Below are 139,200 nucleotides of genomic sequence, written 5' to 3'. Positions count from 1 at the left end.
CATAAGTATAAAATAAAACACTGTTCAAATACTTGAAACATATCATTTGCATATCATCAATATCATAAATGCGACATAAACAAAATGGAAAAACACCGAAAGTACAATCCAACACAATCATGACATGATAATACCTTGATAACTTTTCATAAGGGGATTCTGCTACATAACATTTTTGTCATATTTGTTACTAAAATACAATACTGTTTCCAAAGCTGGGATGCTGTGTGAAACGTAAATTAAACAGAATGCAATTATTTACAAACTATATAAACCCATATTTACTGACAATAGATGAAAGATAACATATCAGACTCAGAAACATATTGAAATTGAGAAATGTTATTGTTTAATGACAAATGTATGCTGAATTTGAATTTGATGCCAGTCATACATTTTGAAAAAGTTGAGACAGGCAACAAATTACTTGAAAAGTTGTGCAATGCTAAAATAAAACACCTAGCTCACAACTAATTAGGTTAATTGGCAACAGGTATGCAAGTTGATTGTGTATTAAAAAGAGCCTCCCAGAGAGCCTCTGTGTGCAGTGAAGATGGGGAGGGGTTCACCAGGTTCTGTGAGAGACTGCGTGGGCAAATAATGCAACAATTTAAGAATAATGTTCCTTGGTGTAATATTGCAAAGATTTTGAGATTTTCATTATGTACAGTACATAATATAATTAAAAGATACAGAGAATCTGGAGATATCTCCGGACGCAAGGCACAAGGCCAAAACCCTATATTGAAAAGCGTCACTGAACCATATCTTTATTGATCTTGCTTTCTGCACTGTCATGCTGGGACAGAAAACTTTCCACGAAGTTGGAAGCATAGAATTGTCTTGGTATGCTGAACCATTAAGTGTCCTCTTTACTGGAACAAAGGGCCTAGCCCAACCCCTGAAAAACAATCCCATACCATTATCCCTTATCCACCAAACTTTGTAGTTTACATTTACGGCATTTGGCAGACACCCTTAGGCAGAGTGACTTACATAAGTGCTTAGAGGTTTCACCAGTGAATACATTCTGATATTGTTTCAGTAGAACCCAGCTAAGAATATTATCACTCTAAGAAACTATTGGCAAGTAATACATATACCCTGTACATGTTTTTAATGAGTGTAGTAGTACAGTTGGCACAATGCAGTCAGGCAGGTAACATTCTCCTGCGTCTGCCAAACCCAGAGTCATCCATCAGACTGCCAGACAGAGAACCGTGATTCGGCACTCCACAGAACTCCTCTCCACTGCACCAGAGTCCAGTGGCAGGATGCTTCATACCGGCGATTCTCAACCTGTGGGTCACAAACCAAATTTGGGTTGTGGCAAATTCTGAAAGGGTCGTCAGACAAAGTTGGAAATGTGAGTGAAAGACAATAAGATTAATTCACAGAACACAGGTCATATCTAAGTCTTCTTTTAAGCCACTATGGTGTAGCATTTTAAGGTAAAAGATACAACTGCATTTACCTTGAGGTAAAATTTGCTCCATATTTTCACCATGACAATTAGAAATCATAATGTCCATGCCACAGGATGCCAAATCCGAAACAGAATGATTGTCATCTGAAAAGTGTCTTGCAACAACTGATATTGGATTAGCTTAGCGAATAGTGCTTTCATGTTCACTGATTCTAAATCTATCTGTCTCCTTGTTTTACAGGGCCTATAAGACTCTTAAGGCTAAAATTAGCTCCCAACTGCCCAATTTAGGAGAAACTAAGTTATAGTAAAATAATCCTATTTTTTTTTTCACTAAGAGTAATTCACAAAGCAATTCAGCGCAAAAGCAGCTCCTAAATCTGGAAGAACTAAGTAGTCAAGGGGACTCCTGACTCACTAAGACCAGCTCTGAAAGAATCCCAAAAAGGCTGAAATCAATCCATGCTACTATACTATACTATATACTTTGGACATACTTAATGACACCAAAATACTAAAGTGGTACTGAAGAAATTGCAAGGGAATAATGATTGTTGTTGATCTTGTGAGGGATACCATAACATCTCCAAGCAATCGGAATGATCCAGTTACTCCCAAAATTAAATGTTGGGTAACTTTGCACTTTGCACTCTTGCAACAGGCAAAATGCAACCCTGTAATGCTGATAACTTGGGGATCTCCCAGGTGTCTGTAGGTCATTGCATTTCCCAAACAATAAACATGCTCTGTAGACCTCATATTATTTCACAATTGATTCATTTCCCTTTGGAGATTTGCCAACTGCAAAGAAACAAAGCCAACTTCATGGCAATTGCTGGTCTGCCCGGGGTGATTGGTGTAATAGATTACATACATGTAAAAATAATCACCCCATCAAAAGATGAATTGCCACTCTATTCAATTTCGAGTATAAAATTTTTTAAGTTTTTGCCAGATGGCCCGGATCTACGCATGACTCAGGAGTATCGATGGAGAGTGGTTTGAGGCAGCTATTTAAGAGGACCCATGTTCCAACTTGATATCATTTGGTGGGGGACAGTGGGTATCGGACAAGGACATGGTTGCTTTCTCCATACCTCAGCCCACAACCAGGTCCACAGTTTATAGTTTATAGTATTTGTTGCAGTATTACATGGAGAACAACTTCCGGACGGCTTCGAGGAGATTCTGGTCCACCATCTGGCGGTTCAGGGCGGGAAAGCGGTGCAGCATCAACCCTGTTTATGGTGGAGATGGGGCACTGCTGACCTCAGCTCAGGATGTTGAGTCGGTGGAAAGAATACATCGAAGACACGACACGCCTTCCAATGAGGAAGCAGAGTCTTGGGATATGGGGGTGGACTCCCCTATCTGTGGAGCAGAGGTCGCTGAGGTGGTTAAAAAGCTCCTCGGTGGCCGGGCCCCAGGGCTGCATGAGATCTGCCCAGAGTTCCTAAAGGCTCTGGATGTTGCAGGGCTGTCTTGGTTGACACGCATCTGCAGCATCGCGTGGACATCGGGGCCAGTGCCTCTGGATTGGCAGACCGGGGTGGTGGTCCCCCTCTTCAAGAAGGGGGACCGGAGGGTGTGTTGCAACTATAGGGGGATCACACTACTCAGCCTCCCTGGTAAGGTCTATTCGGGGGTGCTGGAGAGGAGGGCCCATCGGATAGTCGAACCTCGGATTCAGGAGGAGCAGTGTGGTTTTCGCCCTGGCCGTGGAACAGTGGACCAGCTCTATACTCTCAGCAGGGTCCCGAAAGGTGCGTGGGAGTTTGCCCAACCAGTCTACATGTGCTTTGTGGACTTGAAGAAGCCATTCGAGTGTCCCTCGTGGCTAAGACACAATGGCTAAGACACGAGTGAATCAGGCAAGGACTAAGTACGACCACAGTTAAGGGTACACACTACAACCAGACACACAGCACAACAAGTATTTACACTAACAACAATTACACTCTGGGGTTATTTACAAGCGCTATAATACTTTTAAAAATTTAAATGAGTATCAGATTTGTGGAGTCCTGTGGGAAGTGCTCCGGGAGTATCGGGTGTCAGGCTTCCTTATAAGGGCTGTTCGGTCCCTGTACGACCGGTGTTACAGCTTGGTCCACATTGTCAAATAAGTCGAACTCATTTCCAGTGAGGGTTGCACTCCATCAGGGCTGCCCTTTGTCACGATTCTATTCATAACTTTTATGGACAGAATTTCTAGGCGCAGTCAGGGTGTTGAGGTTTGGTGACCTCAGAATTTGATCTCTGCTTTTTGCAGGTGATGTGGTTCTGTTGGCTTCATCGGACCATGACTGGGACAGTTCGCAGTTATTGAGTGTCGCAGTTATTGATGAGAATCAGCACCTCCAAATCCGAGACAATGGTCCTCAGCCGGAAAAGGGTAGAATGCTCTCCCTGGGTTGGGGATGGGGTCCTCCTCCAAATGGAGGAGTTTAAGTATCTCGGGGTCTTGTTCACAAGTGAGGGAACGATGGAGCAGATGACAGGTGGATCGGTGCGGCGTCAGCAGTGATGTGCTGCATCGGTCTGTCATGGTGAAGAAGGAGCTGAGCCAAAAGGCAAAGCTCTCGATTTACCAGTCGATCTACGTTCCTACCCTCACCTATGGTCTCGAGCTATGGGTAGTGACCAAAAGAGCGAGATCGCAAGTGCAAGCGGCCGAAATGAGTTTCCTCCACAGGGTGGCTGGGCTCTCCCTTAGAGATAGGGTGAGAATCTCGGTCATTCAGGAGGGATTCAGAGTAGAGCCGCTGCTCCTCCACATTGAGAGGAGTCAGATGAGGTGGCTCGGGCATCTGCTTAGGATGCCTCCCTGGTGAGGTGTTCCAGGCATGTCCCACTGGGAGGAGGCCCAGGGGAAGACCCAGGACACGCTGGAGGGACTATGTCTCTTGGCTGGCCTGGGAACACCTCGGTATTCCCCCAGAGGAGCTGGATTAAATGGCTGAGGAGAGGGAAGTCTGGGCCTCCCTGCTGAGACTGCTGCCCCCGCGATCCGACTTCGGATTAAGCGAAAGATGATGGATGGATGGATGGATGGATGGATGGATGGAGCAGGACTTTTTGTACTCGTCCTAGGATTTTCGCCCAACCTTTGTAAATCTGGTATTATTTAAATCAGGAGACAGTCATTATAAATAATTACTTAAAAAATCCTAAAGTATACGTAAGGTACGGCCACCAGCCACCCCCAGACCATACTGTTTCCACATCCACTTCAATCAGACAACTGTATCTCAAGCCTTCCTCAGCCAATCATCACCAAACTTTAATATATCCTGTAGGAGGGTACTGGGGAAGGGCCTTCCAAGTTTGACGCTGATCAGTCAGTAGGGGGCCCTACAGCAATGTAACATGTGTCTCTAAACCTGCAAAACCAGTGAAACTGACATTTTTCTCATTTCTGTTCAAGTGACATATTACTGGTCAAAATCCTTTGTACTATATGTTCTGTGAGTCAGGCCACATCAACATATATGTACTGTCTAATGATAGTCATTTGTATTTCCTTGTGATGTTTAAAAACTCAATAAATGACATATTCCTATAACTCCTAGAATCTCCAACCCACCTAGGAAATTGTGGTAGCAGGTGAATCAGGACATGGCCATTATGGATGATTCATAAACAACTTTCACCTTCCTGTACAGTATGGCCACCAGCCACACCCAACCTGCACCATTTCCATGCCCATTACCTACAGCTGCTATCCATATACGTCTAAAACCCACCTTAGCTAATTCAGCTGAAATGTCCTTATTTTTCATAAAACCTTAAAAGATTCATCACTTTCCCTTCAGCTAACTCCACGTTTTTAATTCCCTGTCATTTTCCTGCCATTTGACTTTTAGAAATTTATCAAATTTCAATGATACTTCAGCCAGTGCAGACCAGAACAATTTCAATGTTTGAATAAATTGGCCAGCAGGTGGAGTCAGTGCCATTCAATACTTTCAAGCATTCGCATGTCTAAATGAACAGCTTAGAAAAGAACAAAGCATGATATTACTACTGTTACATGCAGCAGTCCCGCAACTGAGCACTGTTGTTAAGAATATGCGACACAGCCTATGTTCACACAGGCAGTATAAACAAAGCTTAAAGATCTAGACTGGTAGGAAGGTGCCTACTTCTACCAACTACTCAGATCATCAGACCCAAACCATACATTAAGTCAGGTTCAGGCACTACACCAGAGTATTCTACATTCTGTTCGACATCTATTGACCTGTCAGACAAACACTCAGAAATCTCCACCCTGTCACAGCACTATGTAGTTCTGTCTAACTTTTTAGTATCCTGGCCACCAGTGACAGTCAGTCCTCCAGTTCTCCAACATTACTCCTCTACTGTTTGTCCAACCAGGATGATCTCCCTACGCTTTGGACCCTTCAGTCACTGCCTGCAGTTACTAATTTGATTTTAAAACTGTAACAGTAATGCCTACTTTGCTAAAATGATTGAGGGATGATTAAATTATAACTATAAATGACATTATTTTAATGTATTTAATAAGTTAAGTCCCAGTATTTTATATTTCATTGTGATACATTTAACTGCATCAGATCTTTTCCACCCCCTTTATCAGCAGGCTTCACTATGACTTCAGGGTCCTAAACAAGGAAACAGCCAGTTTACCTGGAGTGCAGTTGGGTCTTGAATGAGGTTTAGGTGACTGCAAAGGTTCTTCTGCATCCCTTTCAACTAGGTTACAGAATACTAGCTTACAGAATACTAGGACAATTAACCAGTGGACAAATGTACCTATATGTTTAGACTGGACATTTGTTGCATTTACTGTATATTATTATTAGCATTTACAAGTAAGCAGGCTCTCCCCTTGTGATAGAAATATTTTACCTTAATGGATGAAAAGACTTGAAAGGGATTAATGGGTGTAGGCACAAAGAACAATCATTTGTTCAAGATGGAGATCTCTCCATTAGACGGTCTCTGGTCAGATAAGATGAAGACCTGCACTTGCTGTCTCTCACTCTCTCTCTCTCTCACACACACATACACACACACACACACACACACATTCATATTTATATATTTATATATTTATATATTCCTATCATTGTGGGGACTCTCCATTCATCCTAATCCAGTCCTAACCATAACCATAGGTAAATAAGCAAAATAAAAGACTTTTGGGCTATTTTAGTTGTATTGATTCCATTCACAGATTTCTTTCTACTTTTGCAAAAAAAAGAGCTTTAAATTGTGGGAACTGAGTTTCACTTAGACATGTATCTAGTTGCTAAGAACGTTCAACAACGTAAGTATTATACATGACAATTTAAAAGATCTGATGTGGTTGAGTGTGAACATATATTGCATATAATTCAATTTTCAGCAAGCCAACATGGCAAATATGTACCTGAACCATCTATTTTAGAGGTTAAAGGCAACTAACAGTGCGGAACAAGAGGGGCCACATCCCTTTTTAAAGCCTCCATATCCCAGAAACTAAAGAAAATACAAGAAACAAAATTTGCACACTAGTTATTGGGCACAATAACATTATTTACACGAAGTATGAAGTAAATCCAAGAAGCTCGGTTTCTAAAATCTGATAAAGCCATTTATCTGGCGATCCTGGAGCACTTTGTGAGATTAATTTTGCCAAATGAAAATAGCACAATCCAAAGAAAATATTAATATTGTTACAGTAAACCTACCTTACATACTCTCCCTATATCTCCAAAAAAATTCCAGTGTTTCCCCTACCATTATATTAGGGGGCTGCCTCGCCCCCCCCAACGGCACCTCCCGCCCCCCCTTGACTGTCAAGTTAATTATATAAAATTTTACTTTCTATATAGCTCCAGATCACAACAGAAGTAATTTAAGGCTACATTTCCTATAGAACAGGTTTATACGTCGTCATTTTATTAAACAACCTAAATAGCCTTATGTTATTTATCTTATTTACACAACAGTTTGTTATTTTTGTCCCTACACGGTTGCATGTTTACAATTCCCCTCTGCTCTCTGTATCACGAATGGCAGAGCTCCGCCCCGATACACACTCACACACACACACAGGTGAGCACACTCCCACCAGCGGACAGAGAGGGCGCGTCAGAAAATATATCACGTTAACCACCTGAAAAGCAGACAAAAATATTTGCGTTTTTTTTTGACTGTTGTCATTAAAAGAAACACATGAACACCATGAATCCTGTCGGTGCAGTTACATCTTTGAGGTGATTTTGAATCTCATCAAGTGTACATCCATAAAGTGTTTTTGTGAAGTGACAATAACATCCATCAACGATCAAACAGAGTAAATAGAGTAAATAATAACCCGTCCAGAAGGATAATCCTCTTATCATCCCATCCCATTCTCTTTGCTGTCACTAAGCACTGTTACTTTAATTTTTTGTGCTTTGTCTGATAACTTGATCAGATTCAGATGTTCACCCATATAATGTGCCTCCAAGTTGAAAAAAATCTGTCAAATTTTTTTTGATATATCGTGCTAATGGGATCAAATGTGAAACTACCCCATTTTTCATCACTATTTGGTACTGCTTCAGTTTAAGGGTGATCTGTCTTCAGATTTAATCAATTCCAGTTCAGCTCCTATATAATTCCTTTGTAAAGAGATCCATCAAAAATTTTTTGTTGACATCCTAACAGGATCACGTGTCAAAACTGCCCTTCTTATGCTATCACTGTGCAACACTGCTTTAATTTTGGGGCAGTCTGCCTCAAAATTTAATCAGTTCTAGTCCAGTGAGCTGAGCCAAAAGGAGATGCTGTAGATTTACTGGTTTTCCAAACCTCCCATGTGGTCGCAAGCTTTGGGTAGTGACCAAAAGAATGAGATCATGATACAAGTGGCTCAAATTAGCTTTCTATGCAGGGTGCCTGGGCTTAGCCTTAGAGAGGTCGAGGAGTTTGGACATCCGAGATTATCATCCATCCATCCATCCATCCATCCATCCATCCATCCATCCATCCATCCATCCATCCATCAATTTACTGCCACTTCTCCGGGCTCAGGTCACAGTCTAAGCAGGGATGCCCAGACCTCCCTATCACCAGCCACCTTCCATGCGAGCTGAGAAATATATATCTGTTGGGTATGTGTTGGGGCCTCCTCCCTGGTGGACATGCCCAAAGCACCTCCCCGGTGAGCTGTCCAGGAGGCATCTGAGATAGATGCCTGAACCGCCTCAACTGGCTTCTTTCAATGCAGGGGAGCAGCGGCTCTACTTTGAGCCCCTCCTGAATGTCTGAGCTCCTCACCCTATCTAAGGCTGAGCCCAAGCACCCTGTGGAGGAAACTCATTTCTGCTGGTTGTATCTGTGTTTCAGTCATGATTATACTGTAGGCAGGGACGGATTATGGGTTGTGTGGGCCCCTGGGCAAAACGTTCGTGAGGGCCCCCCCCCCCCACCACCAGCACCACCACCACAACCACCACAATTCAAGGGCCCTTGGCAGCCAAACACCCTCCCTATAGGGTCAGGGGCCCTTGAAGGCAGAGGATCAAAGAATGTAGGCCCTCTAAAATAGACAAACGAAAATACATTGTTGATGAGTGTTGCAAATTGTTTTGGGCTAGGGGCCCTGTGGGCCCCCTGCACCCCAAGGGCCCCTGGGCAGTGGCCCCGCTGGCCCGGTCCATAATCCGTCCCTGACTGTAGGTGAGGGTCAGAACGTAAATTGACTGGTAAATCAAAAGCTTCGCCTTCCAGCTCATTGTGGCCCCTCTTTTGTTCTACACTATTGGATGTCTTTAACCTCTAAAATAGGTGGCCCTGTTGCATAATAATACTAATATTAATGATGAAGTGAGAAATTTTAAATTCTCTTATGTAAATTTTAATATCTTAAGTGTTAATGTTTGTACATGAAATATTTCATTTAACCTCACATGCTGGCGACATTGGAGGGGTGCCCAATATGTCGATCTCAATCTATTGGTCAATCGCAAAGGTAGAGCTGGTAGATCGCATGGCATTAGAGGATGGATGACGCGTTCAACCACGGCAGCTGCTGCAAAACTCCAGCAAGCGACTGAGTCGCCTCCAGTTTATTTCTACTAAACTTAAGGGTATAAAAATGAATGGGGGAGCTGGACCAAGTAAGAAGCCAAAAAACCTACTACTTCCATACGGAACGGAAGGAGGTCTTTTTCCCACAATGCCATATTTGAAGTGCGTTTGCCTCATCTGTCAGTCTACCATTGCTATTCCGAAGGAGGGAAATGTGAACGACATTTTACTGTTCATAAAAACTTCCCTCTGAAAAGCAAGCTGAGAAACGGAAAGGTGAGCGAACTAAAATCCCGGTTCAATTCAAAAATGCTTTATTTATCCCAAAGGGAAATTTATAATAAATGTGGTGGAATGAGCAGGGAGGGGGCATGAAGGATGTTCGACTATGCCACCTAGGGGACTTTGACCATAAGGAATCTCTGGTTGATAATCCACTCAAGACAAAGGTCCACAGGTTCGTTCACACAGAAACAGGCAGGGATGTGATTCTAGCATATATTTTATTACTCCTATTGATCCTAAAACAAATCTGGCAGCTTAAAACCCCAAAACAAGACAATCCAGGGCAAGGAACAGTTTGGTTTAGCACAGGGACAGAAAATGGCAAAAAGTAGGCAGGGGAGAAAGACTCCCCCACCACTACACGGCACTCCACACCACACTAAGGTGTGCTACCCACAGTACTACCAGTCCTCAACTTGGCCCCCTGCCTGCAGCTTTGCCATCGCCAGCGCCTGAGACCCTGGTTTTCTGTACTGGTGGGTAATGGGGGATCCAGCAGCGCGAGACTCCCCAGGGGCTGCCATGCTCCTGCAACAGTTGTGGGGGGAGTTTGCTGCAGTCACCCCAGCGTCCCCACCCCAGCAGCTGGAAAAGGCGTAGGAGATCCTGAGGAAGCTGCTCCACTTGAGGATAGAGCAGGCTTCCCCAGCAGGAGATACCATGCCCCCCCCGCTGGGCCCCGAGGTTCTAGCTCCGCTCTCTGAGATTCGTGTTCCGGTCCCTGCCCCTGTGGTTCTTGTCCTTGAGGTACCTGCTTTGCCCCCGGTGGTTCCTACTTCGCCCCCGGTGGTTCCCGTTCCTGCTCGGGCCCCTGTGGATCCTGTGCCAGTGATCTTGGACCTGGATCCAGGGTCATGTGTTTCCGTCGTTGGTGCCCCTATGTTTGTCCGCGTTCTCCGTAGTTTGTCGTCTGTTGTCTGAGGTGGTCTTGTGTCTGTTCTGTGTGTCTGTGCTGTTCCCCATGGTGCGTTGATGTTTTTGCTTTTGTTTCCACAGGTGTCGTCGTCTCCCTGGTCTTGTTCCTCGCTCCCCTTAGGTGCATCCAGAGTGCGCACCTTTTTGGGGGGGGTGGTTCTGTCATGCCCCCGCTTGTCCGATCCTCCTGTGTGCCATGCCCCCCTTGTTAACCTCGTGTGGAATCTCTGTGTCATCAGCTGTTTCGAGTTGTAGTCATTAGTCCTATGTATTTCAGTCCACGTTCGACTGTGTTTCCCAAGTGCTGTCATTGACATTGTGTTTTGTTACTAAGTGTTTGCGCCTTTGATTAAACCCTTCGTTCCCCGATTTCCCATCTCTTGCTTCTCTATCCCTGTTAAGCACGACACCCAAGCCCAGCCTACCTTGCCTGAGTGAAACTGACGATAACCTTCATTCATCAGAAGAAAAACAACCATATGTCTCTCGTTTACACTTCTAGTAATCAATTGGCAGAACCAGGTTTTCAGCGATGGAGGAGATGATGCTTATAAAGCCCAAAACACAGACACTAAAACCAGAGAACCCATTAGCCAGCACATAACTGACTCTCGCTTAAAAAAAAAAAAAAAAACAGCCCGATAAAACATACCTCTTGCTCAACACAAGTAGGACGCCCAAAAATAAAGTATCCGCTCAAAACAATAGAACACGTTACCGGTCCAGACGCCCAACTCTCCGAAAGGGCGAAACCAAGTACTTAGCATTTTTATAGTAGGTAGATCAGTTTGACTTGGTCATTTATAAGTAGCTCGCAAGCTGAAAAAGTGTGGGTGTAGCCAATGTAATAAATTGATAAATTGTTTGAATTATATTTCACCAAAATAAGGGTTTAAAGAAATGCATTTATGTTTTGAGGGCGGCATGGTGCTGCAGTGGTTAGCACTGTTGCCTGACACCTCTGGGACCCGGGTTCGAGTCTGGGTCACATGTGTGTGGAGTTTGCATGTTCGCCCCATGTCATCATGGAGTTTCCTCCAGGTACTCCAGTTACCCCCCACAGTCCAAAAACATGCTGAGGCTAATTGGAGTTAGTAAATTGCCCGTAGGTGTGCGTATGAGAGTAAATGGTGTGTGAGTGTGCTCTGCAATGGGCTGGACCCCCATCCTGGGTTGTTCCCTGCCTTGTGCCCATTGCTTCCGGGATAGGCTCCGGACCCCCCGTGACCCAGTAGGATAAGCGGTTTAGAAGATGGATGGATTTTTGTTATGAACTTTTTCTTTTTTTTGTTCTGAGTAGTTGATTTGGGACTGCTGTTTTGATGAAAATGTTTCCTACAACATTGGCAGTCTTCTCAGTAGGCCAGAAGCCTTGCTGAGGAAAAGTAGTCGTATGTTGGCATTCTTACCAACAGTGTATTGTAAAGTATAAAAACTATATTATAAGAATGAGATGTTAAGTCACAATGTATTCTGCCGTGTTTACACACTGATTAGCAGTTCGCGCTAAGCTAACGGAGTTTTGTAATAGCTTTTTTCTTGTTTTTGTCCGTTAAGGATGTGTGGTGAACGTACTCCTGATGTGCTGTACTGAAGTTCTTTTCTATATTCAGGTATGTGAGCGCTAGGTTATTGTGTTATGTAATTCTTTTGTAATAATTCCTAGTTTTGTGTTTTATGTATGTGCCATAACTCTATTGTCATTAATTCATGTTATATAAATTATTATTGCTGGTTAAAGAGTGAGTTAAAGTTAAATAAGTAAATATTGTAATGGTAATATAAAATATGTTACTTATATGATAATACGGAAGAAATATTATTCTGATTATATTTTATTTTATCTGCTATGAGAGTATATTTTAGTACGCTCTGTATCAGTTGACGGAAAGCCTTCCTGAGAAGAGGATGTGTGGGGAACGTACTCCTGATGTGCTGTACTGAAGTTCTTTTCTATATTCAGGTATGTGAGAGCTAGGTTATTGTGTTATGTAATTCTTTTGTAATAATTGCTAGTTTTGTGTTTTATGTATGTGCCGTAACTATTGTCATTAATTCATGTTTTATAAATTATTATTGCTGGTTAAAGAGTGAGTTAAAGTTGAATAAGTAAATATTGTAATGGTAATATAAAATATGTTGCATAGATGATAATACGGAAGAAATATTATTCTGATTATATTTTATTTTATCTGCTATAAGAGTATATTTTAGTACACTCTGTATCAGTTGACGGAAAGCCTTGCAGAGAAGAGGATGTGTGGGGAACGTACTCCTGATGTGCTGTACTGAAGTTTTCTTTTGTATATACTCAGGTATATACAGCTCAGGTAGCCTTTTGATTCATACAACGCAGAGAACAAGTAGAGAAGCTAACCGGCAGTAAAGACCGGTCACAGTGGTGCCGTGACTCAGATACGAACTGAGGTTTCTGCGGACTTCTGAAATAAAGACTTTTCAAGAAGATTGTGCAATAAAAAAAAATCTTTTGAAATGATAACACTCAAAAAGAAAGAGAATGAACAGCTGTAGAAGTATAGGAGGTCATTTAAGTGAAGTGTCTCCTTGCTACCAGGAACAAGCAGGGTTTTGCACAGGAACCTTGTTCACCCATATCATCTATGAAATGCCCAAGCCCACTGGGTCAGTCATTGTCCAACTCCTGAAACACATCATGCAGTTCATTGACCTGCACTCCGGCTGATGGCCTGCTCTAGGGGGTCATCTGTCTTTTGTGTGTTTGTACGGTAAAATCCCGTTATAAGAACATAAGAACATAAGAACTATACAAACGAGAGGAGGCCATTCGGCCCATCAAGCTCGCTTGGGGAGAACTAAACTAATAGCTCAGAGTCGTTAAAATCTTATCTAGCTCTGATTTAAAGGAACCCAAGGATTCAGCTTGCACTACATTATCAGGAAGGCTATTCCATACTCTGACTACACGCTGCGTAAAGAAGTGCTTCCTTAAATCCAGCTTGAAATGTTCTCCCGCTAATTTCCACCTATGGCCACGAGTTCGTGTATTTAAACTAATGCTGAAGTAACTATTTGGTTGAACAGCATCCAAACCTGTTAGAATCTTATATACCTGGATCATGTCCCCCCTCAATCTCCTTTGCTTGAGACTGAACAGATTTAGCTCAAGTAACCGTTCCTCGTATGACATTCCTCTAAGACCAGGAATCATTTTTGTGGCCCTACGCTGCACCTTTTCTAAGGCCACAATGTCCTTTTTAAGATATGGTGACCAAACCTGCACACAATATTCTAGGTGAGGTCTCACCAAGGAATTGTATAATCTTAGCATTACCTCCCTTGACTTAAACTCCACACACCTGGAGATATACCCCAACATCCTATTGGCCTTTTTTATTGCTTCCCCACACTGGCGAGAATGGGACATGGAAGCATCAACATACACACCAAGGTCTTTCTCATGATCAGCTACCTTTATTTCAGTGACACCCATGAAATACCTGTACTTTATATTTCTGCTCCCTAGATGGAGTACCTTACATTTATCGACGTTAAATTTCATCTGCCAGGTATCGGCCCAGTCACTAATTAAATCAAGATCCCACTGTAGCTGCTGAGCCACTAATTCAGTATCTGCTACACCACCCACCTTGGTGTCATCTGCAAATTTCACCAGTTTACTGTATATATTGGTATCCATATCATTTATGTAAATTAGGAACAATAGTGGTCCTAAAATCGAACCCTGCGGTACCCCACTATGAACGCAAGCCCACTGTGACATTGTGCCTCTTATAACTACTCGCTGTTTCCTATCTGTTAACCAGTTATCAATCCAGGTCGCTACGGTACCTAAAATACCAGTCGCTTTGAGTTTAAGTAGGAGCCTCTTGTGGGGGACAACATCAAAAGCCTTTTGGAAATCTAAGTAGATGACATCATAGGCCTTCTTATCATCAACTTCCTGAGTAGCTTCCTCAAAAAACTCCAACAGATTTGTTAAACAGGATCTACCTCTCCTAAATCCATGCTGGCTATCCCGCAAAATGTTATTGGAGTCCAGGTAATCTATCATTTTCTCTTTGATTAAAGCCTCCATAACTTTACCAGTTATACAAGTTAGACTGATTGGCCTATAGTTAGACTAATTACTTCTATCCCCTTTTTTGAAAATAGGCGTTATGAAGGCGTGCTTCCAATCAGAAGGTACCACACCTTCAGATAAGGATTTTTGAAACAGTATATATATACTATTATAACTGACTTCAAGGGATCTGCATGGCAAAACATTCTGTTATATCCAGAGTTGCTGTTTGCCTAGAATACAGGGCACCATTTACTCATGCCACACCCCAGCAGACACACTTGTGGTATAGATAATTATATTGTACATGTAGTAATTCAACTTTACCTGACCAGATGCGTAACTATTAATAATCTCGACTACATATCTGCACTGGATATCACCGGCACGCCACGCGCCTTGTAATAGTCGAACAAAACTACAGCTAAAAGCAGCCCCGGGGACCAAATTGTTTGTCCGTTATAAGCGAAATTCCGTCATATGCGAGTCCGCTATATCCAATGCTTTTCCTGCATGTTCGTAAAGGCGAATGGCCGGGACGAGCGAACAATATTCCGTTATAAGCGAGTCCACTATAACAGGATTTTACTGTAAATTGGATGGAATCCACAATAATATAGCAATGCATTGTCACTGATAATATACAATGTTTCTTCTGTTTTTCAGTAGTTCAAATGACACCTTTCAAGAAACTATTATCCACGGGAGAAAAAGCAAATCAGTCTCTGCTAGCAACAAAAAAAGGTTGCAGGCACCCACCCACCCAGTAAGCAGGTGAGACTCCCAGGCTTATTGAGAGTCTCCGTCCTGCCTGGTGGATGTCTGGTCGAAAAAATGCGAGCCCTCAGTGCTGTCATCAAAGCTAAAGAAGGGTATTTTGAAGGGTTTAAAATTTAAGAAATTTTGCAAAGTTGAACACTTCTTTTGGTCATTGCAGTATTTGATATGTATCACTTCATTGCCTAGAGGTCTTTTACTATAAGGTGAATAACATAGCTAAAATATATATAAATATATATAAATATAAAATATAGAAACATGTATTTCAAATAGGTGTATTGTTGTGGGTTTTCCTTCCCTGTCAAATAAGAAGTCAGAAGCCGCTTGTGCAGATCCAAGGTTACAGTGAGGTTACAACCAAGGCTGGACACCCTGTAGGAGTGTGTCCAATATTTTTACACCAATTTTTATCATTCAACAATATCTCGTCACTTAAGCATCATCATTCCTTCAACCATTCACAATCATTGTTTTTTCCCTTAATCCACACCGCTAGGTGATAAGTCTGTCCATCATTTCTTTTACTGTTTGTTCCCTCAGCTGAACATAATTGTGGCGCGACCATCTCCACTTGGTTTTTAAAAAATGCTCAGCCGTGAACTTCTGGTGAACTCAGGCGAATCCTTTCCCTCATTAGTAAACCTTGGCAGCTTCAGCTTGTTGCATATTGTCTAATTAGGAGGGTCGATATTATATTTGTCCTTCAACATAGTGATAAGGTATAACACTAATAAAGGTGGATATTCATACATTCAGGGTTAACATAAAGTAGCTAACAGAACCTCTTAGGCTAACACAAGGTGCAAATACATCCATCCATCCATCCATTTTTCAAACCGCTTATCCTACTGGGTCGCGGGGGGTCCGGAGCCTATCCTGGGAGCGGTGCAAATACATAATCAATTGATTGCATTGTGTTGATTACATTATAATATTTACATTGTAATGATTACATCATGGATATTTGGCATACTTTTTAATACTTTTTAATAATATAATACTTATATTCTACGTTATATAGTGCTAAATAATATTCCATAGCGTTCAGACTTTTGACTGGTAACTGGTACTGTACCCTCACTATCCCTCACAGGGAGTCTTATATGGAAGAGGTGCAGAACCTGACAAGGCAGTGCGCTACCCAGAATTTGCACCCACAACTTACAACTTGCACCGCCCACAAAAGAGCCCATTGTGGGCTTCAGGAAATCTAGGAACAGTGTACATTCTCCTACTCCTGCTTGTCCCTTTTCCGCATTCCTGAAATTAAGATATGATAAGATAAAATGCAATTTATTCCTAGGACAATTGTTGATATGCATATGGTGGGATGTCTGTTATTATACATGTCTGCTTCTAGGTTTTGCACACAGAAACTGGAAGTGGAAGATTGTTGAAATAAAATAACTTTTATTGTGCAGTTGTATTAATTACCTTATTTTATCTATCTATCGATCTAATAGTCTAATATGGTATATTAGAATATATAATCCATCCATCCATCCAGCCATTTTCCAAACCGCTTATCCTGATGGGTCGCGGGGGGTCCGGAGCCTATCCTGGAATCAATGGGCACGAGGCAGGGAACAACCCAGGATGGGGGGCCAGCCCATTACACTCACAAACCTTTCAGTCACACATGCACTCCTACAGGCAATTTAGCAACTCCAATTAGCCTCCGGACTGTGGGGGGAAACTGGAGTATCCAGTATCTGGAGGAAACCCCACGACAACATGGGGAGAACATGCAAACTCCACACACATGTGTGACTCAACCCGGGTCCCAGAGGTGTGAGGCAACAGTGCTAACCACTGCACCACCATGCCGCCCCCTAGAATATATAATCTCATTATACAATACAACTTGTATTTGCGTCTTGTCTAAATGTTTGAAAATATATTTATATTTGCATGTTCTTGTTGCTGTATGTAGCAGAATATCCCAGTGGAATTTATAAAGTCCATATGAATCTTTTCAATAAAGATCTTGAATCCTTTTGATTGTTATGGAAGAACACACTACAGATGGCGGCTCACTGTTTCCCTCTGGTGACAGAATTTTCGTAGTGCAGCAACACACGGACAGTAAACATTCAAAACGTCACTTCCTGTTACACTAAAGCAAGAAAAACATATTCAAATCTGTAAATCGTGAAATACTTTTATTGATTCGAGCGAAAAATAAGCCATCTTCAGCACAGCGCCTTCTCGGAAGGTAGCTAAGTCGCATTTATAAACCAGAAGTGAGACGGAGAAGTTGTGCTGTGTTTCTGACAGCGATGAAGGTTAGTGGGGGTGGATTTGTTTTTGTCAGAGTCGTAGGCTGTTGCAGTTTCTCGTAATGCATCTAGCCGGATACTGTCGGGATGCCACAATTACGGATTGACTCTTTTATGTAATGAAAAAGTATGCCTAATAATTATATATAATTCCATTGCAAACAATGTTGCATGACATCTTCTCACCACTTGCATGAAATAATTTAGATAACTGGTCCATAGACGTTCTTGCATCAAATTATGTGGATACTGTCGCGATTATAGACAGTGCCATTTGGTTTTCTTATTTTGTTATTTATCCGCAAAATGGAGGCCTTAATGTTGTTATATGGGTACTGTTTATGACCCAGCTGTGCATACGCCTACAGGTGGTGAATATCCTATTAAACTAATAAAATAAAACCCACGTGTATAGCTGTATCAACTGAAGTATGTACTTGCTATACGTTTATTTTCATTTCCCTGCACCTTTAGTTGCTGTTGTTTCAAAGTACAGAACCCATTTTATACCAGTTTATACATGATTTACCTGTTAAATTTTTTATCTCAGTTTAGTCTTTTAATTCATTTTATTAGTGCACTTTTCTTTGTCTTTTTTCCTGTATTATGAAATGAAACTCATGACTGTGTTAACTACTGTTCTCCATCACCCATTTTCCCTATAAAGGGACCCAACTCAGATAGCGATCTGGTGGAGGATGGTAGCCCATCGCCGGACAGCAGCAGTGAGGATCTGCCCCCATATCTCCGTGAGGAGCCACTAGAGGGTGAGGCTTTACTCATCTTCCTACACCAAGGGAAGGGAGCATGGGATGTGACACAGTACTGGTTTTAGGATATACTGGGGTGCCCTCCAGACTCAGTAACTGGTGTGAGAAAGAGGTGCACACATGCTTAGGTAAACAATTATAAGAGCATTAGTGGTTACAGCTAGTTTTTGAGTACATTATTTTTATAAGAATAGAAGGTACACCCCTCTAATTGTAGCTTCTGAATCAGTGAAACTTGAAAGTTTCCTGTTTGCACATGCAAAGGTATTGTCTGCTGTACCTAAACCGTGTTTATGATAGGTTCCAAAAGGAGGCATGTGAAAAGCTAATTTGGCAGAGAAAATGGTTACGCTTGAAGGTGTTATACTGTTAATTGGTAGGGATGTAGCAATTTTTGTCAGACCAAGTATGAGAACCAATGCTGTTACTCACTGATACTGATAACAGTCAGGCCTGGGTGATGTGCAAAAAAAAAAAATTGCAAATTGTGATGTTCTAATTTATAAATAACAGGATGAATGGTAATGTGGAAATCCCCCCCCACACACACACACACAAAAGAATACACACACATGGCATCAAGTGATGCACAAATTTTTTAGCTGAAAACAATGTCAAAGCATGAAAAAACAGTAGATGGATAATCCACAGTCTTCGTTAAAACTTGCCGAGGGGGCTGATTAGAGGGGCTGATTTTCATTGTGTAGTCTCTGTGGAAAAAGATGGATCGACAGGCTGTATTTAATTATGATTTAAAAACATACCACTGGCAGTTTAAAGGTATATGAAGTAGTGGCTTGCAATCTTTTTACACTGTGTACCACCTCAGAAATTACTGCGTGTACCACCATTACAACATTATGCCTTATCGCCAAGAACAATATACTGGATAAGAGCTTCTGTTCATTTCAATGCCTGGTGGTTAATGTCTCTCTTTGTCTCTGTACTAGTGTTTGTATCAGTTTATTCACTTGTATTAGGTGCATCCATACTAATTAATGTACTTTTGCAGCATTCAGAGTTTCTTCTCTTTTGGTTCTGATTGTTTACATGTCTGTACATGACCATACGTGTAATTCAGTGTCATCACAATACATTATATATTAGACCCTTTTTAGTTTATAAAATCCTTTAATGGGTTGACAGGTTTACTAGGAGAACCATAGTGGGGACCTAAATCAATATTCATAACTGGCATATGGGGGTTTTGCTGGTAAGTGGAAGTATAGCTTTGTTACATATTCTTATGATTGATGTCTGCTATACGCTACCCTTAGCATATTTCTTATTAGCCTTAAAAGTGTTCAGCGAACAAACAAATTGCAGTGCAGCACACCAACTGTTTGACTGCTTTTTTGAAATGGACCCTGACAACTGCTTGCAAAAACGATTTTCATCTCTGCATGTGGAGTCATTCATATCTGCTTTTCTATGTACAGATTTTGTTCATTTTAGTTTAAGTGACAGAAATGGCCTTTAGTTTTGTCCATATGTAAGTCATCAAGGATCCCAGCTGTCCAGCAGCTTGTCACTAACTACATGATTATGGCATAGATAATGAAGGTCACCGGTGAAAGAACGTTCTACTGTTTTATGCCTTCACAGCAGTGGAGCTGTACTCAAGTGATCTTAACAGCCACAAATAGTAGTGATTGTGGTGGATTTGTTGGAGGTGTCCAAGGCCTTGAAAAGCCAGTTATTTCACAATATTTGTAAAGGACACATTGAGTCCTGTAGTAGTTTCTGAGGATTTGTGTAAATGTAATCTTGTGTCCTTAAGAGGGCGCCATTGTCCAACTGAAGACCAAGCTTTACAGCAAACATTTAAAAGCCGTTGCTTTCCTCCATATCAGTGAAACTGGGCTTCGGGAAGTTCAGAGGATGTATTTTTAATATGTTAGTGTTTTTCCTTATATCTCTGGATTAGGATACACACAGCTGGTTGCTTTAATGTTGGAATGCTCATGCAGAATGAATTTGGCTTGCCATAAACTTAGTGTGAGAAGATTTATTTACTGTTCCAGGTTTTCTAGATAGAACCATTATTTTTAGGATAAACGATATGCCTGTGAAAATTATTTTACCAGTATAATAACTCACCAGCTCATTGTCCTTTGTTTCAAGTGATGTGTAATATAGTGTTAGATGCTGAGTGCAGGCCCATAGAACAACAGCTGGCAAAAGCCACAAGCTTCTTAAAGGTTTCTGCATACTGTAGCTGTAAATATCTCTCATATTGAACAGGTCTAATTCTGAATGATTTTTTTTTTTTAATAATATGCTTAGAAAATCTCTGAATCTTAATGCAGATTGTGTACTGTTGCATGGTAGTAGCTCTGTTTTAAATAATGGGGAAAAAAATAAGAAATACTTCATTAAAAACGTGCAATAAAAATGTATTTTTAAATATGAGTTTGTGATCTTAATATAGCAAAGTGTTACATTTACAAAATGCGTTTTATATATTTTTATTTTAATCATTTGGCAAATACCTGCATGACATAAAGTGTAATGAGATCGATTATCAAAGAAGCAGCACTGTAGTTTTCCTGTTTACAGGGCAATGCTTCTTCATTCAATCCTCCTCTGATTCAGGCACATCCAGGTTAATCCACATAATCTACTGAGTGACAAGGGCTTTGTCAACATTTTCAGGTTATTTACTGGCCGGTTGTAACACATCACACATAGGTCTGGGGCTGCAAAAAAACTGTTATTTTGATAATCAATTAATCATGTGATCAGTCCATCAATTAATTAGTTAGTTGAGCCAAAAGACAGGGTTTGAAGAAAGGTGCAAATGCTTTATTTAAAATACAACAATATTTTTAGAGTTGTAATAAAAACTTTCCTCGGTGTTGACAGTCACTATTTAAAATGACAACGTGTTATAAAAACAAAGATCTGCTGTCTCCCCCATATATAGCTTGGTAACGATTGTACGGCAATGATTTGATGGTATTTTCCAAATGAACACATTTTGAAATCTTGAAGATATAATTTGTCGAACTTGGGGTGTCCTGGCTAATTTTGTTGCCCAGATTTAAAAATATTGCGATATAGTAGTACTGCCCAAGCCTAGTAACATGAACAAACTGTTCATATAAGTTTACCCATTTTATTACACTGCTTGTATTTGTGATTGTTGCAATACTTTTACCCTCTGCTGGTCTGGTGGAATACCAATGCTGCACACATGTGCTGACCACGAGCATCATCCACAGACAAATGCAGTACGTACACATGGATCTCTGCACACAAATGTGCATGGATTGTTATAGCATATACTGGGGTACAAAAGAGAAGAATGAGCAGTGGTGGTGATGTCAGCATACGCAATGTATACAGCAAACCGCAAAAATGCAACCAATCATTGACAAAATTCTCTGTCAACTATGTTATTATAGATTATTATTAACGTTATTGATTAGGTGTTGCTGCCCTGCTTAGGTCATTCTCAATGTTAGTCAAACCAAACAAGGATCATTACAAACATTTGCAGAGGAATGGAAGAAATGCTGGCTTTCACTGGCTTCTTCCAGTGCTTTAGAAGGGTTTGTATCTTTTGACGAATGAAGGATGAACGAATGTTGTCTTCAGTTGTGGCATTTATATATATATATATATCCATCCATCCATCCATTTTCCAAACTGCTTATCCTACTGGGCCGCAGGGGTATATATATTATATATATATAATAAAACACTGTCAGTTATTATTATTAATATGTACATGGGTTCCATAAGAGTAGGAGATGTGGAAACTAATAATAATAATTGTCTGTATGTCCTAAGGGTGACTGGACTTAGTGGCAAGGAAATGATGTACTGCAATAATTTATGACTTCCGTTCTCCAAAGTTGGAGTCTTTGGGGACATATGGCGATCATTTTATCTTGCGTATGTGAAGTGGAAAAGTTTGTAGGTCCCAGGCCATGATGCACGTGAAATTCACAATACATGTAGAATACATAAAAAGGAATATGAAAACATTATTCTTGTCCTCCTCTTTACTTTGAAGATTTTTTTGTGCCTTTTATGTTTGATGCCATACTTTAGACACTACAAAGCAACTGGGCTATGTTAATTTTGGAGATAGGGCTGAGAAACTATTGCTTTGATACTCTAGATTCATAGTAGATGATTTCACTCTTATGCCACTGATTGCAGTTAATGTGTTCATGTGATGCTACAGCCAGGCTTACATGGCTAGCTGATTTCTCCATTTGCAGCTCTGGTGCAGGAGATCTGTGGAGGTCTTAAATGCCCTCTATCATTGTCACACCCTGCATCCCTTCCCCCTCGTTCTCTCCCTTGTGTGGTTCTAATGAGCCACACCTGTTTCTTGTTTAATCTTACCTCTCGTTACAGCTCTCGTGTGGATCACCCCAGGTGCCTCTCGTCTGGTCTCTCATGTGCCCTGTATAAAGCATCCTTCAGCCCTGCGATCCTGAGTCCAGTCATTGATGTTGCTGCCTGCATGTGCTCCCCAGTGCGCCCTATGTCTAATGTTCTTGCTTGATCCTCCCTACCCTGTTTTGACCCCTCGTGGTCTGTTTCCTTTACCCTGCCTGTAGTGTAGTTTCCTTTAATAAAGCCCCTTTTGGTTTTCCCGCACGCCTGCCTTCGCCTCCATCCCTGCCCTCGACGTGACAGTCATATGTTTTTTTTTTTTTTTTTGCTGAATGGCCTCAACAGTGCATTTGGGCAGCCACTGTCATGCTAAAGCTTGTGGTCCATTCAGTTCTATAAGACCAGACCATCTGTTGTGGAGGCATTTCAGACACCTGCCACAGTCATTTAGGATATTGATTCAATGAGAATTGAAGTTACATTTTATTTAATTGGCCACAGAGTATCCAATAGTTTGTCTTACCGGGATAATGACAGACTGCTTTGGTACCTTTGGATAAAAATGGATTAGTGGGGTTAAATACTTGGCAAGGCTTGAGTGACATTGCAGACCCCAGTTCATATATTCCTGGGATGACCTGGATGAAGGGACCCTGGTGGAATGATAAATAAAGAAGAAGTTATCTGAGGCCTTAATAGGCCTGTCAGAATGTGCCGGAAGAGGCCAGGAGTAGTGGTCCTCTATACCAGAATAATTTGTCTGGGGGACTCAACCAAACTATTGTTTCTGAGACCAGGATCCTTCTCACCCGCGTCTCAGACATCTGATGCATTTCCACCAGAGGTCTTGAAGATTATGTCAAGGATGCTCTTAGAGAACATTATCCTTGAATGCTGTGTGTGAAACTCTTTATTGACTTTAACATTTATTTTTTTATTTATTGGAGAAACGTTTCTTCCCCTGTATGAGTACTAGGTCAATGCAAATAATAAATACGCTATGGTCCTTCCATGATGATTAGTTGAGCCATTCAGGACCAGCAGAACAGTGGCAAAATATGAGCAGTTAATTAGAGGGCTTAACTTATATAAGTGGTTTGTCTTGAATTGTTTCTGTTAGAGGTTATCTTTGTTCGAAGGCAGCAAAAGATAACATACAGAGGAGACAATTGACCCCCCCCCCCCCCAACCCACGTACATAGCCTTTGTGAACCAACAGGCTCCTGGTATTTAGGCACACTTCATATCTCTGGCTTGTGACGTGTGCCTCAGCTTAGCATGTCTCTGTGGTACTGAAAGGCAGGTGCTGTTGTTGGCCATGTCTTAGTGAAAAGGACACGGTTGAGCTTCATGACCCGCTGAAGGTGTAGGAATAAGTTGGATGGATTAGACTGGCCTTTCCATAAGGCTTTTTTTTTTTTTTTGCTGTTTTGTTGTTCAAATCTTTGATCTTTTCAGTTAAACGGCAACTGTCTCACTATTGCAGTGTTTGCCTTAGACAAACATAGATGTTTCTTTTAAGCAGACAGCATGTCTGACACATTGAAAATCTTCCCCTTTTTGAAGACAATATTCTGTTTGTGTTGTCAGTACAGTCTAATTCTATACTTCACTGTGTTTTTTTTTACAGTTAACCTAATTGCAGAAGTCATGTCAAATTTAGGGATCCAGTATGAGTTTTAAATGTTTTTCTTTTGATAAAAATTTGCTGTAGAATCAATAATCTCAAATATTATCTAATTTTAATGTTGAATGCAGCTATTAAGCAACTTGCACAGGGAAAGTGTTCACATGCTAAGGTCTTCCGTCCGCTGTGAAAAGTAGCTGTGTGATACTCTAGACTCCAAACCTTATAAATAGTTTATCTAATCACTGCAGTCTTGTTTGTAAGGCCAGAGGGGCTGGCTGCACCTCACTGTGGAGATTTGTTGTTAAATCATGGTTTTGTTTTGGGGCACTTCCTTTAGCGCTGGAAGGAAAGGGCCAAGTTGAATAATTGATTGCAATTGATTTCAGTCCAGCGTTGCTGAGAATAGAACTAGGAGAGAACACAGAATATACAAGATAATCATAAGCAGTACAGAAGTACATGAAGTCATACTGCAAATTTTGTCCAGTGTCAAGTCATTGGCACGATTAATGGCAGACTGGTCTAGAAACGGATGTCTCACTCTTTTTTTTTGCATCAGCAAATGTCCAACAATTTTATAAGAAAACACTGTAAAATTCTATGTAATCTCGGGCAGATTAGGAAGACTGGGGCCCCACCCTGGTGCCAGATCTGGGGGGAGGGCCTTCAGGTGAACACCTGGTGGTTGGGTTTCTACCCATGGGGTCCCTTCAGGCAAATCCCAAATGTGTTACATGGACCCTCCCTCCTGTGGGCCGACCATCTGTGGGGGGGAGGTTGCTGTGGCAGGGAGGGGGGCTGCTGTGGGGGTCTGGTGCCATGTGGATTAGGTGGCAGTTGAAGGCAGAGGCCTTGGCAGACTGATCATCAACTGCCAATATTGTTCGGTGGGAAAAGGATCCTGAGCTTGTGTCTGAGTAGGCAGATACATAATATCTAGATAGTTGGACTCACCTCAGTGCACAGCATGGAACCAAACTCTTGGGAAGGGGGTTGCCCCAGGCGAGAGGTGCCAAGCAGTTGTAGGTGTACTTATAGCTCCTCAGTTTGGCACCAGTAAGTTGGAGCTCACCACCATGAACAAGAGGGTTGCCTCCTTTTGACTACAAGTCTGCAATATATGCACCTAACACCATTTCAGAGTAACCAGCCCTCTTGGAAATCTTGGATGGGGTTCTTGAAGACGCCTCGCTGGGGGGGGCTTCTTCTACTGGGGGACTTAGTCATGGGTCACAACTGTGAAACCTGGAATGGTGTGATTGGAAGGAATGGCCTTCCCGATCTGAACCCAAGCAGTCATTAAGCTTCTGTGCTACACAGTTTTTCAATAACATACACCGGAGGTGGAGATTTCAGGTCCAGAGAGCAAAAATCCAGACCAAGATTTTGTTATACTAACCAGTTGAGTGTAAAGAGTCACAGTCACAGAGTACTCAACTAGTTGGTTGAATCATCCAAATGTTGATTTATAGCTGAATTCAGCATTTAAACCAAATGGTCTGTCACGGTGAAGGGAGAGCTGAGCCGGAAGCTATCAATGTAAATTCCTGACCTCACCTATGGTCACAAGCTTCAGGTAGTGACCAAAAGAATGAGATCATGGATAAAAGCAACAGAAACTAGCTTCCTTCACAGAGTATCTGGGATCAACCTTAAATAGAGGGTGAGGAGACAGTCGAGAGGTGGTGGCTGGGGCAAGGGAGGTCTGGGCATCCCTGCTCTGGCTGCTGACCCTGCAATCCGGACCCAGGTAATCGATGGATAGATGAATTGATGTAAAATTGTAGTGTAGTGCTGTGGCTCAGTGTTGGCCCAAGTTGTGGCTCAAGCACTGTTGCAATGCATCACACTTCCAGGATTTTGGGTTTGAATCCCACCACTGCTGTGTGTTTGTGTGGAGTTTGCATATTCTCCCCTTGTAACACCGGTTTCCTCTGGGTACTCCGGTTTTCTCCCGCAGTCCAATCACTTGCAATTACACTAATTGGCATCTCTAAATTGTTGGTTGTATGAATTAATTACTTACTGTGATGGACTCTTGTGCCTCCAGACCCCCCCCCCCCCCCCCCCCAACTCCGACAAGGAATAGCAGTAAGAATTTGGATGCATGGATGTAAAATTGTAATCTAAGCTGTCTAGACTGAAGGTGTCAGCTAAGCGAAGAAATGTCTCAATGTGATAATCACTCCTTGCCGCCCGTAAGGAAAGCTGGGCATGCGACATCTTTTTGTTTCTGAAGCAGGAATGTTTGTGGTGTTTATTGTAAACAGGGTTAGGTGGGTTTTTTGTGGCCTCCAGAAAACTATGTTTTTGAAAAATGCTATTGATTCCAGTGAGAAAGTTGTTCTACATGCCACTATTTGTGTTTCTGATGTCAAACAAATTCTTTCATACTCTTGACTATTGCTCTTTAAATGCCTAAGAGCCAAATGTAAGTCTTTGTTGGGAGGATACTGAGTTAGAAATGATTTTCTGCTTTAGTTACTCCTCATTTACTAGGCAATAAAGAGGATTAGAGGGAATAGAACCAGAGCAGATCTGCTTTTTCTGGACTTGAGGTTATTGAAATTGAAAGTCTCTGCAGGACACTGATCCTTGCTTCAGCGTTGCCTCCACTCACAACCGGTACCGTATTTTGCTTTCATCGTCTTGTTTTCATGCTTAGATCTGAAAAATAAACACACTGTAGCATTTTACCATGCAGTTCTCTGCTTTTTTGTGTCAGATTTCGTTTTTTGTCTCATTTCCATATCACTGGTCTTTTAAAGATCTTTCTGAACAGTAATGCTCTTGTATCTATCACTAAAGACTTTACATCTTGTCAAATCAAGCAATGATTTGAAAAACTGGAAAAATGAACAAAGAACAAATTTGGTTTGTGAAATAATATCAAAGACTTGCAGCAGACGTATTTCAGAATGTGTTTAAATGGCTTCACTGTTTTTTTTTTTGATGTTTTTTCTTACCTCTATAACCCATTAAGAGGTGTTAAAAATTAGTAGTATCTTTTTTAGATTAAGACATGATTTATCAATTCTGTTTCATGTGTTTCCTATGTCTGGCTGTGAATTGTTGAATACTCACTTTAATATACCTACGTGTACTTAACAGGTTTAGATTTTTTTTTTTTTTTTTTTAAGTTTTTCAAAAATTCAAAATTACTTTGTTTTCTATTATTTGATGTTTTATTTTGAGGATCCACTGTACCTGGAGTTGTTTCATAGTTTCCCTGCTCAGTCGATTCTTTGGTGCCCTATTACAGGCAAAGTGCTCTACAGTCATTGGGAACTGTTGGTCATCTCGCCATCACAGGTGAGAACAAATGACACATTGTTCTGGGGCTGGGAGTCCAGGCACCAGATGACCTGTGTACGAGGATTCAGCTGTTTCCTCATCATGGTGGTCCGCAGCTTAATGTGACCAGTGGCTGCAAAAACAACAGCCTAACACCCTCTCCAGGGGCCTTGCGAACTATCCAGAGTTGCTTTGAAAGGTACTGCGCAGAACGCCATTAAGCATTATTAATATCAGAAATGAGGTATTATTGACTTTCTGCCCCCACTGTTCCATCATGATGACAGATTCAGCCCATGCCAGGCAGAGAGGTTGATGGGCTGTGCAAAGGTGATGGATGGGTTGTCAGTTGTTGGTCCTTGCTGGAGATGCGCGAGGGGCCCACTGTCCACGGCATTCTCCCATGGACCCCAGACCTGCACGCACTCACACTCACACTCACTCTCACACATACCCTTTTTACTTAATGAGGTGTATTTTTTTTCTCATTCCAGAACAACACCAAAGACACCATCTGTGCAGAATTGAGTGGGTTTAATCAACGTTGATTTATTTGACATTGATTCATGGGTTTTCCAGTGTGGATGTTTCCAGTGTGGATGTTTCCAGTGTGGATGTTTGCAAGGCACTTTTGTTAGTTTTTTACCGTGACCATTATCACAACAACAGCCTTCATTCTGGTACACAAAGGCAAAGTGATGTTTGTACAGAACCTGTGCCATTTCATTTATGATTCCTCATCACATGCATATATCCCTATTGGGTCTTTTTTGTTTTCTGCCATCCAACCAGGAGTTCATGATGTGATTTATATGTCAGGTCTCTTGCTTTTAAGAGACTTTAAATGGTTTTTAGAGACTGCTGTCATGGTGGTTCCTAACCTGTTAGAACATCCCTCTGAAAAAACTCCAGTCCCACAGAACCAAACTGACAGACTTACTGCCCCTCCTTGGGTGCGCCCATATAGAACCGTAGCAGCAGCCTGCAGGTCCACGGGGTGACCTTCTGTTGTGCAAACAACAGCATGGAATTCAAACATAACTGTTTAATTTAAATATACAGCTGTCTTGAAGCCTAAATAATCAAAAATAGTGACTGTATATAAATATCTCTGCAACAAGTTAATAAAATAACGTCATCTAATGCTGGATGAGAGGCCTTCTCAAGTCCAAAATAAATGTCTCACATCATGGTCTCACAAAAGCAGCCACTTGTGGTTGTAAACACTCACAGCCTTTGCTTACTGTGGACCTTTTCGCCTCCGCCCAGCATGTTTCAGTGCACTGTACCAGCATGTCCTACATTTCAAGACTCTATTTGTTCAAGCTTATCTCTTGGTGCTGCTTGAGGACACTGGAAAATTGAGAAATAAGCATATCTGAGCTTGCTAAATTCATTTATAACATAGTCATTACGTTGGATTATCCCCACACTGGTGATTTGTCACATATTTCTCAGTATATGCTGAGATATATTCCCAGCAGACTTCATGAAGCTTCTCCAAAGATGTTGGCCATCCAACAATATATCAAAAATAATAATAATATATTTTATTTACGGGCATCTTTCAGGACGCTCCCCTCACCTTACATGAATTAAACGACGTAATAAATTATAAAATCAAGAATAATGTAAGAAACTAACACAAGACAAATTAAAAGGAATAACAATAAAATAACAATTCATGAAAAAGAAATCGAGAGAAAGCTAATATATAATATATGCTTACAAAAGGCACCTTAGCTGTGTTTGTCATCGGTCTGAGAAAAGGATTAAAACAAATTAAAAGAAAGGCCTAAACAAATTATAGCAGTAATAGTAACTCCAGCCTTCTTTAGGTAGCCATGAAAAAAAATTGACAGAAACCTCTCAGTGAGGCTGTAGCCGATGCAGTTGCAATGTGAATAAAGGACTTCAATCCACTTTAAGAGGAGTGGTTGTATGTGTTTGTTTTGAAGTTTTACACAGAGTATATCTATCAAACATTATGCAGTGACCTTGATATTTCGTTGTCATATAAAGCTGCATATGGTTTATGCAGAAACGTGGCCTTCACGATTATCCCATCCCATCACTCATTTGACAGATGTATGCATATAGAACAACTTGACAAGGTGCAATGAATGATTCATATGGCAGAGGCATAAAGATCACATTCTTCAAATATATCTGAGTCAGACAGTTTTTTGGTATTCTGGAGGAAAAGCTGGTGCATTGTCCCCTCTGCTGTCCTGGTCCTGGATGTCCTGTGGTATATGGAGTAATCTGGGCATCAGCAGCCTCGGTGAAAAATACCCAGCAGATCCAAATGCATGAGTGACACGCGGCTCCCTGAGAAGTCAGTAATTATATCCTCTTGAGAAGCCCAACAGTGTCCTACATCTTCCTTGGCAGAGTGAGTGCAGTTACAGTCATTCTGATAGTGAGATATTTCTTTTTTCCTCACTCCCATGGTGCTGGGCCCCTGATCTACTGCGATTCAACTGGGAAGTTTCGGCCGAAGGTCCTTGACAGTTTGACTGCTATATTCACTTGTACATTGCAGTGAAACTGGATTAATAGCACAGAACGCCGCCATGGCACACGCACTGTAAGGCTGATGAGGATGCCCATTAGCGGTCTCTAATCGTCTAATGTTTGTGACCTAGATTTTTAGATTTTGTTTCCAGGACACAATGAAAGGCAGATTGTTATATCTGTAGTGACTACTGTACATCTAAGAAGACCATAACCTAGCCCAGGGGTGGGCAATCTTACCCACAAAGGGCTGCTGTGTATGTGGGTTTTCGCTGCAACTCCCTAATTAGATTACTAATTAGAGGACTTATTGGCCGAAGAGTCCTCACACCTGGGTTTGAACAGCTGACCTAAAGGTTATCCCAAAAACCTGAATACACACTGGCCCTTTGCGGATAAGATTGCCCACCAGTGACCTAGCCAGTGCATGATACTGAGGTCATTACTCATGGTAAGCTGCTAATATTCACATTCATATTTCCTGTGGCTTCCTATAGTCATGAAACATTTGAGTAAAGCGCTGTGGGCATACCACCGATTTGTTAAATTTCAGGGGAATTAAGTTAGTTAATCCTTTCCATTATCTGGGGCAGTCATTGTCTTATCTCTTTTTGACCAAGAGTATTTGGGATCTGAAAGTGTGTCGTTTTTTTTTTTTAATTACTTTAGTATAAAATGGAGCATTTCCCATTATCTGGGGTTTTTTCAGCAATAGCAGGGTGAATGTTTCCTGTTCAGAAATCCCTGTTGATATGGACTAGCTTAACTTGTTTTGTATGTTTTTATGGTTGACAGGTACAGACAAAAAGGGGTAAATATTTTAAATGATTCTTTGCAAGGTCTTTATACTTATCGGAATGATATTCTTAAATAATTCATTAAATGTAAGGCCTCTGGCAAGGGAAATGGATTGAAGTGACTGGAAGAACGTAAGGACAAGTTTATTGTGGTTTTGGAGTTTTTACAATGAAGAGAGTTAAACAGGAAAACAATAAAGCTGTTTGTAGTCTAGCAGAGAAGGACAGAGGTGCGGAAAACGGGAAATATTTGGGGAAGTATGACCAGCTCCGGCTGACAGAGAGAAGATAGAAGCCATATATTATTACAGTTTTTTGTGATTTCTTAGACACTATCTTTGAAACAATAGGCCTTTATTGCAGAACTCTACTCACTAACCGCAAAAACTTGTGCTAAACCAGCAAAACATTATACATCTCTTGAAAAAGTAAACAGCTCCTTGTGTTTTCACGTCAATAATATACAAACAGACCATCAAATGAATTTGTTAAAAATACTTGTGGCTTTAGCTTTACCTGTGTGCAGAGTATAGCACTTTGCAAAGTGCTGTCCTACATTTAGCAAACACACATACACAGGTATCCAGATGTGTAACGTATGGATGCATATTCCCATCATAACACATTATCAATACAAATAAGGTTTTCTTTGTCTTCAAAATGTTATAACACTGCTCAAACAACAAAAGAACAGTAGAAGACAAAAACCTTTGTGCTAGGAAAAAAAATATCAGAAACTAGGTTAAATCTTCATGTTCTTAATGTGGAAAGTAATTGGAAAAATAGTATAGTAATGTAGAGATCAGTGTTTACAGTTCTGCTGGAAGTGTGTTATAAAATTACAAATTGAGTGTAATGCGGAGAACATGCCTTCATTTTGGCACACTAGGTAAATGCATTGGCTATGTGTGTTACTGGTTTCAGAGACAGTTCTTTAAGAATCACTGATACTGTTTAAGCATTCAGGATCTGTTACCTGACTCTAGCCTAGATCTTTCATTTGTGATTTTATTTTTGACTTGGAAGGTGTGTAATTAGCATGGCCTTGTTTGTTTGTGTTAATGTCTCCATGTTATCTTGAATGTTCATCCCTAACAGCTGCAGTGAGTGGTATTCAGAGAGTAATAGATGATAGAGAGGGTAGCTGCTGAAAATGCAGTGTGCAGTGCAACAGTGAGTGCTGACATGAAAACCAGGCTCCTGTGAGGAACAAGATGGCCAGTGTTTATATCTCCTCAAGCTTTTTGCTGGTCATTTGCATTTTACAGCATCATGGGCACAGATAATCCTTTTTTGATGTCTTGTTTTCCAACATCGTGTCAGATCTAAATGCAATTAATACCATTTAGTGGTATTGATTTATCTGAAGCATTCATGTTGTCATCTGCACTGCTCTTGCTGCCTTAAACATTCATCAGCTTAATGCCATTATTACAGGTAATGAACAAGGCCACTCACCGAAATCTCAGTGTTTAAACATTGGTGTGTCACTGATGATCCCAAATGAAGATGGAAATTGCATTTTGCAATTTTCAAGTGGAAGCTGCCATGTTGTTCTAAATGTACAGTACATTACAGATAAAGAGTTTATAGTCTCAGAAGGTTAGCGCCAGTGGGACAATATTTTGCATAATATGTAATTTCGGTGACTCTGCTCTGATTAGTTTAAATGAGCATCTGACACTGAGGTTTTATAGGTAATCACAAAGGCAAAGAAAGCAGGAATAATAAACACCAATAGACAGAGCAGAGAGTAAATGATCAGGAAGGGTACAGACTTGTAGAGTGATTACAGTCATTCTCAGAGTGAAGACTGTCTTCAGAGCACGTAGTTCGGCCCTGTGTGTCTAACTCAAAATGGTCAAATGGTAGGTCACTATGGAAAAAAATAAATCAGTAATTTGTAATGTCTTACAAGAGAGGATAGCTAAACAGAAGTCAATGTTATGTTAACCTTCTTATATCCATTCTCTGCTCTTCAGAGAAATCAGTGGAATACAGCATTACTACAGGAATCTGGGGAACCACACAGATTAATCAGGAGGAACAACCACAGTCCTGCTCAGCAGTCAGCCTGAGCTCTATCAGACGAGGGAGCGTGATCATTCAGGGCCATAAAGCCTGCTGGGAATGCCATTGAAGTAATTGGATGTAAAGCTTACCACAATTATCAACGTTAATGAAAGAATGTTAGCAGGCAGAAGAATGTAGTGAGTAACAAATTACTCAACCAGCGGATTCCATGTGGAGTAGCATTAAGATGCTGTTAAACAAAGATTTCACTTAAATAACATATAAAGTGAGACACAGGGTAAGACAAGGAAACAGAAGCGATGAATAACAGCTTTTTCCAATCTACACTATATAGCAGAAAATTTTAATGCTGAGGACACTGTAGAATTTGGATTTTCACATTTAGATAGTCGTAGTTTCAGTCAATTATGCTCATCAAATCTAAAATGACTTTTTTTCTGTTACAGTCAGAGACAAATTCTGGCAGTATTGCAGAGGGTTTGAAACTGGCCGCCTGATTTGTTAGCTATCAAGTTGAAAATGGTGCCTGGTTTAGTATGGACTAATGTCCCCTTATCCAGGAGTGTCGGGGAGCCAGAACTCAAAGTCATTTCAAATTGTTGATGCAGACTGCCGACTTTAATGGCCAATTCTGTTACCCTGGATACTTGTCAGTCTGACTGCAGACTCTGCTAGAAGGGCTGAAACTGAAATGACTTGCTAGACTTATGTTAAAACAGGCTGCCACAGGTGTCACGTTGGTATTTTGGGTCTTCTTCCGCTCATGGTCATGACTCATGGACGCTTATAACAAAGGAACAGCTATGCCAAGGCAAAACTCATATTAATATAGCATCTTTAATGCAGAGATGGGGAGAGCAAGCAGCTTGCCTGCTGAGACCTGAATGCAGTCGGCTCTGGAGGATGTCTGGAGGTCAGGCTATTCTATAAGGATTTCTCGGGCTGTTCTCATGACTGAATATAAAGCAGTGAGTTTGTCTGCCTGCAGTGAGAGGCATGCTGTGTGCTGTGGGGTGCTCCTGCACAGCTCACTGTAGAAGTGCAGTGAGGCTCAGTGGAAATTAAGTAAACTCACCAGAAAACCAGGGAAAGAGAAGCTTTATTTGCCATTTGTGCAAGCAGATACACTGGAATGTGTTTTGTTGTCTTGTTTTCCATCTTGATCTTTTTTTTTAACAACCACACACACACACACACACAGGTTTGTAATTATATATCTGTGGGGACTCTCCATTCATTTCTATGGGGAAAACTCCAATGCCAACATGATGACCTTAACCCCTGCTCAACCCTAACCTTAACCATAAATAACCAAACAAAAAAACAAAACTTTTGGCATTTTTACTTTTTTGATTGTACTTACAGATCTTTGTGGGGACCTGAAAAACGGTCCCTGCAACGTCAAAATAATAGGTTTTTAATATAATGTGGGGAACATTTGATCTCCACAATGTAATATGAACATAACGGACACACACACACACACACACACACACACACATAAAATACCTTCACTAACATCCAGTACATTTGCATCAGTGTAGTGTGTAATGCTGAAAACGTTGGGGAAATGACTCTGACTTAAACTGAGCCCAAAAGAATGAATACTGATGCACTACCCACATATCCACTTAATATAAAAGTTTCCTCAAAATTAAAGTTCCGTATTGGAACCTGGGGATGGCAGTGAATTCAGGAAGGAAGTCCACACGGGGCCTTTACGTAATGTTCCTGCATGCTGCATGTTCACAGATGAACAACTGTAGCTGTCCTTTGCAGACAGAAACATTCTGTTCTGGGTTGTACTATAAATCCTTTTTGGTAGATTGTACAAAATTGCTTTAAAAAATGTTTTTCTCCCTCTCCGTAATATACTTGCATATTTCATGTCTCTTGAAGCTATTAAAGTAATTTCTGGTATTTACTGCCTATAAAATGCAGGCTGTATTATTTATTACGATTTAAATAATTGACCATTTGGCTAATTATCTGGGAAAGGCAGTTATCAAGCGGGTTTTACTCAAAAGTGTCCTGAGCTATTTTAATGTAAATTCTTTGAGGGACGTATTAAACTTCCAAGTTGACTGAAGAAGTAAGGTGAAATAATATCATTAGTCATTTCAACTCTTTAAGAAGCTGTTATGGGTTAATACAAAGTAGGTTTAATACAAAATATTTATGTTCAAATTTTAATCCTGTAAACGTACATATAGATTTTGCCATTGTTTCATCATCATTCTTTTTGATGAAACTTTTCACAGTGCTAAACATTTGCAGAACTAGTCCTGGGCTGATTCTAGTAACGCTGCGAGTTACTAAGGGCGTTTTCACACTTGGTCCCTTTCAGCCCTGAAAATGAACTAAGAGCGATTAGTCAGCATTTTTTTTGCCCATATGTGAGCAGTCCAAGCAAACTCAGATCTCTCTGAAACAGTCTGAACTGAGGTGGTCTCAGTTTGGTTTACTTCAAGTCTTCGCTGCGGTTCGCTTAACTGGTGCATTGTGAACACAAAGCAATCCAGGGTGGCTTCCAGTACCATTACCATTGTATTTTAGCGCTCTAGGTTTGCCATAGACAGATCACATGCAATTGCTCTGGGATGCTTGAGTAAACAAATACAGTAGATGAAACCATGGTTGTACTGGAACTAATGAAATTCATAATGTGAACAGAAAAAGAACTGAATCCCTTTTCTGTTGGTCCACTTTCTGCTCCACTTATACATTACATATATAAAACGTGATTTTTGTGTAAATACATACGGTAAAATTTAATTGATAACTTACGCACAGTAAGACATTATGAACATTAAAAACAGTAATAATAAAGCACATTGTACACCATTACAGTACTGTACTCTCTCAAATGAAAAGGAAACTTAAGTTTTAGCCTGATTCTCAAGAGATAATATCCAAAGAAAAGTGATGATGGGGAAACGGAAATCATGCTCTCTATACCCCTCAAAGGCTGCTGTTACACATTTTATAATGTAACATATAGTATCATGTACGTCTACATAACCTGTAATGAGAATAATTTATTTGTTTAAAAATTTCTTAACCAATGGTGGCTACTCGCTGACTTACAGCCTGTATTCATTTGGCGTGCAGTTTGAAACTTTCTGTAATTTTTAATTTAATACATTTAATTTTTTTTTACTTTTTTTTGAACCACGATAAACCACAGAAACAGGAGTCTCACAGTCATATTTAGCCAGTGTCATTATGCCTAACCATTATGTCATTAAAAAAAAAAAATCATTAATGATCTTTAACATTGTAATCCTTTTGTCTTTATATGGTAGAAATTCAGAAGACGTCAGTTTGTTTAAGAGTCTGACAAAACTTTATTATCGCAAAGCTTTGGGGGAACAGACACTCAGCAGCATTTCATGCATCTCATGATCTGCTCCCCGAACAACTAATGCATACATCTTTTATAGCCAAAAGGGAGGGGTCAGATATCTGTAGACACCAGCTACTTCTGCTTATAGAGGTCCAAGGCAGAGTCAACCTATAGGAGCCGGTTGTTCTCATGGTTTCACTACCTCATCTCGACAAGCTGTTTCCAGTTACTTTCTTCATCTTATTTCCATTATATCCCCTTATGCTGCTTTCTACTTATCCTTCACATATGACATCAGCACAGAAAATTTTTCATATTGGTTTCTGTAACAGTTCTAACTCCTTGGATCAAGTCTGCACCTTTTTCCGGTCTCTTTGCAGATTGAGCTATCGTATGTTAGTTCCTCATAAAATGCTTCTAATTTTAAAAGTGAAAACCCATTACTTCAGCAATCTTGCATTGTTGCATTACATGTTTAGTATAATAACTATTCCAAAGCAGCAATTAGTCATTATAATCATTGTAATTAAATCAACAGTGTCATTATGAATTTCTTTGGTGATTATTAATTGAAATTACAATTGTATTTGTATTATCACCGATTTTTCTACCACATGTAATCTTTTGCATGTTTGCGCACTGCTGTGAGCGAGGCACATTATACTATCTTGATAATGAGGCTTTAAAATAACAGTGAAATTACTGCTGCATTGACGTCAGACCAGGTTTTTGTTGGTCAATAGCGGAATCGCTTTCCGTTCCCTCAAAATAACAATGAACCAACAATGCACTTGACTCCGCCTCATTTTAATAACAGCAACCCCACGGGCTCCCTTATGACTGCAAGTTCCTTTACTATTTAAACGGTGTGGGCCCTGTACCGGTCTTGTGATAGCAAAGACTCTTGCGCCACAATTGGCACTTGTGCATGTGAAAACACCCCAAAGGAACAGCTCAGAGCATGTAACCATGTCAGCAAAAGCAGGTATAGAGAGACGAAGAAAAGACCATGTGTGTGCAGTTGTGGGAAAGAGAGGGTGAAATGACATAAGTGTACTACCATTATAGTACTGGCACCTGAACGGAAAAGCACAGATCCATTATAGCAGCAGCATGCAGATTAAGAACTAAAGACAACAAGAACTATGACTGTTTCCAGGCTCTTTTGGGTGCCATAGATTGTGGCTATAATTTCAAGTTTGTGGCTGGGAGTGTGACCCCTAAGGAGCTTCAGTTTCTTAGCTGTAAGCCCCAATTCTTCCCTGGATGACTGTGTGTGTAACTAATATTGTTGGTCTCTAGCTTTGTTTGTCAGATAAGCTACTGCATTGACATGGGACCAATGTAAATGTGTACAGCTGAACTTTAGAATTTTACTGGAAATTCAATGACTGCACCTGCGAACGCTGTAGTTGTTCAGTTTCTCACAGTGTTTTCCCACTGAAATAAGATAAACTCTTCCATTGAAAATACTGAAGTTGGGACTTTAAGAAGTAAGATTAAATTAACCTGAATGACAACAAATACTTTTGCCATGACCCATGCAGTGCAGGAAGAAAGGCTTGTGCACAATGGACCAAGCCACCAGACTATATTGAATTATCATTGGTGAACACAGGACTGGTTATTAGACATCAAAGCTCTGGTACCCAGAGTACAATGCATGGCTCTATTCATTATCTGGTTCCCTCTAAATGGCACCTGAAGTATTTTCTCCAGAAAGTAGGTTCACTATAAATGTTTAAGTAAATGGTTCAAATTTGCCATAAATACTCTCCATACCAAGAGTTTGTTAAATTCTCATAAGTCTGAGAAACATCTGAGAAGTTCTTTGTTACGTACCTATGGAAAAAAAAAACATGCCAGAATCTGGAACTTCACAACTGCGCATTATTCATCCTGAAGTGATATTACAGCATTTGTGATTCTGATCACGGATGGTCTGTGTGAGCATTATAAACCTCATGTAAAGCATAGATGTTCGTACCATGTCAAGCGGGAGTCTGGCTCTTTGCCTAAGGTTAGTATTTTCCTGCTAAAGGATGTAAAGCACAAAATCAAACATAATAAAATAGTTAAACTGAAATATGCATATATATATATATATATATATATATATATATATATATATATATATAAATTATATAAACTGAAAAATGTATACATTAGTAAGTGCAGCCCAGTGTTTTACGTGAAAGAATATTGTAAGAGATACACATTGTGTTGACAGTCACTTTTCCAGCATGCTCTTACGGTGCATTATTACAGGGGCTGGGTGACTAATCAAACCACCATCAAATACTACAACACCTGATTAATTTTCAGTATCTTACTTAATGTCATTTTATTCCAGAGGGAGACTTTGGCAAGTGCTTGTATTTCAGGCTTCCCCACCCCTAAAAAGACACATTAGATTTCTGTTAATTTACCCAAGCTGATTGCTTCATCTAGCAGATATAGTTTTGTCAGCTTCGATTTATGCAGACGGGAGTTCTTTAGAGGGGTATTCTAAGGAAAGTTTATTAAATATTGATAAGGCAGATTCAGGTTTTGATGATTTAATGACTTAATTATTTAAATCATTCTGTGGAGAATGTCGGAACACCAGCTGTTCTGTCAAGGTTTCAGCAGAAAATGTCATTTTACCAATACCAGATCTGTCTGCTTCCAGTGGGGGGTGTCACTCTCTGCCATGGGCCGTCTCGCATAAAAGAATCTCCATTGTACCATTAAACTGGGGTAGGAAGCCATTAATGAGTACTTACTGCACCACTATTGTAGATGTAAATTAGGCCAGTTAATGAATTACTTCAATTAAAAGACTTTGGGGTTTTAGGTTCCCGCTAATGCTGCGGTTTCTTTTGACCAAGCACTGTCCTTTTTACAATGGGAACATCAAACAATTACAAACTGCTCCTGTATCAGAAAAAGGTATTTAATCTACATAAGCAGACACAGTTGTGGACGGGAATGGATGGACGTCTGTTATGCAAAGCGGGGGGACATGGGGTCTTTTGTTTTTCATAATGTCAGTCACATGACTGCAACTTTTTTCTGCAGCATGAGAATGAAAATGTGTCTTTTATTGTGGAAAGCTCTTACCCCTGATAAGAATTAATTCACATTTTCAGAATGCGTCCATATTTGAGCTGCAATGACACACACACACACACACAGATATATCATGAATCAGAAAATTGTTTGCCTCTGATATATGCATTTGGTAACTACAGGAGCGTGTGTTTGGTACTGCGTGCTGTTTTCATAGCTTCATACTTATCTTGCTTGCAGCTATTCATGAAAGATGCAGACCTTTATAAAATTTACATCAAAATCAAAATTGTTCCTAAAGGAAACACACCCTTTGTTCAACGTAGGTAGAATGAACCCCTTACAAAGGGTAAGAGCAGCAACCAATGTCTGTAGAGTGGAGAGAGCAATGAGGCTCCTTCTTATCCAATTTGAACAATGGACAATAGGAAACGCAGGCTGTGTGAAAGAAACCCAACCGGTGGTTTTTCTGTCCTAATTATTGTCCCCACTGGGAGTTGTTCAATTACAATGTTTTACAGTTTTTCCAACAAGACAAAGAAGTAATGGTGGAAATAATGTCAGGTTGACATAGCTCCCTTCTCTCCGTTTGCAAATAAATGGCAGTATTTTTTTTTACATGAAAACAATTATAAACCAGTGAGGCATCTGGCCACCATCTGGATAAATCGGTAAATTATTACACTGCATTACTCTCAGCACTGTTTTCCCCCCAGCTGTGTTTTGGGATGGTAGGTAGGGAATAAGGGGGCTGGGCTGGGAGTCTCCTGTTCAACTCAGAGCTACGGAATCAAAACACAGGGAGCAAACAAAATACAGAGGGAGGCTGGGGAGCTACAAGGAATGGGAGGCGGCGCTGGGGGAGAAAGCGCAAGGTGTAAATTGAAAGTCAGAGGTCTCCAGCCAAGCTTAGTTACCTGGAGATTAAGGTCTCTGAAGAAGCTCCTGGCAGGAAAAGCTGCAGAGGTGTATTGATTTGTCTGGAAGGAGGAGCTCGGGCCAGTTGTGACTGACCTGGAAACGTGTAACAGAAAGATGGAAGAGCGCCGCAGGATGCTATGTATGCTAAGGAAATGGCCCTGTTGGAGAAGGAGCCTGTTAATGACACACAGTTTGTCAAACTGTACCTGGAGAGTAATCTGCAATAGCTGGAGTTCCTTAGATAAGGAGACCTAGATTTCCTTGATTCTGCTTTCATGCTGATCAACCCCAAGGACAAATACAGAGCAGCTATGAATGCATAAAGTGTTTATTAGTGTCCAGGAAACATTTTACACTCACAGTATTCATTCATAAATCACAGGAAGGCATACTTGGTATTACTCTAGGCTTAATAACTTTCCATGTTATGACCAAAAACAAAAGGATTTCTGCATTATATCATGGTGTACGAAAGCAGCATAAACATAGACCTTGTGTCTGTTTGCAGTGACACACTCTGACAGCACAGCAGAATGTCATCACTTCCTTTTGTGATTGTAGCTGCTAAGGCCACAGGGTGTCATTCCTTAATAAGTCCAGTGGTGTGGTGGAGCGTCGCTGATGATGCCTAAAAAGCGTTTCAGGTCTGAGCGAAGTGGCTGCTGAATAATGCATCGTCCACCAGCAGCAGGCTGCAGTTTCCTTGCCAGTAACGTAAACAAGGGTGGTCTACACACAGGTACCAGCCTAGCAGTTTCAGTTTCACATTCTCTTAGCAGATATGTTTATCCAAAGGTTTTTAGAAATAAAACAATACAGTACATTGACAAAGTTCCATTTCTGCTTATTTCCTGTGTCATTTTGTGTTCATTATTCAGCTCAATGATAGCATATCATTTCCCCTTGTGAGAATGTGTGACCCCCTTTTTGGATCTTTTCCTTCCTGTGTCATCCAGTAGAGATCTATGGTTAGCAGAACTTGCCCTAATGGATGTGGCTGCTGTTGTGTAGCATAGAAAGGCATGTGTTTTACCACCCCTTATGTTATTGAGTATCGTTGATCCTATGGAATAGTTTTAAAAATGCAATATGTCATGAAGCAGTTCTGGCTATTATATGTAGGCCTATATTCCTTTGTATATTACTATCATTCATTGGAGATGTTTTAATCTTATTTGCTCTTGTAATGTAGCTAAGTAGTTAGTACCTTTTTGACCTATTTCTAGGTTGTAGATAGTCATTCGCCACAGGTTGGACAGTGGTAAGGAACCACAGATCTCTAATTATAAGAGTAATATTCCCGGTTTTGTCTTATGATTAGCATGCCTGCCATCACTCCAGTTTTTCCCAGGCCTGAAACAACGCTTTACATAATAACAGCATGTTATGTAATAACCCTACAAAATGTAACAAATTTTCACTTCATTATGTAATAGCATCTGCATTCTGTAATAATATGGCACATTTTGCAATGGACAGCTTGAACTCAATATGTAATAAATTTCCCCATATTTTGTAATAAATTACAAATACATATAACTTATTTACTTTTCTTGTTTTTGTCATTTGTTTGTTTACTTATGTATTTACCCCCATCCAAAAAAAAACCTGCCATATTTTAAACCTAGATGTTGACAGGTATGGATTAGGTCATAACACTTCTGCCTCTTTTCATCTACCTCCTCCGCGCCCTTTGCCAATGACAAAAGATGGAATCAGCACCAGCTGACATCCATTTACTGTAACTGCCCGTATGGCAAATAGGACCGTGCACCAAGGTCTCTCCCAGGGGCAGATTTAACTGCCAGTTACAGCAATTATAGACAGGAACTTGCCGGAAGTGCTACCTGTCTTGTGTTTGTGGATATGACCTGCAGTCATTTTCAGCTACAGTACTAAAGATGGATGTGTCTTCAGTTTGCACTTTCAGATGTGATCGGGCCACCATGTGATCTAAGGCCTCTGTCACAATCATATTGAGATACTCGATATTTTTGTAATTGAAGAATGTCTGTATTACTGTGTTAACTATGAATTGAGGTTGCTCATAATTCTCTTTTATGTTTATATCTTGTTAACATGACAAAATAAGATGAAGATGAACTGTACTCGAATTTTTTAAAAGCATGAAAATGCAAAATTACTCAATTTAGTTTTTCATTAGAAGCATTTCATACAAGCTCTGTAGAAAGTGGAAAGTTTGTTAGATTAATACATTATAGATATTTTGCTATCTTTGCTTTATGACCTTAGGAACTGTAATAAATAGGTGCAGTGATCTTGAACACTGTATGAAATAACCTAGAATGAATTAAATTAATTCTAGCAAGCATGATGATTGTTCTATAATGAACAGTGTGGGTAAAGGGGAAGAGTGTTGTTATTCTGACTACATTCTTTCTGATCACACAATTTTTAGTGCGTAAGTTTAGATTTTATGCTAAAAAGCTGGTCTCATGATTTATAAGAAATAGGATTTTTGAGGTGCATTGAGACCATTTCTCTGTGTATTCTTGCATTGAGCAAAGAACAGGAAAAATGGATGTTAGAAGCGCCGTAACAGTTAAATTCTTGAATGGTTAGTAAGCCAATTACGGTGCAGTTGTCTCTTAAGGACATCTGAAATCTGAACGGATTTGTGGAGGCTCAGAGATTTGTTAATGATTAACTCATCACAATGAGCACAGATTTCGTGGTATAGCTGAAGGTATATCTGTATTCTTTTTAGAGTCATTAGCCCTCTCACCACTAGGATATATTGATGAATATTCGGTGAGACATTTTCAGATCCAAAGTCATGGCTTTGTAGAAAAGTCCTTGTTATCTACATCATGCTTGAACTGAGTACACAGGTACCCCCTTTTTCTTATCACTCTGGGTTAATACATCTCAACTTATGCCCTGTTTGCTTGTTTTTTAATAATTACAGGAAGTAATTCTGTTTCCCCCTTCACATTAACATTGAGTAGCATGTCTAGAATTCAGCTGGTATGCTTTTTTGGTGATGGGGACAGTTTACTGACAGGTATATTTTTTCATTAGAGGCTGGACTCTTTTTGGTTCTCTTTTTCTCAGACATTGCTGGCTGCCATTCTTTTTTTGGGAAAAACCCGATGCTATGCAGTTTCCTTTTATATGTAAGCGGGTTCCCCTGCAGTCAGTGGCTATCTTTGTTTACTGTGAATCAATGAGAGCCAAAGGAGGTTACTGTGTGGGTGTGAGAGGAATACACGAAGAATTCCCCTGGAAACCATCCAGAATGAGGGGATACCAAAGAACATAAATGACTGTGAACATATACTGTAGTAAAGATTAATTGCCATCTCTCTGCAAAGAGGCCTTGCGTGTTGCTGTGCTCACCGACACATCATCGTTAGCATATCACTTTCACAGGTAGCTGTGAGTTGGTGCATGGGCAAGTTCAAAATACAAAGACAGGCCTAGGTCTTGCTCTGTACAGCCTTGTAAAATCAACGTCTAAAAGAAATCCAATCTAAAAGACATTTAGCTATAATCATTTAAAAATGAGCCCTCTGTGAGAGTTGTGCCTCTTTAAGCTCTTATATTGAGGTGCTATCATATTATGACAAGCATTACTAAATCTCCGGAAGGGAGACCCATTGCTGGAATGTCTTGAGGTGTGATGGTCCCCTTTATTGAGCGAGATGCTTTTGTTCCTCACTCAAGGGAGTGAGTCTGCAAGAGCAGCTGTTAAAACTCCACCTGGTTACTTCATTGAATAATTTAAACTACTCTTCATTTATCTCTTGTTATCCTCTGTGTCAAGATTTTCAGGACCATCCATAATTCAACCAAGAGTTTGAAAGTAAATGGACTTCTGGGATCAATATTAAAGAAGCAGAATATGACTACAGTGCAAGTTCCCATTTTATGCTGCCGCCTGTAGTGCCCATCTGGACAGAAGATATCACCCAGTCAGAAGTGTAGTATATCTGAATTCAATAAATCTAATAAAATAAATGATCGCTGCCCTTGGCTCTGTGCATTTGGAGTTTGAGTGACTAAGTAGACTAGCATCCCATCCCAGTAACCCTTGCCTTATTTTTCTTTGGCTAGGCTCCAGGCCCACATCTGCTGAATAAGTTTGTAATGGAAGTGGTGGATGGATGAATGAAAAACAAATTCTTCTGTAACATAATTGCCCCAATACTTTGGTACATTGTGTTAAGAATGCAGATTATTACTTCATATATATGCACTGGACTTGTATTACCCCTCTGCAATGGATTAAGGTGCTTAAATGAACTGGTATACTGACCAGCCATAACATTAAAGTGATCTGCCTAATATCGTCTAGGTCACTTTCCCCCTTGTGCTGCCAAACAGCTTTGACCCACCAAGGCATGGAGTCCACAAGACCTCTGAAGGTGTCCTGTGGTATCTGAAACCAAGATGTTTGTCTTGTCAGTTGGTGGGACCTCCGTGGATCAGATGTTTTTGTCCAACACATCCCACAGGTGCTCAATCAGATCGAGATATGGGGAATTTGTAAGCCAAGTCACCACTTTGAGATCTTTCTCATGTTCCTCAAACCATTCATAAACAATTATTGGAGTATTTCAGGTTGCATTATCCTGCTGGAAGAGGCCACTGCCATCAGGGGATACTATTGTCATGAAGGGATGTACTTCATCTGCAATAATGTTTAGTAGGTACATATCAAAGTAACATCTGCTTGAACGCCAGGACCCAAGGTTTCCCAGCAGTACGTTGCCCACAGCATCACACTGCCTCCACCAGTTTGTCTTCTTCTCATAGTACATCGTAGTGCCATCTCTTCCACAGGTAAACAATGCATACATTCCCGGCCATCCACATGACTTAACAGAAAACATGTCTCATAAGACCAGGCCACCTTCTTCAATTGGTCATCGGTCCAGTCCTGATGCTCACATGCTCATTTTAGGCAGTTTCATTGGTGGACATGGGTCAGCATGGGTACTCTGACAGTTTTATGACTACCAGCAAGCTGCAGTGCACCATCTTCTGACACCGTTATATCATAGCCAGTAACCTCCCACAAGACCTGCTGTTTTGGAAGTGCTCTGACACAGTCATCAAGCCATCACAGTTTGGCCCTTGACAAATTTGCTTCGATCCTTATGGATACCTATTTTTCCTGCTTCCATCACATCAACTTCAAGAATTGACTGTTCCTTTTCCTTATAAATAGTGGCACTCTTGACTGATGCTATTGTAACAAGATAATCAATGTTATTTACTTCACCTGTGAGTGATTTTAATGTTATGGATGATCGGTGCATACTGTACCAGCAGGTGCCATTTCAGTGTATATTTGAATACGGAGGAAATGAGAATTTGTACATACATACAGCACTACTATGGTCTACTGGGCATCTTCTCAAGAACTGCTCTGATATTACCTTGGTTTTCTCATTAAGTTTATACCCTTGAAAATAGCTGGGAAGAGTTGAGCGTAATTAGGGAGGTATGGAGAAGAGGGCAGAGGAATGGTAGCATCAAAGTGAAGCTGTGTTTTTTTCTATAAGAGAAGGACCACCAGTGAAATGTGCATGACATGGAGTACAAAAAATATTAGCATAATGGTACAAAATGTATGCGTTAGAATGCTATAAATATACAGACAATGTCACTGGAATTTTCCATAAAGGGGATGAGCAGAAATAAAATACAAGTGGAGTTGTTTCCATTCCAAACATCTTTTGTAAGCTTTGTAACAGAGAGACAGACTTTTTGTCAAGATTTGAATGCTTAAGTACAATGACTGGGTAATAACTATATGACAAAAATGATGGAGAAAAAAATGCAGCAGTTTATAGCATTATCAGTCAGGTCAAGCAATGTGTCACGATTAATGCAGCACATTTTTACAGTTTTAAGCAAGCATATTTTCCAGTCAGGCATTCAGATTAAGGAACAGGAGGTCAAAACACTGGGTTTTCCATTTGCTTTATCACAGACACTCTTTGTATTGCTGTGTGGCTCTCTGCTGGTGTAAACAGTGTGGCACTTCCTGTATCTGCGTGTGTGTGCTGCCCTGCATGTCAGCTGAAATATCTTGCTGACAACTGCGTCTGACTTGGCTTGCTAGTATTGTTTATGTTAAACCGCCCAAAGTAAACGAGTTAAAGGTTACGGACCTAGTGGACCCCCTTGACCTTGCACAGGAAATGCAGGCATAGAAAATGGATGTATGGATGGATGGATATCAATACTGGTCAAATACTGATGATTAATAGCTGACTTTTCTACTGATGTTACTGTAATTTGTTCTTTTAAAAATATATTTGTTAGTTGTTTGCTCATTATTTTATTCATATATTTCATTGTGATAAAATAAAAAGTGAGTAAGAAGAAAGAATCTGCTCATCCCTTTACTTTGTAACCTTTTTTGGTTCCAGAAAAGCATTAAAGAACAACTGAAAATAAATGTGCATTTAATTAAAGCATTCATTATTCAGCACTATATTGAACGACTCTAAAAATGGCATCAGCCACAGTGCCTGCTTCTCCCTTAGTGCAGCATGATGAAATATTGATCTCAGATTTGTGTCACCTGTGACAGTTTCTGAGACCTTGCAGATATGTATGCTTTCCCCACAATTTATTAATAAATGGTGATAAATAAGAAATTCCCTAGGTGTATTAACCATGTGATGTTAATGCATGACAAGCTGTGCATTATCTGTTGTTAAAGGACGGCTGCAGAGGCGAAGAAGCGTCTGACATGAAGCGGAGTGTGTTTAAAAACCAAATTCATGGTTTGGATTACATTAACCCTCTAATACCATGGTTACCACACATTTGGCTTACAGGTTTATATTGTTTACAAGCAGAAACTGCAATTATTAGCTTGTCTGCTTAGATACAACCAAAGCCTCCGTCATTATTCAAAAATAGTAGCCGTCTACTAATGTGGAAATTTTGACCGATACCGATAACTGTCATATTTCAGTCTAGTATCACCAATACCAAAACAAAACTCACTAAACTCTGAGCAACTTGCTGAGCCACCAAGGCAATTAGGTTGTTAGTGATGAAACTTAGAAGGCTTGCCAGCATACTGTAGATTAACGGAGTGACGTTACATCATTTTAATACTGTTAAAAATGAAAGCTCGATCTGCAGGCCAGATTTAATAATGAATTTTAAACATGTTGCAGGCCAGTACTTTCAGACCTCTTATAAGTGATGAATGAGCCGACAAAATCCCTTGTACTCCACTACGGAAAATGGCTGATCGTTCAATGCAATCATCTCAGTGTCTTTAGCTCTGGTGATGCTAACTTGGAATATTGAAAAGTTTAAATATCAGTCAAGATTCGCAAATATCAGTTGATACCAGTATGTTAAGCAATACTTCTCTAGAAGATAGTCCTTTGCTGAGACCATAAGCCTGTTTTAAATTTCTTGCTGCAAAGCCCAAATGCCAGTCTTTAGGCACTCAAAGGTAAACCAAATGTACAGTAACCTTGGCATAAGCATATTAATGCACTCCCAAGCCATTATATGTGATTGAATACAAGCAAAGAACAGAACATATATGTTCCTCCATTGTTTTTATTGATTTAACTATATGTACATCTTGTTATTCAGCTTGTTATTCAGCTACACCCAGATGGGGAATACATATGGTGTATTTTGGTTTGCTGCCGCATCGTCATCAACACGATAACTCAAAAAGTATTTGGTCTTTTTCAAACTTTGCAGACATATTGTGGGGTGAAGATCTGGATTTCATCAAATATTGAGAAAAATTGCACCAAACCTGAAGCACTGCTGCACAGTGATGCCAAAGAGAAGGGTAGCCTTAGACACTTGATCTTGTCATCATGACAACTCAAACATTATTTGGCTGGTCTTTTCAAGACTTTGCAGACAAGTTTTATGGGTGAATATTTGGACCTGTTCAGAGAAATTGCAGCAAAACTGAAGTAATGGTGATTATTGACATCAAAGAGAAGGGTGACATGATTAGAGGCTTATCTTGCTGAACAAGATATTTCTATTTATTACTACTGCATGTTTATATCTATGGAGCCCTAGAGGGGCCATGGACAGTTTTTTTTTTTTTGTTAGTTTATGTGCACAATGTACTTCAGCAGGGGTGGCATGGTGGTGCAGTGGTTAGGGTGAGGGGTGGCATGGTGGTGCAGTGGTTAGCACTGTTGCCTCACACCTCTGGGAGCCAGGTTCGAGTCTCTGCCTGGGTTACATGTGTGTGGAGTGTGCATGTTCTCCCCATGTCGTCGTGGGGTTTCCTCCAGGTACTCTGGTTTCCCCCCATAATCCAAAGACATGCTGAGGCTAATTGGAGTTGCTAAATTGCTCGTAGGTGTGCATGTGTGAGTGAATGGTGTATGAATGTGCCCTGTGATGGGCTGGCCCCCCATCCTGGGTTGTTCCCTGCCTTGTGTCCATTGCTTCCAGGATAGGCTCCGGACCCCCCACGACCCAGTAGGATAAGCGGTTTGGAAAATGGATGGATGGATGTACTTAAGCAAGACTAAGATGGAATGGGAGACATATTATACATTTTTATAAAGATTTGAGTGAATAAATTTACTACCGTAAAACCTATAGTATTCGCACACTTCATGTCACCAGCTAAGCTTTGTGGGCAATTGTGCAATGAATAGGTGAAGTTTCAGAGTTATGTGTCGCTAGTAGGACTCAGGGCATTTAGGTAAAAATACATTTACTGACTTTCACATTTCCAGTTTATCCACTTGGTGATTCTAGAAATTGTAGTGGTTGGGGAGTGTGGGAGGAGTACAGATTAGATGAGGGGAGCAAGTGATGAGGCTGTCCTGGAAATACTTTGCTGTTGTTCCAATAGCATCCCTTATAGTTGACCACAAAGCATATCTTTTGTTTATTAATGAAAGTAGAAGGAGAATAAGTTTGGAACTGGAGACATATTATACATTACTGCAAAGATTTGAGTGAATAGATTTGCTACCTTAAAACCCATAGTATTCTCACACTTCACTCCCAGTTTTGGCTTTGTGGGCACATTTTCTTTGAGAGCATGAAGAAAGTAAATCATGCACATATTTTAGGGATTTCTTGAGCTCGATTTAGTATTTCATGCTCACAAAATAAACAGCACCCTTTCTAGTTAAAACTGGAATCGTGCACCATCCCGTTTGGGCAGGTTACATTCATATCATTTTGGTATTTAATTACTAATCACATGCCCTGGTCCTCAGCCGGAAGCACCGCTGTCATGTAAGTCATATGTAGCAGTTTCTTGGAAAATTAATCACCACCCTTTAGATCAATTAGAATAAAAAATGACCATGGTATAAGATGACCATGGTATAAGATGTTATTTCTGTCTATTTGTTGTCATTGTGCCTTTCTCTGAGCTTAGGGTAGAAAAGTGAAGGTGGTGCATCATTTTCATCAAATCAACCTTTTGGTACGTGAGCATATGGCAAAGCATGAGAAGAAGTGGAGGATCACATTTTCCTATTTCATTAGATGTGATGGAAATTAAAAAAAAAACAAGTTTAAATCTGCAAAGCTGCATATGTAAAGAATGACAGATTTCTAATGTTAAATTTATATTTAAGAATGTCTGTAAGGTGTATAAGGAGATTAGTTAAAAAAAATTTAAAGCGACCCTGTCAGTTCATTATGCATGCAAATTTTAGGCTGTTAAACCAAATTTTGGCAGAAGCTAAGCAGGACCCATATTAAAACAATCCTCACATGAAACAAATAAAAATTGGGAAGTGTTCCAGAGACATGCAGCTTTGGATAAGGGTATACAGTGAATTAGGGCTTTCCCACGCTAAGGCATTCCACATAGAAAACTGACCTTTTCATCATTCGTTTACCAGTCTCCTGCTTATCTCTTTGGAAGATAAACAGGATATAGGGAAAAAGTCAGACTTTAACATTTTTAAAACATTTATCGGTATTTTTAATAAATTGCTTGACACTGAATTTGGAGCCCCATCGCTGATTTCTATGTCAACACTCCTTTGGCCATCAGAGGACGCGATAAGTATGCATGTCTGTCGCATAAGTGTGAAACTGCAGCGAGTCTGCAGCAAAGCACTGGAAAAGCAAAAAAAGTCAAACTTTTAAATAAAAATACTTGTATTCCATTGGCAATATGAAAGTAAATTACAGAGAAAAGCGAGGGTCTCTTTGAATTTCTGATTTGTTAAAAGATGGGGGGGTTTTCAGCTCACAGAGTGATCCCGAGGAAGAAGGTGAAGGTCCTCGTTTGGCACATGCAGCCTTTCCTGTTCCCTGTGCATCGACTGGGGAGTATGCAGAAAGCACAAGGAGGACATTCTCAGGTCAGACCCTCCCAGAAGCAGCTCTTCCACCTTGTCCTAGAACACAGGGCCCTGCTTTTGCGGGAGCTTGGAGGGTTTGAGATGAACTGCCCCCATGGGAGCCTGGAGATGAAGCAGACGCAGGGCAGAGTGAGCACCCCAGTGCTACAGCAGTGCTTAACCACTTCTCACTTTAGGGTTGACAAGCGAAGGTGTGGTGGGGGAGGTCTGACAACAAAATGCGGCAGAAAGCAAGATCCCTGCCGGACACTGCCGGGAAGTTTACTGGGAAGGGATTTACATTTGCAATTGACAAAGGACACTGAATGTCACGCCTCTGAGGACAGCTCTGGGAAGAGTGTTAAAGCCCCCATGTGAGCTGGTCTGCTGAGCCATTGCCTGTAGCCAGCTTCCCATCACCATGTCTGTAACCTTTAACTAATTAGGAGCTAAACAGGGAGCGTGGCTTTCTGGCACAACAGCTCACTGAAGACCAGAGAATTATTATTAATTTTTGTTTAAGGTTTAAATTTTGCCTCCATATCTACAATTCTGCTGCAAGAAAGCAACGACAATATATGTTTTTGAATATTATACTTAAAAAAAAATCACAACCATTAAATTTCTTTATCCAAAACATATCCCATGCATGCATGCATGCACTAGCTGCTGATCCCAGGCAGAGTCTGGCCGCAGGGCACACCTCAGGCGGGGCTAAGCTCCACTGTGCTGCACATACAATCATTCGCTCTGGCAGTGCAGAGGTGCCTCTTAGCCTAGCTGCATGTCTTTGGACTGCGAGAGGATATCCATGTGATATAAAGGAAACATGCACACACACAATGAGCAGACGCACGATTCAAACCCACAACTCTGGAGGTGTGAGGTATTGGTGTTACCCACAGAGCCACCCTAAGGCAGGATTTTCAAAATTAGGGCAACCAAAAATTCACAAGCGCTTTCATGACTGACTGTGGTTAGAGGTCACAAGCACATTGTCCTTTAAAAAACTCATTAAAAATGTACCTTATTGAGTTATCATTGTGTGATCAGAGATGTCTTCTGCATCAAAACAATGCAATATAACTGTATATCTAAATCAAAACAGTGTGTCAGAACTACAATCACTGAGTTCAAACTTTTTTTTTTTTTACCCAACAGTCGGGAAATGTGTAAAAGAATTCAACAGAATTATGTACATATTCTCGTTATAATGTATTAATTTTGCACAAGCCGGCTGTGGTTCCAAGCACAGCCTAATTTTACAGCATGACATCTTAATTACAGCATGACTGGTTGTTATAACATTGTTTATCTACCCCAGTCATCAGTTCTCCCTCAAGTCGCAATTATTGTGATTAAAATTAGAACTTTGGTTGGTCTGAATATGAAGACAGTAGGAATGAGAATTTGATACTTTTCTAAAGAAGGAAATGCTTGTATGTTTGTGTGTGTGTATCATGTGATGAGTGTGTATGTCTGAGAAAGAGAGCGGTTAACCAGATTTAACAATATATAGCATGAATTCAGTCAGCAGGCAAGATAAAGTCACTTGTTGCAATATTCCTTTTTGTTTAGTAAGCAAGGAATTGGTATACTCTAGTGAATAAGAGAAAGAGTTTCAAATACTTTGTTTTATAAATACTGTTCTTGGTGACTTAAACTAATCCAGTGTATATGCTGTAAATAAGAAAGTTAATTTTTTCAGTTATTGAATTGTGCAATATGAACATATCAGTGTAGTCATGCAATTCAGTCTTTTGGAAAATGTGATGATTGGACTGTGGGTTCAGAGATTTCTGCATAAATTGTTTTTTTACTATGCACAGCATTAAGAATTAGATAACATAACACCTGCCATAGAATTAGTTCATGCTTTGTTTGGACAAGTGCCCAGTCTAGCAGAATGAGTCCAAGTTGGATTGGGAGACATATATCACATTACAGTCAGTCCGCAGGTTCTGAACGACAGATCCATTCCCTAAGTCTGTAGGTAAGTCGGAAAAATAATAATACAGTATACAGTAATAATAAAAGTAACTACATACGGTACGGTATCATACCTTGAACCAATGAACCGCTGAACCATGCCACGTAGGCATGTAACAATGAATCGGTTAAAAATCGATGTAAATGTTTGACGACTTAAACCGGCTGATGTTGAAAATGAATCGCTTCCTAACGCAACCCAAAGCTAACTTACCTAAGTGCAGTGAAAACAAAAACACAAGTACAAATTCTACACCCTACTCCATATCCAAACAAGAGCATACAAGATAAGCTCGCGAAACAAAAATGGCCGTCGCTCCCGATGCAGCTGACCCACATACAGAGCATATGCAGCGAGCAAAGCGTCAATGTCCGAAATCAGAAATTACATTTTTTTTTTATTTACTTATTTTGATTTGGGTTTTTTTTTTAAAACAGTATTTTATTCAATTTCAGTTGCACTGTTAAGAATAGGACACGTTTTGCACAGTTTAGAAATTTATTTTTAAATAAATTTGTCTGCAGCGCATTCTGTTATAAAATCGTATCGTGAACTCAGAATCGTGAAGAGTTGAGTATATCGTTACATCCCAAATGCCATGTATTTATGAGCATCACAAAGTAACATGCGATTCTTTTTATGGACCATTGTATTTAGCCAGAATATTTTGTATAATTGTCCACGTGATTTAATACATCGTGGCCTGGAAAAAAGGTCCCTCCTGTGCTCCATCTGTATCAATAATGTACAGTATCTGATACATTCTTAATGTCATGTCATTGAATATTTTGGTTATATTGTCAAAGAGAAGTAAATGGAATATAAATGTTTAAACATAAAAATAATATAAATAGACATACAAATAATATAAATGAGACAGACACGGAGACTTAAAGACATGGATATTAAGACACAATACATGCACAAAGAAATACAGGTAGCCATCTAATTGGTGGAGAATATGCAACAAATGAATAGGTGTAGTTTCAGAGTTAAATGTCACTAGGACTCGGGTAAAAACACATTTTTTGGCTTTCACATTTCCACGTGATACATCCAGTATTTTAAGAAATTGCAGACGTTGATGAGCGTGTGAAGAGTATGGATTAGATGGGTGGAGCAGGTGATGGGGCTGTCCAGGGAATACAATGCCCCCTTGTCCAGGGAATACAATGCTCCCCTTTAAAGTTGTTTAAAATATGTGAATGTAGAGTATAACCTTCATGAAAGAGCATTCCTTGCAGCATTTATTATTCTGTGTCAAATCGTAGAGCTTCCACTAAGAATCCCAGCGTGCATCCTGTGCCTTCTGCATGCACTGCTGCGTCAGATGGAACAGTGGCATGCTTAAAGGCGGAGCCAGTTGGTTTAATCAGATGTGGCACATTTGGCAGAAGTAGCCCTCAGTTGCATGGACAGACTTTGGCACCATATGCCACGTGCTTCCTGAGGGGACTGTGAATTCCCATTACCTTTCAGTGAGGCTTATTCCCGTTCATGCTGCACTGTGCAGTGGCCTGCGCGCTTGTTTGTGTGTGTGTGTGTGTGTTTGTGTGTGTGCGTGTGTTAGCCCAGAGATATGTGCAGATGCTGTGGGAACAGCTACATTGTTTACAAGCATAAACAAGACAGTTACATCCCATTACTTTCAGGGAAAGGTCAGGCGGAAAAATCCTCAAGCCTCACATCCCAGATGGTCGTCAGCAGCTCTTAGGTTTGTAGACTTTTTACAATTCTCTGTTTACAATTACAAAGACTCAGAAGGCCTCCAGACCTTTGGATCAGACGTGGCAGGTTTCACCTGCAATTTTTCGTCAGCAGCAATTATGATGAAAGCAAGACAAAGTGTTTCACCCAAGAAGACGCTATTATAGAGCATTATCACATTAATAATCCCTCTGCCATGGAAAACAAAATGAAAGCTAAGAGCTCTCTGCAATACTGGCTATTTACACCATCGAAATATATATGATAAGTATGATCCAGTATAATGATATTATTATACTATTATTACTGTACTTCTCATTATTATTATTATTATTATTATTATTAGGACCTTGTGATATGATTTATATTAGGATATACAAAAAAGCTGTTAGGAAACCAAAAACCCAGGCAGTTACATATTTCTTCGGCTGAAGGTCTTTGGTTATACAGAGTTAAAGTGAATTCTGCAAATGTTGAGTCTGTTGTGCATGAGGCCAGTTAGCCAAGAAAGACAGTGTTTCATGTACGGTAACAAAGGATTTTGTTTGTTAATGTTTTTTACACAGTAGTGCATGTGTGTGTTGGGTTTAATTCAGTCTCAGATGGCAGAATAAAATTAAATAACATTTTGTTCAGTACCCTGAGGGATGCATTACGCTGTGGGGAAACTATAAGAACAGAATAAAACTAATGCATTAAATCAGAGATGCAAGACTCAAGTAAACTACAAATACAAAGGGCAGGAATAGTTCACTATAAAGTTAAAACTTCAGTCTTTCTTTGATGGCTTTCTGTTATCAAAGTCAACCCATCATCAAATAGCAAACAAGTACTAAGGTGATTTAATATAATGAGCATTGCCTTGTGCAAGCATCATGATGTCATGCTTTTTTTAAGAGTAATGAAGCTGCATGTTCATGCAGTCCATTTGGTGTGTCTGCCATTGTACAAATGAGTTGCTACCATGCATGGAAAACCTATTCCTGAATACATGTACAAGCTTTTTTGGGGCAATCATATATATTTTAAGGTTAAAATGACATTAATTTGCTCTTTTTGTATATGATACTTTATCATTCCTTTTTTTCTGACAGGGATGAATGGTAACCCTCTAACCAGAGATCTCAGTTAAATGGAGTGTTTTGCAAACAGAATCAGGTTTTAGTTTTCCAGACGTTCAACTAGAAGTGGACTTATTTTAGAAGTGAGAGTCCACAAGCAGCTGTTCTTGCACTACATTCTGTACAATATGTATAAATATAGATTTATGGCCTAAGTACCCTCCCCTACTTTAAAACAGGTGATATTTTCTGTGTTGTATAGAAATTAATACATCTTTTTGTTATGATGCTTAAGAATTCAGTATATGGGCCTCCAGTGAGTAAATCACTAATCTAATAATCATGCTGGACCCTATGCATGCATTAGGTGGAGTTGGAGGAAGTATGACTGGTTTTTCTCCTATTTTTAAACACATCTTTATTGTTTTTATTGTTTTTAAAGTAAAATATGACAGAATTGCATAAATTGCTTAATGTAGGCGTTAACATTTCTAGCTTTTTTGAAAAAAGATAAAAGCTATGAATGCAAACACAACTGACTATGTTTCATAGATGACATCTATTTATTCACAGCAGAATTCCAAGAAGCGAGGTGATTTTTGGTAGCTTATTTGTACTTCTGCACATGGATACCAGCATCCAACATCTCATTCTGAAACTAAGGGTATTAACACTACTATGAATATACAGTATATTGGTCAGCCCATTGTTGCTGTAGAAATCTCCAGTTTTCTGGGACGGCTTTTTATTAGTTGTTCGAACATTGTTGGTGGGATTTACTGCCACTCACTTTGGCTGTTGATGGTGGTAGATCAGGACCCTTTCTGTCAGTCTTTGTGGCTACAACTTCACAGCTGAACAAGCTCCCAGCCATTTGGACCTTCATAATCAGTTCACTTGTGGTTGACCAGGGCAGCTCTTGCAGGGCAGAAATGTGGTGAACTGTGGTGTTGGAATGGCACCCTGTTATGGTGCCAAGTGGAAAGTCATTAACTGTCCTGTAAAACACCCATTTTGCTGATAATCTTTGTTGCAGGACATTGCATTACTGTGTGCTTAATTATACACCTGTATCAGCAATGGTTGGCTTAATTAGGCCTTTCTTGTAATTAATAGCAGTGTCCACATACTTTTGGCCATAACATTTTTTATAAAAAATTGCATATTATTTGGAAAATCAGGTATGTCTGATGAAGAAAATAATGTGAAATACTCACCTCTCAGCCAGTTCTCATAAATTCTTTACCCTGCATTTTGTAGTTGTTGGATTAAGTCATTGGTTCATTCCAAGTTCTTCCTCAAAATAGTATCTTAAAGTACTTCTTATAAATAAATTTGGATTTTTTCATGTGTAAATGAGTTTCATATAGAGCAAAATTTATGTGGTAGGCTGGAGTTCAGCATTGCTGATCTGAATTTGCTGGGATACACATTCTGTCTCTTAAATGTAACACGTTGATTATGTAACCGATAAACAACTTTAGGTGCCTATTTTAACAATAGTAAAGTGCACCGTGCAAGATTTTTTAGGGCGTGGCCAACCCACTTTTGCTAGTTTAACGGCAGAAAAATAGTTGCTGTGCCAGGTGCATGGTGCAAAAGGGTTGTACTAAGTCTCGCAATTAGTCATGTTTGTGTTTGGGCGTAACATTAGGGCTGGGTGATAAAACATTCATGATAATTATTGCGATATACTGTACAGTAGTTTTCCTCAATATCAGTGTGAATAGTGCTTGATGGAAGTTTGCTATGAAATGATGTCACTTTCTCTAACTGCTTGTCAGGATCAGCAAAGGAGCCCAAGTGCAGACTGAACTGTAAAAACACAAATGGGATTTATGGGTCAAATAAGTGAATGAATAGGCAGACAAAAGACAACAAACAGGACAGCTCACTGGGAGAGCAGGTAAATCTAACGCAATCCATCAAATTAGACTAATCCAGCGGAATCCAAAACAAAAGTGCAGGGAAAAATTCAATGCACAAGAAACTCACACAGTAATAATCCACAGAGAATTCAGAAATGCTAGGAAGAATGCGACCGGTGGCGTTTTGTCAGCACGGACATAAATACCCCAGCCTGCCGCCAATCACTGTGCTCTGAGAATGGAGAAACTATGCACATGAAACACACAGCAAGGTTTATTGAGTTAGTGGAACACCCGCATATTACAGTCCTGCTAATAGACACATGTCATGAGAGATAACAGTGCTCCCTCAGAGCAAACTTCAGTATCGGTGTCAGCAGCCACAGGGTCATTTTATAGAGATATTGTGGATAAACCAGGTACAAAGACACAAGTGGTATGGTAATTTAAAACTGGTGCTGTGCATGGTAATATCTGCTGAAAATTTGTGCTAACTAAAACTGGAAATACTACAAATTTATTTCAGCACTCAAAGCAATACCTTCCAGTACAACATACGGAATGCAAGTGCTTACAGTCACAGACACCAGCAATTAGTGTTGCAGTTTCCAGTCGTATCCCATATTGAGTCAAAACAGGATTCAGAATTTTATTTTTCAATACTTGTTAGGTGGCAGCTCTACCTGCAACGTCAAACCTGCCCCCTGTCACAAGGAGTGAAGCAGTCAGAGAAAAAAACCCCAGCAATAAATTGTACTCTTCCCATATTACAGGTGACATTTATGTATAAATTGTATGATTTATGTATTGAAATTTGATTTCAGTTTGCAGTTCATTCATTTCATTTGTCATATTTTTCATGTTCTGTGTAAGGGGAATTCTAAAGGAATTTTAAGCATAAGTGGAGCTTCACAAAAAAACAAATTTTTAATGAAAGTAATGACACAGGAATCGCATCATGATAATCATTGACTGATATGGGAAAAATATCGTGATAAAATATTTTGCCATGTTGCCCAGCCCTACGTGACATGCTATAAACAAGTATGAGTATCATTTCCCATTCCCTTTAAGGGGGGATTGCTATTATAATTATATTTGCCAGATAGCAGAAACGGACGCTTCTCTGCAGAGGTAATAGATCTGCTCGTATGCAAAGAGAAATCACGTGAGCAGACCATTTATGGTAACAGCAGATTCCGGCAAAGTAGAGGTCTCCATTCCCAAAGGACCTGTGCCTATAGCATGTGGCACAGGACAAATTTTCACTTTTGAATGCGGAAGCAGGCAGGAAGTGACTAAAGAATAATATTTTAGCTAATGTTTGTTATCATAGCAAATTATTATTTATTTTCGTGGGTAATTAAAAAGTCATATATAAAGTTTCACCGAATAAAAGAAAAATAGGCTACTGTGACTAATTTGGTTTTTACCCAGCCAGCCTATGCCAGAACGTTGGGAAGGACGTTAGCATTTTGAAGGTTGTCGTCACTCTCGTGAGCGTTGGTTTACGCAAAGACACTTGCATTGCGCCTGATGCCACTTTGTGCCAGATACTAAATAGGGCCTCTAGTGTTTCTGACCGATTGTAACTGAGCTGGCTGAGGTAAAACCAGCTATACCTGCAGACACAATGGTACATCTTTACACGGACAAAAGGTTTTGTTATTAGTCTGACAGGAACAGTTGCAACTAGGCCATTAATTTTATTCATGCACTCTAAAAGCCACAATAAGATTTCTTTGACTTGGTATCTTTGCTTAGCACTTGTTTAACCAGTTGTGACGAAAATGTGCTTAGTCAGTTTTCAAACTGACAAATAAACAGCATTGAGGGTTAACTATATGTTACCAGCTGTTACTGTATATGCATTGTGCCACGTATGACTTTTTGTTGGGTTATTAGCAAATCTGGGAAAAGTAGGTTAAGGGGATGAGCCCCTTTAAGCTTTAGTGAAGGGGGATTTGAGTCGGGGGTAGGGCAGCAATGTCTTTGCTGTGGCAAACAGGAAATGCATTATTTAAATTATTTCTCATTGACGTCAGGTGAGTGTAGGAGCTTGTCATTTGACCTTGCCCTACCCTGGGATGTCCATATCAATCTCACATACTGACAATAAATTGAATGATTGATTGATCAATCAATAAATCAATCAATCAATCAATCAATATTTGAATAGGACTCTTTTAACCACAGGGTTTTACATTCATTTTAAAAGAAGAATAAAAACACAATAAGTAAGTGCATAAAAGAAATGAATAAAATAATGATTGTTGTAGGTTATGCGGTGAAAAAATGAGTTTCAGCCAGGACTAATACATGCAGTAGCTCTCAGCTTTTCTGGGAGAGAGTTCCAGAGTTTGACACCATAGTGACTAAAATCTGCCCCCTCCCTCCCCAGCCGGGTTTCAGGAATAATCAGGAAACTCCTCTCGGATGATTTGAGAGATATGCCAAAAAAAATTATCGTATATTAGGAAACCTACTGTAAATGACTCAATATTTTATCACTATATATATGTTTTTCATATCAGTCAATATAAATAATTATCACAATATATTCAAAAAGTCATTATTTCTTTTCTTTGAGGCCCAATTTCTGCTTAAAAATCCCTTTGCATTCACATTAAAACTGCAAACTGAAATCTAATTTTAATAAATAAATGATAGAAAAATTAGCTTTCGCCCTAGACCTTGGCGTGGCACGTTAGTGCAGTGATTAACACTGTTGCCTTACACCTCTAGAAGCTGGGTTCTAGTCTCCATCAGGGTTCCATGTGTGGAGTTTCTATGTTCTCTCTGTGTCATCATGGGCTTTCCTCTACTGTAGATACTCCAGTTTCCCCCGCTGTCCAAAAACATGCTGAGGCTAATTGGAGTTACCAAATTGTCTGTAGGTGTGAGTGTGCCTTGCAATGGGTTGGTGCCCCATCCTGAGCTGTTCCCCACCTTGCATCTATAGGCTTCAGGCCCCCTGTGACAAGCAGTTTCACAAGAGGGATGGATGTTGTATTTCTTCAATTTTCATTTGAAATCCATTTAGAATGTATTCCTTTTTATTTTTAGCTCAGGGGCGGCATGGTGGTGCAGTGGTTAGCACTGTTGCCTCACACCTCTGGGACTCAGTCCGAGTCTCTGCCTGGGTCACGTGTGTGGAGTTTGCATGTTCTCCCCATGTCGTCGTGGGGTTTCCTCCGGTTTCCCCCCACAGTCCAAGGACATGCTGAGGCTAATTGGAGTTACAAAATTTCCTGTGTGAGTGAATGGTGTGTGAGTGTGCCCTGCGATGGGCTGGCCCCCATCCTGGGTTGTTCCCTGCCTCGTGCCCATAGCTTCCGGGATAGGCTCTGGACCCCCTGCGACCCAGTAGGATAAGCGGGTTGAAAAATGGATGGATGGATTTTAGGGACATTTCTAATTCTCTTTTCATAAATTCTTTTGTTCTAGTTTAAGTAGTTTCATTTCTAGGAATAGACTGAAACTTATAGAGATAGAGAAGAAGACACAAATTAACCGCCAACATTTTGTGTGAAACTAAATGGGAGACTTCCAGAAACTTTAGCATCAATTGTCACTATTTTTCAAAACTGCATTCTGAACATAATCTCCGGAAGTGTTAGGTGCAGTGAGCTGCATGACATAGCTAAGGTCACAGAAGCTGACCCATGACCTCCACTCAATAAGGCAAACAAGCTAAAACATCAGGACTAGGCATGGACACACCTCGAATCTGATTTTACTAAGGTTTTGTGTACACGTGAGATTACACGACTCTTGTTGGAGCAGATGAACGAGCCCATGGATGGACACCCTGTAGGTGCTGGAGGAATTAATAGTGTGAGCTGCATTTACCACTGATGGTCACTTAGACAAATACTTTAAGGATATTCACATATGACATGTCCTAAATGTTCGGTTTTAAATCTAAATTAATGATCTGATTAACTTCTGCGATTTTTTAATCCTTGGATTCTGTGCAACATCACGAATAAAGATTTCATGCTGCTTACAACCTGGTCTATATTCAAAATATTTGACAGAGCCCTAATTTTAAGACACGATAAAAGAATTTTGATATAAACGGTATTGTGTCCTCATACAGTATGTCTCATTTTTACAATATACTGATATACAAACATTTGATATACAGTTGTATCACAAATATGATCTGAGAATATTTGCACAAAAGACTGCATGTAGCAAAGGCTTTGGATACGGTTTCTGGATACTGTTGTGAGTCTGGACTGCTTTTTGAACTGAGGGCCAGATACTGTAGCGAGGGAGGCAGTGGAAGCAGAGATGCCTGTGAATATTAGGGAAAAGCTCTGCTGGACTAAGCTTTGGCAGCACAGAAAGAAAAAGCCAGAGACTGAACACAACCGTGAGGGAGACTGGTAACACTGGTAGCCTCACAGTACTGTTAGCATGGTTCAATAGACAGCATATGGTCAAGATTCAGCACAGCGGCTTTCGTTATGTAGTAAGCTAGGTCATTTTAGCTAAGATTTTGAGTTTGGGTTCTTGTTTTACCTTAATATGGCTTTCTGCGCTATGAATGGAATAGACATTAAATATGAAAGGGGATTCCTGCATGGGAAGCTAATTTTTGTGCTGTAGAATAGCCAACACCCTCCATGCAACATCTTCTGTACAACAATACTCAAGAAAATGGGAGAAATGGAGATGGAAAAGATGAATGAGTGCAAGTTAATTTAGGTAAAGATAGCCCCTCTGCATGCAGCTTGAAGGCCATGTATATAAACTAGAGGGTCCAAGTTGTTTTTGAAAGTGTAACTGAGTATCTGTGAATCCACCATATTTGCACTGCCCTATGTCTATAGCACAAAGTATCAGTTATTGCACAGATGTATATACTTAAGTTCTTGTATTTGTCTTGCTTGTCTGTCTTGCTTATTGTTTTTAGTGCACTCACCGTGGGGTCTCAGAGTAATGTAATTTCAATCCTCGGTGTATCCTGTACATATGGCAGAACTGACAATAAAGTCTTTTGACTTGAGTATTAAAACACCTAAACCGCAACACTGTCAATCCACTTAGACTAACATGATTTGTTTTTCGATACACAGGGTTGCCTATTGAGTCAAAGTGTTGAGATGACAAGTGAAGAGATATAGATAAACCTGGAGCAAGAGAGTAGGTAATTGATTATTTTGACTGGATTCATTTTAGTTATCTGTGCTGTTATTTATATATGTCCGTATATTGTTTTAAATCTGAATCTCAGTCAGAGTTTTTCAAAACATTTTTGGAAAAGAAGTTTAGAAATTATCTTTTCGAGGTGATTTTGAAGGAACTTCATGAAAGGGTCTCCAGAGCGGCTCATTTTGCGGAGACGTTCGCCCCAAAACTGAGCAGCCCTCCGCATCTCAGATCACAGTTTGAATGTGAGCTGTTTTGATCGTGACCTGAAATCCACAGGCGGCACAGTAAATTGGCACCGTTGCACGAAGGAGGTAATTATTAACTAGGGAATCTCAGGTGGAAGTGTGAAGTAGTTTCCTGGGGGTCCCTGGTCACACTGCTCCTCAAATCAGACCTTGCAGCTCTTCCGTGGCGACTGGTGATGTTCCACGCAGAAAGGAAGCAGAGAAGCACACATATAAGCTATCATCTGGTTTCTGATGGGTGGAACGGCTTTGCGGTAGGAGTTTCAGGCTGAGAAGAATTACAGTATGATGCCATAATTGTGTTGTTGATTCGGATACTTCGTGTCTGAGAGATTTTTGAGATATCATGTTTTAAGGTGTTTGTGAGACTTGCTGATTTATGAGGCTAGCCTACAATCATTATGTCAATGAGCCTGGTTTGTTGTTTCTTTGTTTATTTATTTGTCTTTAGTTCCTGCTCTCTCTGCTTGGTAATACTATGTGACTGAAGCATCTATCCTTGGCACTCTGAACTGTGGCTGAGGTGTGGTGTTTCATTTGGTTGAGTAAACATATTAGAAACATTTTTTAAATATTTCTAAATGTTTCTGTCTTATTTTATTCCCCGGACTGCAGGACATACATATTGTTTTAGCACCACTTCCTCGCCACAGACGCCTTAGTATGTAAGACGATACCTCGGATATTTTTCAAACTTTGTATGGCTGAGGAAATAAAACTAACTAAATTCTGAGACTGATCAGCCCAAAACTGAAGCTGTGCTAGAGATAGCAAAAATAGAAAAGTTTTGACACTTGATCCTGTTAAGATAACTCAAAAACCATTTGACGGATCTTTTTTTTAACTTAGCAGAAACATTGGATGAAACATTGCCAAACTGGAAGTGATTAAATGTTTGGACAGATCACGCCAAAATTGAAGTGATGCCGCTTAGTGGCAGCAAAGAGAAGGGTGAAAGCAGACGACATTTGAACTTGTGAATGTAATAAGTCCAACAGTATTCAATGGAGCTTATTACTGCATCACAAAAACATTGTACAGTATGGATGAAGATCTACACCTGGATTAATCTTCAAACAAATTGCCCCAAAAATGGTCTTATGAACACAGTAAATCTAAAAGTATTTGTGGATCTTTTTCAAGCTTTGAAGGCACATTGTATGGTTGACAACCTGGAAGTGATCGGATTGTGAGACAGATCACTCCAAACATGCACTGCATAGTGATAGCAAAGTGAAGGCCAGCTCAGACATGATAACTAGATAGGCAGTGAGCAACCCAGGGTGAAATGCCAGCCTGTCGCAAGGCACATTCACGCCCCATTCGCTCACCCCAGCACACCTACAGGCAATTTGGCAACTCCTATTGACCTAAGAATATTTACTTTGAAGTCTCACCAAAGTACATATATAAGTTCAGTCATCAGGCAAGATCATGTTACTTGTTCACTAATTTTCCTTAGTGTTTTGTGGGCAAGGAATTATAATACTGTGAGGCAGAGTAACCATGCTCAGCAGACTGCATTCAGATCAACAAGATATGAAGGAGAGCTCCATTCTCCACTGACGAGTCAGCATTTCCACAAGGAAGGGGTGTGGCATATACCATTCATGAAAGAGCCAAGAGTTAAAACTACTTTGATTTGCAAATACTGCTCTTGTTGATTGTAGGTAATCCAGGGTATGTACTGTACATAAGAATGTTCCTTATATACAAGGAACATGTCAGTGTTGTATTGAAAAATAAAATGCTGTGTCCAGGTTTGAACCAATATCAAACATGATTTGTTTAATTTTTTGGGACCATGTGGTTGTGAGCCCTGTTTTCAGACCTAAAGATGCCTCTCAGTGTACCTCTTCTCTCAATTGTAAGCCTATTTAGATCAAAGCATCCAGGACTCCATATATACCATCAATGTATCTGTGAAAACATACAGGTGAACAACTAATTAATTGGTGGGGAGGATTGTGCAAATGTAAGTGGAATGTGTAATAAATGAATAGATGTGGCTTCAGAGTTAAATTTCACAACAAGGACTCATAGGATTCTGGTAAAATCACATTTATTGGCTTTCAAATTTCCATTTTATCCATCCAGTACTTCTAGAAATTGTAAAGGTTGGGGAGTGTGTGAGGAGTATTGAGTAGATGGGTGGAGCAGGTCACGGGGCTGTCGTTCTGACAGTCCACACTCCAGTTCTGATGTGGCTTATGTGTCTCAGTGTTATGTGGCACTTAATGGGTGGGTTTTCTGGATTACTTGTTTCACTACCTTGTTTCCCTTTGGTCATATGGAAGGTTGTATGCAGCTGAAGGGAAGTTGAAGGGGAATGCTCAGCTGTCCTATGAAAATAGTAGAAGCTTTCTTGTTCGGGGCTGACCTCTGTTTGCCCTCTGTGTTGCCTCTGTTTTAGCCTACAGCCTGTACTGGATATTGGCAACCATTAAGGCTTAGTATGATTTGCTGTAGGTGTGCTAGTATTCATGACGCCTTTCTTCCATGCTATTGAATATTTGGAGTAGTTTATTCTTGGCTTGGTTTGCATATTTTATTTGCAGGGCAGGTAACACTTGAGGTACTTGAGGGGACACTTATGCACATAATGTAGTACTGCACTTTTACTTAATGTATTAATTAACCAGAAACGAAATGTTACTTACAGTACGTACTGATGCCATTTGCTCATCATTAATCAATCATAACGGCTCATGCATTTCATGCAGTAACTATATTTGTTCATGATTTGGACTGGAATAGTAACTGAGTAGAGTTACTTAGCATCCTCACACTGTGTTACCAGAGTGTAGCTCTCACCACTGTTAAATCTAATAATTGTAGAACTTCATGTGCATGTGGGTTTCCATCCCTTTTGGTTCCTATGGTGGATTGGTTTTTACTCCCCAGCTGCTAGTAAACTAATGCGGATGTAGCACGCATGCTATTATTGTCATTCCCAAGCTTATTTAAAATGACTTCATCATTTGCTGGGAGTCATATCCTCTCGACTCACTTGTGGTCATATTTGTTGTGGTCAGTTTAAGAAGTAGACGTATAGAAAATCCAGTCTGGTCTAAATTTATAAAGTTGCTGACTGTATAGCACCTTAAAATGGATGATTGCTGGCCTCTCTGTTCTGTTTTTATTTGTTCCACCTTTCGAAATCCCATGCCCCGTGCCCCGTGCTGCACCTGTATAGTACGGGTGGAGCAGAAACTGGAAGATCAGCAGGGAAATGGTTGACGCTGCAGCTATGAGAAGGAGCGTTGGGTCAGCTTTACTGCTGACCTGCAGAACTGGCAGCCTTGCACTAAGCTTGGCTGGAACAGATACTTGGGAGTACATGTCCTTAATTCTTACATACAAGCTCCAATGGAACCAATCCTCTCTCCCACTTTTTTTTAACGGCTATAAATTAGGAACCTAATGCAGGCCACAATATTATAACAATTACTTTTGTAGACTATAAAGACAGTGACATAATTGGATTGAGCACTGGGGACAGAGTCATAAATTAAGATGATGGGGTTGATATATTGAAAGGCTGGCAGTTGCCTATGTGCCAGGAGTACTTTATTGATCTTTTTTGAATGGAGTAGAGAAGCAACACAGTGGCCCTAATAAATATAGTGATACCTGTGAAGTGTGTCCATGCCTGCCTGCTCCTGTCTTAATCCAACAGATGTTAAGAGGCATTGATAATGACAGGATGGCCATGCCCAGGATTCAATCGTGACACTGATTTCTTTTGAACCTTGGGTTCATATTCCATGCCTCTGGCCACTTTGATCCTAGATAACAGGATTAGATGGACCATTTTATCTCTTTCGATTGTTTTAGCCAGAAGCTCTGCTGAAGTTTCTCCGCTGAAGTTCGCTGCCTCATTTTTTTGGTGCTGAAGTGAAAAGGGGACAGCCATGAGATGAGACTGCTTACTTATTTTGTTTGTAAGTGGACAATCTGAAAAATATTATGTAGCTGCCGATCAGCTCTCTCCACTCTAGTGGAATAGCGCATTTCAGACTCTTATTTTAATGCAAAAGCCATTACAATAATCATTAGCAGAACCTGGGCCTCTGTAAAATCATTAACATGGCCTCTTTTCTTTGTCTGCGTGCTGTCTTCATACCATTCCATTGTGAAGTCATCACATTCTCAAATAAATGCAGCTATTTCATTTTAGCGACCTTTGTATAATCCGTCACTAAAAGCTAAAACTCTTATCAAGAGTAGAGTGGCTGCATTAAGCAGGTTCCATTAAAATAGCCCCTGTGCCTCTCAGTCAGCAACCGCTCTATAATCTACGCTTCAGCATATCGTATCAAGCATACATACCATCATTGCAGTGCTTGCAAAACAAAGACAAAGGGCCTGCAGTTTATTCAAGTGTGGACAGCGATGGCAAATATGGCTCTGGGTTTTATTTACTGGCTTGCATCACACACACCTAAGAAAAATATTTAATCACCGTCATCTTGGGCTGGGTACATTTAAATCAAATTAGCTTGTCTTAGCAGTTAATGCAGCAAGTAATAATTCATTTCCATGGTATAAAGCACTTCTGTGTTCTCATCGTGGCACTAGTCGTGATTAATCATTTGAGCTGGTGTGGAAATGTGAAGAAGATGAAGTACAGTTGGGAAGAGCAGTGGGGCTTTATCAGGGCAGGCCCCCACTGACTGGCCTCTGGCTCGGCCTGCTGCTGGGGCGCGTGATCCCAGTTCAGTATGAAACGTGGCCAACGTGCCACTCACTGGCCCACTAACCTCAGCTCCATGTAACAGCATGTTAACCACAGCTAACCAAGTTAGGCTGTCGCATTGTGTGCGTACGTCTCGCGGTGTAAATGTGCTCTCTTACCTGCCACGTATTCTGTGATGTACTGCCTTTTTAGTCACACACAGAAAAACGTTTTTTTCAGATTGAATCCATTCTTCTGTAAGGTTCATTAAATATGCATGTTGAATGGTTAGATGAGGTTCTGATAGAATAACAAGGTTTTTATATTTCATTCATATGGGAGAACGCAACCTTTATTAGCCCACTCAAGTTCTTTGAAATAATGACACTTCTAAATAGCTGTATAAACTCTGAATTCGACTTGTGCACGACAGTTTATTTTATCCTTTATAGTGCTATTTGAATAAGTTGTCAGTGTTCTATTCCAGGGTTTCATCATCATAATAATCGTCAATTATGTAAATTGTCTTCTGCTCTATGCTGCCACTTGGTATATATGCTTGATACTCTGCCATCCTAAGTCCCTTGGATGGTGTTTCTGCTAGCAGATAATATTCTATACCCAAATATATTTTGAATCCATTTTATAAAAAAATAAAATCCTGCTGATATGTTGTATTTTGGATCATTATTGCGCTTTATATTTACTGCTTCGAGTGTCAGTCAAAAAACTATAAAGAGCTTTGTTACCTCATTTTGAGTCAGGCTGTGGGAACACTGGCTTATTTCGATACTCATATCTCCCGAGGATTATGCTGCTTTTTGGGGGCAGCTTGTAACAGCTAAACCTTAATATAATATTAAAGCAGCAAAGATGGGGCACTGCCGCATGGTCAGGTGTGTAAATCGTTGGCCACAAGGTAATTGGATCCGATTGCAGTTATCGAGGGAATGGTTTGATGCGTCAGAAATCTTCAGTTTTTAACATGATAAGATAAGATGAATTTATTATTCTGATAAACTAAATTGAAAGCTTTTTTTTTCAACTTCACTGAAAAAATATCACAAATGTTACCATGGAACACAATATAATGGAACACAAAGAATGTACAACATATAAAAAACATCTATTTTTATTGTTATTATTCAATAAGGAGAACACGCAAGTGTAAAATTGTCAAGAGGCCAACTACGAAACTAAACAGAAAAAAATCATATTAAAGGAAGTGCTACCTGATGGGGGGTTGGGGGGAATTTCCCAGCGTAAATTAGCGGAAAAACAATACATTGTTTTTATTCTGCGGGAAATGAAAGATTGATCTGCGGGCCAGAATTAATAATGAATTATAAACCAGAGCCAGCACTTTGAGACCTCTTCCAAGTGGTGAATGAACTGACAAAATCCTCCGCCATTCAATGCAGTCATGTCCATTATTTTAGTCTGTAGCTTTAGTGCTGATAACTTTAAATATTGATAACGTTTAAATATCAGCCGGCCATACTGGCCCAGACTGACACATCAGACCGATGCCGAAATCTTGGTTTTTAATGAATATCAGCCAGTAGTGATATGTTGTGCATCTCTAAGGCTAACATTACATTTTTACTTAGTTAGCTAGTTAGCTACCTAAGGGTCTTAGCCATTGTAGCTGGCTAAAAGAACAACCATTTTTTGCTCTACAAAACAGGCATTTTCCAAAAGCATTGTAGTGCAACGATTATGTTAACCATTAGATAAAACACTCTGAACCACAAGTCAGGGGTGAGTTTTCTGAAAGCCTCGTAGTTCAAAGATCATCAATTAGCTCTTCATTTATGAATAGTAATGAGCCTTAGCATTCCCTCCTGTGTTACTTTGTCCACCTACCTGCAGCACATGAATGTGAGAGCGCACAACCCAGAAATATGAGTTATTTCACCTCCAAAAATCAATGCTGATTTTAGAGATCGATGCATTGAATCGGCACCTTCATAACCGTCACACCACCAGACATCGATGCATCATTACTTCCGAAGTCGAAGCCCAAGTGGAGTCCTAGGCATGCTGCAACCAACTCCGTCTCCCCCATCATGTGCTTGCATTTTGCCGGCACTGAGGAGGGCATGCATGCCTCTGGGAGGAGGTGGTGGGGGGGCATGTGGGGCATAGAGATCACTGCATGATGCCCCCTGTCCAAGACGAAGTGAAATTTCCTGCGCCCCCTCAAAAGATTGCTCCCTAGCTGCCTGCCAACTGTATGTCACCTGGTGGGTTGAGCATGGGGGAAATGAGAAGCTAATGCCGCACATGGAGTCCCGATCTTCTCTTGCTTTGTCATTTTGCTGCCTGTGCTGAATTGCATGATATCGTTACAGAATCCCGGCCATGAAGTCACCTTTTTGGTTTAATTGTTGTAGTTTCCAGTTTCAGGGAAATTTTGCCTCTTTACCACTTGGCACTTGGATATTCACGCTTTATCCAAATAGAGGATCCAGGAAATAGGACAAATACTGGCTGCTTCTCAGACGTTTGGGAACACAGGGGTCACGGTCTCATATGATAAACAAACAGTAGGCTCTCAAAGCGGAGTACAGTCAAATAGCATTGTTGAAATTCAGATAGTAAAATATGGGTACCACTGGTCAGGCTTCTCCGTGGCCGAATGTCAGCATGGTGTTGTCAACCCGCTCATCCTGCCCTGTCATCCTGGCCATCTTTGGAAGCGCTCCGCACTGCCAGGAAGAGCCCGTCACACAGGCGTTCTGCATGCTGAAGCAGGTCCGTGAAGTGATAAATTGCATCGATTTAAAATGTTATTATTAGTATTTGTTTCTTTCTGTGCCCCCCCCATAAACAGATTGCATTGTTATGTGTGGCTGCCGTTGAATTAGTTTCAGACTGCTGGGCTGCATATGTTTCGTGGAGAATGAATGTTCATGGAGAAGGGAAATGCACATATCTCTGGGCAGTGCTATGAATAAATGGCCTGTTCCTTCGCAGTAATGGATGTAGCCGCCCTCTGCCGCACTGGATCAGATGTAATGTACCCCTACATTGCCTGCTGTTGCCAGCATATTGATCTGGTTTGCTGCATTTTGTCTTATGCTTAAACAGTCTTTAAAGACTTTTATAAAGCAGCTGTTATTTACTTTAAATCACATTCTGCTGAGGAAGAATTTTCTCTGTATTTTTCCCTGTTTAATGGTGCTGCAATAATCACTGTATGCAGAATGAGGAGGGTTACGGGGATTGTCTTTTCATGTCATTTGCCCCCTCACCCAGCCTAATGTGGATGAAGGAGAACAGAACTAATACAGTTTGGTTCGTAAGTATTTGGACAATGACACAATGTTCATAATTTTGCCTCTGCGTATCAACGCAGTGAATTTCAAATTAAGCACTCAAACTGGAATTGAGGTGTAGACTTTCAGCTTTATTCAAGGGGTTTAGCAAAAATATCACATCAGTCATGTAGGAACTGCAGCCATTTTTATATATAATCCCCATTTTCAGAGGCTGAAAATACTTTTAATAGTCATTAACTTTTCATACTTTTAATAGTCATTTTAAATACTTGGTTGAGAATCCTTTGCTTTCAATGGCACCTGAAGTTTGGCACCCATGCACTTCATAAGATGCTGGGTTTCCTTCCTAGTGATGCCTTGCCAGCTGTCTTTAGTTGCTACTTGTTTGTGGAATGCATGTTCAGTTGGCTTTAGGTCAGGTGACAGACTCTGCCATTGAAGAATATTCCACTTCTCTGCCATGAAAGGCTCTTGGGTTGCTTTTGCATTCTGTCTTGGGCCATTGTCTATCTGTTCTGAGTAGTGTTGTCTTAGCAGTTTTGCAGCGTTTGCTGAATCTGAGCATATAGTAGAGCAACATCCATCCATCCATCCATTTTCCAAACCGCTTATCCTACTGGGTCACGGGGGGTCCGGATCCTATCCCGGAAGCAATGGGCACAAGGCAGGGAACAACCCAGGATGGGGGTCCAGCCCATCGCAGGGCACACTCATACACCATTCACTCACACATGCACACCTACGGGCAATTTAGCAACTCCAATTAGCCTCAGCATGTTTTTGGACTGTGGGGGGAAACCGGAGTACCTGGAGGAAACCCCACGACGACATGAGGAGAACATGCAAACTCCACACACATGTAACCCAGGCGGAGACTCGAACCCAGGTCCCAGAGGTGTGAGGCAACAGTGCTAACCACTGCACTACCATGCTGCCCCGTAGAGCAACATATACTTCTGAATTGATCCTGGTGCTTCTGTAAGCAGTAATATCATCAATAAACACCAGCGACCCATGTTATGCTTTGGATCATGAGCCATGAGTCCTTCCTTTTTCCATACTCTTTTCATCAGTACAAGGAATATTCCTCTAGACCTGGGCAAGGTTTTTTTAAGCATTTTTTATGGTAAAGTCTGATCTGAGCTTCATATTATTGAGGTGAACCAGTGGTATGGACCTTGTGGTAAACCTTCTGTATTTACTTTTATGAAGCCTTCTCTTAACTTAATTGTGGAATTTAGCAAAATGTGTTCCTTCTTGCTTCTGGGATGGGCTCTGGACCCCCCGCAACCCAGTAGGATCGGCGGTTTGGAAAATGGATGGATGAATGGGTGTTCCTTCTTTTTAATAATGTCACAAATTGTTGGTTTGGCCATGCGTTTCTGTTTTCTCTCTGATGGGCTTGTTTAATTCTCTCAGCCTAACGATGGTCTGCTTCACTTGCATTGACAGCTGTCAAAATCTATACTGTTTACCTGTTTAATTGATAATAAAATTATGAGGGAACAGCCTACACCTGACAATTAATAAGCTTGTTAGTCAATTGTCCCATTACTTTTGAGCCCTTAAAAATGAGGGAACTATGTATACAAATGGCTGTAATTTCTAAATGGTTAATACATTATTTTTGTTCAACCTCTTAACAAGAGGTGAAGCTCTGCGCTTCAGTCACATCTTTATTGTCTCATTTCAAATCCATTGTGGTTATATACAATGCCAAAATTATGAAAATTATATCGATATTCAAATACTTATGGACCAAACTGTACATGCATTGGGATGTGTTTCAATATTTCTTGGTATTATGTTTAGATTGGTGCCTCTTCTGGGGCATCATGAGAAGACACAAAACAACTGTAAGTCACACTGAGTAAAAGCATCAGATAATTGAGTTAAATGTGAATGTTAAATGTGTGGAAGTGCCCTTTGGTTTTTCATGGCCCTCGTTTATTGGTAAGCAGTAAACGAGGGACAAAGCAGTGGGGCACCCTGGCACTGTGAGTCACAGCTATGTGCATGTTGTGGGGCGCGCAACCACATAAAGGCTTCTAATTGATTCCCTGCGTATAGAGAAAGGTTGCTAAGAAATGGAGCTCCCAGTCAGACGGGGACTGGTGGAATGGAGAGCACTTTGTACTGCTGTCAATGCAAGCGTCCCTACCCAGGTATTTTGTACATGGTATAATCAGGATATTGGGGCTGGGCTACAAATGAGTTTAAGGCAGCATGCCGGCCACTGTAATGATGGCCACTAATGAGCGGGCAGGGGGCCTCCCATATTTCCCATTTCTTGCTCTCGGAGATTAACTGGTTCTTTAATTGAGGTAGGATTGGATTTTTGTTTGTTAGCATGTGGGAAAACAAAAAGCAGGGCCTGTTTTGACAACAGCACTTAGGCTTCCTGCTGTCGCAGAAGATGAGGAAGGGGCACCCAAGCTGTGTGATGACTATACACCTTGGACGTCACGCCGCGTTTGTGTAATCGCTTTTCTCTGGGTAGTCGTGACTTCCAGCTCTCCTCCTTTCCCTCACATGAGCTCACAAGATTGTTCATTTTTATTGGTAGAAAAGACAAACCTGATCAGACATAACATTAACATCTCCTGTCTAATATTGTGTAGATCCTCTTCGTGCCCCCAAAACAGATCTGACCGGTCAACTCTACTAGATCTCCGAAGGTGTCCTGTGAAATCTGGCACCAAGATGTTAGCAGCAGATTCTTTGAGTTCTGTAAATAACGAGGTGGGCCCTGCATGGATTCATGGAATTATTTGACCAGTATATCCCACAGATGCTTGATTGGATTGAGATCTGGGGAATTTGGAAGGGAAGTCAACAATTTGAACACTATTTCATGCTCCTTAGAACATTCCAGAACAATTTTTTCAGTATGGCAGATGTCATTAAACAGCTGAAAGAGGCCACTGCCATCAGGGAATTCTGTTGCCACAATAGGGTGTACTTGGTCATCAACAATGTTTAGGCAGGTGGCATGTGTCAAAGTAACATGCACTGCATGGTCAGGAAATGTGAGCAATGCCAGTATCCAAGGTTTCTCAGCAGAATCAGAGCGTCACACCGCTGGCTTGCCTTCTTCCCATAGTGCATCCTGGTACCATCTCTTCCCCAGGTAAATGATGCACATGCACCTGGTCATCCAGGTAGTGTAACAGAAATCATGAATAATCAGGCCACCTAGGCACTCTGATTGGTCTGCGGCTAGCCAATCCCATATGCAACAAGTTGTGTTTCATCATAGCCAGCTACAGTTCTCTCCTGTGGCTTCTGACCAAATGGGCTAGCCTAAGCTCCCTGTGCGCGTCAGCGAGCCTTGGGCTCCCATGACCCCTTCACCGGTTCACCAGTTGCCCTTCCTTGCACCACTTTTGGTAGGTACTGACCAGTGCACACTAGGAACATCACACAGGATACTCTGACCCAACCTCTAGCCATCACGATTTTACTTTTGTCGCTCAGATACATATACTTTCCCATTTTTCCTGCTTCAAACACATCAATTTCAAGAACTGACTGTTCAGTTTCTTAATATGTAATGGCACCCTTTACAGGTGCTATTGTGATGAGATAATCAATGATGTTCACTTCACCTGTCACTTCTTTTAATGTTATCGCTAATTGGTGTAAATATAATATTACAAAATAACATAATATAAAATAGTAATTAATATTATTTCTTAGTTTCAGAGCAGGTTGTGACACTTACATTGCATTTGACTGGAGTGTTTGTGATAAATGACTGTGCACAATGTGCATTGTGGATATAAGAACATGATAACACGTTCTCTAAGCATGCCATACTTGCAGCAGCAGTTGAGTAATCACAGTTGACTGAGTGCAGTCAAGTGTGGATAATTTTTACTGGATTGAATCAATGACGATGGCACAAGCCTGAATGCTTGAATTTAGCCTGCTTTTATGAAAGTGTGTGTATATATATATGTGCATGAGCGCCTGCTGTCTGTGTTTCGCGTGAGTGGTGCTGCCCTCAGCAATTTTCATCTGTTTAAATTCCATCTTTGCCAGGGAACCCACTTGCAGTCTCATGAACTTCAAAGAAGAGTGTTGGCTCAGCTATGAATGGAGCCTATCGCTTTCTGTCTGCAGCTGCTGGGAAGGTTGCAGTGGGGCCTGCAGACAGAGCCCCTCCCCTCCCCTGCTGCCAGTTTCAGTGATCTGCACCATCTTCCCTGACTGATGTGCATCCTAACATGGTGGGCCAGGGATGAGAGAATGAGGCTCATCCCTCCTCCTAGGTATCACATGGAGGCTACTGAAGTTGAGCTGCTGTAGGATTTGTTTTGGTGGCGCCTGGCTTGGGTGAGGGCAAGTTCCATACTGTGCCAAGTGACAGGAGAGCCCTTGCTTAGTATTGCAGGCTTGGCCTGACAGAAATGGCAGGCTAGCCTGACAATGCTAATACACCATGTCAGACTGACATATATGAGTGGAAAAAGAAAGCTGACATTTAAGCCCCAAAGCATCACATTTCTCCCGCTTATAATATTGTTTGCTGTGTTTCTTTTAAAAGTGATCACTGTTTAATGTAGTTTTTAAGTGCCTTTGTTATCCTGTCCTCATATGAGTGCAGGGTTTGTAATTCCTGCCACATTTTGAATGCCCTGGGGAAACAATGATTTATTCCTGGCTCTTGTCTTTTACCTTCTTTTCTTCTCTTCTTCCGTTTCGAAATGCAGCTCTGCTGATAAAGTCGATGTGGCCTAAACTTAGAGCTGTCATGCTAGGCAGTAATATGATGTATTTCATGGTGCTCCATGAAGACACTTTTAGATATATGTGATTTGTGCTTGTAATTTAATCTGTAGAGGTTTTGATCTTATGGGATTCCTGACTGAATGACAGGCTATACCCTTTGGATCACCTATACCATAATTTTAGTTTATTTTTATAAAAAACCGTAGGCTCAATACTTTTTGGATGGCTGGTGAAATATATTAGGTTTTGTCCCCAGTGTGATCTACCCTCAAGATGAACAATTAAACATTTTCTGATATACATAGGCATTGGGGGTGTTTCAATATTTAATAAATATATTTTATATTTAAATACTGTATTTTTAAATATGTTTTTAAATATTTAAAAGCTGTCTTTTCAGCCTGTTACAAATTTGCCTTAATTACATGAAAAATGTATATATTGGCCGCATTTTGTATGGTGTGGTGAGTCATTGAGTCACACAGCTGTGTAATGCCCCCTGGGCTGGTGGTTTGAATTTTGCCTCGGCTCTGCTTGTGTGGAGATTTCCCTGTACTGTATGTAGACTAATTGGTGTTACTAAATTGCCCATAGAGTATGGCTGTGTGTGAGTGTGTATAAATGGCTTAATACAGACAGGCGTCCCAAGCAGGATATACCCATGCCTTTTGCCTGGTGCGGCCGGGGTTAGGGTTCAGGGCCCAGTACCCTTGAGCGTGATAAGTGGTTAGTATTTTCCCTTTAAATAATAATTAATATTAGTCAAGACTATATAATTATTAATATATCACATTTTAGCCACTGTTCTGGAATGCCTTTGAAGAAATGTGGTATATAATAATAAAAAATAATAACAAAGGAATACAAGTAATTACCTAATTCGTGGGGAATAATTGTCATACTGTATAAGTGGAATGTGCAATAAATTAATAAATATTTCAAGTAATTTTCAGGTAAAAACAAATTTATTAACTTTTGCATTTCAAGGTGATTGATCCAGTACTTCGAGGCATGTCCGGAGTGAAACTTCAGGGAATTCCCAGAGGGCTAATTAGCTGTTGTGCAAAATTTTTTTACAACAATGCTTCAGAATGTTAACTAGCAAGTTTTCTCATGCATGCATGTATGCACATACACAGACACACACACACACACACACACACACACACACACAATAGACCACATTTGTGCTGCAAAGAGAAACAGGCAAATACGCGACATGCGCATCAGTGTGATTGCTTGTCATTTAGAACTGCGCTTGCTATTGTTAATCACTGGAAGTTTCTCGAATAAATGCACGTTAGAAAGAGACTAGGCGAGGGTGAAAAAGTCAGGCTGCTTGAACAGTTCAATATGGTATTTAGTATTTATTTTCTACTTGAAATATCAGGAATTCATTCATAGGTGTCATGACCCGGCTCGTCGGCTCCTCGTGTGTGCCACGCCCCCTGATTACCCGCGTGTGCGTCCCTGATTGTTTCCAGCCTTGTCTGATTACTTTGCTTAGTCTTGTCCTGTTTTAAGTCCTGGTCTTGCCTGTTACCCTTGTCCGTCATTGTGGATGATTGTTAGTCCCTGTCTGATGCTTCCTAGTCCCCGTTTCTTTAATAAAACCCCGTTATTCCCCGTACCTGTTTTTCCCTTGCCTGTTTCCTGCACGATCGCAGTCTCCAGTATTCCCGGATCGTGACAATAGGGATAATAAGACTTGAACTGTGGCATCATTTATCGTTTATTTGTTGCCCCAGAACGAAGACAAAATGGACTGGTCTATGGCTGAAAATTAGTCCCACTCTGTGGCTGCTTCTAGAAATTGTACAAGTTGTTGAGTGCCGCGCGAATACAGATTAGATGACTGGTCCAAATGACAGGGTTGTCCGGGGAATATAATGCTGTTGTTTCCTACAGCACCAGGTCTTGTTAAACTGCAGATTTCCATGTCATCCATCCAGTACTTCTAGTACTTGTACAGGTTGGTTAGTGTGAGACGAGTAGAGATTAGATAGGTAGACTGATCGCTGTTGTTTGGGGAATAAAATGCTGTCTTTCCCAGACACCCCTTTTCTAGTTAGTTATTGCAGACCTTGGTCTCCAGAGAGACACAGTCAGAGTTATTTTTTAAGGTTTTGGGGAACATTGGGGACAACTGATGAACAGGGTCAGTTTAGGCTTGGGTGGTATCTCATTTTTCATACTCTTATCCTGTCCAGACGTACTGCTGAGTACTGTACTTTGATAGTATTTTCAAAAGCAGTGCTACTCTAGTATTTTGCAGTCTTGATGACAAAATATGACATCTTCACAAATTCAGCAAATTTCTCCTTACAATCCGCAACCTGTGTGTTGGAGAAAAACACCAGTGCGTCTATGCAGCCCTGACTGTAAATGGGAAAATAGAAAGTGGCTCAGATTGAGCCAGACAACACCCCCAATGTGTGTCCACCCCCTCGCTTCAGGCATCCCCCTGAAGCCACACCTCCTTCTTTCCACTTCCCCCATCTCCCCTCCCCTGTCCTGTGCATGAACATGAGGGTTATCGCGCCTAAACATCTTAAACGTTAGATCGTTACACGTTGTTATCTATGTGCATGAGTGAAACTATTGAGGCATATTTTGAAATGAATGATGTTATGTTTGCTGATGGTAGCTACTAGGTCTGGAGCCTATCCTGGAAGCTATTGGTGCAAGTCAGAGAACAACCCAGGATGTGGTGCTGACCCATCACAGGGCACACACTCCATTCACATGGTTCGTTAGTTCTAATTCACCTTAGCATGTTTTTGGACCATGGGGGAAACAAGTATCCAGAGAAAAACCATGATGACACACAGAGAAAATGCAAACTCCACACATGGGAGTGGTGGTGGAGACTCAAACCCTCATCTCAAAGGTGTGAGGCAACAGTGCTAACCACACTGCCACAGCATCACCCCCCCCCCCCATCATGTACCATTAAAGCATAAAGTGCTCACAGCACTTGTATTCCTGAAAAGCAGTATGCTGATGACATAGTGTGGGGAGACCTAAACATAACAGATATCATACCAAGTGTAATATACCTGAGTACTCGCTTTATCTTCAGCTACATTGTGTGTATTGGTGGTGTAACAGTTCTGAAACAGTTCCAAACAGATATAAACCTTCACTACTTCTTCTGCTGCAGTTCTGGAAGATGCTTTACATTAAGTGCACCTTAATAATGCATTCATTATGCATTCATAGAACATTTATAAGCAGCATGCAAATACATCCTAAACAATCCTTTCAACATCCTAAAATCCCTTAACAGCTTTAATATACATTAATAACAAACATTACATGATTATACAATTATAATGTTTGTTATTATTATATAATGTTTGTTAATAATGTATATTACAGCTGTTAAGGGATGTTAGGATGTAAAGGTATACATGCATGATGTTTATGAATGTTTTATGAAGACTAAATGAATACATTATGAAGGTGTACTGAACGTTTTATGAATGCAATATAAAAACATTATGAAAGTGCAGTTAATGTAAAGTGTTACCCAGAGTGCTGTAACATTTTTGGTAGTTTCTAGCGAAAGGCAAATTTCCAGAAATAATAGTAATATACTTAACTAATTTTCTGTCCCAGCATTGAAATCACAATACTCTCAATAAATTACCTGTTTCTAAATTGGTTGAATGAATATGGTCTGTATAATTGCCTGGCATTAATGTTACAGGAAATAAAAATATCCTGTACTATTGAAAATTAAAAATAGGGTAAATTATTTATGTAATTAAGGGTCATTACTCAGTCTTCATAAAAAAATGTCAAGCTAGCTAGGCAAAATCTGATCTAAATTTGAATTAAACAGCACTATGAAAAGTCAGTTTTTTTCAGGGAAGGTTTGGTGATGAAAAAGTGAGTCAGTTCAAATTGTATTTATTGGTTTGGTTGTCACCACTATGATTGACTGAGCTTGGCATCGTTATTTTGAAGATTATTTTCAACTGGAGTGCATTTTGATCTTAGCAATTCTTGCTCTGTAAGCAGGGGTCCAACAGTGCTATGAGTGATTTATAGTTCATTGCATTATAAACCAACTGCACATTGCAGTATAAAAAATGCACCTTTAAATTGTAGGTTTACCTGCCCTTAACTTGTACATGACTGAGCACCCACTGCCATTTTCCGCTAAGGTGGGGAAAGGCCACAAGGCACACTATGGGCCATCTGCATCACAATTGCCCACTTTGATTTTGATATACAGGTCATTGTAAAATTATATGTACAGTGTATTTTATTTACATTTCATAAATCTGCACTGATGATGTCATTAAAAACTTTGAAAATTGACCAAGTGTCTTACCTAGTTCATCGGGAAGATTCCCTTATTATCTTTGTTCTAAAAAGATAAGAAAGATCTTTAATGTCACTATTACAGAAACAGTGAAAATTGTTCATATATTTTTTATATATTAAAATTGTTCAAATAAAAATGTTTTCTTTTAGTCTTGCAATATATTCTTATCTATGCGTATGACAACGATGCAGTACGGAGTTGTGGTTTATTGGTTTGGATCTGGTTTTGTTGTGCTATGCATTCTGATTCTGTTTGCCTGAGCATGAAATAGATAACTGATGCTGATGTTTAATGCATTAACATCCATTTCCTTTTTTTTTGTAATTCAGGTAGTTTTTGTATGTAAATTTTCATATCATTTTGATGAACAACCTTTATTCCTCCTTGATGGGATTACGCTACTTACTTGAACATTTGTTTTTCATATTAATCCATTTACACAGACAACATTTTATCCCTTAATATTCCGGATCTTTGATGCTGCAGCTCCTCATACATAAATGAATATAGATATACAGTTGCATTTACTATTTCTGCCAGCACAGTTTTAAATCACGGGCTTCATAAGCTGCAGAAAACTTTTAACTCCCCAAGCTCAATTGTCACTCTGATCCACCAAGTATTCAGACTGCCATGAATACATTTATAGGAATATCTTAACCTTTTCTTCTGATCCCTGAAATGCCATTGTGCTGTGGCATGTATCAGAAGAAAAGGTGGCATTTACTTGTGACTATGAAGTAGGATTGACCTTTTCAGGTTCTTGGTGGATAGAGAGTTTCGAAGGAGTATTTCTTCCAACCAAGGAAACAGACTGAGAGCATCCCTTGGCATTCTTTAAAAGTGAATAAACAGATAGGTTCCTTTTGCTTGGCATAAATAATGAAGAGGCACAAACATTTAATGAGCAGTGCTAGGAGGTCACTGGGCTCAGAAACCAGGGTGAGTCCTCCATTCCTAAACTTGTAGGTGATCTCCCTGTGTGCACTTTTCACATGTTCCTGGCTAGCAGGGAAGAGATTGTGATGCAGTCCTTAAAGATTTTATGGACTTGCTGATGTAGGCTTTGCCGCTTTGCAATCCTAGTGGATGAAATTCATGGTTTGTAATGAGCCTGCGCTGTGCTATTCTCAGTTCAAGGCGAAACTCTTTTACTTGCTTAGTTGTCTTCTGCAACATGTCATTTGTGAGAGGAATAATGCATGTAAACCTTCTGGAATAAAGAGAATAAAGGAGACTTCTTAAATAAGAATTGGTTCCAAGCTTCAACATCCTTATGATTTTGGGAAATGGAAGCAGCAGGCTCTTAGTCCAACCCCCTCAGGTCGCTGAACTATTGCCCACCTGCAGACCAACTCACTTGACCTTCTTGCTCAGCCTGGGAGCACTAATTGGATTCATGCTTTTCAATTCCTTTTAATGTATTTATGCAGCATATTAATGAAGAACAAATGAGGAAGACAGTGATTTTGCTGGCAGTGTGTGGTAGAGGTTGGTTAGCGCAAACAGGCTGATTGTTGAGCTTGGACGTGAGTCAACTTGCAGCTCATTCAATTCAAAAGCAATTGTGCTGTTTGAAAAATAATCAGTGACTTGCATTATTAGTCCTGGAATAAGTTGGCTCATGAAACTTTTAATCAGGTTATATTTTACATAGTTTTTTTTACTCCATCACAAAGCAGCATTATGTGAAAGCATCACTAAGGTCAATATTCTAACAAAAAGAATATGACTCATTAGGTATTTTAAAGGGACAACCACAATTGACAACACAGAACAGAATACCCCAGGGTGTGAAAGAGAGTGTACAGTCACAAACCATGATGAGGAACAAAGATAAATGATTGGAAATGTTCTGTATCAAAGATGCAGAGCTTTGTAGGGAAAATATCTCCATTGTAACCTTTGAACTGTCTTTATCCTGAATCTGGGCCAGTTGAGGTATTGATTTTATTCTGCTTCATATATTACTTTAGTCTGTGCCAGCACAAAAGTGAATTTAAATCCTGACAGAAGGGCACATGGGATAGAAAATGGCTCTTTTTTACCCTTGAGGTCCTTTCATATTTTCCCTGGGCAGTGGGCACATAGTTGTATGTGGGAGATCAGTAATACCCTCAGTGTTACATGCCCGTGATGAATGTAATTAGTGGCATCATGGTAGATCGCACTCCTACACAATCGGAGTGGGCTGTCGAGAATGAGTGAGGGGAAGTGTCGGGGGTAGTTAATTGATTGTTGAGGCCACCATGGTTGTGTATGTCTCAATCATGGCTGTATTTTTGCCAGTGGCTGGCTGGGCCCATGATCCACTGGGAGCCATTGTACCTGTTAGCAGTGCAGGCACGGAGATGCCTGTCAGACTGGCGGCCCGCCGACCGGCAGGACCCCAGTCAGCAGCTATTACAGCTGACTTATGAGGAGGCTCCTACACCACAAACATTTGTTTGTGCTTGTTACAATTACACTGTCCTGGGGTCTGCAGGGAGCTCCTTTCTCTGACACACTGCTGCAAATGGTCTCCCCACCCCAATACTCCTCACACACACACACACACACACACACACACACACAGACAAATGCACACACAGACCAATATAAGCATGGATACACTCATGTATGTATGTCTACGTGAGTGGGTAGAAAATGATCCACTTCATACTGTATATTTACTCCGTAGTATTATATTTGACGAGGGAATACATATGGTTTTGGGACTGGTCCTCCACCACTAATGACAATGTTAAGACGATATCTCAAAAAACATTTGATGGTTGTTTTTCAAACTTTGCCGAGGCATTGTATAGGTGACAGACTGGAACTGATAACTGATTAAATTTTGAGATAGATCGTCTCAATGTCGAGGCATCCCTGCTTAGTTGCCCAAAAGGGAAGGTGAAAGCAGACAACATTAAATACTGTGAATGTGATAAGTCAAAAAGTATTTGATGGATCTAATTACTGATTTACACAAACATTATATTGAAAACACTCAGGGTTTTTCTCAGTACCAAGAAGGCAAAGTTCGTATTTGTAGTCTTGCTAACTTGCCTCCCAAGAACAAACTTAGGGCACAGTCAATCATGGGATTGGTCTCGTTTGGCAAGGATGTAGCCAATGTATCCTTAATATTTGTGGCAGAGCACGAACAATATCTGAGAATTCTTCTGTTCTTAGTATTGGAACTGGTCTTTGGCAATGGAAGATGTAAAACGGGTACAGGAGAATATAAGTATATATTGGGAATACACATATTGGGAAACACCCTCAGTCTTTTGCATACAGTAACTCTAAAACTATTTTATAGATCATTCTTGCAACCGCCATCTTGCAAGCACAGCCATCTGTTTATTCCATGGATTATTTTTGCAACCTTCCTAAGAAATTTTTACAGGTCAGTGATTCTGAAACTGTGGGGCATGAGATGATTTTCTGAATATTCTATAAGTAAGGAATAATTGACTCCGCTTCGCGTCGTGGCCGCATTACCACCTCGGGTGTGCATTATTTTCTAATAATTCAACGGTCCGGAGTCAATTATTCCGCTTATACTACGGTTGCCACACATCAAGACATCGATCAGATGATATATTTCAAGGGATTCGTCCGGTTTTTCTACTTAAATCGCTATTGTGAGTAGGATTATTTCTTCCGCATCTCATCCAACGACTCTTTTGCTAGTTCCAAAAACGTCATTTTAAAGCTGGCAATGGAGGCTTGAGCCGTTGATAGCAGACTAATGCAGTTAATAATGAAGTTATTAGAAAGAGAGCGAGAGACATAGAGAAAGAGAAACAGAGAGAGAGAGAGAGAGAGAGCTTGTATGAATTAGGCTACCTCTGTGTGTCCCTCAACAGTGTTCTGAAGCACCGTCTCTAAACTAAGTCTGCTTTAAGATGCAGCGCTGTTATTACCTCGCTAGTGAGAAATGTCATGTGTAGCCTTTAAGTTGGTACACTAGGCTAACTAATACTGCTGCAGCCCAGTTGTTGAAAGTTTCATATTCACCGTAAATATTAAAATTTACTTTCGGAAAATCGTCTGTCATGTTGTTGTTTTTGTTAGTCCTGTGTGCTGTATAGGTACTGTATGCTAATGTCCGTTATTACAGTTAACTATGCGAAGTGATATGGAACTGTAATGCGGTCAAGAGAGCTGCCTGGAACTACGTTCGCCGTGCGGTTATCTGAAAATAATTGCACACCTCAGAACGTTCGTCAGCCAATCAGATTCAAGCATTCAACGGTCCCGTAGTATAATAAAGTTTATATACTGTCACGATCGGTGCGGAACCTTGCAGCGATCGTGCGGGCAGGCGGTGAAGGAACGGGCACACAGGCAAAGATCGGGGTAAACTATGGGGTTTATTCAGGGAGTCAAGACTAGGAAACATGAACCACACCGAAACCACAATGGCGGACAACGGATACAAGCAGGACCAGGACTTAAATGGACGAGACTGATCAAAATAAATCAGACACAGCTGAGGACGATCAGGGAAGCACACGTGGGTAATCAGGGGGCGTGGTAAACACGAGGAGCGTACAAGCCGGGCATGACAATATACATTGTTTTTTTTTCATTTCTATTTATTTATTTTTTATCGCTACCCTCCCTGCACAGGAAAAGTACCATGGTGAACTTGGCAAAATTTATCGTGTCGGGAATTTAATTGTGTCATTTTTTTTTTTTTGGAGAGATGGGTAGAACATGAAAGGTAGTCTTTTAATGTTTTTATTTCATTACAGTATTTTAGTTAGGCGAAATTTATCGTGAGTGTTCAGTTTTAAACCAATGTGGGATGGAATTAGTTTCATAATTTTGCACTGCAAGATTGACCCCCCCCCCCAGCAAATTTTATACTTATGAACCAGGAGAGGTTCAGAGTCAGAGTCAGAGAGTTTTATTGTCAATTCCTTTACATGTACTAGCCATATAAAGATATCGAGATTACGTTTCCTACTGTCCCTTGCGTACATTACACAAACAATACAGGACGGGACGAACTATAAAGTGCACAGAACAACAACATTACAACAACGTAACCTGTGTTATACCAAATTTTTTTTCAGAGTGGGTTGGGAGTGACCTCCCTTATCTCTTAAAATCAAAAGTGGCAACCTTAATGAAGATGGATAGTTTGATTGATTGCATGTGCAGTGAATGAATCTGTGTAATTTCAGAGTTACATGACTAGGAGCATTTAATAAATATACTTTAAATTATCTCTATTTTATTTATAATACCCAATTCAATGTAATTAGTTGTTGTACTGCATGATTTGGGAATAATGAGGTAGCACTTAACACTCCACCCTAGCCTTTGAGGGATTGCTTTGACCACTTAATGGCTGCTTTCCTCCTGACTTTTTTTTTTATGGAAACAGAATTTTTTTCAGGAACTAGGAAGTACTGTCGCATTCCCACTGCAGGAACTCAGCTTGACTGTAGTTGCTTAAAGGTAGTCCCGGAACCTTATTGTTTGTCCCTACTCTGGAGTAGGTACTCTTCACTCAAACATAAACTACTGGGGTGGGCCTTATAGTGATAAACTTGGTGCATGGTTGACCACAAGCCCTGGCACTAACTGGGAAAATTACACAGAAGTACAGGGCATAGAGATAAAAGTATAGTAGCAGAGCAAAAATTGAGCAGAATGAATTTATATATCTGTTACATTTAATACATTAATGATATTACGTGTGCACTTAACCTATGAGCTTATTGCATCTCCCATGCTTATTTAGCATAAAGGTCATGGTTTCAACGCATGAAAGTAGACAGGAACTACAAAAATTCACAGTCGGGACAGCCCAAGTTCCTGAACTTCGGTGGAAAGCACCTAATTGCTTTTTAGGGGACATTTTTTTATAGAAACAAAGGGTGCACACAACCCAAGCAGCGAAGAAATGAGATGTGAAGCGAACGCTGCTCGAACAACGAGTGCTGGAGAGAGAATGAGGATCTGTGGAATGGCGGCAGGCTGCCACTACACTTCATTCTCATGGATTCTGTGTAGTTAGTGCTCAGCATGTAGCAAATTCAAATTTTACTTTTTTGGAACATTTTTTTCTGAATATTTTCGATCCGTGGTTGGTTGAATCTGCGGATGTGGAACCCACAAATTTGGAGGGCCTGCTGTATTCACCTACATAAATCTGGCATGCAGGTCAGATATGTAACTTAGCTGCTGAATCACCATCTTTGGACTTCATTTCTAGTTGTGATTGACTGATAACACTTATTACACTTATTGACTGATAAGTGTAACATTGTACTGGTTTTTATTTTCCTTTTTCAATTCCACTTAACATAAATGCGAGACACAATTAATTTTTGAAGCATTTCTTGCACAGAATATGCTTTGATGAATCTAATATATGTGATATACTTGAAGGTCACATTCGGAGCCACGAAGGATAACAAATGGTAATGGCCTTTATGCAAACGTGACAAAACACAGAAACTTAAGGTGAGTGAAACAAATAAAAAGGAGACCTTTGTTAAAGTGTGGCAGCACTCCGAGGGTGCTGAGTGAAAAATTGATAATTACCACCTTTCAAGCCAAAATACTCCTAGCTAGCTAATTCCACCACAGAAATAGTGAGCAGTGGAGTACAGTAGCACTCATACAGGCAAGAGTCATCACCCTGCCACTACCGTGTTTTACTGAAGACTTCTCTAATTAAGAGCAGTGCCTAGTCACACTGCAGAGCTGAGACTGCCGTGTAATTAAGCAGAGGATTGGGGTCGTCTTGGGCCGTGGTGGCAGAGACTACTCAGGGATTGACATACTGTAGAGAAGGAGTAACTGGCACTGCCGAGTCGAGCGTGATTTGTAGAACCAGGTCCTGTGGAGCTTCTACGTCTTGGGGTCTTGTCAGGATGCTTTCAGTAGAGCACTGAGGTCTTTCAACAAGAATCTGCCGGTCTGGAGGTGGATCGACTGCATTTTCAGGTCCCACTCGTTGATGAATAATCATGTAAAAATGGAATTTATCCACGGTCATAATAGGCGCTCCCACTCTGACTAAATGTGGAGCATTTAGACAAGAAAGCAGAAAAGAGCACTTACACCTTCCTGACCGCTGTCATGAAAGAGTTGAATTATTAAGAGGGGGTGGAGGAAAGACCCCCCCCCGACTGACTGACTGGCTGACTGACGGGTCATTCAGATACCTCCACTGGCCCCTCTGCTCAGGCCGGCTGTCAGAAAAACATGTGGGTTGGCTTGGGAGGGGTGACAGATGGGGGCGTTCGGGAGCTCCACAGGTGCTGCTTGGCTGATGTAGAGCACACACTGTGGAAGACATGCCGTGATTGAAATGCCAAAACGGCCCCACAGATTGACAGGCAGCATGCGTGCCCGGTCCTTTACATGTCTCCCTTTTTCACGGCTCATCTTACTCCCCCCTGCATTGTATGCTATCATAATACCTTGGAGAGTTTAATACCAGCCAGATGTGCTGTGTTAGACAGCATACGCGATGGACAGTATTGTTGGAAACACAGTTTTTAAGTGCCTTGCACCTCTATTCTTGCTTTTATCTCCCTCTTGTTTCAAAAGGCTGTGTGTTAACTGTCATTCAAAAAGGAGTGAGATGTGGAGTCCTGGTGTTTTTTTTTTTCACGATACAGCAACACTGCACCTTTTCAGCCTTTCCATGTCGTTCAGGGCAGTATTTGCATTTCACATTCACTCAGTAATGAAGCAGGATACCAGGAAGTTATTTTTGATGAAGGTACATGGGAAGAAACATGTTTTATTTGCATAGGGTCAATTGTTCAGTCTTCCATACATGATTCTAAGTGTGTGGACCTACCAGAGACTGAATATATGTGAGGAATTACTCAACTGCTTAGGCAGTGAAGCTCAGCTTAAAATTATATTTAGGTTAATGCTGTTTATCTCTGGTGGATAATTAGTAAAGCTGGTTGATTTGTCATATCTCATTGACAGGCCATTTAAGAGACAATGCAATGTTTTTAAGTCTATTAGACAGTCACAAAAATGGAAATTAGAACATGATTTTACAAGTTACACAGTTACAATAGAAAAAGTGTTTTCATACATTTGAAAACGACAGATATTCTAGGTGACTTTTAGGCTTTATTAAACAGTAATTACATATTATGCAAATTTTTTGAGACTGAGGTAGAACCGTATCACAAAATAATTATTAATTAGAAAAAAACAAATTTGATGCATGGCTCGTTTTTGATCATAATCGGCAACCCTATTTTCAAGCAGGAATTATGTTAAGGGGATGTTGATTTAAAAAAAAAAAAAAACATTGAAGGGTATGAAGGGGAGATAATCGGATTATGAAAAGTAGTGCAGTAGAGGCAACCTCAGACTCAACAATTAAATCACTTTAGCTTTGGGATCATTATCCAAAGACCCCATAGAAAAGATGAGTAATGATAACAGCTCACTCTTACCTCATCAGCACCTATTAAACTCTTACTAAGTGTTTACCTGGAGGCTCCAGGTACACTATGACATCGCTTTATCGTCTTTGTGTCAAGAATAAGCTATAATGCTGTGCAGCGCAGTATATTAGACCTGGTATTATGCTCAACTGATTGAATATGTGTCTGTGCAATGATCACCCCAAGAGCAGACTTGGTTTTGTAATTATAGCAGTTACACTTATAGCAATGTGTCAAACTTTACGTGATATTCTGGTTTGACTTATACTGGTATTGAATTTTTGCACAGGCTTCCCCCCACCCTGGTCCAGTCCCCCCAGTATTGTGATTTATGAAGCAGGACCACAAATGCAGTTTGGATAGCATCTAAAGGTGTTATACCATTCAGTGTATGGCAGTGTTCGTTATGGTATCGATAATCTCATAAATTATTCTAAATTATTAGAAAACGGCCAAGATGCTGATAACTAAGAATGCGAAGTGTATGTGTTTTCTGAATTATGTCCTGGAATGACAGTGGTTTATTCATGACTTTTTCTTGTAAGAACACGTTTTACTTTTTATAAAGTTGGTTGCGATACATAATTGTATAGAAAAGATACAGTAAACCTTACATTTGCTACAATAATATTTATTCAATTTATCCTTATATATCTCATCCCATCATAGGTCTGAAAAGAGTCTTTGCTGTGTTACTCTCTCTGTAAGGTTATGATCCTTTTTACCCCACAATTACCATATCTAGAATAGGCTCTTCCTGGAACAAGCTGAGCTTATCTGTTTTCTAAACAGGAGTGCCCTTGTGCTCTTCGCCATTGATCACGGTTTGGACTAGAGTCCAGTCCACAGTGTAACCATGTTTTAGACAGAGAGGAAGAAGGGAAATAGCCCGTTCTTGGTAAATCTCCAGACAGTCATTAACACACTACAAATTATATTACCTATACTCTTTACTAAGTATTTTTAGTGCTGTGAGTCCTATTTCACTTAACAGATTTAGCTTCTAACTATCCTTGTTGACAGAGCAAGCTCATGATCAGTGTTGAATTTTTTTCTATTATGCTGTTATAATTATCCTCATAATCATGGCCAAAATTAAAATTATTAGTTTCTTCTCTTGCTTTCAATTTTAAACACTTTTCCAGCCCTTGCTTCTGATGATCTAACAATTAGATACCGTGTGTTTGTATCATGCTTGTGTTTCACACCAATACTTGAGAATCGGCTTTCTTTGAAAAGGGAAGACTGCTATATTCCTTTTATATTTTATGCACCAGTTGTGTATGTGTGGTGTCCAGATGCTTTGCATATATAAATGTTTGGTTAATAACCATGTATTCAATTTAGTGGTATTTCAGAAACCAGCGTTCCAGCACTATTGTCAGTGAATCGCATGTCCTAATTTCTGCATGAGTACCCCATGCATAAACCTTTATAGTGAGCATCTTGTGAACTGGCCAGTTCAATTTGAGTGATGCTTGACTTTACAGGTTTTGCAAAGAGGATGCATTTGTATTTTCTGGTGGCCACAGTTTTATTTTTCCTCTCCCCTGCTAGACATAAATATATAGCTAATGGAACAGAACAATGCAAAAAACCTTCAGTTCAACTTTTGTGGAAGAGATTAAAACATAATGAAAAAATATGAAATAGTGAAAAAAAAATCATTGTGTTGTGTACTGTACTTTTTATTATATATACTGTATATCTTTTTTTAGTGACATTTTTAAAAAATGTTTCACCAGAAAGATACGTTGTAAATGCATGTATATAACGTAAATACACACAGACAGACTTTTTGACAGATGCTTTAGAGATAATCAGTTTTTTTCCCAGAACAGCTTGTGAGTTAGATAATTTAGAAAAGAAATTTTTAATTCTTGCATCCAGATCTCATCCAGGTTTTTCCTCAGTTGCTTTAATATAGAGCCTATAGCGTGAAATGTTGTGGGAGACAGCTTTCTTTGAATGCTTCAAACCACATTTTAATGGCCTATAATAAAGTCCGTTCATCCTCAGTACTTCCTTTAAGCAGCATGTACGACCCTTTTAAATCAGAGCCGTGAGGCGTGAACCTGTCCTGGCCATCAAAGCAAAACATCCTCTGAAGGATATTTAATGGTCTTCAGGACAGGCACATTTGTAACACTATGACATTTCTGGCATAAATGACTTTGCGGCTGGCTTAGTAAAGCACCTGAGTCTAATCAAATACTCCCAGAGTCAGCACCTTAGGGCTCTAGCTGTCCTAACAGACACCTTCTATGGACTTCTGCCAGCCACAGGCTGGGTCGCTTAGTGGTTAAGGAACTGTGCTTGAACGTCAAAAAATGATTGAGAAATTGAGAAGCATTTTGGGGTGCGACTCCTGGCATGTTGGTGTCAGAATTTATGAATTGTGTCCCATTTCATTCATGCATTGGAATTTGAATTGAGTCTGCCACACCCTGTAAGATGAGGTCAATGTTTTATACACAAGGAGTACTGTCACAATCGCAGGCTGACGAAGCGGCGATCGTGCGGGTCGGCCGACAGGAACAGACAGACAAGGCGAACTCAGGGCTGACAAGGGGTTTTATTAAGAGATCCGACAGGAAACGTAGCACGATAACTGACATCAATGACGGACAAGGGAAACCGGGGAGACCAGGACTTAAATACACAGGACTGATTGAAAATAAGCAGACACAGCTGGGTACAATCCGGGAAACACACGTGGGTAAGCAGGGGGCGTGGCACACAGGAGGAGCCGACGAGCAGGGCATGACAGAGTACACCTACATATATTTTTCATTATAAAAAATCTACTTGTTACTTCCTTCAAATCAAAGCCCTTCAATGTTTTTTAATGAGCAAATGCAGTAAAAATGCTGTTTGCAAGATGAACTTTGTGTAGCTAAGACAGCACGAAATATGCACTACTGCATATAATTCACAGAGCAATGTCTGTTTTGGTTTCACACATGTATTGCCTGTGTTCGGTGAGAATACTGTCAGGCCTCCGGTTCTTAATGCGACTGAGTGACTTTTGTGCTCCTGGGTACAGGTAATAATCAGTGCCTTTCCAGGAAGTGCAGAGTCCGGTTATACTGGCCGGCAATGCAGACAGGTGTGCCATTCCTTATAGTGTAGTACCTGTCGCATCTGTTCCTCTTACACTGCTGTCATTCTGGACGTTTTTAAAATGTGAAAATTATTATTATTCTTTTTTGCATCGAGCAGCATACCCGGAAGCTGGTCTGTGATATTAATCGAGAATAAAGCTGAGCGTCCGGTGTTTCCCTCCAAAACGACACTGGCTTCGTGTTCTGCGCTCTGCTTCATAAGGCTCTATGCCAGAAGGAGGCCTGGCAGGCCACGGATCAAACCCTCTCAAAGACAGACAGAGTCACAGATTGATAATGGCAGGAGGCTGGAGAAGGGAACTTATAATATGGTTTTCTCAGCTCGAGGTGATAATGTCAAAGGGATTTTAAGTGCGTGGTGTCAACCGTATAGCCAAAGCACAGAGCATTTGGTCGCCATCACAGGCTGATAGCATTGTGCTGGCATTGATGTATGACCCTGCTTGCTGTTTAGAGTTCATAAAGTCTCCCTAGATAAAATTAAAATGATCTGTGTGGTGGACTGGTGTTGCACCTGAAGGCATTTTGCAGGTAAACAGTGTAGGAATTATTAGCTCAGGTATATTTTAATATCTCCACCAATATGTTTTGAAATTAATTAACTTTTAATTAATTATTATTTAATGCTGATTATTAACCAATTGTTATGCCGAATGGTCGGCTCCTCCAAACTCAATTGTGAATCCCCGATATCTGTTAATGTGAGACTTAAATGGGATTCATTAATAACCAGTATCGCTTAATAACCTGGGTTAGTGGGCTCGTCCAGCGAGCTGCGTCACCAGGTAATGTAAACGATCGGTAGCGAAGTTCCCCTCACGGCCGATGAGAGAGAGTCTCGCGATATTTCAGGCGAGTTTAGAGGTTTCAGAGCGTAGTAGCCAGATCGCACAGAGGCAGGGACTATTGTGAGCACTCAATGACGGAGGCTGAAGTTGTGTAAAAAGACATGCATTTATTCCTACAACTAACATAAGACAGACATTACACCTAACAAACAATAAACATGAAATAACGGAATAGACACAAACGATGTAATCATGAAAATGCAATGACCAGATTTAAAATGATTAACCTGAAAAGGGAAAAACTGTTCTGCAAAGCAAGCAGTTTGTAAGGATTATAAACCTAAAGGAATATAGCAGGTGAACAGGACAGTTCAGGTTGTTAGAAAGGAAAGGAAGTTGGTTTACTTGGATGCAGGAAAGAGGGAGGTCTTTGCAGTTGGTTGCAGTGGCTGATGAGCTGATGGGTGATGGCTCTCAGGGAGGCGCGGTGTTTGCAGCGGTTGTTGGAGTGGAGTCCCTCCGGTTCTTTCTTCTGGTGAAGCTTGGGCTGAGTTGCAGTTCTTTGGGTCTTCACCGACGGGCTTTAAGAACGCTGCTTGTTTCTCCGTTTTCTTCCCTGTTTCTCCCTTTTTCCTCTTTCTGCTGATTTTCTTCTCTGCTTTGTTCTGAGATGCCAGGTTTTATAGCATAAGGTTCGTGATTAGGAGTGACCAGGAATTCGAGTCCTGGACCAATGGCTGACCATCCATTTGGCGGGCTTTCGGAAGGGGGTCGGTATCAGTCCTTTTGGGATTTATGACCAGACTGACTTCTCTGGTAATGGTGATTTTCATTAGGCTGGTGTAACTTTTGATATATCCACTTTTGTGGTAACCATTGACCAGATTTGGAAACTGGAGTGATTTTCCTTCGGTTTGATACCAAACATGCCGTACCAGCCCAGCGGTTCACACCAAATACCATCTGTGATGATTAATTAATGATTACTTATATTATGCTATTATGTTATGTTCTATTACTCACACCAGTATATGGTACAGGTGGTTTAGGTTGTACCTCAACAGATATTACCCTTTATACAGACATTATATTATATGTCATAAGCACATCTTACCCTTAGATAGGCATGGGAGAATACAAAGATCAGATAAGGGTTGCCGAGGAATGTGGCAAAGAAAAAGGGGGGGGAGAAGGTTTGTCAAACAAAGAAAAAGAATCTCCAAAAGTTAAGACACATTCGAACATAACCTGTACATATCTGTATATTAAGACTAGTAGTCAAGAGTAAATACATATACAGATATACAAAAGCCAAACTTAAAAGAAACTTTCTTTGGGGTGTTGGTCTGTTCGGTGAGTGGTATGTAAGGCAGGATGTCTGGGGAGGGGGTTGTGTGCCAAGTCGAGGGACCCCTGTCCTTGGGGTCCACTCTGCTGTCTGTAGGTCGTTAAAACTTTGAGCAATAAAAGTTGGAGTGCTGGCCTCCCTGGTTATCTATGTGTGTGGGGTCACAAACCCCCCTTTGGGGCCTAGGTCGATGTGTGCCTTCTCGTACCAGGGTAGGCCTTGTCTCAGGCCACCTGGAATTTAAGCTTTGTGATATGTGCATGTGTGATCCTACATATCCCCCCTTTCGGCTGATGATGGCATTGCCATCATTCAGGCGACGGAAGTTGAAACAGGATCATCCACATGCAACGAGGCACATGAAAGGTCCCGTTTTTCGGCACTCTGGGTGGTACAGTGACTGGATGGACAGGGAGGAGGCGCAAAGGCTGGCTCCTGGCTTCTGGGACAGCAAGGAGTGGTGATCCCTTTGTCGAACAGGGTGCTGCAGCTCCCAGCAAGGCGTCCAGGAACCTCTTGTAAGTCGATTGGACTCAACTTGGTTCACGGTCATTGGGTAACTGCTCCAACATGTGGGTAGTGTTCACGGCAGCATGATGCATGGCATCCTGGGTCCATCGGACACCTGTCCCACTAGTTTGGGGTCTCTCATGGAGGTAATGGGCTCGGTCGACATCGTCAGACGAATACTCGCTGTATGTGGGTACAACAGTTAGTAATCAAGAGACCGGGCTGTTCCCGGAAGACAATGCCTGACGGAGGCCCAGGGGATGCCCTCTTGGACTGGGGCCTCATCCCTCCTGGCTGAGTTACGCTAGTAGCGGGGCAGCGTCATCCTAGTGGTAAGGGGATAGAAAATAAGGACCGGATTAGGAGTGAGGGGGTGAGTCAAGACCGATTCGGAGTGTGGTGCACCCTTGTGCAAAGGGGACAGGAAAAAGATATAGTGGCAACAATTCTCGGCCAGAGGACAATTGTAAAGAAACAAACGTGACAAGAAAAGTGCAAAACCGGATCCTCTTCAGTAATTTCCCGGGCACGCGTGAGCCACCCCAGGTCCTTACCAAAAACAACAACCAAAGAAAATGAGAAGTTATCAAAACAAACAAACAGATAAACAAAAACATCAAGATCACCCAGATATCAGTAGTCAAGCCCACCACATTGGTCTACCCTATCTGTGACCTTCTCTCCTTCCCTTCCTCTTTGTTCTTCTCTCTTGGGGGTTTTGGGGAGATTTGAACTGGAAAAGTTGTCCTTCTTTTGGTTGGAATTGGCAGCAGACCAGACATCCTTTCACATATTCCGTCACATCCTGTCACATGTTAGGCCAGTAGGCTACTTGACTAAGTGCCTCATAGGTTGTTTTGGCATTGCGGTGGCCTGCACAGGGTGCGTCGTGGGCGTACAGTAGCATGACCCCCCTTTGTGCCTGAGGGACCACGAGCCGTGGTGAAGTGTGGGCATCAGGGACATGAAGAGGTACGCCCTCGGCAAGATGAAGAGAGGATAAAGCCGTCATCAGGTGATGGAGGTCAGGAGGGGATTCTTGGTCAGTTGTGGAGATCGAGTTCGCAGCGGGGTCGCGGAGGTGATCGCAGACCGTGCTGAGCACAGAATCAGTGGGCTGGAGGGAGACGATGTCAGAGTTGGAAACCTGAGGGGAAAGTTCCAACAGTGAAATCGTTGGCGGTGGGGCAGATGCTCGGCTGTGACTGCGGGTGACGATCTGGACAGCGTGGGTGGGTGGGAGGGGACAAAACTCCCATGAATCACCATGCAGTGCTCCTGCTTTGGCAAGTGCATCCGTGTGGTCATGGTGTTTGACTGGCTTGTTCCCTGATGTCTTGAAGCCATTCTGTGTCCAGTGAGGGAGATAGCACATGAAGCTGAGACGTGTATAGCTGGAGTCTTTGCAGATCAGCAGGTACTCTACTCCATGTTCGGAGGCCACCTCCCGGGCGATTAAGATTGTTGCCAGCTTCGCATACTGCGATGTGTGAGGACAGAGCTTGAGCTGTTGTGGTGGGACGAGGTCGTCGTTGAGCCCCAGAATGCTTGCTCTAGCTTTCAGGGTCCCCTTTTGTTTGAATGCGCATCCATCTACATAAATGGTGATCATGTCTTGAGAGACATTCTCATCAACGTAGTGGTGTTGCGATGGTTCTATTGGCGTCGGCGTGTCCAAAATGCCGGGTGCTGCTGGTCCCTCCCGAGAATAGTAGTGGCAGCTGGGTGACTGTACTGTGTCAGGCTGGGCAGTTATAGCATGGATTGTCAGGTGTTGGTTGTCAACAAGCTCCATGTCACATACAGTCCCTTTTGTCACCGGGAATTTTTCTATCCCCATGGTCATTACCACATCTGTGACTTCCATGCCTTGGAGCCATATGCCTTTCCTGATCTTGGGGCTGAAGGATTCTGGGGTAGGGTCCAGCCTACACAGGAAGGAGTCATGGTGCTGGCATGGGTCTCTCGTGTCACGATTCTGATCTCCAGCTGGGTACTCTCCAGGGTGTGGAGTGAGGTCTGAGGATGCAGCCAGGGTTTGACATTCCCGTGTGGCTGCGTCAGGTTTCCACAGTGGCAGTGGTTCTATAACTTGAGCCCAAATTTTCAGACGTTGGAAGTCTAACATCGGCTCGAACCGGTTCAGCAAATCTTTCCCAATGAGGAGAGGAATGGACTCAAGTTGGGAAATGTATACTGGGTGCATTACATTCATGGGACCAATGGACCAATTGAGGGGTATCATGTGATCCATCCTGGTGCCCACTGGTGAATACGCCTGCACGTCCAAAGAGCATTTCCTCGGCTGGAGGGTTTTGTTCTTCTGGGCGGCTAGGTGCTGCACTTGGCAGAAAAGACTGGCTGACATTAGGGTGATGTCTGCTGCAGTGTCGATGAGGGCCTCCAGCGTGAGAACATCTTCCAGGGTGATGGAGAGGTAGAATTTCTTGGCTACCCCCCTTTCCACCAGATCTCCCAGGAGCTGTGGCACAAGGGCCTGGCCAGGAATTAGTGCGGCATCACCACAGTAGGGGTGGTGCTCTTCTGAGTCACGGCACACAACTAGGACAGCGTTGTCAGGTGCTGGTGGGGGCTCATCCTCTTGATCGAGCTCTGTGTTGGTGACGGCAACATCAGGTGCTCTTACCAGGCCTGAGTCGGCAGCTTTTTCTAGTTTAGGTGGGACATCTTCAGTTGTTCCAATATCTCTGGTAGGGAAGGCCGATAGCTGTTGAGTGTCGCTTGGGGCTGACGTCCATGGGAGTCCGTGGGCATTGTCTGGTTTGGGTTCTGGTGAGGATTGTGGGGTCCTGCGTGTTTTGTGCTTCAGTCCTAGTCATTTTGAATCTTTCTTCCGAAAGTCCTCTTGACCCTTGAGGTGATGCTGAGCAAAGAAATCACGCAGCAACTGGAGTAGAACCCACTCATCTTTCTCCGTGGTTTGTCCAGGCTTCAAGTCTGGTTCATAACTTTTCCTCCTGTCTTTCCAGTTCCGTGGTCGATTCCATCGGGAACTTGGTGGAGAGCTTGAATTAGAGAACTGGCTTCCTAGCCGATCTCCCCGCTTCTTCCAAGGCTCTGTGGGTCTTGGTTTTCCTTGGTTAAGAGAGCGCTGTGCCTCCCACCGGTCTGGCCGGGTCTTCAACTGCTGTGGCGGCGGACCAGGGTAACGCTCACTGTGGATTGCTGCTCTCCCACCTCGGTCATGGATTGGTGGTTGCGGATGAGGGTGGCCACCTTCCAATGCCAGGTTGGAGTCTGTAATGCCAAGATTTAGCACTGCCGTCGCTTTAGTTGCTTTCTCGGCTGCTGCTCTTTGTTTGTGGTATGCCTTGATTGCAAGGTCTCGCAGTTGTTGACTTGTCATGGTGTGGGGACAAGCCATGAGCCCAAGGTAGTGATTTAAGGTTGGGTGGAGATTCCGAAGGAAGAGAGCCTTGAAGGTTGCATCTTCTTCCATGTATGCCTCATTTTTGGACCCAAAATATGCCCGACGAAGGCGATTGTAGTAGGCTTGGGGAGTCTCTTGTCTGCTCTGTTTGACATCCAAGGCGACACTGATACCTTGTTCCGACTCAGGATCAGCAAACTCTTGAATCAGTGTTTCATGTAGCAGCTTGGAGTCGGCCTTGATTCGACTGGGCTGTCGATCCAGGAAGCTGCGGACCTCCAGGCTGGATGTGATCCTGATGAGGTAGACTCTGTCCTCATTGATCACATTGTCCAGTCTTTGGAGGTGGAAGTCAATGTCTTGGAGGTAGGTATGAATGTCGTGGCCCCCCATGGGGTTAGGCGTAAACATGTCGATATTCCGAGCTACTTTATCAAGCTCCTTTGTGGTAACCCGGTGTTGGTATCGCTTCAGTACACCTGTTTCATCTGGGGTGCCTTCTTTGAGAGAGACCTTCCAGGCGCTTGGTTCCTCAAGGTTCGGTGATGGGCAAGGAGGTAACTTGTCCCGATGAGAAGTCCCTTGAACGCGGTCTGAGTGCCTTGGGGGAAACAGCACTGTCGGAGAGGAAGTCGGTGCCATCACTGAATCGTAGGAGGCTCCAAATTCTGACTTCACCTCATATGCCTGTATTAGTTCTTGTCTCATCCGGTCAATCTCTTCTGTGTCAGCTCGATGTTTCGTTCTGGCATCGGTGAGCTGTTCTTGGGAGCTGATTAGCTGGTGATTCAGCTTGTGCAGGCATCTCTGTGCCTCAGCCAGATGGTTTTCCAGGGCCTGGATCTGAGCATCCTTGTTCTTGAGCTCTGTGTGGGCTCTGTCGAACAGTGTTTCGGCCTGGTCCAGTCTGGCTTCGAGGTTCTCTTTGGTGGCTCTGGCTTGCTGTTCTTGCTGGTCAGCTTCAGCTCTGAGCTCTTCCAAAGCCTGTTGAAGCTTTTTGCTTGTTTGAGGAATCGTGCCTTCTTCTGTCTCCTCTTCCTCATGGGACAGAGACCTTCTTTGTTGGAGTTCTTGCTTGAAGTTCTCAATGCAATGTTGGGCCTGGACTGCATCTCTCTGTGTCTCAGCCAGAAGTTGTTGGGTGTCTCTCTCCTGCTGTTGGAGTGCTTGCACCCTTTGCTGGAGACAGGACGTTTCCTCTTCATTTGTCTTCAACCTGGCTAGAAGTTTGTGTGCGAGGGAGCCGAGTGCTTCGGTTAGCCTTTTACTCCCGCATTTCTGAGTGGGTGGCATGGCCATTAGTTCAGCGATGTCGTCCTCAATTTGGTTAGCTGCTTTGGACCGTATGAGATCGGCACGACTGGGTAGGAAGTCGGAAGTCACAACATCAGGCCAGGTACCCAAATCTTTCCACTGGTTGAGGGGGCTTTCCATGTGGATCATTGTGACTCGGTCAACTGCAGGGTGGCCGCAGAAATCTGTTACACTCAGACTGGAGGTTGTCTAGGTGGGTGACCTGACACCTAAATCTGGGTGAACAAATAAAACCAACAAAGTAAAATAAAGTAGAACTGGGGCCTGTCACTGGGTAACTGGAAGGGTGTAGTGAACCACGGGAATAGTTACCCACGACAAAATAAACAAACAAAAATTGCTCCCTGGGAGAAGTTGTTGCAGGTTAGAACAGTGTGAGTTACTCTAGGGCTGGAGAGATGCCCTAGTCAGGGGTAAAGGATAAAACCTTATCCAGGAAATTGTCGGTCTGTGACTACTGACAGTGTCAGAAGATGACAGGAGAAGTTGGGAATAGAAAGTGGGAAGCAAGAGCTTCAAAAGCAATGGGACTGCATTCAAACTTAGCTTGCTGTTGCAGATCAGATTACCCCTGGGTTGGGCTCTGTTGAACAACTCCGCTTTGACCGGAAGGGGGACCACTAGCAGGTTCTGCTTTACTTGTCCCTATCCGAATTGTTGCGGTGTTAAGCTAGTGATGCAGGTGGAGAGGTTTGAACACTGTCAGGTGTCCCTCCTGAACAGGGCACGTCCCACAAGCTCAATCCCAGCCAAGCAGGCCTGAGTCCGGCTCCCACTTCCCCGATCCCCAGCAATGTCAACTTGGAAGGGGGTATTCTGTACGCACAACTGAGACAACCCAGGTGGGGCTCAGCTTATCGGCTGCACTACCTGAGACCTGACTCGACCAAGGCTGGCAAAATAGCCTTCAGGTATCACCCACCCTAGTGAGAGTCCAAGCTAGGGCCGTTCTCCGAACTCACCCTAGACGAGGTCCTGCTCAAAAGTTGTAATGACCGCCTGAGGTACCTGTCAGCCTTGCCCTTAATGAGTCAGTGGGTGCAGCCGGGCTGGCACGCTTTTGGGCGTCCAATTGCTGAGAACTCCCCTTCGGTTCTGACAAACTGTATGATCGTAAGCAGTGACAGCAGAGTCACAGACAAGCTCAACCAACAGAGAGCGAATGGTAGGCACCTAGCACAGGAAGAGCTCAACTGATCAGAACCAAACAACTCTCCGATGTGATTGTGTATGTTGACTGTTGTTAATAATGGTTGAACTTCTATGCAAGTACCCTTGTTGTGGGAGAGGGAGTGAATGAAAGCCTAAAGTGAAATAAGACCTAAAATAAATCAAAGAGATAAAACAGAAATCAAACCCAATGAGTTGTGATTCTTATTCAATTGAAAACATCAATTAGTTATGCAGCAATAACCTAATTAGATGTTAATGTGTTGTAATCAAGTTAATTAAAAAGTTGATTAAGGCTTTCAGGCAAGAACCTGTGTGTCCAATTATGCGTGTTGGTATTACCGCAGATGACCACCAGAGACCCAACTCAGATGTTATTTACCTACTATGGCTGACCACTAGAGGTGCAATTTCAATGGAGTGGCACTGCTATGGCTTGCCACTAGAAGCGCAATTTTAAAATTGAGTGGTAGTTCTACGCCTGACCACTAGAGGCGCAATTTCGAAATAGAGTGGTAGTTCTATGCCTGACCACTAGAGGCGCAATTTCGAAATGGAGTGGTAGTTCTATGACTGACCACTAGAGGCTCAATGGGGCGTTGCTCCCTTTGTGGGGGGTCCCAGGCAAGTGAGCCTAAGGGGTAGGGTCACTGGTGACCAAAAAAAAAAACGGCGTCAGGCAGGCCTTCAGGGCTCTGATCTCTAAGTGGTTAGAGTGGCGTTCGCAGACTGCACTCGTAACCAAAGAGATAGCTGGGCGGTTGCCGACGATCAATGAGTGTCACACACGTTTAATGCATGCACATGCCGCTTGCGGCCTTCTGCGCCTTGCGCAGGTTAACCCCTTAAAACTATTACTGGAGCGAGGAAGCGCTCGCGTTACGGCGACGGATCTAAATAGTGAGTGCACTATATCTCGTCGCAAATGATGCTGAAACCACGGTGGGTCTCAAGAACTGGAGACTCCCAATTTCCAAATTACACACACACTTGGCTCGCAGCGCAAAGTGGTGTTAAACTTGCTTTGTCTAAAGCAGGCACACACATAAGAGTAAGATCCTGATAGGTAGCTAAGCTATCGGTCTTATCTCAGGGAGTCCAAGCGCAACAGAATTCAGGTTAGAACCTCGTAACAAGAATTCCTGTTCGCTAATAGAGAGATCTCTGCCAGGATATATGGAAACGGAGAAACTCGTCCGAATCGATCCTGGAAACAACGCGCTATATCTGAGAATCTCGTCAGACATAGGGTTAAGGTTTACTGCAGTTTTAACGAAATAAACAAAAATAAAATAACCAAAAATAAAACAAAATAATATAACTACTAATAACAGAAATAAAAATAACTATATTAAGCCCGTATGTTCCCGCTTATATGCCTTCAGATTGCCCTGAGTGCGATTAATCCTCAACTTTTCCAACCAGTTCACTGTAGCGCTTATTCAACTGTACGTTCAGTCATAAAAAGTTTAAATTGTGTGCTCACAATAAGTTTAAACCTTGTGCCCGCATTCTCCACCAATTATGTAGGAATTATTAGCTCAGGTATATTTTAATATCTCCACCAATATGTTTTGAAATTAATTAACTTTTAATTAATTATTATTTAATGCTGATTATTAACCAATTGTTATGCCGAATGGTCGGCTCCTCCAAACTCAATTGTGAATCCCCGATATCTGTTAATGTGAGACTTAAATGGGATTCATTAATAACCAGTATCGCTTAATAACCTGGGTTAGTGGGCTCGTCCAGCGAGCTGCGTCACCAGGTAATGTAAACGATCGGTAGCGAAGTTCCCCTCACGGCCGATGAGAGAGAGTCTCGCGATATTTCAGGCGAGTTTAGAGGTTTCAGAGCGTAGTAGCCAGATCGCACAGAGGCAGGGACTATTGTGAGCACTCAATGACGGAGGCTGAAGTTGTGTAAAAAGACATGCATTTATTCCTACAACTAACATAAGACAGACATTACACCTAACAAACAATAAACATGAAATAACGGAATAGACACAAACGATGTAATCATGAAAATGCAATGACCAGATTTAAAATGATTAACCTGAAAAGGGAAAAACTGTTCTGCAAAGCAAGCAGTTTGTAAGGATTATAAACCTAAAGGAATATAGCAGGTGAACAGGACAGTTCAGGTTGTTAGAAAGGAAAGGAAGTTGGTTTACTTGGATGCAGGAAAGAGGGAGGTCTTTGCAGTTGGTTGCAGTGGCTGATGAGCTGATGGGTGATGGCTCTCAGGGAGGCGCGGTGTTTGCAGCGGTTGTTGGAGTGGAGTCCCTCCGGTTCTTTCTTCTGGTGAAGCTTGGGCTGAGTTGCAGTTCTTTGGGTCTTCACCGACGGGCTTTAAGAACGCTGCTTGTTTCTCCGTTTTCTTCCCTGTTTCTCCCTTTTTCCTCTTTCTGCTGATTTTCTTCTCTGCTTTGTTCTGAGATGCCAGGTTTTATAGCATAAGGTTCGTGATTAGGAGTGACCAGGAATTCGAGTCCTGGACCAATGGCTGACCATCCATTTGGCGGGCTTTCGGAAGGGGGTCGGTATCAGTCCTTTTGGGATTTATGACCAGACTGACTTCTCTGGTAATGGTGATTTTCATTAGGCTGGTGTAACTTTTGATATATCCACTTTTGTGGTAACCATTGACCAGATTTGGAAACTGGAGTGATTTTCCTTCGGTTTGATACCAAACATGCCGTACCAGCCCAGCGGTTCACACCAAATACCATCTGTGATGATTAATTAATGATTACTTATATTATGCTATTATGTTATGTTCTATTACTCACACCAGTATATGGTACAGGTGGTTTAGGTTGTACCTCAACAGATATTACCCTTTATACAGACATTATATGACATATTCTCATGTCATAAGCACATCTTACCCTTAGATAGGCATGGGAGAATACAAAGATCAGATAAGGGTTGCCGAGGAATGTGGCAAAGAAAAAGGGGGGGGAGAAGGTTTGTCAAACAAAGAAAAAGAATCTCCAAAAGTTAAGACACATTCGAACATAACCTGTACATATCTGTATATTAAGACTAGTAGTCAAGAGTAAATACATATACAGATATACAAAAGCCAAACTTAAAAGAAACTTTCTTTGGGGTGTTGGTCTGTTCGGTGAGTGGTATGTAAGGCAGGATGTCTGGGGAGGGGGTTGTGTGCCAAGTCGAGGGACCCCTGTCCTTGGGGTCCACTCTGCTGTCTGTAGGTCGTTAAAACTTTGAGCAATAAAAGTTGGAGTGCTGGCCTCCCTGGTTATCTATGTGTGTGGGGTCACAAACCCCCCTTTGGGGCCTAGGTCGATGTGTGCCTTCTCGTACCAGGGTAGGCCTTGTCTCAGGCCACCTGGAATTTAAGCTTTGTGATATGTGCATGTGTGATCCTACAACAGTTTCTTTTTGGTGTTTCTAGGAATATTTCATTTACGGTTTTTCACTTGAAAAATTAATGCAAAATAATGGCATACTATTGTCGTACAGCAAGGTGAACTGTATTTTATATATTTCCACTTATATTCAATCCCTCCATCCATTTTCTGTAATCGCTTCTCTTACGTAGGGTGGTGGGGGTCTGGAGCCTGTCCCAGCGGTTATAGGCACAAATTAGGGAACAACCCAGAATGGGACAACAACGCATATCAGTACATTTATATTATAAATTATTTTAATAAAAATTATATTATAGAATGAATGAATATGAGCATTCATTTGTGCAGAAAAGTACCTTTGCTACAACTGACGGGCAAAGCAACACGGTTTGGATTTGGTTTTTAAAAATATGATTTTCTCGTAGTACCAGGCACAGGCAAAGGAGTAGCAGACAGCACTTGTTTTGGATGCATATGAACCCTTCGTCAGAACCTCTGCCTCTAAAGCTTGGTGTTAAGGGAACCCTGCCGTTCTGAGGGCCGCTGTTCAGATCAGCATGTGGCACTCACCACTTTAGGGTGGTTACCGTGAATAATCGCAGCTGGCTTGTACACCCACCTGAGGTGTGCTTTGTGTTGGCAGCCTCTCCAGCTCTGCCAGCTTTCGGGAGCAGAGCTGAGCTGAAATGCGACCAGCTAAAGCTTCCCCTTAATTCAGGTGTAGAGGGGAGCGTTTCCAGGCTACACCTGTTCCAGTTCAAACTCGTATCCATTATTAAACTTCTATTTGTCAGGGAGGGATGGGCGGGGCCCAGGCTGACAGACACACAGTGGCTTCCCTGGGATGTGACTGCAATGCATGTATCATTGTGTCAAATTATGCACAATCCTGACAGTCTGCACTTTATCACTGTATACGGTTATTGCTGATACAAGAGGCTGAAGGCCTTTAGACTAAGTCATAATGGACTGTTCACAGGGTTGGGCTGTATGGTGTGTGGCTCAAGGAACTGAGCCTTTGTGTCTATGAGCAGAAGGTTGCCAGTTCAAGCACTGGCCTCAGCAGGATAGGGCGTATGTGCATAGGCCCTAAAACAAGGCCTTTAACCCCAACCCCCACTGCATGCTGTGACTCCCACATTTGCACTCACCTGTCTAGGTGTCTCATGGAGTACGCAAAAAGAGGAGTTCCTCACAGGGGCTAACAAAATATCTCTGTTTTGCTCATATAAAACAGCTGATGCATTTTTAAGAGGATGTGGGGCTGGGAATTTAATTTGTGGCTTTTTTTGTTTCTGCTATAACTTAATTTCTCTTTCAATGGCAGTGGTGTAGTCTTGACATGAATCAGGTCCCTACAACTGATTTAAATAGATTTTATTTATAAGGCATAGGTGCTACCATCAAGGCTTTCTGCTTTTGCTTAGAAAAAGCTGATTCCTGGGACAGAGAATTTAATCTCAGTGAATGTCAAAGACATAGTCGACACAGAGCTGTTTCCGTTTTTTCATTAAATTACTTTAAGACAAAGCAGACGGGGGTAAACAAATAAAAACCTAAATTTTGATTGCATTTCCCCATTTCCTGCTTTCACATTCCGCATATAATATCCTTAAATTTATAAATTACATATCTGTTCCTTTCTCTGTTTCTCCTCTCTGTATTCTGACAGTCATGCATAATCCTATTAGCAGTATGGTGTTTGAATGCTTTTTATAAATATGGTTTAGATATGGTCTGCTCCCAAAAAACAAAACATGCTAACAACAACTGCAAGCTATTGACCTCGAGCATTTTAAAAAGTGCCTCAGCAATGCAGATGCCATTTAATAGCCGTTTTGCCTTTCGTCAGATACCTGGGCATACGCTTTAATCTGTGCCATATTCGAGGGAAACACAACTGTACAATTGTTGTTTAAACAATATGTGGGCTTCAGATTTCACTCAGTTTAATCGTCTGAGAAACTTGTCAAAAATAAACTGGCCTTGTCGCACCTGGTTTGAAGGATTCACTGTAGGGGGGCGGCATGGTGGTGCAGTGGTTAGCACTGTTGCCTCACACTGCTGGGACCCGGGTTCGAGTCTCCACCTGGGTCACATGTGTATGGAGTTTGCATGTTCTCCCCATGTCGTCATGGGGTTTCCTCCGGGTACTCCGGTTTCCCCCCACAGTCCAAAAACTGAGGCTAATGGGAGTTGCTAAATTGCCCGTAGGTGTGCATGTCAGAGTGAATGTTGGGTGAGTGTGCCCTGTGATGGGCTGGCCCCTCATCCTGGGTTGTTCCCTGCCTTGTGCCCATTGCTTCTGGGATAGGCTCTGGACCCCCCGCGACCCAGTAGGATAAGCGGTTTGGATAATGGATGGATGGATTCACATTACTATTGCACTAAATTCTGGAATAAATGCTGTATAAATACCTTTTTTGAAATGTTTAAACAACTTGCTGTCAGTATGTTTGGTGTTTATTATTATTATTATTAATAATAATAAAGAATAATCATCACCCACACCAGTTTGTGAATCTTTGCTGTCTTTCTGTTCCCATGTCCCACAGACTTAGAGAAGGACCACCCAAAGGCAGAAGGAGGTATGGTTTGGCGGGTGACGGGCGGCCTGTTCAACCTGACCAAGGGTGCTGTGGGAGCAACCTTGGGAGGTGTGGCCTGGGTGGGCAGCAAGAGCTTCGAGCTGACCAAGACCGCAGTGTGCAGCGTACCAGCCGCAGGTGTGGGCCTGGTCAAAGGAAGCGTTTCCGTGGTGACAGGAGGTGTGGGGGTGGTGGGCTCTGCGGTGGCCAGTAAAGTCACACCGAAGAAGAAGGACAAATCTGACTAGGATGCACTGGGCAGGGAGGGGGGCGGGAGGAAACTTGTAAAGGTTGCTGCAACTGGGGAATGGGGCAGAGTTTTCACTCCCCTGACATAGGACTAGGAAAGAGGCATCACTGTGCTTCAGTGACACTTTCCATAGAGAGCAGAATGAAACAATTAATTCCATCTCAAAGTAATTTTCAGCAGACTGGCATTCAGCCTTGGACCAAATTAAAACATAAAGGCCTGACATGATAGCACTTTATGCTCTATTCATCCCATCTTTGATTGGAATTGATTGACTAGTACAAAAATTTCCAAGACAGCCTTTCCATCTCCAACTCAAATTATTTAGGTGGGGTGCTGCCCTGCTTGCTTTATATAATGTAGCGTGATATTGGAGTGGAATTGTACTGCCTATTTTTGGCATGTATACAACAGCGTGTGGTGAATTGAGCTCAGCTGCTAAGAATATAAACAATGATAATCATCTTCAAAATGGAAAACAGGTAATATGACCAAAGCTAGGACCAAATCAGAACATTGGTTAATAGTAAATATTAATAATAACAATGTTGAAAAAAAGGCATTGGTATTGTCTGTTTAATTGGCTGTTCTATGTGGACAGTTTTGAAATGATGTGAGCCCTCCAGGGAGTATGGATGGCATTTGATAGTAATGAGTAAGTTTTGCTCAAGCACAGTGGAAGTCCTGAAAATAATGTCAAACATCAGTAAGCAAACAGAAGCAGGTAGATCAGCAGATTCCTGTCTTTACACAGCAGATACCCATCTTTAATTATGTCATGTATCGCGATGTCCCTCCTGTAGGGTTTTGAAGTTAAAAATAAGTATTTTACCCTGTTTATTTTCATTTCCTCTCTCAATTAAATTTCACACGTCTTTAAAACTGTCGGGTTTTTGTTCCATGGAACACTTAAGCCTAATTTGACATAGTTTGACGGGGTTATTTAAAATATGTCTTAGTGCAGATATCCAGGAGCAATCCTACTTCAAAAGTTAATTTTCACTCATACTGGTAATTAAATACAAGCACAGCAAACTTTAATATCGCTGAGGGGGAGTCCATGGAATTGGAGCTGGAATTTTGGGGCGTTACTTTATTTAGCAGTATTTGCTTTTGTTCCACTATTTTATGATTGTTTGCAACACCACTGTGAAATCCATGTTGGTCACTATCTTTAAAGTTAATTGGCATGTGACTTTGTGTAGGAAGCACACTGGACAATGTTTACCCTGCACAAAGGTATCATTAACCAAAAACTGTACATAAATTTGCCTGTGTTGAGAGAGTAGAAACATTACGCTTTTCCCTAGTTCTAAAAGAAGCATGGACATAACATACTGTCCAGTGCTTCCTTCCAGTTGCTTTTCTGTCATGTTAAGCGTTACTGAACGTATGCTTTTCCATCTCATCACTATATACTGTTATGCCAATAAAGTACACAGGCTTTTTCTCTTTACTTTTGAAGACAGGGACAGCAATTTCTAGTCATTTTTACCCGTGTTAATTTTCAAAAGCCACTGTGAGTTTTTCTTTGTAAAATGGACCTTTCAGCTAGCATGAGAATTATATAAACTGTGCATGATTACAGGCAATAGGTTGCTTGCGTAACATTAGAGTTCTATCAGAAATTATCTGTATTTAATTTGCTGCATTTCTCTTGTCTTTTTTAAACATTCTGATAGGTATGTAATGTATTGGAGATTCTGTACTGTACTGTAAATCAAACCGAAGACATTTAGATTTTGTTTTATAGAACTATTTTTGCAAACTTGATGCTGTATTCTATAAATAAACTGTATTTAATGTTAAACTCTTTATTCATTTTCATTATATGCAAATCAGTCCATCCATTTTAATAAATTAGCTTCTCAGTAAACATATCAACACTCTTCTTTGCATTGAAATGTACTAAATGTAAAGAAGCACCTTCCTACACCCCTTCCTAAAATATTTAACATTTCTGAATTACTCCTTCCCCTCTATATTTCACACTATTTTTTTGTTTCTTTGCATCTTCAGAGATGTTCCTGCATCTTCGCCGTACATATAGCCCTTCCCCCACCAACTCACACTGGCTGCTGTCCTTCTGTCTGTTCATCAGCTGGATTTATTGCACCTCTGCTCTCTGGGCCTTTGTCCCCTGCCGGCTCTGGCAATGCCTTCCTGCTCCATCTCTCCACCCCTTCCTGGGGGTCTTTGTGATAAAGAACTGGCAGCAAAGCTGAAGAGGCTTCCACAGTATTTCCATTGACATAGAGAACCACGAACAGTGCAGCAGCATTAAGTTTAGAGCATTAAGTATTAAGTACAGAGCATTATAAAGCATTAAGCCTCGCACATGCACCTTTGAGAAGCTCCTTTTCCATACACTTTCTGCTATGTTTTCACAAAAGCTGAGGTAAAAAATCGCCTGCCAGTAAATCTCCAATGCAACAGAAACTGTATGAGGAAATATGCACAGGGCTACCTAGGTATCGTGAGAACAAGTTAAATACCTTCCCATAATAAACAATATGCTTTAGAATTAATTTGTGACGAGTGAAATTTGATAGATATGTTTGCCTAAGATCTGTCATGAACAGAAACTCAGTGTAATCGATAGTTGTAAACGGATAACACAGATTTTGCAATTACTTTCCCTGACAGGAAAACTATATTATTAATGTAGATTTATAAATGTTAATGTTGTGTTTTATGCTGCATATCACAGTCTTTAGTTAGGATCAGATTTGGTCCATCAAAGCTATGTCAGAGACAGGCAGACTCCAGTCATGCAAGACCAAGAGCCAAATATGTCGTTATCAATGGAAAACTGAGAATGATCATGAGGGACATTGGATAGTCAGAGAGAGGTGGGTGCTGCCCAAATGCATCAGCTACCTTCTGTCACACAAGGTCCACTTTCCCGCTTCCCAGACCAAGGCTCGCATAAATAAAACCATGAGTTTCCACCAGGACATCAATAGACCCTCAGTGCACAGTGCATTACCAAACTTTGCTGCCAGCTTCAGCTGAAATGAAGTCATCATCAGCACAGACTGTTCCTTTCCATTCATACAATAACTCTGCTGCTTAGTCATAAAGATGACTTTAAGAGATAAACAAGAGTGAATGTGTTTTCAGTGAACAGTCCCTGGAATGTGTTGGATCACATCTATCATTCAGAATACAGGAAATGCAGTATCATCGAATTCATAGGCGATGGACTACAAATGACAAGTCCAACCTCTGTATCACGTGTGTGAAATGAGAATCACTTTTTTGGAACATTTGAGTTGTCTATAGAGTGAGGCATCCCGGAAGTCTTAAATAAACTCCCCAAATGCTCCCGCTCAAAGACTGTCAGACAAACCCCTTCACGAGGCTCAGATGCCAGACTGGGGAGGCTGCAGTGTAGTAAAGTAATCAATTTTTACCACCACCCAGGTAGTCTTTCTACACAGATATGGTGGGGGCAGGAAGGTAGAGAACTGAGTTTCACTGGACAACATATAGAAACAAAAAGGGTAGAGAATCGAGATGCATTAAAGTGGTGAGAATCACTTCAATAGCAAGCGGGTCTGCAGGACTTACAAAAAGTGGTTGTGGGTCACTGTCCATATTTTTGATACAAAGTAAAAGTTCCTGATAAAAGGGGATCAATTAGCTTTCTTTGCTACAGTTCTCCCTCAATAGGTATATTCCTAGTGTTTAATACTAGCAAGTGTAGTTACATATGCCTGACTTAGTTACATTAAGAGCGAAGACATGCCTGGATGACTGAAAACGACAAGCACAGCATATACCTCACCTATACCTTGTTCCTTTGTACACAATCATACGGCAAGCAGCACTCTTCTCCGCTTCGGAACGGCAACAGCAACCTGATACATACTGATTAACATGGTCTACCTTTGAACAGGGACTTTTTGTTTGTACCAGACTTCTTGCCCACAGAACAGTGGACATCACAGGCCATTAAACGCAATTTAGCATGCATTTGGTTAAAAATAACTGAGGTTATAGTACAATGAAAAATCCTGAAAAAATGTAAACGTACACAAAGCAGGAAAGTGGTCTTATTTCTACCAGTGTAATTTGTTACTGTAGTCACTGTGAGCTTTCATATTTTTGTGTTTCGGAACTTTCAGAACTGAGCAATTACATAAAAGGACAAGAGAAATTAAGTATTCTGAAAGCGCTATGCCCACAATCATAATTACTTGAAAAGGTGAAAAGGATCATTTTTTACCGACTAGAGATTTTAGGGGTCAAATTCAGGTTGCCATGCAACAGCTCTCATTCTCCAGTGTATACCAAGAGAAAACAGGACGTGTCACATTCAGCTCTGTGAATATGAAATATACAAAAAATGCAGTGTACACATACAAACATGTTGCAGTAACATTTACATTTAACATACCTAGCAGACGCTTTTGTCCAAAGTGACGTACAAGTGAAGCAAAGATCATATTGCAAACATTCATGCTGCCAAGATGTCAACTAGGTGTACTGTAAGTGCAGCTAGGCTTCCAATCAATGGCCAGGTTCAAGTGTAAGCAGTACTGGAACAGGAGCTACACAAGAACTACACAAAAACTATTAACAAAATAAGAACCAATTCAGACTATTTCAGGGCCAGCCAATCCAACACAAGAGCATTCAAAAAACATTAAGAGGCATCAGGTTAGTAGAGGAGTTCATGGAAAAATGACATGTTAGTGGTATATTTTATCTGACATTTTTATATAGATCAACTTAACGGTAGAGGGAAAGGTTACAGTTTATGCATGCTCCCAAGGATTTGTACCCACAACCTTTGCATTAGTAGCAGAATGTTCTACTGGATGAGTTACACTGTATGGTACAATCTGAACCAGCAGTGCAAATATTCAGTTCCTGTGCACAGTGAAAGAATTAACATCTAATGGACAAAAAAAGGCTATTGAAATAAAAGATGAACATATTTCTTTCCTTAATGTACTGATGCTTTTATATTATCTGTAGGAAATGTAACATCTTCCAAAAATCACAGGCTTTAAAAAAGCAAACATCACATTTTCTCTTTGTCATGTTCAAACTTCAAGTATCACCCTCTCCCCCCAAAATAACTGGCTATTAATGTTAGACTGTAACATTCACATTTTTATTGCACAGTTGTTGTTGTACATTTTAGAAGTTCAGTCACAGGTAATAAGTACATTTCCTAACAATATTGTACTGTAGATCCAATTATTTCAGATGGACAAATGGCAACATTCACTTTTGTCAATGCAACAGCCAGCATACACTAATTTTTAAGAGGGACGGTGCTTTAGGTTCGTTCATGTCACTGAAGTAAACATAATGGTCTCTTATAAATCACTAAACAATGATTGAATCTGTAAACAGCATTATACGTTTAAATTTGTTGTGCTGTTCTTAAGTCGGGGTATCACCCAGATTCCTTCATGGTTTTCTTTAGTGCAAATCTGAAAGAATTAAGGCAACGTTTATAAATATATCAAAAATAGTTGTCCACAACTACCTTTGTTACAAAAATGGTACAAAAGTTCTGTCTTGCACAAGTGTGAGAGACATATTTTTGAGTTCCTCAGAGGAATTGACTGTCTTGTAACCCAGCTGATGTAGAACTTGTGGACACACAGTCTGCGTGTACTCAACCATGTCGTATGACAGTTTTAGCCTCCAGCTTTCAGCATTGGCCGCTGAGTCCCTCACTGTACCATACTTATGCTTTGCAGATAATTCATTGCTGCCTCGAGTGTTGATCTGTATCCATTTGATCACATTTTTGTCCAAAGTCATGCCCAAGAATTGGTAAATCTCCTTGGTCTTTTCCAGCGGGTTCCTAGCTAAGTCCTCGTACCTCACCAGCATATATTTCCCCTTGAGCCAGTGCGGCCTGCTCAGGCCTGTGGAAACTGAATTGAGGAAATCCTCACAAACCACAGTCAGCTGGGTCAGATCCAAGTTATATGGTTTCCTACCTGTTGCCCTCCAGATCCGCCACAGTCGGTAGGTGTCCCGGAAAGTTTCAATCCTGGACGACAAGATACCCCGTGGGTCCCTCACCAGCTGAATGATCTTCAGGTTGAGTCGTGGGTCTTCCACTAGGGCCTTCAAGTCTCCGATCTCTGGCACCCGCACAATCTTAATGGCAACATGTCGACGCTCCTTGCACGAGTCAGTAGCTAGGGTCATGTTGAGTGTGCTGCATTTTTTGACGCAGTCACCTTCTTCAATGTTGACCTCGCTCGGGCCAAAGACATCGCACACTGGCGGGGAACAAAGAGCTTTACTAGCACCCCGGCGAAAGAGTTTATCTGTGGTGTGGTTTACCGGTGGAGGCTTGATGTAGCTTTCCAGGAAGTAGAGGTCACATCCATATAGGCTTCGCAATAGGTCCCTGCTGGCCCCCAACATTACCCTCCGGTCAGCTGTGCTTTTACTGTGTGAGAGGCGGGGAATCAGAGTGGTCTGCACGTGATATAAAGGCTCAAAAAGGTAGAACACATCGGAGTGTTGGTTAAAGAGCTGGCCCACAAATGAGGAGCCACTCCTCGTGGTGGCCAGGATGAGGATGTGGGTCTTTCTGGAGACATTATAAGTGAAGTAGGGGTACTCATCACAGATACGCTCAAAGGCCTCTGTCTCCTGGCCCAGGCCACAGTTCAGAGGGTTTGGAACTGGGCAGATATGAAAGGGCTTAGCTGTGAAAGTTCTGATTGCTGTGTACTGGATAGCTATGGATGCCAAGGCTAGCAGGATCACAGCCTTCCAGGAACATTGCATGGCTGAACTTCATTTAGACACTGCAGTCTGTTTTGATCCTATCTGTGATGCAAAGAGGAAAAATGTGATTACAGTGCTACAAAGTAAACAAAGCACAGAACAGCCATTCATACTTTACAGTAAACAGAGGTAGGAGATGGCAAACAAACTTGCAGTCTGTTAACTTGCAGTCAAGTTCGACATGGAATATGTACTGGGGCTTCAAGATTAAAATCACGACCTATTCCGGGAGCGAGGAAGGACAGTAAATATCAATCTAACTTTGCAAAAATTATTGTAAAAACTTTACAGTAGTTCACAAATATGAAACTGAATAGAAACATGACCTGTTTAAGGCAAAGCCATATTTTACCACATCTGGATAGTTCAAAATATATTTGTAATGAAACAAAATCACCTTGTCGCCATGTTTTTTACAAACTCTCTCTGAAGGATTCACAGTAAAAATAGTGTAAAGTATAATACAACGTTATTCCTTCCATTACGTAATGAGAGAAGCATAATTTATTATCAATATCATCTATACAATGTTTAATATTTTTTTACAATATGCTTTAGGCAACAGGGAAATATTGCATCGTTTCTTCTATACCATTCTTACACCAAAAAATAAAAAATACGTATTCCATCAGAAGGGCACGGAGCACACACCACCACAATTTGCGTTATTAAAGAAGTGTCCGACGATTATTTATATATTGTTTTAAGAGGAAATAAAAACTTGACCGGCATCTCTAACGTCCAGGCATTCCTACCATCTAAACAACAGCCAGCACACGGTTGCAGTAGATTTTTCATATTGCTTTTCGATATTTAATGAAAGTCACCTTACGATAGGTGGGCATGCGAGGTAATATATCTTCATGTAGGCTTAACATCCGCTCATATGGACAGTTAAATGTAGATTATGTTTAAGACAAGTGAGAAAGACGATTTTCGCGAGCGTTTCTAAGCTGGCAAAGTTACTTTTTTGTCAGATTGCGACCACCCTTGGAAGGTGGGGAGCGTATAAGGCGCGCTGTAACTCAGCGATACCCGCTAAGAACTTGCGGCAAGTTCATGCACCTGTAGGAAAAGTGCTATCAGGTCGCGCGCGCACCCGCCGCCTGACACGAGACAGACGCACGTTCCCTTCACAGATTAATGGCTCAGGCGCGGAAGAACTGATTTACTGCAGCGCAATAGGAACCCATTTCATTTAAAGCGGGCTGCAAAATAATGCGGTAAATGAATATCAGCCTCTGCCTCTATTTTCACGACCGATACGCGCATCTCTATCCGCAGTAAAACGTGTTTTGCTCATATAATCCGCAAACCTCAGTAACTGAATATACTTGCCTTATTGACGAATGTATTACAGATTCACAGGCGAGGACCACATAGAGGGACTGCAAACGCGCGGTTCAGTACAGTAGTTCCAGTCACAAAGGTTAGGTCCCATTTCCTCTAAAAGGAAAATCCATGGGAGGCATCTGCCCTGAATTCCCTCCTCTGCCATCTGAATAGCGAAGAGAGAAAAAGAAAAAAATATCTCCACAGAGCAGAGCGCGCTGTTACTACTCGAAGGCGATCATGTTTGTAGAAGCTACTTGTCAAAATGTAGGTAACTGTGGAGAAACTGAAAAGGAGACCACGGTTTGTAGCATCTACGTCCACTAAGCAGATTTTCATAAATAATGTGCGTAGGTGGTGGAGTGTGAGGTATATGTTGAGCAGCCAGTTCGCTCAGCCTGGACCACCCCCAACCTCCACATCTCCCTCTGTCTCTCTCCGTCTCTCTCTCTCTCTCTCTCTCTCTCTCTCTCTCTCTCTCTCTCTCTCTCTCTCTCTCTCTCTCTCTTTGAAAATCTCTCCCTAGCTCCTCTCTTTCATTCGCTTCCGTCAGAGCGGCGCGCGCCTTTGCGTCGTGATGTAGCATCCTTTGGCGAAATGTACCAAAAATAAATTGCAACCCGAATGCATCATTTTTGCATCATGCATTTTTATACTGGCCGTGAAGAAACGTCTGAAAATCTTATAGTTGCGGCACGGAAAAGCGACCTAAATGTACGATTTTCATAATTTGTAATGTACTCACTTACGCATACTATCCTTATAGCTCTATATAACACTGTTTACCGATCAACACAAAAGAAAACAAAAAGAGAAAACATATACCGATAGTATTTGAGATAGTGAGTGTTGACATTAAGTGAAGTATAAGTTCTGGCAATTACTGTAATTCTTATGACATTACTTTTGGTTTAAGCTAAAATATTTTTTAAAGGAATGATTTTAGAAAGAACAGACATCGATTTCATTCAAATGGGTGTAGCAGAGTGTATGTTAGGGGGATTTTATGTTTCCAGGGACACCACACGGCAAGTTATCTGTTCTGAACATCTCCCGATTTCTATGTCTAGAAAATATCTCATATTCAGATAATCGCAAAAATGTATATTGATACATAATTTCAGGACAGTGCAACAACGGTAAAACATCTGTTACTATATAGCCTATAGCACCAGTTCAGGCAGAATAATTTTGAGCTTTAGCGGGATGTTGGGAAACAAACTTTGATAGTTAGGGGGTTTAAATATTATAATGAAGAGATAGACATAGAAAACGGGAAATGTTCAGATCAGACAACTTAGTGGTGTCCCTATAGGTTATCGAAAACAAAACTATTACTTAGACGAGTGCTTATAAATTGCACTATTTTCAAGAATAAGTTCGTAAAAATCCAGATCTCTCTAAGATGTATTAAATGCGCTGTGTAGAAACGGCACAGAAATACAACTTTTGAGAATCACTCCTGACAAAATAAACAATCTATTTATATTTGCTATTTCCGAGGGTGCTGGTATCTATTAAATGGTATTAAATGAGCTTGAAATGAAGAAACAATGTAAACGTTTCATACACACACACACACACACACACACACACACACACACACACACACACACATATATATATATATATATATATATATATATATTTTTTATACACTCACAGTGTGGAAAATAAAATAATTTAAGTATTAAATTACAATTAGTTTTTGCAGGTTTTTAATTTTTCTTTTTTGTTTTAATGCCAAAAGCATAATTAAAATTAATAACTAGCCACAGGGAAAGCATTATATAGCACTGAGAAATTGATGTTTTTTTCAGCCAATGATGTTTTTGCTGTTAGCTTAAATCATAAATCATATCATAATTGCTGCATCATTCAATTCATGATAAATTGTTTTATAAGTATGACTTTCCAGTTGTTAAAAAATGGGTAATGCATTTTTCTATTGACTGGTAAATGGCAGTCCTTATTTTTAGTGAAAAATAATGGTTACCAATTTATTTTGAAATAACTGAATCTCAATAATAATAATAGATACAAGGCCGAATTGTATTAAGTCAATTATGAGTATGTGTTGGCTATAAAAGTAGTCTGACAATCAACATTTTGAATTGTGAATTTCCAAAGCAAAATGAAGTAGCAGGGAATTCCAGTGAGCTTAAATAGCTGAGCCTGAGCCTGAATTGCAGGTGCCTGAAGAATAAAAACTAGGAAAATGATTTCATGTGGCAGGGTGAGTACACTGTAAAAAGTGATCTGGGGTTTTAGTCAGATGGGCTAGTGTAATCATGCTGAGTGAACTCATTGCTCATTGTGACTAAGTAAGATCAGTTAGAACAACTCCAACTCACAAAAATACTCATGAACTCAAAATATTTCGTTCAATTAACTGCAAAAAATGCGTCGCAATCCGCATTTTACATAACACGCATGCGCACTAATGTTGCGCCAGGGTCACATGACACACAAAGCCCGATGAAGAAATTGCCCGCCATTTCGTCAAAATTGGAACCACAATGCTGTTAACAAGCAAGTACCTGGACACAGTTTATTAGGAAACATAGTTAATTAATAAACTATTCTGTCTTACACGGCCAGTTACCATAACCTTTTATCCATATTTTATATTTAGTTCGTTGTGATTATTGGACATAGATTAGCATCTTAGGTAGCTCTGGCTAGCCGTTGGTTGGATTTTTTATGATGATGTGATAATTTGGCTAACTTTTAACATGCCGCGTTTTATTTTTAGTATAAGGTTAAGGGTAAGTGGATACGCGTATATTATAGCAAACTGATCTCGCTTCAAGCGAAAATCCGTTTCAATCACTGGAGTGTTTTAACGTAAACTGCGTTCAATCATGCATGTATGTGTAGCAGAGAAGTTGTTAAATCTTCAATATTTATATAGCTCATAAATCATTTCACCAATAACGGGATAACTATAAGGAAGAGATTATTTAACAATCTTGTTTTGTTGAAGATCCTATTCAATGTACGTAGGTTGTGCTTTTTTTTGTTCGCATTATTGGAAGCTCTTGTGAATTTTGTTTTTTTGTCGCCATGCTTACTTAAAACGGCAAGTTTTACCCTCTGAGGAGAGGTAGGTGGCTTGTTCTATGTTCCTGAAATATTTATTAGTTATATATACTGAAACGAGTTTAATCATATGTGATTCAAGCGGTTGTGGGTTAACATGTAATCTCCTTCCTCTATAGTGCCTTCTTGAAGATTTCATTCAGCACAAAGTACGGTAGCCTGAAAAGAGAAGACCGTCTACAAAGGCAAGGGCAATGTTGAGTATTGTTTCTGGACAGCTTGCTGGAATGTAAATATTACTGTCACTTATATTTAAGTAAATAGTGAAAGGCCAGTGTACTGTCACAAGTTTTTAAAATGTCCCTTCTTATTGTAGATCGTCAAAGAATTCACCAGGCTGATGTCTATGGACCTCACTTTGTTCTATGAGCGTTTGGACAGTCACCTGCTCAGACTTCTTCAGTTGTTGAGGTCAAAGCGCTTTGAGGGGAGTAAAGAAATGACATCCTTACTGGAGAGCCTTGACAAGGATGTGAGTATATTTCTGCTGGGTCTTTGTGGTCATACAGGTGCTTCTTGGATACCTCGGGTATGCTGTGCTTGTTCCATGTTGTGAAAAGCTCTCTGCATGAGTGGAATATAGTCTCAGTCAAACATTTCAAATCTTATCAACCAAAGGTGCTGTACACTGTGTCACTTTCATCACATATACATGCACAATTTTTTTACTACTCAGAGCTCAAACTTCAGGGGTTTGAACAAAACTAAAATGCTTTTATTTGACATGGTAGTCTGTAGCATAATGGTTAGGGAACTGGTCGCGTGATCAGAAGGTCGCAGGTTTGAGTCCCAGACTGTTAAAGGTACCACTGGTGAGCAAGGTACCATTCCCAAGCCCTGGACCCTGGCTGCTACCTATGTTAGCCGCCCGCTGCTCCTTCAGATGTGTCAAATGCGGAGGTCACATTTTGTTGTGGTGCTGTGCTGTGCTATGTTCACAATGACAATCACTCAGTTTTTCACTTTTCTTTCATTATGTGTGTAAGGTGAACACCCTGCAACTGGCAGGTCTTCATCACTCATTGTTAGCAGTAGTTTACACACCTATATTATGTAACAAGTTGGGTGGGAGAATGGATCTTTTATGACTAGGGAGAAGGAGTGGGGATGGAAAGAAGTGAAGGAGAGAGAAAATGAGGGGTAAACTCTTACTTCACCCTACTGTTGATTTATCACTTTCTTTTTACTTTTAGGTAGGGATGCACGATATTTATCGGACAGATAATTTATCGGCCGATATTTTTATTGCCCCGAAAAAATACATTAAATCTGATAAAGTTGGCTAATAGAATTGGTGAAACTGCTTGCTGGCAGATAGCGCCTTTTAAAAGGGGGCATTTCACTCATGATGTCTGACTGGAAACAAGCGCCAGCACACCACCAACACACCTTCATCGGTCTACAAAAACAAGCACCTGCATAAAACCGTATCAGTGACATCTTTCACCATGTAAATGCTCACTCCCACATGGAACTCCAGCACGTGCTACAGTTCAGTCAAATCCTCCCTTTTACAACTCATATTTTAGCTGATTGATAGCAGCATCCAGCATTCTGCTTGCAACACTGCCACTTGCTTGATATGTTCAGTGTTAATTACGGACATGTGTTCATCACCTTATTGTGATGCAGCTGAGTGTCGTGCGCAAAAGTTTTCTTATTGTGTATCCCCAGTTTTAGATTTCAAACTAAAATAAATATTACTCGTGTGTTTTGGCAGGTATCAAACCAAAAGAAGAGGGCAACAGCTTTGCATGGTCTACCGTGGTACATGAAGGAAAATCCATCTGCATTCATGAAGATGTGTGAGGTAAGAAGTGTCATGTCATCCAAAAAGCTAATTCACATGGAGCAGGGATACACTTGTGCATTATTTGGCAAAACTTTCCTAAAGAACAAACCCTTGTATTTTTTCCTAAAGCCCACGGATCCTGAGGAGGATGTCATCAGGGGAATGCTCACTGGAATACTCTTAGTTGCTGAGGATGTGAAGGAGCCCCTTCCAGCTTCCTACAATGATATTGCCATTGTGGTTGAAGAAATTATTGTCATTCGCCACTTGCGAGATGTACCCAGTGCTTTTGTCAATCTGATGGGACTGCTGTACATTCTGAACATTGACTATCCAAAAGACTTGAAGTACACTTTTGAAGTAATTCAACGACTATTCATGGGAATAGGGCTGGACGCATGCACTGCCAGAGTCCACTCTCTGAAGAATAAATTGTTCATTTAATTAGATAATGCAAGCATCTTCATTGGTTATGTTTTGATTTTCTGTGTCTTGATGTTCTTGCTGATCTTTGAAGCAAATGTGTCTATATACTTACTTATATTTACTTATACACTTTATGTATTTCAGCCCTATTCCCGTGAACAGAGGCATTTTTGTAATATTTAAAGTATCTCTTTAATGTATCAGCAAGACACTATATTATTTTTATTATTATTTTTTGGCAGCTGTACAATTGACATTTAATATTTTTTGTTGTGGCTGCTCTGTTCAGAGGAAATGTGTCTCTGAGACACAATTTTATTTGGTTTTAAAGGAGCCTTGAACGGAGTTTACATTTGAGCAGTACCTATACTTTTGATGTTAAGATAGTTGACCATGTGTCTTAGTTGACATTTGTCTGCAGTTGAGAATAAATATTCCAGATTGAAATATGTCTTGGGTTATTTTCTATGCTAATATTTGTTGGACTACTTCTTTTGTAGATTAGTAGTAGCTTTGTAGGTATTATTTGCATATCCTGGTAGGTTTTGTAATGCTCTATCAACCTCTGTAAACTTAACCAAACTAAATTTGAGGACTAAGTTGAAAAAAATAAGTATTTTATGTTGAACAAGCATGATTCACATTTGTAAAAACAACTTAATGAATTAAGTTCACCCAGCATTGGTTTGTTATTTTAGCTAATCTTTTTTAATCCAAATTATTTGACACAAAATGTTCAGTCAACATGCTTCATGTTGTATCAACAAATTATTTTAATTGTAGTTAATTTATCACTTTACATAGATATGACTTAACTCTGTCAAAGCAACAAGATGACTTGACTAAGTCAAGTTGAGTCAATGAATAATTTTTTACAGTGTAGCGTTGAAAATGAACACAAATGAACACAGCGTTTGCCAAAAACGAAAAAATGAACACCAAGTATTTACAAGGAGGGACAGCAATCACATGTTGATAAAGACAGACAGGCACTTAATGCAATATTTGCTGAACACGGTACATTCTGAGCTTTGCATACCTGGAGTATTTTTTTCATGATTGCTGTTCTGTAATTGTTTGCATCCAAGAGAATGTCTAAAGACTTATTATCTGGAATTTTGGATGCTTAATCAGCAGCAAAAGTTATGTGGTCTTTTACTTTTTTACTTTTCCTAGATCAGTACAATCTTACATTTAGAGAAAGCCAACTCCCAATGTCTGTTGCCAAGTGTTAAACATAGTGATGGATCTGAAAAAGTGTGGAAAAACCAGCTTTCATGACTGCTTTGCTTGAGCATATAACAGCCAAGGACTATGAAGCAATTTTGCTGAATGAGATGCACCCTAAGGGAACTACCCAATTCTCATATAGTATTCCCATATTCAGAGATAATGTTTACTCCAGGATGATGATTACTGCCATCCATGGCCTCCCCTTTCAGCAGATATAAACATAATGGAACCTTCATATGAAGTTCTGGAGAGTGTGAAGCAGGTTTACAGTATTTACATCTCATATATTCCCTAACGGTAGAAAGGCTTTCCTTCTTGAAGAACAGCCCAATAATCCACTACACAGAGCTCACAAGTCATGTATGACAACATTCCAAGAATGATAGATGTTACACTCAAGAAAAACAGCAGCCCTACTTCTGATTAGCTTCTTTAGATTTATTTATCAATATTTCCATTGTTTTGTGCACCGTCTATTTGTATTGAGTATATACCCTGATGTTTGTTTGTTTATTTTTAATGTGCTATATGCAGGTTTTTTACACCAGGAACATTTGACTTTTAAAACATGTTTGCCTGTTAACTTTTTGCATTCAGAGAATTATTTTTATCTCAGTCTGAAACAATATTATCTGTATTCAAATTTTAATTGGTACTATTAATATAGGGTTAATATACACTGGATTGTAATGTCAGATATTTATATTTAAAGACTGTCATTGAAACTATGCAATAGAAACACAGCTTTCAGCCTTCTTAAGTGTCCATACCTATCATTCTCTCCTGGTAGAAATGAAGGGAATGGACATGTGTCATCTTTTGTATTGGTATCATGTGGGCAGTGCTCTGCATCCTATGGCCTATATTAATGGGGAAATTGGTACTGTTTTAAATTAGTAACATAGATTGCTACCTGCGGTTGAGCCCGATCAGCTGTGACTAGCCTGTCATAGTTTTAGTTGCTTTTTAGGGGGTTTTTATGGAATATTTTATTATGCAATAACTTTGAAAAATATATCAATATATCTCTTCATCTACTTTATAAGTATTATAATTAAAAAAGAAGGAACACCTCATGTCTTAATACATTTTTGACAAATATGTCCTTGTTTGCTTTTTGAAATGTAGATAGTTCTCACTTTGTCACCGATTAACCCAGGGGATCCCCAATGATGTCACATGGGTAGTCCCAGTTACTACGCCCACACCCCTGGGGGAATCCCAGTCTGTCGGCATTGGCTCATTTTACCCTGTCTACATCTCTTCTCACCAGTGTTTCTCCCTGGTGTTTGTTTGTTTTGTCTAATTGACTTTGTTACAAATCGGCCAAATGTGAAATCTTCCTGGTTTTCCTGAGAGTTCGAGTGTTCCTCTTTCTGTCTGCATGCATACTTATCTTCTGACCAGTTTCTGCCTTTAGACCCTGAGACCTATCCAGCCCCTCCAGCCATCCTATACTCCTCACCTGACCATCGCCCATCCTTTGACTATCGATATACGTTTTGCCCCTAAGATCATTCCTGCTCCTCACATGACCTTTACCCGCCTCACGACTTCAACTCTGTCTTGCTTTTTGGATCCCGTTCTGGCTCTCTCTGGATTTGATCTGGACTGTTTTGACTACAATCTGTCTTGTGCCTCATTAAACCCACTCACTGTACGACAAGGCACATTACTGGGATGTCAGCAGTCAGACATCAGCACCGTGGGAGTCACTGGAATCTCTTCCTTTGGGACTAACAGCACCTGCTGCGGAGGTACAGAGTATCCACCAATATCATGCTGCCGCTCCACCAACCCCACTGGTCAGTGAACCATGGATTCCATCCCCCGGGCTGTACAACAGAGAACCAGAATCTTGCCAAGCCTATTTTGTCTCAGTTCTCTCTTGCCTTCGAGTTACAGCCATCCACCTTTCCTACTTAACGCTCGAAGGTTGCTTGTACTATTACGGGTTTGACTGGCTCAGCTAGGGAATGGGTGACTACTGCCTGGGACTCTGCAGCATCATTTTGAAAAAACTCATAGGTTGTTTTCTGAGGAAATGAGGAATGACAGGGAAGCTGTGTGTGAACAATTGCAGCTTCGCCAGGCAAACCGGTCAGTGTCTGATTATACTGTACAGTTTCAGATTCACAAGCCCAATACAACACATTTTACAATGGATTAGTGGAGAAGATCAAGGATGAATTAATGGCTTGTGAACTTCCTGAGTTTCCTTACCTATTGGCTGTCCCAGCAGAGTATCTAGACCTTCCACTGCAGAGTATCTTCATACTTTCACTGCATTGCTCTTGTGACTGTGCGATAGACTTATTGCTGGGTACTATGCCCCCTAGAGGTCGCCTGTACTTCCTGTCTACACCAGAAAGAAAGGCTATGGAAGAGTATGTTGACAGGGCTGTTGCTATAGGTATTACTCACCCTTCCTCCTCCCCAGCAGGAGCAGGGATTTCTTTGTAAAAAAGACAGATGGATCTCTCTGACTTTGCATAGACTACAAGAATCTGAATGAAAATTACTGTTAAGAACCATTATCCCCTACCTCTGTTGTCCTCTGTCTTAGACCTCCAACTTAGAAAAAACCCTAAGTTTTTTCTAAGTTGGATCTACATAATGCTTACCATTTGGTGAGGATCCGAGATGGAGATGAGTGGAAAACTGCCTTCAACACCCCCACTGGGCAGTATGAGTATCTGGTGATGCCCTTTGGGTTAACTAACTCACCATTCCAGGGTCTCATTAATGATGTCCTCCAGGATATGTTAGGCAAGTTTGTGCTTATGTAGCTGGATAACATTCAAGATGTCCGGGCAGTTCCAACAGATTGTTTGTCAAGGCAAAGTGTTAATTCCACAAATGCATCTCTTTCTTGGGTTTTATCATTGCTGAGGGTTATGATTCCGATGAATCTAGAGATGGTCAAGTGGTTAGCAGAATGGTCGTAGCCACAGACATGAAGGGAATTACAACCCTTTCTCTGTTTTGTAAATTTTTACCGGCGATTCATCCAAGGGTACAGCTTGGTGGCAGCCCCTCTTACTGCATTAACCTCCACCAAGATCCATTTTCAAAGGACTGGAGCGGCCTAAAGAACCTTTTCTGATCTCAGCGAATGTTTTACTTCAGTCCCTGTCTTACAGATTCTAGATCCTTCCAAGCAGTTTGTGGTGGAGGTAGATGCCTCGGGAACTAGTGTGGGGGCTATCCTGTCCCAACACTTCTTGTCTGATAGTAAGCTGCACCCCTGTGTATTTTTCTCTTGGAAGCTCACTCCAGCCAAGAGAAATTACAACTAGGGATCGGGAACTGATCACAGTAAAATTTCCACTAAAGGAGTGGAGACAGTGCCTGGAGGGCGCCCAGGAACCTTTTCTAATTCTAACTGACCACAAGACCCTTGTTGCAAATTGATGTTTCTGATATTATGATTTAATCCTTATGATTTGTGTTTGTGTTAAAGAGATGTTTGAGTCATCTAAATGTGTATATAGTTGATATAGTTGTTAATGTAGTTGTTCACTACATTACCCATAATCCTGTGTAGGTTTAGTGATTTAACGGGATGGGGGAGTAGATGAAGACAGTAGTAAGAAGGATGGAGGTACTGCCATCCAACCGACATTTGCTCGAGTGTAAGTTTGTGTTTGAAATGAAGATGGAGCAGTCTCATGCGGTATTGAGGAAGCAGTTCAGGCAGACCAATGTTTTATCAAACCACCCCATGGATGACCGCCAAATCAACTATTCATTCCAGAGTTTTTATGCTCTTAGGTTTTCCAGTGGGGTCACTCTTCCTTCCTGGCCTGCCACCCAGGGGTTCAGTGCAGCTGTGCTCTGCTCGAACAATGGTTTTGGTAGCCCTTCAAGGTGAGAGATATCCATGAGTTTGCGGCCTCGTGTTATCTGGGCACAGAACAAGAACCCCTCTTGAGCACCAGCAGGTTTTTTGCAACTCCTTTCTATTCATAGGATACATAAGGTCCTCGATTTTGTAACTGGTCTTCTCAGGGGTTCACAGGGGTCCTCTCCATTGTGGACCATTTCTCAAAGGCCACCCATTTTGTTTCTATTCCCAAATTACCTACCGGAAACTGTTACTCAGCTAGCATGTTTCCTGGCTCCACGGCTTGCCGGGAGATATTGTGTCTTATAGAGGCCCACAGTTTCTCTCCCATTTTTGGTAGGAATTTTGCAAGTTGATAGGTGCCACAGCCAGTCTTTCTTAGGGCTTCCACCCCCAGTCCATTGGACAGACTAAAAGGGTCAACCAGGACCTGGAATGGATGCTACGCTGCCTAGCCTCCCACTCACTGGCTACTTGGAGCATCTACCTCCCCTGGGCACACCCACAATCCTCTATTTTCCAGTGTTGCCTGGGTTACCAGCCGTCATTGTTCCCATCCCTAGAGCAGGAGGTTGTGGTCCCATCGGTCCACCAATTCCTTAGTTGTTGGAATTGGACTTGGAGGTTAGCTGTAGCATTCCTGTTACGCTCTAGAGCACAGGTGGAAAAGAATGGCAACCGGGATCAGTCTCCATCTCCTTTTCCTTCAGGACCATCTCCTGACCTCCCCCCTATGAGGTGTATCCATCCGCTGTTCTATTAGTTTCTGTTTAAGTCCCATGCAGTTAGTCCCCTGACCTCCCCAGCTCTCCCTCCTCCACCACCACAGCTCATTGGCGGGGGTGAAGCATTTACTGTCTATCGATGTTGGACGTTTGTCACCGGGTCCTGGACCCCTCCCTTATCGCTGATTTTCATTGTGACCACCCCAGTATTTTGGATTGTCCATCACGTGCAGTTGTCAGGAGGGGGAGGGGCACTCTCATGGATCAGCCTGGGGGATCCCTGATGACATCACAAGGGTAGTCCCACTTACTACACCCATGCCTCCAGAGGAATCCTGGTCTGCTGAGATTGGCTAATTTCAGCCTGTCTACGGCTCAGTTCGCCAGTGTTTCTTGTTATGAGACTATGCCTCCTCCCACTTGTTTGTTGGTTTGTGTAATTGCCTTGGTTACTTCGGCATGTTTGGCATGCTGACCGAATGCAAGATCTTCTTGGTTTATCCAAGAATTCGAGCATTTCTGTATCTGTCTGCTTGCCTACTGATCTTCTAACCCATTTCTGCCCTTAGACCCCGAGGCCTGTCCAGCCCCCTTGCCAGCCTATGCTCCTCGTCTGACATATCACCCATCCTTTAACTACTGATACCCATTTTGCCCCCTCAGTAGCCTCACAACTATGACTCTGTATTCCATTTTGGATCCCATTCTGACTGTCCCTGGGTTTGACCTGGACTATTTTTGATCTTTCTCCTCATTAAAGCCATTCACCACACCTGATCCCACACAAGTGTCCTCCTTTTTCCAGTGCCGTCCGTCACAGAAGATCTTGCCAGTAACGGATGGACCCAGCGGATCAGGTGTGCATCCAGCAGCTGGTTGATGCCCTTGCATGACAAGGCACATTACTAGCATGTCAGCAGTCAGACATCAGCGACATGGGAGAGTCTCTGAAGTCCCTGCATCTTTAAATGTGCACATATTTTTGATGAAATGTTGATTCTAATAATACATTTATGTTTGTTTATTTGGAAAAAAATTCAGATGATTTTTTGGAGCAAAAGTCATCATTTTTATGACATTTTTATAGCTTTTATGCATTTCTGTACCTCCTACTTTATTAATGAGGATAATTCGGAACAAAGTTGAGAATTACCTGTAATGAACTTAGTAAGCAATGTACTTGCTGTGGTCCTTTTTCTGGAAAAGAAAAACCATTGTAGTCGTGGCAAAAAGGTGCATCACACTATTTTTAGATGACATAACATTCAAGTTCTGTAATAGAGATAAAACGGTATGAAAATTTTACATCATGATTATCGTGACCAAAATCATCACGGTTATCAGTATTATCGTGGTGTTGTTAAAATGTGCTGAAAATGCTCAAAAAGTACTGATACACAAACAAATGATTTCACCAAGTTTTATATTGAAAACCACAAATTAAATTAGCAGCACTATACACTTTAAACATTAAAATTATTACAATATAGAAAAAAACTTAATTGTCATAATTGTTATGGTCGCTGGGATCACGACGAGAAGGGAAAACACAGGAGTCCAGGTGTTGGGAGAATGCAGGGTTTAATCCAAAAAAAGGCACAAAAACATACAGCGAGACGTCACAACGTTAATGGCCGGACTGGGGAAACATACCCCGACGTGGACTTAAATACACAGGACTAATCGGAAACAATGCAAAACAGCTGGTAAACATAGGGAATTCACACAGGGTAGATGAGGGGGCATGGCACACGGGAGGATCGGATGAGTGGGTCATGACAATAATCAAACATATATTCTGTTATCATCGAGTCTGGTTTGTTCCTGCCTCTATACTTCCATCCTGAAACTGGCTAGTCAAATATCTCCCCTCTAAACACGTAACCCAAAATGACCACTTTATTCTCGAAATCTCAGAATTTTTCATCCTCAATGTGGCCCTAATAATCCGTTGTAGGAAAACCATACAGATAAAGGAAAAAAAACTGGTTTAAACAGTGTTCCATTTCAAGAATATGGAAATTCATTCTTAATAGCACATTGGCAAAAAGTGTCGGCTCCATTACACCACTGACAATGTACCATGTTTTTACAAGACTAGATAATGCTGAAAGATTCAGTTTATACAGTATTATTGGCAAACTATTACCAATTTAGACAAACCATAAATTTTCTCCCATTCCAAAGTCCCCACATCACGTATTTACTTGAACGTTAACTTACCTTGCACTGGAAAGTTACAGGAAATGGTGCCCACTAGAATTCAATATGTATAGTGAAAGGGCAGTGCTAGTCATCTACTGTATCTGAGCTGAGAATACCTAAAGCTTTGTGATTGGTTGAGATAAATGACACAAATTACCAATTCACCCAGTTAACTATTTACATATCCAACAGCCAGTGTGAATTCTGCAGATGAGTTCTATATGCAATGTGTCTGCGTCATTCATAACATTGACATTGACTGTTTACACTTCAAAGCCTGACTGATGTGAGAAAGGTATAGTTTTTGACCTACACTGTCTCCTCTTATACCTGCTGCCAATTAAATATTCACTCTGAGAATTCGTTAGTGGCCCAGAAACAGGTTTGCATGGTGCTCTCAAATGCCAGATGTGCAAGAATTCACTATTAACCAAGCACTGAAGCATATCAGAATAAATATGTTGTTATTCAGTAGAGTTTGAATTAAAGGGTGGAAAAATAAAGAAGTGCAAACCTTTTTCAACAGTAGCACAAGCTAAAACTAAAACCAGACAACATATTCATAAACTAAAACGATAAAGAGTTCTTATTTTTAATGAATCAGCATGATCATCATCCAGTAAATAAATATATTTCAATAAATAAAATATATGAAATATATTTCAGTCAGGAACTAAAATCTTAAAAATTTGTTTGGGAAAGCTGTTTAGGATCTTTTTTTACTATCTCTCCTAAATGTCAGAAGGAGGAACATTGCTTGGTTAACAATAAGCCATTGCTTGGTTAACAATGAGCATTAAAAAACGAGTTTTAGCAAAGGTTGCAGTGTCTCTCCTTGCCATGCCTGCAAAGCCAGAGGAAGATCTGCATCCTTTTTAATAGTGACATTGCACTGAATAGATAAGGCTCTAGGCAATCCAATGACCAGCACCACTCTGCTTTGACCCAGATGGTTCTAGCCCAGTATTACAGACACACACCATAACAGGGCACCATGGGTAAATACAGAAGGCCGGAGTTACACTGTACAAATTAATTACAGAGACTTTATGAATAATCTAATACTGGAGTCTCAGTAGAGAGGCGTTACAATAAAAGAAATTATAAATGGATATGAACATAGTTCTTCTAACACAGCTGAGACCAAATGTCCACTGTGTGTGTTAACAGGTACCAGGTAAATTGGATGTTCTGCTGGATAACCCACTGGTTAATTCACCTACCCAGACTCTAATACTTGTTTTTCCCCACTGCTCCCCTTGTAAAGGCATGGCAGGTCTGCCAAAGTATTTTGCTGCAAGTATTAGAGTCTGTTATCTGAAGTGCTCTCTGGAATCCCATATTTTCCTATCAAGGCGTGTTCGACCAGTTTTAGCTCCATTAGCAAACCTCTCCCGTTCTTCATCATCTCTCCATCCTGAGGGAGCCACTTTGGGTCCCTGCCGACCTAGGCTCCACATGGACAACTATAACCTAAAAGAGGGAGCAAGCTGGTTATAATGTTTATCACTACTAGGATTAAGGGAAAAAGGGAGAAAGGAGAGGTTAGCATGTGCCAATAAATGATTTTTAATCTCAATTATTCATGCCCAGTTGTTAATTTTTATTAAAGCGCAGCTCATTATAGAGAGCCCTGGTGGGGTGTGAAGAGACCTCTTGCCAAATCCAGAATTACCTTAAAATATCGATTTGACACTGTGGTCAGAAATGGTGGAGCCCCTATGTCTGTACAGGATATTGCATAAGTAAACAGGCTAATCCAGTGCATTTTTTTACGGTGAGAACTGTTTATGAAAATAAAGGACTGAAATATTAGCAACAGCTGCAATAATTGTTGCAGTAATCAGTTCATGTGAGCACTGATTGGGAGGAGCTATTCAGTAAATATCACTTCCTCATTTCAAAGGGAAAATTGGATTGTGGTTTTCTGGCAGTGGGCCACTGACTTTTAATGAAGAACATAATTGATTTAATTAAGATTAATAGGTGCAAATGGACAAAGAGGTCTGCAGCACCCATGTAGAGGGCAGGCTGGGGAATGAGTACGATGTGCAAGAAAAGACAGTCTCCGACCTGCCCAAGTAGGTTTGCGCAATACAGTATATAGTTTCAGAATCGTCATCACGATGTATGCGTGTGCAATAATCAAGCAAGGAAAATTAAATCGAATACAACTTTTTTGCTGCTTGATACAAAAGGAAAACTTGCACAGTTCTCATTTCCCATGACTAATCTACAAGAGAAGTCTGTCTCATATAACTTTTTATGGGTTTTTTGGATACATGGAGTTCATTGCTAGTGAGTGACATGCAGGCTCTGCATGCACAGTACACCGAACCAATCATTCTTGATAGAGCTGCACAATGTGCCATTTTAATATTGATTAATTATTGAATTAATATTGGTAAAACCTCTATCAAACTGCCAGTAATACCTGTTTGAGGATATGGTTAGTCCTTGACAGGAGCAATTTTGTCTAGATCTGGCTGAATTCCTTGGACTGATATCACATACTGTACCTTAAATCCCTCACAGAAAGACTCTCATTGCCCATTCTCATACTCCTCCAGTGTGTTTGAGAATATGATGAAGTCAACAAAATAAGCAATGACTTCTTGAAAGTTCCATCACCTTTTCTGAGGTTCACTGAAATGTTGGATCTGGGAGGTACACAGACTATTAGACTCCTCTATAATACCTGCAGATAAAAGATCCTGTAAGACTCTCTTCAGGTCATTAAAGTTTGCAGGTGATACATGCCAAGTTCGCTCTTTGAATGGAACCTAGGCTCCAACTCAATGCTGTGAGCAACACCAAAATGCATAGGATATGTCTTCATTAATTCTTCTCTATACAGGCTCTATGTTGAGGTATAGGACTTTCACCAAAGTCAGAATAATGGGGCCAAGGGCATGATTTCGTTTTCCACTTGAGAAAACTAATTCAGTTCACCTGTGCTATAGTAATACCTGAGTAAGCTTTGATGGCAGAAGTTGCAACAGGAACCACCCAGTCAATCGGAGAGCACTTAGCAATGACTATTTTTGAAGACAAGATTACAGTATGTCAAACATACACGTTTCGAACAGCAAGTTTAAACCAATTGTGAGAATGAGGTTTTACACTCACTATCTGGTCATACACAACCAAGCCTCCAGGAGTATGAATGTTATTTGAAGCACTAACAAGGGTTTGCAACTCTGCAACGTGAGGCTTAGTGTGACAGATGCCTTTTAATGCATGTTTTACCTTTCTTCAAATGCAGGAGTATCTTGCTACTGAGTACAATATGCAAGACTCTTCTAGCTTGAGAATCTGAGCTTTAACAATACCCTGAGTATGCCATTGCTCAGCTAGTCCAGATGAGTCTTAAGGAACTGTGTTCCTTCTATCTTTTTGCGCAACATTTTGGTACCCACAACGAGAGGGAATTTCTCATTATATGATTGGTCTGGGCTCACTAACAGAAATAACAGAAACGGAACTTCCACTTCAGCATACCCTACATATGGAACCCTTTGTGCAGCTGCTCCCTCAATGTCCAATGCACAATTAATGAAAAACAGTTCTTGATGGGACAGATAACATGAATAAAATGACTGGCATACTATCATCACATGATATTTAATTGACCCTAAGTCAATTAAACATTGGCACTGAACTCCCTCCAGCCAAACTATACTTTCATAGGGTTCACCAATAAGGCCATCCTGGATTTAAAAAAATGTCTTCAAGCGGCAGAGGATTACTCTTGGTTTGATTTATAAAACTGAAACGGGTGTGATTCTGAGCTCCTGCTTGTGCCGCAGCAGGAACTTTTAGATGTTTAAAGATAAGTTCCGTTGTGAGGATTTTTGTTGTTGGCTCTGTTTACTTTGATGCCTCTCGCACGACTTCCTCTGCACCAAGACTGCATTAGCTTAACTGTTACACTGTGGCAGGATGTGTGAGTCATATCCCACAGTTGTAACTGAACTTGCTGACCTTTCCATGACTATACAGTAGATGGACATTATTGTTGATGAGATGGTATTGTGCCCTTTTGTGTCCAATTTTAACAATCCTGAATTTGGTACTTTCATTAGATGCATTTTTTTTTAAAAACAGCCTCCAGTTGTCTAATTCTGTCCTCAAGTTGTTCTCTTGTAACAGGATAGAGAGCTCTGGATGTGGTAAGGCAAATAGAGTCAGGGTCATTTAAAATCATAAGGGTTTTGGTATGAAGTTTTACAGAAGCACCGACCAGGTGTTGGGTTATCCATATTTCTTTTAGCGGATCTTCCTTCTCATAAGTCCTGATTTTAAGTAACAGCTCAGAGAAAGTGATGCCCCCTTTATAGGGATCATTGAGTGGCTCTTTTAGATTTGGGGCTGCGATTAATTGGTCATCCCAGCATTGCAAGGAACTGCATCAATTACTATACATGAGCAGCTTGTCTAGACACACCCTCTCTTTCGGTGACATCCTGACTGTGTTAATGAATTATGATTGAAAGTTTTTTGTTTTCTTCTTCCCTGGTTCAGTGTGTCCAGTGGTTTTTGCTGAAATGGTCTCTCCTTACCTGCACCCAGGAGTACATATATATACATGCCCTGATTACAAAACGAGTGAGACCCGTGGTATTCAGCCTATTTGGCATATGACATTTATGGACTTGGTCATTCGAAAGTTAGCTCAGAACAATGAAACAGGAATGTTTTTGGAACTTGACAAAAGATTGCAGAAATTCAGACATGTAAGACAAAAACAACTGTTAAAATTATTTGGGTTACATAAAATCATATAATGTATAAATATTAATAATACATACAGTAACATTTGTTCCTGTAAATGCATACTAAAAGTCTTAACTTGGGTATGTCATGCACCTTTGTCTCGGTAACCAGCCACCAAAGTCCAAAACATAGTGCTTCCAGTGAGTACAACTTTGTACATACAGTACAGGGGCATAATTTAGATGGTTTGTACATTATTTAAAAATGCCTTCATAGAAAATTACTTTTTACACGGAAAGTGTACATGTGACCAATTGTTTAGAAATTGGTAATAAATTGATTTTTATGTTATCTTTCACGTTATGCATAGCAAATAAATTTAATTGTCAAATTCTCAGGGATCTGCCTCCCCTAACCCTCACGAACATGAAGGGGCAACTGTATCAAGTCTAGAGTCACTGTCAATCGTTCATCGATGCAAAAACTAGGGTATGCAAATTAGGACAACTATTCATCAAGAAGGGAGCGACCACAACCAAATCATGTGCTGATGTGACCAAATTTAGAGGCGGTGCACACTTGGGAATTCTGTTTCACATGCTCCACTACAACACGCTGAACATTTTCTGGCAAGGGAATAAGTAAATACCGATGCGTCTGGGTTAGTAGCTTGTGTGTGACCTGCCGTTTGCATAACACCACTTGTACACCTGTCACAGGGTCGAGGAAAGGCAGTGATTTACAAAAATTGGTCAGGATTAACATCCCCTTTTCCACAAATATAGCTTACTGCTTCCTGACTCAAGATACTATGGATAATTTTATATGCAACAGCTAACTCATTGATTTGCTTATGAGTCATCTGCACCACGTGCATTCTTACCAGTGTATTTCTACGACCGTTCTACACAGGCTGTACAATAAATAAATAAATAAATAACTGTCCAAATCTTCAAGTAACAGAGGGTGTTTCTCAATATGAAGAATGCAAAGATCGTACTTACAGTCTTGGCAAACTAACTTGCCCCCAAGAACGAATTTTGGTGCAATGAATCATGGTATTGGTCTCGTTTGGTGAGGATGCAACCTATGTATCCTTGATATTTAGGGTGGGGAAAGGACAACATTCAGGAATTTTTACCATCCATTATACTTCTGTTCTAGAGTACTGGAACTGGTCATCCACAATGGAATATGACACAAAATGGGTATATGAGAAAACAAGTAAGGTCAAGTATGCATATTGAGAAACACCCACAATCTACTGAGTATGAATATCACCAAGTTGCCTAAATGACACCAAGTGTGCACAGTTTCTCATAGATACAGCTGGGTTACATAAACAGTAGTCATCACTGATGCAGTGCATTGTATTCTATATACTACACCAAAGACTGCTTCAATATGGTATTTGCCAAAGTGAGATAAGATGAACTTTATGATCCCACAAAGGGATTTTTTTGGTGTTACAGTAGCAAATTATGGCAGCGCTAGTGTTGCCCAGTGTGAGCTTATGACAGTTTCCGCCCCAACTGCCCGCAGCACTAGCATTCCAGCGAGATGCTCAGGCTACTGTACACAGTGCTCACAGTACAGTATAGGCTACATACCATCATGTCTGTTTGTGTCTTAGCAGCTTAAAAAGTGATATAAAGGTTATAATAATAATAAACTAAAAAAATGGTGATAAAATATGTAAAAAAACCTACCATTTTCACTCTGAGATTATATCATATATCATCGGTCAGTCAGAACCAATTGCGGTCACAAGTTGACGATGACCTGTATTATTTTTCTCTCTTTACAAAGATGGGTATTTTCAACTACCAGGTGTTTCTGATTGGTGTTTTTGTTTGAATATCAAATGGCCCCCACAATGAAGTAAATATCTGTTTTTTAAACATTGTAGGGAAAATTTTTCAGGTCCCCACAAAGATCTGCTATCAAAAAAGTAAAAACGCCAAAAGTTTTGTATATTGTTTTGGTTACTTATGGTTAAGGTTAGGACTGGGTAATTTGTAAATATAGTGTCTGTTGATTGTCACTAATTCCTTCTATATGCTGTAGACAGGAGTATTCACTTTTTCTTATTTTGGCATCTGTCATTAGATCATAAGAAATTTACAAATGAGAGGAGGCCATTCAGCCCATCAAGCTCATTTGGGGAAAACTTAACTAATAGCACAGAATCTTATCTAGCTCTGATTTAAAGGAACCCAGGGTTTTAGCTTGCACTACACTAGCAGGAAGACCATACTCTAACTACACACTGTGTAAAGAAGTGTTTTCTTAAATTCAATTTAAAATATTCTCATACTAATTTCCACTTATGGTCATGAGTTCGAGTATTTAAACTAATATTGAAATAGATATTTGGCTGAACAGCATCCCGACCTGTTAGAATCTTATATTCCTGGATCATGTCCCCCCTTAGTCTCCTTTGCTTGAGGCTAAACAGATTCAGCTCAGCTAACCTCTTCTCATAAGACATTCCTCTAAGACCAGGATTCATTCTCGTAGCCTTACTGTACGTTGCACCCTTTCCAAGGCAGCAATGTCCTCCTTAAGGTATGGTGACCAAACCTGCACATAATATTCTAGATGGGGTCTTACCAAGGAATTATATAATCATAGCATCACCTCCCTTGATTTAAACTCCACACACCAAGAGATGTAACCCAACATCCTATTGGCCTTTTCTATTGCTTCCCCACACTGGCAAGAGTGGGACATGGAAGCATCAACATACACACTGAGGTCTTTCTCGTAATCAGCTACCTTTATTTCAGTGAAACCCATAAAATATCTGTACTTTATATTTCTGCTCCCTGTATGGATTACCTTACATTTATCTATGTTAAATTTCATCTGCCAGGTAACAGCCCAGTCGCTAATTAAATCCAGATCCTGTTGTAGCCTCTCTGCTGCTAGATCAGTATCTGCTACATCACCCACCTTGGTGTCATCTGCAAATCTAACCAGTTTACTTTATGTATTGGTGTGAATATCATTAATGTTAATTAGGAACAGTAGTGGTCCTAAAATTGAACCCTGCAGTACCCCACTATGAACGCAGGGTCACTGTGACATTGTGCCTCTAATAAGTACTCGCTGCTTCCTGTCTGTTATCCAGTTTTCAATCCAAGCCGCTACTGTTCCTAAAATCCCTGCAGCTTTGAACTTAAGCAAGAGCCGTTTGTGGGGGACAACATGAAAGACCTTCTGGAAATCTAAGTAGATCACATTGTAGACCTTTTTGTGATCAATTTCACTTGTAGCTTCCTCAAAGAACTCAAGTAAATTAGTTAAACAGGATCTACCTCTCCTAAATCCATGTTGGCTATCTCTCAGAATGTTACTTGAATCCAGGTAATCTACCATTTTCACTTGGATTATAGCTTCCATTACTTTTCCAGTAATGCTAGTTAAACTGAAATAGCCTATAGTTTGCTGGATTACTTCTATCCCTTTTTTTTTAATATGGGCGTTATATTAGCATGCTTCCAATCAGAAGGTACCACACACCAGCAGATAATGATTTCTGGAATAATAAAGTTAAAGGTTGGCTAATAATATCCCTCATCTCTTTTAAAACTATAGGTAAGATGCCATCAGGGCCCTGCAATTTATTTATTTTGAGCTTAGCTAGGCTTAGTATCACATCAGCCTCAGTTATACATATATTTGTCATAGACGTAGATGTATTTGTACTAAATGGTGATAGGTTACTCGTGATCTCTACTGGACTCTCTATTGGAAGAAACTTTTATTGTCATCCTTAGCCTCCAATGCAATTTTTCTTTCTACATTTCTCTTGGAGTGTCTAATGTTCTTTCTTAACTCAACCTGTAGACTTAGATACGCCTGCTTTAGTTTGAAATCATTAGTTATTTTCCATTTGTGGAACAGAGCCCCTTTCCTCCTGGCTTTATTCTTAATCTCCTTAGTAAACCACATAGTGTGATTTCCCCTTTTTGAAAAAAAAATGCCGAAGGATGATTGTCCTCAACAAACAGAGCATTATACTAACAACCAAGAATAAGGGGATAAAATTTGAGCAAGCACAAGTAAATTGTACCTTTTCCCTCTACTCTAAACCTTTTTGGATGAAAACATCATCCATCCATCCATCCATCCATCCATCCATTTCCTGTAACCATTTATTCTAATCAGGTTTGTGGGGTTTCTGAGTAGGATGGGGCACAATTTATATATAAATGAGTCACATGAACATCTTGTGCAAAAGAAAAAATCTTGAGGCGACCCCTTCCAGACTTCCATGTGTACCATCCATCCATCCATCCATCCATCCATCCATCCATCCATCCATCCATCCATCATCTTCCGCTAAATCCGGGGTCGGGTCGTGGGGGCAGCAGTCTCAGCAGGGAAGCCCAGACTTCCCTCTCCCCGGCCACTTCATCCAGCTCCTCTGGGGGGATCCCGAGGCGTTCCCAGGCCAGCCGGGAGACATAGTCTCTCCAGCGTGTCCTGGGTCTTCCCCGGGGTCTCCTCCCAGTGGGACATGCCCGGAACACCTCCCCAGGGAGGCGTCCCGGAGGCATCCTAATCAGATGCCCGAGCCACCTCATCTGGCTCCTCTCGATGCGGAGGAGCAGCAGCTCTACTCTGAGTCCCTCCCGAATGACTGAACTCCTCACCCTATCTCTAAGGGAGAGCCCAGCCACCCTGCGGAGAAAACTCATTTCGGCCGCTTGCACCCGCGATCTCGTTCTTTCGGTCACTACCCATAGCTCATGACCATAGGTGAGGGTAGGAACGTAGATCGACTGGTAAATCGAGAAATTTGCCTTTTGGCTCAGCTCTCTCTTCACCATGACAGACCGATGCAGCGCCTGCATGACTGCTGACGCCGCACCAATCCGCCTGTCGACCTCCCGTTCCATCGTTCCCCCACTCGTGAACAAGATCCCGAGATACTTAAACTCCTCCACTTGGGGGAGGACCCCATCCCCAACCCGGAGAGAGCATTCTACCCTTTTCCAGCTGAGAACCATGGTCTCGGATTTGGAGGTGCTGATTCTCATCCTAGCTGATTCTCATCATCTGCAAAAAGCAGAGACCTAATCCTGAGGTCACCAAACCGGACACCCTCAACGCCCTGGCTGCGCCTAGAAATTCTGTCCATTAAAGCTATGAACAGAATCGGTGACAAAGGGCAGCCCTGACGGAGTCCAACCCTCACCGGAAACAAGTCCGACCAGGCTCTGGCACCGGTCATACAGGGACCGAACCACCCTTAAAAGGAAGCCCGGTACCCCATACTCCCGGAGCACTCCCCACAGGACTCCCCGAGGGACACGGTCAAATGCCCTCTCCAAGTATACAAAACACATGTAGACTGGTCGGGCAAACTCCCATGAACCCTCCAAAACCCTGCTGAGAGTATAGAGCTGGTCCACTGTTCCACGGCCAGGGCGAAAACCACACTGCTCCTCCTGAATCTGAGGTTCGACAATCCGGCGGACCCTCCTCTCCAGGACCCCCGAATAGAACTTACCAGGGAGTCTGAGGAGTGTGATCCCCCTATAGTTGGAGCACACCCTCCAGTCCCCTTTCTTAAAGAGGGGGACCACCACCCCGGTCTGCCAGTCCAGAGGCACTGCCCCCGATGTCCACGCGATGCCGCAGATGCATGTCAGCCAGGACAGCCCCACAGCATCCAGAGCCTTGAGGAACTCCGGGCGAATCTCATCCACCCCCAGGGCCCGGCCACCGAGGAGCTTTTTGACCACCTCAGTGACCTCTGCCCCAGAAATAGGCGAGTCCACCCCCAAGTCCCCACACTCTGCTTCCATATCGGAAGGCGTGTCGGTGGGATTGAGGAGGTCTTCGAAGTATTCCCTCCACCAACCCAAAACGTCCCGAGTTGAGGTCAGCAGCGCACCATCCCCACCATAAATAGTGTTGATGCTGCACCGCTTTCCCACCCGGAGCCGCCGGATGGTGGACCAGAATCTCCTCGAAGCCATCCGGAAGACATTCTCTCTGGCCTCGCCAAACTCCTCCCACACCCGAGTTTTTGCCTCAGCAACCGCCAAAGCCGCATCCCGCTTGGCCTGCCGGTACCTGTCAGCTGCGTCTGGAGTCCCACAGGCCAAAAAGGCCCGATAGGATTCCTTCTTCAGCTTGACGGCATCCCTTACCACCGCTGTCCACCAGCGGGTTCGGGGATTGCCGCCGCGACAGGCACCGACCACCTTACGGCCGCATCTCCGGTCAGCCGCCTCCACAATGGAGGCACGGAACATGGCCCATTGTCCCCCGCCTCCCCCGGGATATGGGAGAAGTTCTGCCAGAGGTAGGAGTTGAAACTCTCCCTGACAGGGGATTCCGCCAGATGTTCCCAGCAGACCCTCACTATACGCTTGGGCCTACCAGGCCTGGCCGGCTTCCTCCCCCACCAGCGGAGCCAACCCACCACCAGATAGTGATCGGTTGACAGCTCCGCCCCTCTCTTCACCCGAGTGTCCAAGACATGCGGCCGCAAATCCGACGACACGACTACAAAGTCGATCATCGAACTGCGGCCTAGGGTGTCCTGGTGCTAAGTGCACATATGGACACCCTTATGCTTGAACATGGTGTTCATTATGGACAATCCGTGACGAGCACAGAAGTCCAATAACAAAACACCGCTCGGGTTCAGATCAGGAGGGCCGTTCCTCCCAATCACACCCCTCCAGGTCTCACTGTCATTGCCCACGTGAGCATTGAAGTCCTCCAGCAGAACAAGAGAGTCCCCAGGAGGAGCGCTCTCCAACACCCCTTCCAAGGACTCCAAAAAGGGTGGGTATTCTGAACTGCCGTTTGGCGCATAAGCGCAAACAACAGTCAGAACCCGTCCCCCCACCCGAAGGCGAAGGGAGGCTA

The 139,200-nt window shown here is 41.2% G+C and overlaps 2 protein-coding genes across 3 annotated transcripts; one reads left to right on the top strand and one right to left on the bottom strand.

Moving 5' to 3' along the window:
- The first annotated feature begins 17,589 nt into the window (after nt 1-17,589).
- Nucleotides 17,590-107,964, top strand: LOC125704270 (transmembrane protein 263-A-like). Its single transcript, XM_048969706.1, has 3 exons — nt 17,590-17,782; nt 18,444-18,543; nt 105,872-107,964. The coding sequence occupies exons 1-3, from the start codon at nt 17,777-17,779 to the stop codon at nt 106,150-106,152; spliced, it is 387 nt and encodes a 128-aa protein (XP_048825663.1). The 5' UTR covers nt 17,590-17,776; the 3' UTR covers nt 106,153-107,964.
- A 3,293-nt stretch (nt 107,965-111,257) lies between these two features.
- LOC125704255 (carbohydrate sulfotransferase 1) lies at nt 111,258-114,690 on the bottom strand. Of its 2 annotated transcripts, none has more exons than XM_048969682.1 (2): nt 113,761-114,690; nt 111,258-112,970 (listed from the first exon to the last, which is right to left on the bottom strand). In XM_048969682.1, the coding sequence occupies exon 2, from the start codon at nt 112,926-112,928 to the stop codon at nt 111,666-111,668; it is 1,263 nt and encodes a 420-aa protein (XP_048825639.1). In that variant the 5' UTR covers nt 112,929-112,970; nt 113,761-114,690; the 3' UTR covers nt 111,258-111,665. The 2 variants fall into 2 exon arrangements, with proteins under 2 accessions (XP_048825639.1, XP_048825640.1); XM_048969683.1 differs by lacking the exon at nt 113,761-114,690 and having other exon boundaries at nt 111,258-111,604; nt 112,124-113,723.
- Nucleotides 114,691-139,200: the final 24,510 nt, after the last annotated feature.

Source organism: Brienomyrus brachyistius, chromosome 11 (genome assembly GCF_023856365.1).
Source record: "Brienomyrus brachyistius isolate T26 chromosome 11, BBRACH_0.4, whole genome shotgun sequence".
In the NCBI taxonomy this organism is placed as follows: domain Eukaryota; kingdom Metazoa; phylum Chordata; class Actinopteri; order Osteoglossiformes; family Mormyridae; genus Brienomyrus; species Brienomyrus brachyistius.
The sequence above is the reverse complement of the archived record's forward strand: the minus strand, read 5'-3'. Positions and strand labels throughout refer to the sequence as shown.

Excerpts from the sequence above, each read along its gene's own strand:
- LOC125704255 (XM_048969682.1), bottom strand. The coding sequence starts at position 112,928 with ATGCAATGTTCCTGGAAGGCTGTGATCCTGCTAGCCTTGGCATCCATA.
- LOC125704270 (XM_048969706.1), top strand. Across the intron at positions 18,544-105,871 it reads CCGTGAGGAGCCACTAGAGG|ACTTAGAGAAGGACCACCCA; the intron begins GTGAGGCTTTAC and ends CATGTCCCACAG.